Source organism: Erythrolamprus reginae, chromosome 10 (genome assembly GCF_031021105.1).
Source record: "Erythrolamprus reginae isolate rEryReg1 chromosome 10, rEryReg1.hap1, whole genome shotgun sequence".
Taxonomy (NCBI): Eukaryota; Metazoa; Chordata; class Lepidosauria; order Squamata; family Dipsadidae; genus Erythrolamprus; species Erythrolamprus reginae.
The window spans coordinates 24021621-24132848 of NC_091959.1; the positions used below are offsets into that span (position 1 = coordinate 24021621).

Sequence of the window (111228 nt, forward strand, 5' to 3'; positions counted from 1 at the left end):
TAATTGAAAGAAATCTTTGTGATTGGGTGATCTAGATATTTTCTAACTATTAATTTAAAAACTTGCTCTCTTTCTTTAATTTTTTTTTCCAAAACTGTACATGACTTGGACAATTCTGCCAAAAGAAGAAATGTTTTTTTGCTTTCTGACAGTAACTGAACTAAGTTCATTCCCTGTTAAATGGTGATGCATTTTCCCATCGTTAATCTTGTGTTGCCTGATTTTTGGTATGGTGAAAATACTGTGCCAATAAAAAAAAAAGGTTAAAAGTGTATTTAATTTAGGAAAAAAATCCTCCAACCAATCAGGATATAATACAAGAGTTGCTTGACGAGATGGGCAGCATATAAATTTAATAAATAATAAATGCAATGCCCAACTTAAGACATTGTACAATACAAGATTAATGTAAGTAAGTATGAAAGAGATGATAAAGATTATGCACTGTCTTTTTAAATGTATATATTTTCAATAAAAAATTTTCAAATGTTAATAAAATAAAATAAACGCAATGCATAGGATACCGCCTTTTAAAAAGGCAAGCCTCTATATTTCCTTCTTGCTAATGCAGGCAGGTGACCTAGCCTTCTGAAGCCACGTGAAAATCCTATGCAATAACTATTAGTAATGCATGCAGAGAGAGAGAGAGAGATCAGGCTGATAAAATTGCATATATAGGGCAATTTTTGAAAGGGATGCTGTAATAATCCTGTCTCTTCTGCACCGTTTATGCCTGATGACTTCTACAAAAGTCAGCAGTGATGAAAGACCTGAGCCTCAAATTAACATAGGGAAAATCATTACATAAAGCCAGTTAGCTTGGCCTGCTCTGCTTGAGAATTTCTCTTCAAGATCTCAAAGCTGCTGGTTTATTTCTACAAGTAGTCCTCGTTTAGCAGTTCTTCACACTTTGTGTATAACTTTGTGACATGGATGGGTTTAGCCAGAACGCTAAATTGGGCTTGTTGCCTGTTGTGGTTGGCTCTGGCCCAGCTCCTGCCCCAGGGAATGGGGAGGTGGATTCAGGGTAAACTTCAACATGTCACAGGCCTGTGTTATTGCTGACAGAGTCAGTTCAGAGTTTAGTTTCCTCAGACGAAGAAGAAGGTGGGAATGACTTGGAAGAGTGGGGCTTGGCACACAGCCCAGGCAGTCAATCTTCCATTGATTCGGATGAAGACGTCTTGGACCCAGGCAAGCGCAGAATTATGCGTACAAGAGACCAAGTAAGAACATATTACAGGAAATAAGGGAGGCCACCTGTGTTTGGGTGGGGCTCCAGTAATTAGGGCTGTGGGTTTGGCCATTGTGGAAGAATATCTGATCGGAGTTCATCAGGAATCCTGTGTCTTCTGGACTTTGTTGTTTTTTCACGCCTTGGAAAACAAAGCAAAGCAACATGTGTGTGTGTCTCACTTTGTTGGAAGAAGAAGGGGTGTGAGGTTTCTTCACAGCTGCTAGCTAAGTACTTAATGACTGCTTAAGGGAAATTGTACAGACTGCCCGGTTGTTTTGGGACGAGTGCTCTTTGCCATACAGAAAGAGTGCTTTGTTTATTTTGCATTTTGTGATAAAGAACATTGTTTTAAATTTTCAAACGTGTGTGTGTGTGAAATTTGTATCCTTGAATTTTTGGGAGGCTCCTATCAGAGAGCCCGGCAGAACACCGCTGAGGCTTGTGAGTGCTTGCGGGGCCAGTGCGATTTTGCTTCTGCACCTGCGGAAGTGGCAAAATCGCAGATGGAGCCGCCGGTGCGCCCGTGTTTCAGCATGCACAGAAGCAAAAAAAACCCTCACCGAAACACGGGCGCACCTGTGGCTCCATGTGTGATTTTGCCACCTCCGCAGATGCAGAAGCAAAATCGCGCTGGCCCCCTAAGCCCACATGAGCTGTGGCGGTGAGCCCAATTTAGCGCTCCAGCTAGAAGCCCACCCCTGGATGGGTTCCAGTTGCCTTCCCTACAGGTTTGCAATGCGAAAGAAGTGTGTGCTTTGCACGCGTGCTTGTGCAGGCGCCTACATCATGTTCTTTGTCAGCCACTGGAAGACCGCTTTGGGAGCGTAGACAGCCGTCCATCACTGCTGGTTAGGCGAGCGGGTGCAAATTTCTGCCACCGGTACGGACGAATCGGTCTGAACCGCCAGCCACCCATCACTGCTTTGTTACCAATTTTTGCACTGAGAAACTTTGTGGATCTCTAAAGCAGGGGTCTCCAATCTTGGCAACTTTAAAGTTGCAAAGCTGGCTGGGAAATTCTGGGAGTTGAAGTCCACCAGCGTTAAAGTTGCCAAAGTTGGAGACCCCTGAAATAAAATGAAGCTGAAATAAGGCCAGATTGCTTGTGGGACTGCCTCCTGCCACATGAGTCCCAGCGATCGGTTAGGTCCCAGAGTCGTCCTTCTCCAGATCCCCTCAACTAGACAATGTTGCTTGGCAGGGCCTAGGGGAAGAGCCTTCTCTGTAGGGGCCCCAACCTTCTGGAATCAGTTCCCCCCAGAGATTTGCACTGCGCCCACCCTCCTTGCCTTCTGCAAGAGTCTAAAGACTCATTTGGGTCTAGTCCCCTAGCCGACAAGTTTAGGCATGTCTGCTGTTGAATGGGAATGAGTGATTTCTAAATGCTATTAGGGTTTTTAAATTTAATTGGCTAAATTAATTGGGTTTTAAATATTTGTACTGTGTGTTTCTCGATATGTTGTAATCTGCCCCTTACTGATTTCAAAATGGAATGGTTTTTAATTTTTTTTAAAAAAATTAAATTTTTATTTAAATACATAAGAAATACAATACACAAAACAACACAAAGACATTTAAAAAACAACAACAACAAAAAGTTGGACAAAAAAGTAGTATATCCTAAAAAAGGTTCTAACTGTTGTAGCTCTGTTGAATTAGTCATATACACCAGTTTTAAAACAATGCAAATCTTAAATCTATGGAGTCTGCGGAGAGGGCCGGCATACAAATCTAATCAATAAATCAATAAATCAATAAATCAATAAATCAATAAATCAATAAATCAATAAATCAATAAATCAATAAATCAATAAATCAATAAATCAATAAATCAATAAACCAACCAATCAATCATATTATTATTATTATTATTATTATTATTATAATTATTATAATTATTATTATTATTTTATTATTATTTGGCTCACAACAAAAATAACAATGTCACAAACCCAATGTATTAAAAGATATCTAAAAACCCATTATTAAAATCATGCAACACAATTATACCATACATAAACAGGGGTATTTAATTTCCCCATGCCTGATGACACAGGTCTGTCTTCAAAAGCTTATGAAAGGCAAGGAGGGTGGGGGCAGTTCTGATCACTGGGGGTAGCTGATTCCAGAGGACCAGGGCCGCCACAGACAAGGCTCTTTGCCTGGGGCCCGCCAGATGACATTGTTTAGTCCACGGGACCCGGAGAAGGCCAACTCTGTGGGACCTTATTGGTCGCTGGGATTCATGTGGCAGAAGACGATTCCGAAGGTATTCTGGTCTTTAAATATCTTTATATTTAACTATAAATTCTATTACCAGGCAATAACTTTATCAATTAAGTATTAATCAAATGCACTTTAATTACTTTATCCTCTCCCCTAACCACCAGTAGGAATGTTTTTAATGCCTTACAAAAATGGAGAAAATTCTCCTATACCTGAAGCTCTAAGGCAGTGTTTCCCAACCTTGGCAACTTGAAGATATCTGGACTTCAACTCCCAGGGAATTGAAGTCCAAATATCTTCAAGTTGCCAAGGTTGGGAAACACTGCTCTAAGGCAATGATGGCACAGATGCCACAGGTGGCACGCAGAGCCATATCTACTGGCAAGGAAGCCGTTATCCTAGCTCAGCTCTAACAGGCTATGTGTGTGTGCCAGCCAGCTGGTTTTTGAATCTCACAGAGGCTTTGGGAGGATAGTTTTGGCCTCCTGAGCGCCTCCGGAGGGATGAGGGAGGGCATTTTTACCCTCCCTCAGCTCCCAGGAAGCCTTTGGAGCCCGGGGAGGGCGAAACACAAGCCTCCTGGGCCCATCAGAAGTTGGGAAACAGGCCGTTTCCAGCCTCCAGAAGGCCTCTGGGGGGCGGAGAAGCTGTTTTCACCCTCCCCAGGCATTGAATTATAGGTGTGTGGGCACTTGCGCATACGTGATGGTGCGCACACACACGCTCTTTTGGTACTCAAGGAAAAAAAGGCTTGCCATCACTGCTCTTATGGAAGTGTGTTCCACAGACAAGGGGCCAGATCTTGAAAGGCCTGCAGTTCTGATGTTGCTATTATGTGTCTGTGGAACTGACAACAGAACATAAAATAAAATAAAAATAAGATAAAATAAAATAAAAGCAAGGGATCCCAGATCCCTCCCCTCAAGGGGCCCCTGTGGTTGAGGCACCTAAAACACTTCTGTGGGAAAAAAAAAAAGAATGTCTTGTTTACAACGGGGTGGCCAACTATTCAACCACAATCATAAATAGTAATTTGCAAGGGATTACACACGCTAATCCTGTACATCTCTTATGCAGAAGGCCTCATCAAATTCAAGGACTTGTTCGCCAGCAAGTTCAAAGACATCGGGAACTGAATCAAATCCGAATGCTTTAAAGTCAAGCATCTTGAGGATTTGCAATTCTCCCGCCGAGTGCCATCACCTGAGAAGGCGGCTTAAAATGCTCGATCACTGAGGTTTATAGAAATGGCAAAACCACCAATATTCTGAAGTGTTTGATTGCCTTAACTATACGGCTTGACAGCCCGAGTTTGGAAAGTTTAGTTTGTTGATAAATAGGGCATCCTAAAAAAAAAAAAACCCCAACCAAAAGTCATCTTGGCAAGAAAGGGATAACTTTGGCCAACTTTGTCTGCAAATGCATTTAGTTTTTCATTTAGGCTGGCTATATTGTGCAAACTAAGCCATGAGTGATTTGTAAATGAATAGCTTTGTGCATTGTGGGGACAAATAGCTTTGTGCATTGTGGGGATCCCACTATCCTCTGTCACTGACCTCCCATAAATCATGGTTGGCTTAAGCATGGTGTGAGAAAGAAGGAAGGGAGGAAAAAGGAAGTGAGGAAAGAAGCAAGGAAGAAGGGAGGAAAGAAGGAAGGAAAAATGGAAGGAAGGAAGGAATGAAATGAAGAAGAAATGGAGGAAGGAAGGGAGGGGGGAAAGAAGCAAGGAAGGAAGGAAGAAGGGAGGAAACAAGGAAGGAAAAATGGAAGACAGGAAGGAAATGAAGAAGGAAGGGAGGAAGGAAAGAAGGAAGGAAGGAAGGAAGGAAGAAAGAAGGGAAGGAGGAAAGAAGGGAGGGAGGAAAGAAGGAATAAGGAAGGAAGGAAGGAAAGAAGGAAGAGAGGAAAAATGAAAGGAAATGAAGAAAGAAGGAAGGAAGGAAGAAGGAAGGAGGGAGGGAGAAAGGAAGGAAGAAAGAAAGAAAAGAAAAAGAAAAAGCAAAGCCAAGGGAGTCTAGGAGGCGACGGCGCCGCCTTCTCCCGGGCAGCACGTGTCCGCTTTCGCCCGCCCGCTCGACTCCCGCCAATCAGCGCCCGCCCGCGTCGCTTCTCTCGGGAGGGGCGGGGCTCGAGGAGGCAGGAAGGGAAATAGGAAGAGCGGAGCGGCGGGAGGGGAGGGGCGCAGTCGGAGCGGAGACGCGGAGAAGAACAGCGGTGGCGGCGTTGCGCGGCGCGAGACCCCCGAGCCCTTCCGGCCTCCTTCCCTCCCTCCCTCCGCGGCGGCATCGACAGGTGAGCCCAACCGCGCCTGCGCGGAGCGCCGTCTTGCTACTTTGCTCTCTTTGCGCCCCCCCCAACTTGCCCCCGTTCGTTCCAAGAAGGGCCTATCTGTGTCCCCCCTCCCGTTTCCTTTCACTTTCTCCTTTTCACAGCCCCCTCCCCTCTTTCCAACACGCCCCTCCCCCGCACGCCCCTATCCCCTCCCCCTGGCATGCGCGAGCCTAGACAAGCCTAGATTCACGGTTTCTCCTACGCGTGCATGCCCCAAACATTGGTCCAAAGGAACTCCGCTCATTTTCGGAGATAAGGAAGGTTTGGGGGGGGGGGGAGTTGGAGGTGGGGGTGGTCTGCATTGCCTTCTCACACACAAGGGGAACACACACAAACACACAACCCTAAGAAGGGAAGCCTAGGTTCTTCTTCCCCTCTTGTGCCCCATATGTATGTATGTATGTATTTATTTATGTATATATGTATGTATACACATACACATATATACACACCCGTATAATAATCATAATCATAATAATGAACATATATATATGGTATATATATAAATTCAGCAAAAACGTAATACATATTTATCTCCCTTTATTTTAAATATTCAGCAAAAATATGTGATATATATATATATGTACACATACACACTGCTCAGAAAAAATAAAAGAAACACTTAAACAATACAATATAACTCCAAGTAAATCAAACTTTTAAATCAAACTGTCCAATTAGGAAGCAACACTGATTGACAGTCAATTTCACATGCTGTTGTGCAAATGGAATAGTGCCAATAAAATATTCAATGAGAATATTTCATTTATTCAGATCTAGGATGTGTTCTTTGAGTGTTCGGTTTATTTTTTTGAGCAGTATATATATACATACATACATATATTTCTATGCCGCCCTTCTTCTCCTGAGATTCAGCAACTTACAACAAGATAATATAACATATGAGAAATCTAACAATTAGCATACTAATAAGAACAAATCTTTTTAAAAAAACTATACAAAACTAAGAAATACCACATTCTAAACCCCCAATGCAATTAAATCTGGAGGTTTGATATCTCCTTAGTAGGATCCGCCTAAAATCGTGCCGAGCCACTTTTGGGTAGAGATGGTGTTTTCGGGTGCAAGCAAGAGGGAGTGAAACATTTTGGGCTGGAGGATGTTGGGTGTGTGTTTGTTTATTTCTAACAGTGCAGTAAACTATTTGTAACCGGCAAAATACCCTTGGGGGTGTTTTTTGCTTTTGTGCATTCAGAAGAGGGTCCAAGAACGCCAACAGTTGGGATGCGTTCATTGATTGGGGGTGTCGTGCGAAGCTTGGCCTTGGTTGGGTTTTAGTGTAAAGGTGTAGTAAATACAGCTTGGGACATAGTTAAGTCCTGAGTAAGCCGCCCTGAGTCTCAGGAGAAAGGCGGCATAGAAATTAATAAATCAATAAGTAAGTAAGTGACTCTTTAGTTTGAAGGAAGTTTTGTGAGTTGTCGAACTTTACAAACTTGTGCGAGGTAAAGAGAGAGAGAAGCAACTGCCTACCCAGGGTGTCAGATTCCAGGCAAGGAAAAGGATAACTTAAAAGAACTACCAGACTTTGTAGTATGATCACCAAACCCCCTTGACTATCCACTGTTGACCTCACTCAATTCCTAAGAGGTCAATAAGGGGCGTGCATAAGTGCACCATTGTGCCTGCCATCCAGTGTCCTAATATTTTCCTCTTATTAGTACCTGTCTCATTTATACAAACAGTGTTATATTTATGTATACAGTAATCCCTTGCTACTTCACGGTTCATCTTTCACGGATTCGCGACTTCACGGGTTTTCAAAGGGGGCTTAAATCCATTAAAAATTCATAAAATTCTTCTACAGTACTCCTGTACTTTATTAAAGAAACTGGTAGGATATCACATGTAGTTCCAGCTGAGAAACATTAGAAAATGACTGTTTAATGCAAAGGGTGGGTTTTAAAAGTTGAAATACTCATTAAATACATTAAAAAAAATACCTTTCCTCTACTTCACGGAAATTCGTTTTTCACGGGTGGTCTTGGAACGCATCCCCAGTGAAAAAAGAGGAATCACTGTACTACCAATATGTACTTAACAAAATAAGATAAGAAAAATAAATAAGGGGATATATAAGTTGTTGTTTGGCCTGCACTCATCACAAATGGGAAATGTGTCTATGTTTTGGATTGAGCTGTTTAATAACCTTGCGGTTCTGCGCTGGTCAATATGACCCAAAATGTAATTTGAGACCTGTAGATTATTTGTCATGTGGATCTCAACCTTGTGTTTAATTGACTTTTCCTCATTTGAGGGGTTCTTACTACGAGTGTGGTGGTTTTTTGGTTTTGTTTTCTTTTTGCTACACGTTGATTGTTATATTCCGTTACACCTGAAACAGTACAAGTGTATAGTAAATGCGAACAGACAGCAAGGTGTAAAAGAGGCTTTTTGGAAGGAGAGAGAAAAGGAGGCTGGTGCCAAGTCCCCTTTTAAACGTTAAGGCCAAGTGAAGTGTTTTTTTGGTTGCTTGTTTGTTTTCCTCTTTTGTTTTTCCTGATCAAAACCTGAGTGGGAAGGAGAGAGAGGCGGGGTTGTGGTTTTGCCTCAGTTTCCCCGGATGAAGTTCTTGTCGGAGTTCAGTACTGAGAAATACCCTACTTTTAAGAAGCTGGGAGTAAAAAGCAGGTTGAAAAAGTTGATTTATTTATGGTATTTATTTATTTACGGTATTTATTTATTTACGGTATTTATTTATTTATTTATTCGACTTCTATGCCGCGCAATCCTGAAGGACTCATGGCGGCTTAAATAGAATAAAACAGATACAAAGATAAAAGAAGTCGAACTTTTCTAAAGTAAAACATTGTAAAACGAAACATTGGAAGGGTGAACTGAGAAACGGCGCCAAGAAGGGAACTCTTCCCATCCCATAATAAGCTTCCTCGAGGCCTGGGGAGAGAGAGGCAGCTCTGAACTTTGAAGATGGGGAAAACCCAACCAAAGGGCTAGGACAGGGATGGCGAACCTATGGCACGGGTGGCACGCGGAGCCACATCTGAGGGCACGCAAGACATTGCCATATGTCAGCTCTAGCACACATGTACATGCAGGTCAGCTGATTTTTCAACCTTCTTTTTGATCGTTTTTGCTCCAAGAAAGACCTGGGGGGGGGGGGGAACAGAGAAAAACAACACAACCGGCCTACTGGAAGTCTGGAGGCTTTAGTGAGGCCTGTACATGAGGGGGTGAGGGGCAGTGTGGGGGATTGTGCACATGTGCAGTGGCAGTGCAGGAGTTGTGTGCATGCACAGGGGGAGGGCATTGCACTATGGGTGTGGGCACGGACATGCATGCTATTGCATACGCGCGCATCATTTTGGCACCGGAGCCCAAAACGTTTTGCCATCACTGGGCTAGGAGAACCGGAAACGATTTCCCTCCCTCTTTTGCAACTGGAAAAATAGCAGGTGTGTTTGGAAAGGTGTAAGAGCATCTCAGACACCTGTAAAGGATACTTCAGGTGGATTGGGGAGAAAGGTAGAAGAGAGAAGACAGGGTAATTTCCACAGAGAGGTTCCCTTGGACCAGCGGTGTCAAACTCAATCTCAGTAAGGAAGGAGAGAGAAAAAGAGAGAAAGGAAAAAGAAAAAAGGAAAAAGAGAAGGAAGGAAAGAAAGAAAGAAAGAAAGAAAGAAAGAAAGAAAGAAAGAAAGAAAGAAGGCAGGGACCGAGGAGGCAGTCCTCTGTCCCCAACTAATAAACAAGGTGACGGAAGTGAACCGAATCTTAAATAACTTTTGTTGTTGTCCTCAGGTGCCCTGCCCTGGGAGCGGATGAGTCAGTCAGGTGACTAACATCCGTGAAGCACTTAGCCATGGATCTGATGGAGAGTTTTGTTTGCAACAAGCAATCTCGGCTCTCCGAGGGCGGGAGGGCGAGGGAATCCTAAGAGCAATGTTTTAGGCCCGGCTCTGATCGTATCAGTTCGTCGTCTTTCTTAAGAAGTCTAGAAATTGGACGAGGCCATTGAGGTTGGCTGAGTTCAACCTCCTGTTCCTTGAAAGAATCCAAACCAACATGATGGCTATCGAGATCAGAAGTCTCCAAACCTTGGAAACTTTAAGACTGGGGACTTCAACTCCCAGAATTCCTCAGCCAGCTAGACCCCCTGATCTAGATAAGCTTCTCTGGAAAGAGTCCAAAGGAAGGATGACCCACCAGTTCACTTAGTGACGGTTTGGAAATTATAAGGGCATTGAAAAAAGTGATTTAAGGCTGATTTTCACACCACCATTGCAGCGTCCCCCCTAGTCACGTGTGATCAAAATTAAGATTTACTGTAGAAAAAGTGCAGAAAAGAGTGACAAGGATGATTAGGGGACTGGAGGCTAAAACATAGGAAGGACGGTTGCAGGAACTGGGCATGGCTAGTTTGATGAAAAGAAGGACCAGGGGAGACATGATAGCAGTGTTCCAATAGCTCAGGGGCTGCCACAAAGAAGAGGGAGTCAAGCTATTCTCCAAAGCACCTGAAGGTAGGACAAGAAGCAGTGGGTGAAAACTAAATAAGGAGAGAAGTAACTTAGAACTAAGGAGAAATTTTCTGACAGTCAGAATGGTTGATCAGTGGAACAGCTTGCCTCCAGAAGTTTGCAATGCCTCAACACTGGGAGATTTTACGAAGAGGTTAGATAACCATCTGTCTGAAGTAGTGTAAGGTTTCCTGCCTAAGCAGGGGGTTGGACTAGAAGACCTCCAAGGTCCCTTCCAACTCTGTTGTTGTTGTTATTAAGATGTTTGGAAACTGACTTGTTAAGAAGTGTGCAGAGTCCCTGAGTTATCAAAGATGCACAAACACAAAAGGGAACATGGGATTCCAGCTGATAGCACAGAGATAAGAGTAATAGTTTGGCTAGTCTACAGAAAAGAATGACGCGGGGGGGGGGGGAGAACGGACACACATGATAGCAGTGTTTGAGTATTTCAGGGGCCACCACAAAGAAAAATGTGGTCCACCCATTCTCCAAAGCCCCAAAAGGCAGGACAAGAAACAATGGTTGGCAACTAATGAAAGAGAGAAGCAGCCTGGAATTAAGGAGAAACTTCCCAACAGTGAGAACAATTAACCTGTGGAACAGCTTGCCTCCAGAAATTGTGGTTGCTTCATCACTGGAGGTTTTTAAGGACAGCCACTTGTCTGAAATGTTATAGGTTCTCCTGCTTGAGCAGGGGGCTGGACTAGAAGACCTCCAAGGTCCCTTCCAGCTCTATTCTTTATTTTATTTTATTTTTTATGTATTTATTGTAAGATATGTTTGGGACTACAGGCTTCATTTTACAGAATTATATCTATGTTATTTTTGAATCCTATCTGGAGAAAATTATGCTGTTGGACGTCTCTGGAGTGTTTATGATAGTCTTTTGGGACAATAATTTATTTTATTTATTTATCTAATTTATATGCTGCCCAACTCCCGAAGGACTCTGGGCAACTTACAAAAAAATATCCATATAAAAACAATTTTAAAAAACAATTTTAAAAATCTCTTAATAAAACATTCAAACTTATTGTGGCCGGATCTAAAAGGTGTATGATTCACTCAAAGGTCTCAGGCCTGCCAGTAGAGCCAGGTCTTCAAAACTTTCTGGAAGGCCAGTAGGATGGGGGCAGGATCTCAGAGTGTAGTTGCTTCCAGAGAGCCGGTGCCACCACAGAGAAGGCCTTTCCCCGCCATCCCGCCAATCGACACTGTCTAGTAAAAAAAATAAGGTTTTGAGGTACCTTAGAAACATGCCAGTTTATATTTACATAAGCATTTTTAGGCCATCAGGTAATATGCAAAAATATATATTTGTTGTGATTTTTCTCCACTTGGGATCACAGCCCTAGTGTTAACAGTAGACAATGTCTCAATTCACACATTGCACTAAGCCTGTAATGAGTTTGATTTAAGCTTAGCATATCGTATGAATCCATCCATTGTGAGTGTGGAAGTATAATTTATAGCTTGGGCAAAGTAGCCAATTGTGTCTTACCAACAAAGCATCGATACATTTGTATTTTGAGCATTGGCATTTTTAGTGTCAAAAATTGTTATTGTTTCCTATTTTGTCATCAGGCTGAAAGTCCGGGTGTATACTGTATTTTTTGGAGTATTGGATGCACCTTAGTTTTTGGGGAGGAAAATAAGGAAAAGAATCTGCTTACCAGGCATTCATCCGACTAGCACCCTTAGTCGGGTCAGCTTCAGTACATTATTTTATCCCCTGGTTAGGGCTTTAAAAAAACTTTATTTGGAGAGAGTAAGGATGGAAGAACTTGCTAGCCAGTAAGAGCTGGAAACATCATTAGCAGCTTTAAAGAAACATTCAGAGCAAGTAGAGCAATGGGAAAAACCCTGCAAAGACTTAGGGCTTGGAAAACATTCTTCGCAGAGAGTAACAATGAAAGAGCCTGCAAGGAAAGAGCTGGGAAGATCATTAGCAGGTAGTTAGGGCTGGGGGGAAAAAAGTTACATCCAGAATATAAGACGCACTCAAATTATCAGCCTCTTTTAGGGAGGAAAAAAGTGTGTCTTATACTCCGAAAAATACACTATATATAATACTTCAGATTTTATTCTGGAAAGGTGTGTCGAAGCGTATAGTAGTCTCCCAATAAAGCATGCATTAAAAAAGAAAAAAGAATTACAGTTCTACAGTCAATTGCTCAGAATTGCTTCTGAAGAGCTGTGCATTGGTTATTTCACAAGTTTGTGTGCTGCATTAAATACGATAGAGGGGAGGAATTCTGCCTCTCAGAAATGACAGCAAGTGGGAATCCAAATGTATTAATGATTACAGTTGCAGGGGTTAAAAATGAATGCAAACTAAATGAGATGAGTGTTTGTTTTGTTTTGTTTGTTTATTTACTTACTTACTTACTTACTTACTTACTTACTTACTTACTTACTTACTTACTTACTTATTTGGATTTATTTGCCACCCCTCTCTGAGTTCTCAGGGCAGCTTGCAACATATAAAAAGTACAAGATATAAAAACAGATTCAAATACAAAGTCCAATATTAAATTAATTTTAAAAGCCCAGTCAATCTAAAACCCATTTAAAACCATACATACACACTCACACTCATTCATGCGAAACATGCATGCAGTAAAACATGCACAACAAAACATGCAAGAAAGTAAGAATATAGTAAAGAAAAAAAAGGTTTGGCATATTAAGAAATCTCTTAATTACACCCCCCCCCCTGTAAGCATTTGTTCTTGTCTCTCTCTATCTCTGCAGCAGAAGCTTAATTGGACCATCCAAACATAGATCAGATTCTTTGTCCCAAGTGACAATCTAAATCCGTGATGGTAAATCTATGGCACGCGTGCCACAGGTGGCACCGGGAGCCATATCTCCCAACACGCAGCCGTTGCCCTAGATCAGCTCCAGTGCACCTGTGAACACTGGCCAGCTGATTTTTGGCTTACATGGAGGCTCTGGGAGGGCATTTTAGGTTTCTAAAGGGCCTATGGAGGGACGGGAGGGCACAAAATGGGCCTACAAGGCCCACTGGAAGTTGGGAAATGGGCCATTTCCAGCCTCCAGAGTGCCTCTGTATGGGCAGGGGAAGCTGTTTTTGCCCTCCCCAGGCATTGAATTATGGGTGTGGGCACTCGCGCATGCATGATAGTGCGCACGAAAGCGCTTTCGGCACCCGAGGGGAAAAGGGTTCACCAGGAAAAGTTGGTTTTCCATTGCGATTGCCACACTTCTTTCATTTGCCCTCTTTTAGCTTTTAAAGTAGAAGAAGGTACCTAATTTTCCCTTCACTTGTTAGATCAGTGTTTCCCAACCTTGGCAGCATGAAGATACAGTATTTGGACTTCAACTCCCAGAATTCCCCAGCCAGCGAATGCTGGCTGGGGAATTCTGGGAGTTGAAGTCCAGATATCTTCAAGTTGCCAAGTTTGGGAAACACTGTGCTAGATGACACAACACAAAAGTACCACAAGAAGTTTGCTGAAGACTCCGATGACTGGGATGCTTAATTGTGTTATACCACCGAGCACAATAGCTGCTGTTTTTGCAGTCATGATAATAAGCTCATTGAATTTGTTTGGGGGTTGCTAATTTGATGTTTTTTTAAAAATACCTTTAGGCTGCGTTTGTCACCATGTCTGTTGACAGAAGTGCCGGTATTGGCAACTATACAAAGTTCACAAGTATGCCAGGCCTTTTCCCTCTGATCCATGCCTGGACTTGTTTTTGACAATATCCTTACCCTGAGGTGTGTAAGCGGATAATAAAAAGCAATCCAGGGATTATGAAATGGTCGTAAATGGTCACTAAATGAACTATTGTCAGTAAAGGACTACCTGTACTAACATCAGGTGTTGCAAAGTAGAGTAAAAGGCAGGACTAAAAGAAAATGCAAGTTATAGCTGTGTTACCCCTACAATTCATGCCAATCACATTCCCCTATATGCAATTTTCAATTGAACGGTTTTGTTCAGAGAAAGAACTGAGTTATGTATATTTTTTAGGTTCTGACCGTTGATGAAATTTGTTGTTTTAATGTATGGATTCCAGTAAACTGTTCATTTAATGTGCAATCCAAATGTGATCCACACTTATTGCATTTGCAAGTGGGTTTTTTCCCCTCAAAGGATTATCTTTCAATACTATTCTCAGGTCATTTGTGCCAGGATGCACTGTAGATGTTCATATTGCTCTACTGGTGTGTTGTTTTCTCAAAGAGATGTTTACTTGGATTTTTGCCATCTCTTATCTTAGCTTGGCAAAGGAACACTTCAAAAATCTGATGGTGAGATACTGCATCAATAGTATATGACCCATCACTTAATTAAAACTATCAGCAGGATTTAGACATCGGTTACTCGTGTGTTGACAAAATAACAACGTAATGAGATATTTTTTTATTATCATTCTGAAGTGGCTTAATAAGCTGCTTTGTTATTTGATAGCTGGGTTTGTGCATATTGGGGAAACAAATTTATTGTTATTCTATTTTATGGATCACAGGGATCTTGCTTATTATATCTGCTCTCTCAGTGACGAAAAACTAGCAAATTGGAAATCAAAGGGAACAACAAAGGAAGTGCACGATTTCATTTCTGGATTTTTATTCAATGCAGTTATTTGTTGAGAAAGCAGGTAAATGTTTGCCTTCCATTTATTTTTCTTCCTGGGTAAGACACCTGTTTGGGGAAAAGGAAATGGGAAGATGGGACTAGCTTAGAACTGTTTTCCACCGACGGATGCCGTCTTTTTTAAAGTTACAAAAACAAAAAATAACTCTGTTTTGTTTTGGGTTGGTTGATCTTATCTACAAGACTTTGTCCTCTCATTGTATGATAGCCTGAAGCCAGGAGTATAATGAGTATTTCCAACTTGTATATTTTTTTAAAAAAATGAAATATTCTTCTGAACTGAAACTGCTTAAAATTCAGTCGACATGCAACTTTGATTTTTTTTTAAGCAAATGTCTGTCTCTTAGAGTTAAAATCCAGATTTTAATACTGTTAGCAAAGTAAAATTAAGTAGGAGTGACATGACAGCAATGTCCCAATATCTCAGGGGCTGTCACAAAGAAGAGGGAGTCAAGCTGTTCTCCAAAGCACTTGAGGGTAGAACAAGAAGCAACAGGTGGAAATTAAACAAGAAAAGAAGTAACTTAGAACTAAGGAGAAAATTCCTGACACTTAGAACAGTTAACCAGTGGAACTCCTTGCCTCCAGAAGTTGTGAATGCCCCAACACTGGAAATTTTTAAGCAGATGTTGGATAACCATCTGTCTGAAGTAATGTAGGGTTTCCTGCATAAGCAGTGTGTTGGACTAGAAGACCTCCAAGGTCCCTTCCAACTCTGTTGTTGTTGTTGTTGTTGTTGTTAAGATTCCAGCTACAATTTCCCTTTTCCACAATTCACGACCTAGGTAACATGATTAAAAATTATAAGATTAAGATATATAACTGATACATTATAGCAAAGCATAAATTAATAGGCTGATATAAATAGGCTGTAATAAATAAGGTGAACAAGACATTTGACCTCTTCTGTAAATTGTCGAGTGTTTAAGATTTGATGTAGAATTGTAAATATTATATATGTTTATGTGTTTGTATAAGTCATGTTTTGTATTTGTTTTTCTTTTCATGGTTTTTGTTTTTATGTATGTATGTATGTATGTATGTATGTATGTATGTATGCATTGATTGATTGATTGATTGATTGACTGATTGATTAATTGAATTTATATGCCGGTCACTCCAAACAGACTCTGAGTGACTAACAATAGGAATCAATACAACAATAAAAACAGTTAAAATCTAATAATAAAAGTAATAACATTAAAAATATACATACAGTGGTACCTCTACCTAAGAACGCCTCTACTTAAGAACTTTTCTAGATAAGAACTTTCTGATCAAGATTTTTTTGCCTCTACTTAAGAACCATTTTCTACTTAAGAACCCGAGCCCGGAAAAATTTCCCATGAAATTTGAGTGGCATGAAGGCCCGGCCAGTTTCCTGCCATTCCCCCTTTAATCCCGGCATCTGGGCTGCCAGAGGAGCCTTTTGGTGGTGCTTAAGGAGGCTTTGACAGACCAGAGCAAACAAAGCATTTTCCTTTCTCTGGGAACTTGGACAGGGAATAAACCTCTGCCAGCGCCCAGGGAAAAGAAATGCTCCCTTCGCTCTGGGCAGCTGAAGAGACACCACACCTTCCTCCTTCGGCAGCGACTGTCCTCCTCCTCCTCTTCCTCTCCTCCTCCCACCCAAATTCCGAGCTTTTATTTCTTTCCTAATGGGTTTGCACGCATTATTTGCTTTTACATTGATTCCTATGGGAAAAATTGCTTCTACTTAAGAAAGTTTCTACTTAAGAACCTGGTCACGGAACGAATTAAGTTCTTAAATAGAGGTAGCACTGTATAGGGTTGCAGTTTGTATAAGCATAACATAAGTAGCAAATAATGATAAAAGACAAATAGGTCTGCTGGAATTTTTTTAATGTAAATACTTAATTTACATTAAGTATTTATATTAGGAGTCTTCGGAAAATACTTAATACTTAATTTATATTAAGAGTCTTCGGAGAGGGGCAGCATGCAAATCTAATAAATTATTATTATTAAGTTATTATTAGTAATGATTATTTAAACAAAAAACAGTAGGGATGCATCCTCCTTTTGTCTTGATGTTCCACTTTTTATCAGCTGTGTGCTTGTGGGTGGTTGTTTATTTATTTATTTATTTATTAATCAGATTTGTATGCCGCTCCTCTCCGCAGACTCGGGGCGGCTCACAGCAATAATAGTACAATGTAAACAAATCTAATATTTAAGTTAATTTAAAACCCCAATTTAGAAACCAATTATACATACTAACATACCATGCATAAATTTTATAAGCCTAGGGGGAGGGAAAGTCTCAATTCCCCCATGCCTGACGACAGAGGTGGGTTTTAAGGAGCTTACGAAAGGCAAGGAGGGTGGGGGCAACTCTGATATCTGGGGGGAAGTTGGTTCCAAAGGGTCGGGGCCGCCACAGAGAAGGCTCTTCCCCTGGGTCCCGCCAAACGACATTGTTTAGTTGACGGGACCCGGAGAAGGCCAACTCTGTGGGACCTAACTGGTCGCTGGGATTCGTGCAGCAGAAGATGGTCCGGTGCCATGAAGGGCTTTATAGGTCATAACCAACACTTTGAATTGTGACCGGAAACTGATCGGCAACCAATGCAGACTGCGGAGTGTTGGTGTGACATGGGCGTATTTAGGGAAGCCCATGATAGCTCTCGCAGCTGCATTCTTTTGTTTGTTTGTGGAGGAAAAGAAGAAAACCTTTCTGATGCACTAGGCAGTTACAGTAGTTTTATTCCTCATAAATTTAAGTGTAGAAAGCTATCTATTCAGTTTGCACTCCGGCCAATATGTCAGTGTATTCTTATTTACCAGCCAGATTTTAGCCTGGCCTTCTTAAATCTCCTTGTCCTCCGTCTGTACACAACCAGAGGTCAGTTTTGGAAGTGTCCCTTCTTCATTGATCGCTCAGCTGCCAAAACCACTTGGGGCATCTTCATTCTTGAGCCAAGCAAAGGAGCAGCTGACTTGAGCAAAAGGAGAGATTCTCAAACAACAGCCGAGGACGCGGGAATAAAGATATCTGTGTCACAATTTGGGGGAAGGCAGCTGCTGTCGCTGCTTGTCATAATTCGGAGAACTCACTAGCTAATGAAGTCAAAACAGCAAACAAGTCATTCCTTTGCCTGGCTTATTTCTGTTAACCGACACAGAGTTTTAGTTAATGTTTTGAAAACAAACTTAGAGCCGTGGTACCAAACAGTCTGGTATTTCTCCATAGCAGAGGAATTCTTTGGTGCTCGCTGAGCTTGGTTGTTTATGTGCCGACGTTTCATAACCTAACTAGATAACATCACTAGTGCTAGAAGGAAGTGGAGTTTGTGGAGTGGAGAAAGAGGAGGAAGAAGACTATGGGGTTCTTTGGTGATCTCTGAGCTTGGTCGTTTTCTTGCAGGTCTTTTCATTACCCATTTCATTGAGATCTGCCTACGTGGGACTGATTGGGGTAGATTGCAGGGGTGACACCAAAATATAATTTTAACGTACTTTATCAATATCTTTAATTATTGTATTTTATTCCAATTTCATTTTACACTGTACTTTAGCCCAGCTTCATTTTAAATCGCATTTTACTCCAATTTCATTTTATAATATATTTTAGCAAATTCACTTTTAAAGTAGCAAGCTATCTATTCAGTTATCAAATTTTAGTAATAATTTGTTCCTGGAACTTTGCAATTTGATATAGCCCAAGGGCTAATCAATAAAATGTCATGTCATATTGTCTTGCTTTGAAAAGTTTTAGAATTTGTTCAAAAGTTAAGTTTTAAAAACTGCTGGGACAAAAAAAGATTTCCCCCCCCTTGCGACCCAGCCATTCTAAGACTCTACATAGAATAATCTTTTATTAAAATCTGGGACAAGTAAGAAACGTGTCACCTGGGAGCATAGCCTGGTCCACTAAATGGCTCTAACTCACTAACTCTTGCTTCAGTAGTGGGTTCTAAAACCCTTTACTACCCTTTTGCGTGTGTGTGGTGCTTTTGCACATGTGCAGAAGCTTCTGCGTGCGTGTAAAAGCGTCACAGGTGGGTGGGCGGAGCATCCTGGGCGATGTGGGCGGAACTTCTCGCTGGCGGTAATACCAGTTCTTAGAACCGGGAGCAACCCAATGGTTTTTTTGCTTTCATCCCAAATCCCAGCAAATTCGGGGAAATGTCCTATTTCTAGTGGTTCCTTATCAGGCATACTTTCTTACTTTTTTGCGGCTGATTTGGCACACCTTTCCAAAATGGGGGAAGAAGAAAGCCAGATTAACTGCTTTTGTGTGACCTTGCATGAAAAATAAAAGGGATAATAACAGGGTGTGGCATGGAAAAGGACATTGCCCTCGGATTTTTATTCAGCCCACTAGGACAGATGTGAAAAGATTCCAACTGCAGACACCAGATCCAATTCCCCCTTCTAGTTTAATTCGTACAGTTAATAATTTTTTATGCAGTTGAAAAATAAGTCCACTGCAAAAAGCCGAATTATTGTTCCCAGAACAGTAAGAACAAAATTGGCAAATGCATAAAAGGAGACATTTGAATAAATAAACTCTCCTTAATTTTACAACGCCAGAAATCTTTGGCTACTGGAATTGGGCAATGAATGTCAGGTTTCTGGATATTTTTAGTGTACAGTACGGCAAAATTTCTTGAAAGAGCAGTCATGTTTTTCTATAAAAATATAATGGTCGTTTCTGAAGAGATGACTCTGAATTTAAGACAAACCCATGGTCGTGGAGGCCAATTGAAACAAAAACAAAATATGTTTGCATTACTGGAGTTTCGGCCGGTTTAAAATGAATGTTTAAAGGTAAATGATGCGCAAGGTGGATCATTTTCAGACGAACGCAGTATCTTCATAGAAATATGATAAAAAGCGTGTTAAAATCTCACTGAAGAAATGTAACCTATTTGATTTTTTTACTTTCCCGTGCTGTCAGATGTCTCTTTCTAACTCAAATTGTCTCATTTTTGGGGGTCTTTTTCCCAATTTTTTGCTGCCAAACTCCCAAGCTTAATTTTGTTTCTTAGGCATTCCCCCACGCAAAAACTTTGGATGTGGTTCATGTCCCTTCATGATTCTATTTTATTTGTTTATTTGTTTGTTTATTTATTTATTATTTATGTTTTATTTATTTATGTTTTATTTATTGATTGATTGATTGGATTTTTATTCCGAGGACTCGGGGTTGCTTACAGCCAATAAAACTAAAAACAAGCAGTCTAAAACCCCAATTTAATCTAAAAACAGTCATTTTCCCAAAGCAATAAAAGTCGACATTGAAGTCCATTAAAGGAAGCTGGATTTTTTTTGTTGTTATCTGATTTTTTGTTATCTGATGCCAGGGAATCTGCTTTTTAATGTGTCAATGATGTAGTAACATTTAGTTCTCTGTTGATAGACACTTCTGAAAGCTGCACTTTTTTTTCTTTAAAAAAAGAAAAGCAGGGTGCATGTGGAGCCAATTAGAATATTGCTATACATTTGTAGAATTTTTTTTTTCTAAAATATGAAAATGAAAAACAACTGAGGTTAAAAGGCAGTTTATTTTGTTTTCACACCTTCCTCAGGAAGTAACATTTTAATAGAATACGATGCTTTTAATAGACTAGAATACAATGCTTTTAATAGAATTGTAAAGTGCTCAAAAGTGGAAAACATCCAAGTAGTTTAAAACCCTGCTGTTCTGTTCGGGTCGTATGTGACCCGAAGCCAAGTTTGAGTCCCTGTAAAAAATTTTCCCTGCATATCTGAAACTTGAAATTTCATGTAGTTTCATCATTTCAGGGGTTCTCTCTATGAGAATTTTTTTGGGGGGGTGGGGGGCTTAGTTTTTGCTGGGCAAAAAAAGTTACAAATCTTATGTTCCTGGGTCACCCTGACCCGGACCGAAAACTCTTCATTTGCAGTGCTTATGTTTGGTCTTTTTGAAAGCTTTTTTCACTTGGAAAGTAGTCTGAACATTTCTGCACACAATGATATGAAAATTGAAATGAAAAAAGTAAATCTTATTGGTTTATTTTGCGGATATAATGCACGCCCCCCCCCCCGTTTTTGTGAAAAATTTTTCAATTTATGGATAGTTTTGCTTGCAAAATGCATTCTATTTTACTAAAGTTGGTGTGGGATTGGTAGCTTGAACATTTCTGAATATAAGAAAAATATAAAGGAACTGAAAAAAATGATTCTTATTGGTTTTTTAACATCAGAAATAAGGCCTCCCCCCCCCCCTTGGCTGCTTGCAACCATTTTCACTTTTTATTTTTTTATGCTCCAAATCCGAAATATTCTTTAAAATCTTAGGCATCCATTTACTCAATTTAACAATGCTGATCATCAAAAAATATTTTTGGGGTGGTGGCTAATTGTTTTCTGGGCAAAAAAAAATCATAACTTTGAATCTGTTTCTGTTCATATGTGACCGGACCAAAAATATTTTTTTTAGGTACTTGAATTTGATCTTTTTGAAAACTTTTTCAACTGGAAAACTAGTTTGAACATTTATGAACATAATGATATGAAAATTGAACTGGAAAAATTGAGACTTATATTTTTATTTTGATCAAAAAGCCCCTCCCCCCATCCTTTTTAAATTTCGTGTCAATTTCTATTTTTTAAGGCTACAAATCCCTAAGGAATTTCCCCCCAAAAGGTTTGATATACTAAATTGAACATTTCTGAATATAAGAAAAATATAAATGAACTGAAAAAAATGGTTCTTATTGGTTTATTTTTGCCACAAAAGGGCCACCCCCCCTCGGCCTTGCTGTGTGCCATTATTGTCACTGTTTATACATATTTGTCTAGAAATATTTGGAATATCCTTTTGAAAATCAACCACATTGTAGCCAGAGAACTAATTTTATGAAACAAATCCATTTTACTAAAAAAAAGTATGTAAGTTTGAAATTAACAGCATAATTTTTATATAAATTGAAATAATTGAGGCATACTTTATGTGCAAAATAAACCAATATGCATCAATTTTTCCAGTTCAATTTTCATATCATTATGTTCAGAAATGTTCAAGCTACCAATCCCACACCAACTTTAGTAAAATAGAATGTATTTTGCTAGCAAAACTATCCATAAAGTGAAGACTATTTAAAAAAAACGGGGGGGCGTGCATTTCATCAACAAAATAAACCAATATGCATCAATTTTTCCAGTTCAATTTTCATATCATTATGTTCAGAAATGTTCCAGCTACCAATCCCATACCAACTTTAGTAAAATAGAATGCATTTTGCAAGCAAAACTATCCATAAATTGAAAAAAATTTCACAAAAACAGGGGGGGCGTGCATTATATCCGCAAAATAAACCAATAAGATTTACTTTTTTCATTTCAATTTTCATATCATTGTGTGCAGAAATGTTCAGACTACTTTCCAAGTGAAAAAAGCTTTCAAAAAGACCAAACATAAGCACTGCAAATGAAGAGTTTTCGGTCCGGGTCAGGGTGACCCGGGAACATAAGATTTGTTAATTTTCTTAAACAGAACAGCAGGGTTAAAAATGCTGTAAACTAATCATTAATTCTTTGACTTTGCTTGTCTTATGAATGATTATTTCTTAAGAATGATTCCTTTAAATAAGAACATTTCTTTCCTCTTTGGAGTTTTTTTGGTATAATTCCTACCTGTTTCTTCCTTATATCACAATTTTGGAAGGTTGGTCAGTCTGCGAAGTGAGACTGGCTCAAGATCACTCAGTGGTCTCCACGATTAAGTGGAAATTTCATCTTGGATCTCCCTGATTCAGGTTTGAGGGGATCCCAGTTATTTTGTAAAAATATGCAACTTCCTTTTCGTGGTAAAATGTGGCAGTGGATTCAAGAATCCAAACATTCTTTTTTCTGAGCTTTTTTCCCTCCTTAGATGAAGTTTTTCTAAAGTTTTGAGAACTTCAGCTTCTCTGAAGCTTTCTTGAAACCTCTGCCTGGTGCAAGGCAAAGCGTGGAGGCTTTATTTTGTGTATTTCGTGAACTTTGGTTTATTTATTGATCACATTTCTTTTACCACCCATTTCAGCTAACTGACTTTTCTTCGTTTGGCTCGGGGAAAGCATTTTCCTAAGATAAACTCGGTTTGCTAGTATTGTGGGTGAACTTGAGAAGATCTGGCAGTCTGAGCAGGACAAATCCCCAATGGCACCTGAAACAGGCAGTGAAAAGCTCAAAGTTACCAAAGTTGGAGACCACTGATTTAGAAGAGCATTGCATTTTTTATTGGCCAAATACGATTGGACACAGAAGGAATTTGTCTTGGTGCATATGCTCTCAATGTACATAAAATGACAAGATACATACATCAAGAATCATAAGGTACAACACTTAATGATAGTCCAGGTACGAAAAAGCAATCCAATCATATTAGGAACCAGTCTATATAAATTGTAAGGATACAAGCAACAAAATTACAAACCAATCGCTTTAACTTTGCCTCCGTAAATCAGTCTTCACTGATTTAATTTTTGGTAAACAGGTACGAGGTGAATCATGCAATGATCAGAATGACCCATAGTTGTGTAGCAATAGTCTAAAGCCGTGATGGCGAATCTATGGCATGTGTGCCACAGGTGGCAAACAGAGCCATATCAGTGGGCATGTGAGCCATTGCCCTAGCTCAGCTCCATATAGCCTGTTTTGGATGCCAAGTAAGTATAGTGCAGAGGCTCTGGGAGGGCATTTTTGGCTTCCAGAGGGCCTCCGGGGGGTGGGTGGGTGGAGGAGGCCATTTTTGAACGCCCCAGGCTCCAGGAATGCTTCTAGAGCAGTGATGGCAAACCTATGGCATGGATGCCATATCTGTTGGCATGTGAGCTGTTGCCCTAGCTCAGCTCCAATCTGGCCAGCTGATTTTTGGCTCACACAGAGGCTCTGGAGGGCATTTTTGGCTTCCAGAGAGCCTCTGGGGGAATGAAGGGTGTTTTTACTCTCTCCCAGCTCCGAGGAAGCCTCTGGAGCCTGGGGAGGGTGAACCACAAGCCTTACTGGACCACCAGAAGTTGGGAAACAAACCATTTCCAGCTTCCAGAGGACCTCCAGGGGCGGGGGAAGCTGTTTTCACCCTCTCCAGGCATTGAATTAGGGGTGTGGGCACTCTGGCATGCATAATAACGAATGCCCATGCTCTTTCGGCACCTGTGGAAAAAAAGGTTCGCCATCACTGCTCTAGAGCCTAGGAAGGGCAAAATATGGGCCTACCAGAAGTCTGGAAATGGGCCATTTCTGGACTCTGGAGGCTTTAGGCAGGCCTGTTAGGCCCAAAACATGGTGCCGGAGAGGTTGCATAGGAAAGCTCTGGGGTTTGTACATGCAGAGGAGTTGGGGCAGTGCAAGGGGGTCACCTGCACATATGCAAGGAGGCTGTGGAACATGAGGATTGAATTATGGGTGCGGGCATGCGCCCGTGTGCACATTTTTGGCACCCAAGGTTCACCGTCATTGGTCTAAAGTATTCTTGCCTCTAGTGGGACAATTGACATGCAGAAAGTATTTTGGTAGCTCTTCGCTTAAGTTTGCCTTGCTTAATCTCCCAAAATAATGGCCAGTGAATCAGGGTGTTTGGCTTCAGCCTCCATAATCTGATCAGCCAGAGTCCTTAATGCCTTAATGTTTACGCAGGTTCGTGGATGAATATATACTGCAATAAGTATAGAGGTACAGTATAACAAGCAGGGAGAGGGAGATTGTGATCCCGCTATATAGAGCGCTGGTGAGACCCCATTTGGAATACTGTATCCAGTTCTGGAGACCTCACTTACAAAAAGATTTTGACAAAATTGAACGGGTCCAAAGACGGGCTACAAGAATGGTGGAAAGTCTTAAGCATAAAACGTATCAGGAAAGACTTCATGAACTCAATCTGTATAGTCTGGAGGACAGAAGGAAAAGGGGGGACAAGATCGAAACATTGAAATATGTTAAAGGGTTAAATAAGGTCCAGTAGGGAAGTGTTTTTAATAGGAAAGTGAACACAAGAACAAGGGGGCACAATCTCAAGTTAGTTGGGGGAAAGATCAAAAGCAACATGAGAAAATATTATTTTACTGAAAGAGTAGTAGATCCTTGGAACAAACTTCCAGCAGACATGGTTGATAAATCCACAGTAACTGAATTTAAACATGCCTGGGATAAACATATATCCATCCTAAGATAAAATACAGGAAATAGTATAAGGGCATACTAGATGGACCATGAGGTCTTTTTCTGCTGTCAGTCTTCTATGTTTCTAAGTAGAAATGAAGTAAACTCTCGAGGAGAGTTAAAGGGTTTGCAGTTGATAAGTTAAGGGATTCAGGTTTTCATAGTGTATTTTTACACAGTGTATTTTATTAGTGTATTTTTTTTAGTGGCTGGGAACAATCACCTTGCTGGTTGACCTCTGGGGCAGAATTTTGAAAACAGCGTGGGTGGCACTTCACAATTTTTCAGCTTGAGAAAGATTGATCTCGTCTTTTAAAATAAACAAGAGCAGAGGAAGTAAATCAATTGCCTTCCATGATGTGTTTGCGTTTTGCAATTTGCAAAGTTTTGCCTAACAACCATCTTAATCATAACAAACTAATCTCAGTCTCACATATGTTTATTTCAGGTGACTTTACCTGAGTTGTGCTCCTTAGACAAGCACCTTACAACTATAGCAAAGTTTGTTTATTTATTTGTTTGTTTTGTTTGTTTTGTTTGTTTTGTCAAATACGTATTGGTGGTATACAAAGATATAATAATATTTACATACATAATACTTGCAAAAGAGAAACATTAGGAGTGGGGACAGAAGGCACTCTGGTGGACTTACACACACCCCTTACTGATCTCTTAGGAATCGGGAGAGGCCAACTATGGATAGTCTAAGGGTAAAGTTTTGGGGGTTAGGTGATTATACTACAGAGTGTGGTAGGGAGTCCCATGCATCAACTACTTGGTTACTAAAGTCATATTTCCTGCAGTCGAGTTTAGAGTGGTTTACTTTAAGTTTGTATCTGTTGTGTGCTCGTGCGTTGTTGTGGTTGAAGCTGAAGTAATCATTGACAGGATGGATGTTGTAGCAGATGATTTTATGGGCTATGCTTAGGTTGTGTTTAAGGCAACGTAGTTCTAAGCGTTCTAAACTCAGGATTGTAAGTCTAGTTGCGTAGGGTATTCTGTTGCGAATGGAGGAGTGGGGGGCTCTTCGAGTAAATTATCTCTGGACATTTTCTAGAGTGTTTATGTTCGGAATGTGGTGCGGGTTCCAGACAGATGAGCTGTATTCAAGGATTGGTCAGGTGAAAGTTTTGTATGCTCTGGTAAGTAGTGTGAGATTACTGGAGCAGAAGCTATGTAGGATTAGGTTGAAACCTTTTGGGCGATGTTGTTGCAGTGGGCTTTGGCACTTAGGTCATTGGATATTTCCCTCCCCCCCCCCAAAAAAAATCACTAACTTTGTTTTCCTTTTGTTTACCTCTCCAAACCTGCCTGCTTTGTGTACTGGTGTCGCCCGTTGTGTGTTTTAGACAGCTGTTTCCTTATAAAAGTTGCTTTTTATTTTTTTTAAAAAGCCTGCTGGGTTGCTGCGCTGTCCCTTTAAGAAACCAGCCTGCTCAGCATTGCCTTAACCTGCTGAACCTATCTTGCTAGCAAGGGAAAAAGTTCTTTAAATAATAGATATTAGCCTTTACCAATTAGGATTATAAGCTTTGCAAACAGGGTGGAGTTTTCCCACTTTGGCCACTCATGTTGCAGAAAGGTGGAGCTTCGCACAGAAGGATAGGCTGCACTGGAGAACAGCTTCCACTGAACTTAATCTGGGGTGAAGCAAACAGGAAAAAAAAAACCCTGTGCAGAATTTGTGGGTAGGTTTGGTTTTTTTGTTGTTGCCGTTGTCCGATTGCTTGTTGGCGTTCCACGAAGGCAGCGGGGGGGGCACCCCTTGCTTCCCTGGCTGGCCGTGGTCTTTCTTGTGGTTGGCAGGCTGTTAAAATTAATAGAAAGAGACGCCAAACAAAAGAGAGCTTTTGGAACAGGAAATCAGGTGCTCAGAAACAAAACTTTTCTTTTTTCCCCCGTTGGAAACTTCCTTAACAAAAAGAAAAGGAAGAAAAGTTGGGTCAAAGGAGAGTGTGGCAGTGCTGCAAACTTTAACAGGTCTGTTTTGGAATGACAGGGCAGCTCTGGGATCTTCTGGCTGGTGGGTGAAATTTTTAAGCTTTTCACTTTTTTTTCCCTGCGATCTGGTTGCTGTTGTATTTTTTTAGGGGGTGGAAGTTGTGGGGTGGGATGTGGGGGCTTTCTTTCCAAAGGGGGTCGAAGTTATAAAGTGAAAACTCTTCCTGCAAGGCGGCTGTTGTTGTTTCATCTGGCCTGGGGAATCTTTGGGGATGAAGAACTCAAAAGAGAGGTTGGAATAAGAGAATTTGTGGGGGCTTTGTAAACAGCCCAAGTGGTGAACCCAGCTGGGTTTAGGTGTCAACTCTCCTTTCACTGGTTGATTTTTTTTTCGTGGACATGGAATGCACCTTTCTCCAGGTGTATCCTTTGGGGTGTTGGCTTTGAAACCTGTGCCAGGAGTGGGTGGGCTGGTGAGAAGTAGCAGGAAATTGCAAGGTGAAAAACAACAACTGTATAGTCTCTTACTAGATATTTTTGGTGGAGGTGGAGATGGTGGCTGGGCTTCAATCGGATAATCAATCCCATATCTTTTGCTTGGGAATACCTTTCCCTTAATAGGCAGCCCTCGGCTTATAACTGTTTCATTTAGTGACGTTTCAAACTTCAGACTTTCAATTTGTTTTCGTGCTTTACAATGTTTGCAATACGTCCGTGGTTCACGTCAAAATTAGGGCACGTATTTATGCCATTTTCCCAGGGTTACGTGATAACCATTTGCGACCTTCCCAGCGGACTTCTGGCTGGTCATATCAAACAGAGCCAGATTCACATAATGACTCTGTGTTTCACTTAACAACGGTCACGATTTGCTTCACCGTGGCTAAAAAAATGGGGCAAAAGCGGGGATTGAAATTCAAAAGTTTTCCATACCGGTTCTGTGGACGTGGCTTGGTGAGCATGGCAGGAGAAGGATACTGCAAAATCCCCATTCTCCTCCCTACTCCTGGGGGAAATATATTGCAAAATCTCCGTTCCTTATGACTTCAATCCTGAGTCCTTCAGGATTGGGCGGCATAGGAGTCGACCAAAATAAATAAATTCCCACTCCAAATTTCCACTACCAGTTCTCCAGAACCTGATGAATTTCACTCCTGGGCAAAACTCCCATTAACAATTGCTTTCTTTAGCAACCGTTGTCATTAAGTCTAGGAGTACCTATACTCTTTGAGTAAATCTGCCTGTTTTGGAGGCGACAGGAATGTTGTACCTCCAGGATCTGCTACTGTGTGAGAAGGAAGTTAGTGTCAGTTGCCGGCTTTTTCATTCCTGAACAAATACATTGTCAATGTTTTTCATGGAATGGACTATATTTCGAGCTTGTATCAGCCTTGACTTCTCTGGGACGAAAGTCAAGGATTTGGGTAAGGAAGAGAGGGGTCAGCTGTTCAGAGCAAATGTTTTTATATCTGGGACTGTATCTGGAGGCCATGAAAAAGACCAGCTGTCCTTCGGTTGCCTACCTCAAGGTAAGGAAGAAATGTTGGTGGCAACGGGACATGTTGACAATCAGATCTTGAAGAGGGTGGGGCCTTAGGCTGTTGCTTTCCACTCTCTAAGAGGCCTCCCAGTAAAACCAGTGGAAGATCCCAACTATATTCCTTTAATTGAAACATAGAAACATAGAAGATTGATGGCAGAAAAAGACCTCACAGTCCATCTAGTCTGCTCTTATACTATTTCCTGTATTTTATCTTAGGATGGGTATATGTTTATCCCAGGCATGGTTAAATTCAGTTACTGTGGATTTACTGACCATACCTGCTGGAAGTTTGTTGCAAGCATCTACTACTCTTTTAGTAAAATAATATTTTCTCATGTTGCTTCTGATCTTTCCCCCAACTAACCTCAGATTGTGCCCCCTTGTTCTTGTGTTCACTTTCCTATTAAAAACACTTCCCTCCTGAACCTTATTTAATCCTTTAACATGTTTAAATGTTTCCATCATGTCCCCTTTTCCTTCTGTCCTCCAGACTATACAGATTGAGTTCATTCAGTCTTTCCTGATAAGTTTTATGCTTAAGACCTTCCACCATTCTTGTTTATTCCAGGCATGTTTAAATTCAGTTACTGTGGATTTACCGACCACATCTGCTGGAAGTTTGTTCCAAGCATCTACTACTCTTTTAGTAAAATAATATTTTCTCATGTTGCTTCTGAACTTTCCCCAAACTAACCTCAGATTGTACCCCCTTCTTCTTGTGTTCACTTTTCTATTAAAAACACTTCCCTCCTGAACCTTATTTAACCGTTTAACATATTTAAACATTTCCATCATGTTCCCCCTCTCCCTTCTATCCTCCAGACTATACAGATCGAGTACTTTCCTTATAAGTTTTATGCTTAAGACCTTCCACCATTCCACAATTGACGGGTGACTTGGACAGATAGGACAGGAAGAAAACCCTTTGTCCTATGTATGGAAGAGTCCTTTCTCTCTTGCTTGCTTTCTCTCTCTGCAAAAGCTGAGGCCCAGATAGATAAGCAAGCAGCAATTCTCCAAAACTGCCCTCCAGGCGCTGTTGACTTTATCCAAACCCATTGGACAGAAAAGAAATTGGCTGACTTCTTCCATTCCAGCATACCTTCCGTGGTTTTTTTTCCTTCTCGAATCAACGTTTCAAATCTCTCGATGCCCCGGTTGAAATGGTTCTTTTGTGTTCTGATAAGGAATTTCTCTGTATGTATTTAACGCACATGTTTGAATGCTTCAGGTTTTAGCGGCGGGGATGCTAAGCGGTAACAACAGCAACAACAACAGCAATAATAATAATAATAATAATAATAATAATAATAATAATAATAATAATTATAATAATAATTATAATTATAATAATAATAATAATAATAATAATAATAATAATAATAATAATAATAATAATTATTATAATAATTATAATAATAATAATTATAATTATAATAATTATAATAATAATAATTATAATAATTATAATAATTATAATAATACCGGCGGCACAAGAACAGGCCATTAGAACAAATGCTGTCAAAGCCAGAATTGAAAAATCAACAGATGATCCAAAGTGCAGACTCTGTAAAGAAACAGATGAAACAATCGATCACATACTCAGCTGCTGCAAAAAGATCGCACAGACTGACTACAAGCATAGACATAATGCGGTGGCACAGATGATCCACTGGAATTTGTGCCGGAACTACCAGTGGCAAAGAACTGGTGGGATCATAAGCCCGAAAAAGTGGTCGAAAATGAGCAAGCAAAACTACTGTGGGACTTCCGACTGACCGAATTCTGAAGCATAACACACCAGACATCCTGATTGTGGAGAAAAAGAAAGTATGGATCATCGACATCGCAATCCCAGGGGACAGCAGAATTGAGGAGAAGCAGCTAGAGAAATTAGTGAAATACGAGGATCTAAAAATCGAGCTGCAACGACTCTGGCATAAGGCAGTGAAAGTGTTCCCAGTGGTACTTGGCACGCTGGGCGCAGTGCCAAAGGATCTCAGCGGACATTTGAAAACCATCGGAATTGACAAAATCTCCATCTGTCAATTGCAAAAGGCTGCTTTACTGGGATCGGCAAACATAATTCGCCGCTACATCACACAGTCCTAAGTGCTTGGGAAGCCCCCGACTGGTGATGAAATACAAAATCCAACATAGTGATCTTGTTTGTAGTGTTGTATTGACATAATAATAATAATAATAATAATAATAATAATAATAATAATAACGATAACGACAACGACAACAATAACAATAACAACGATGATATGCTTGGCAGTTGGCAAATGGATGAGGTTGCACGTAGGGGTAATTTGCCCCCCCCCTTTCCAGGACATTCTCAGGGTGGATTCTCTGAGTAGGATCTACATTAGCAAAGATCCCGTAAGCATCAGATGAAGTGATAAACCTTCAGCTGGGCTGCATGCCAGTGGTACGTGTTGTACGCAGGGAAAACAGATGTCTTACAGTTGATTTTTTTTTTTAAGTGGATTTCAATTTGCTGTTATCTTAATTTTTTTATGCAACTGGGGAATTCTGGGAGTTGAAGCCCATAGATCTTTAAAGTTCCTAAAGTTGAGAAAGAGTGCTTTATTTATTTGTTATTTATTTATTTATTGGACTTTTATGCCGCTCCTCTCCGAGGACTCGGGGCGGCTTATAACATATAATAGAACAATATATAACATCTTAAATCCAATTAATTAAATTTAAAATCTAAGAAAATCCCAAACCATAAAAAACAGTCATTCCCATTCGATCAACTGTCTCTCAACACATTCATCGGCCAGGGGGCCAGAAACTAATGGTCCCAAGCCTGGCAGCATAAATGAGTCTTGTGGAAGGCAAGGAGGGTGGTGCCAGTGCGAATCTCTGGTGGGAGCTGATGATTCCAGAGGGCCGGGGCCCCCACAGAGAAGGCTCTTCCCCTAGGCCCCACCGAGCGACCTGGAGAAGGCCGACCTGTGGGAAACATGAGGCAGAAGGCGGTCCCATAGGTATTGTGGCCTACTCTGGTGTTGTGTTTCATTAATAAATAGAGAAGTTTTCGCCCAATTCCCCCTTCCATCTAATATTCCATCTCAGGGACTGCCTTCTGCCGCACGAATCCCAGCGACCAGTTAGGTCCCACAGAGTTGGCCTTCTCTGGATCCCGTCGACTAAACAATGTCGTCTGGCAGGACCCAGGGGAAGAGCTTTCTCTGTGGCGGCCCCGACCCTTTGTAACCAGTTCCCCCCAGAGATTAGGATTGCCCCCACCCTCCTTGCCTTTCGTAAACTTCTTAAGACCCACCTCTGCTGTAAGGCATGGGGGAATTGAGACATCTCCCCTGGCCTATATATATGCATGGTATGTTTCTGTGTATGTTTTATTTTTAAATAAGGGTTTTTTAGTTTTTTTAATTATTAGATTTGTTACTGTATACAGTATTGTTTTTACTATTGCTGTGAGCCGCCCCGAGTCTGCGGAGAGGGGCGGCATACAAATCTAATTAATAATAATAATAATAATAATAATAATAATAATAATAATAATAATAATATAATGATACTTGGCTTTGCTTATTCGTCTCTTGAAAGATAGGCAGGTAGTCCTCAGCCTACAACTCTCCTTGGATTTTATTTGCTGAGAAAGAGATATTCAAATGACTTAACGCTCCAAGTTTTCAAGAGCAATTTAGACCTCGCCAAAGAGTTGAGAGAGAATTGGAGAAGAAAAATGCAAATAGGTGTTGCTATCTTATCCCAGCCATTCAGAGGCATGCGTGGAAAATGAAGATTGCTTACCCAGGGTTCCCCCCCAAAAAAAACCCATCAGCATGCTTGAATTTTAGTCATTGTGGGGTTTTCAAACCATAGCTTATGGCTTAGCCTGTCATCAAACTGAATTGTACTTTGTTCAGAAACAAAGTGAACCCAGTTCAATTTGTTTATCCAGTAAGCCACAATTAAATGGTAGCTTAGAATAGTGTATGAAGCTTGTCCTTTTTTTGTGTGTTCTAACATCTTGTTGTTGTTCAAAATATGAAATATGTACAATTTAAGACACATATGCACAAAACTGGGCAAGCTAACGTCAGCTCAGTTTGCGTTGCTTGTTCCAGCCCTTCGTCTGTAAAACTAATAAAATCCTGATGCAATGACCATATTCCAATTCCCTTAATAACTACAAAATAGTAGTGATAGGGAAACAAGTTCATTGTTTCCTTTTTAGTAGATCACTTTAAAACAAGCTGCCCTTGTATGGCCTTGGGTTTTAATTTCCCCAACTTTAATAATTTAAAGTGGAGGGGAAACTGTCAAATTTCTAATTTGTAACCCTGATGATTTCCTAAAATCCATACATATCACAAAGCTTGTCATGTACTCAGAATAACGGAACAGAATAACAGCATTAAAAGGGATCTTGGAGGTCTTGTAGTCCAACCTTCTCAGGCAGGAAACCCTTACACCATTTCAGACAAACGATTGCCCAGTCTTTTCTGAAAAACTTCCAGTGTTGGAGCATTCACAACTTCTAGAGGCAAGCTGTTCCACTGAATAATTGTTCTAGAAACAGAAGATTGACGGCAGAAAAAGACTTCAGGGTCCAGCTAGTCTGCCATTTTACTATTTTGTGTATTTTATCTCAGGATAGATATATATTTATCCCAGGCATATTTAAATTCAGTTACTGTGGATTTACCAACCACGTCTGCTGGAAGTTTGTTCCAAACATCTACTACTCTTTCAGTGAAATAATATTTTCCCACGTTGCTTCTGATCTTTTCCCCCAACTAACCTCAGATTGTGCCCCCTTTTTCTTGCGTTCACTCTCCTAACTCTTGCATTCCCCTAACTCTCCCAAACCCTTCCCTCCTGAACCTTATTTAACCCTTTAACATATTTAAATGTTTCGATCATGTCCCCCCTTTCCCTTCTGTCCTCCAGACTATACAGATTGAGTTCATTCAGTCTTTCCTGATCAGTTTTATGCTCAAGACCTTCCACCATTTTTGTAGCCCGTCTTTGGACCCGTTCAATTTTATCAATATCTTTTTGTAGGTGAGGTCTCCAGAAGTGAATATAAACTTATATAACATATAAAACGTATTCAGTATCGGTAGTGTTCTATGCATATAGATCGTTATTTGCTTATCATCAATTAATATTTTCTTTCACTACGTACATATATTTATTTATTATATAGAAGGCATAATTTTTCAACCATATTGTTGCCTAATATTGTATGCCTAACCATATTTTCAACCTAATGTTAGGTATTTGTATCTAGTATATGGAATTGTGGCTTTGCTTTCTTTAGTTCTGTATATTATGTTGTATTCATTTTGTATATTTGTGAGGAAGAGACGGATTCGTTTTTAGGGTTTTTGTTTTCCATCGATTTATGGTGCAATGTTTCCATATTTTCATTTTATTTGGGTACGCAAGGAAGAAGTATCTAGTTTTGCTTTTCCTTAAAAATTTTATCTATTTTTCTGTTTGAGCCATTTGTACCAACTTTGTAGAGTTCAGATTTATCTTTTCCTGTAATTCCAAAGTCATTTTGGTCATTTCTGCACGCTCAAGGACCTTAATTATAAAGCTTAAAGTTGTAGGGGCTGTTTCTATTTTCCAATTCTGTGCATATAGCAGTCTTGCTGCCATTATAATATGAAGGATTAAGTATTTATCTTAATTTTTAAATTTCTGCCTTGCAATACCTAGAAGGAAAAGTTCAGGTTTTAAAAAGATTGTGCCACAATTTGCTCTAGATAACTTGTGCTAAAACTTTTTTGCAACTTAATTTTTTTCATATTCAACCTTAGACATTAATTGAGTTGACGCCAGTTTCCAGAGGGCGTCACTTTATCTATCTGTTGCAAAAATAAAAATACAACAATGAGTTTTGTGGCTGTTTAAAAGTGAGCATGCTGATTATTGCATGTGCTTTCATTGTTATATCCTGGGAAAACAGAATTGCTCTTCTAAGCTTGGTATTGTAGAAATCAACAGCTAATTGAAATTCCCAGGGAATCATCGCAGTTCGCATATGCCAGAAAGTAGGAGTTGATTTTGGCTAAAACCGGTCCGCAAATTAAGGATTTTTCTTCCTGGAGTTGGAGGTATTGTGAGAGTTGATCCCAAATTACACAAGCTCTACACCAAGGATACCCACTTGTATGCATTAGTTAAACAAATTAAGGCGGCATGCAGACTTAAATCTTCAAAGAGCTAATATGTTTCTTTATTGAAATTTCATATCCCACTGCACCCCAAGAGCCCTGAGCAGCTGACAGCAGTTTTCTAAATATTGACAGATGGTCCTTTGGAGTCTTTGCACGAGCAAAATTGGATAGTCCTGGAACATAAAAGAGCACAATGCTATGCCTGTAAAAATGTAGAATCTGTCAAGAAAGGACAGTTTTTGAAAAGTTGAAATCTGCATTCCACTATTGGACCCTAAAACTATAAAGAGAGTGTGGCACGAGTGCTTTTTCAAAAGGCAAAATTGGAGTTTCTTTATCCTTGAAGACGTTTCGCTGATCATCCAAGAAGCTTCTTGACTTCTGATTTTAGAAAGGAAGAAAGTTTCTTGGCTGAGAAGTCAAAGGTCTTCAAGGAAAAAAGCACCTTTGGGACAAACATGACCTGAATGATTGATAATCTCCATAAAGAAGAAAGAGAGTGCTGTTTGTCGAAGCCTTGTAGTTTTAGCTGACTTTGGCTGGTTTGAAGAAAGCTAAGTAAGGTCGGATCTGGCTGGCACTTAAATTGGGAGACCAGGATATTCCAGAATTAGAGGCTTAAATGGATGGTTGAAAGAAAACTTTCTGGAAGGGGTCTGTAGCCACTCCTATTTGAATGATTACTAAGAAAAGCCACACATCCAAGCCCAGGTAGCCTTCCAGAAGTTAAGGAGAATCTTTTTATCAGTGAAATGCTCTTTTCTTTTAAAAATAGTAAAGACTTGAGTGAGAAGAACAGCTCAGTTCCAAATAGCAATTGCACATAGATATACAGTGTTCCATCGATTTCCACGGGGGATGCGTTCCGAAACCGCCCGCGAAAGTCGAATTTCCGCGGAGTAGAGATGCGGAAGTAAATACACCATTTTTAGCTATGAACAGTATCACAACAGCCTTCCCTTAACACTTTAAACCCCTAAATTACCATTTCCCATTCCCTTAACAACCATTTACTCACCATTATTACTGTTACTCACCATTGAACTTAGCGATCCTGATATTTATAAACATAATAATTTATTAACAATAATTCTTTTTTTAATTATTTATTTGCAAAAATTATTAGTTTGGCGATGACGTATGATGTCATCCGGCGGGAAAAAATGTGGTATAGAAAAACCCCCGCAAAGTATTTTTTAATTAATATTTTTTGAAAAACCGTGGTATAGGCTATTTGCAAAGTTCGAAGCCGTGAAAATCGAGGGAACACTGTATATACTGCTTCACAGTGCTTTACAGCCCACTCTAAGCAGTTTACAGAGTCAGCATCTTGCCCCCAACAATCTGGGTCCGCATTTTACCCACCTCGGAAGGATGGAAGGCTGAGTCAACCTGGAGCTGGTCAGGATCGAACTTCTGACAGTAGGCAGAGTTAGCTTGCAATAGCATTTAACCTATGGGACCGCCTTCTGCCGCACGAATCCCAGCGGCCGATTAGGTCCCACAGAGTTGTCCTTCTCCGGGTCCCTTCGACTAAACAATATCGTCTGGTGGGACCCAGGGGAAGAGCCTTCTCTGTGGTGGCCCCAACCCTCTGGAATCAATACCCTCCGGAGATTTGAACTGCCCCCACCCACAGTTTTTAATTATTGGATTTGTACTGCATGGTTTATTGTTGTGAACCGCCTCAAGTCTTCGGAGAGGGGCAGCATACAAATCTAATAAATAATAATAATAATAATAATAATAATAATAATAATAATAATAATAATAATAATAACAACAACAACAATAACAATAACAACAATTATTATTATTATTATTATTATTATTATTATTATTATTATTATTATTATTATTATATACCACTTCATAGTGCTTTATAGCCCTCTCTAAGGAGAAGGAGGAAATAATGAAGTTGGCTGGAGATGGTGTTGGAAGAATTGCAAAAACCTACTTCTACCAGTAAATAGAATAATGAGTCAGGCAGTCGCATATTGCCCGTGGATGAGTGCTAGGTCATAGTGCCCTGGTTGAAATTATTGCCTTTAACACCTAGAGATTACCCCAATGTCTGTCACTGAGATTTTTTTTCAAAATTTGCTCACCAAAGGACCGCATTTTAAATAATTACTAACTCAGATGAGGCCCTGCAAATATTGTTATTGGAATTTTTGCTGGGGAAACTTCCATGCCTGCTAAAAATTGAAGATGATTATAGCTTTTTCAAGCTTTCCTTCCCAAACCTTATCACAGCATGCGATAAAAGTTTCATAAACAGCCTGTAAGAAATAAAACTGATCTGGACTCTACCGTTCCTTCGGAAACATCCTGTTCGGTAGCCTTGAAACGGTTTTTCTGCTACAAGTTCATAACGTTACTAAAATCAATAGTGACGTTATCAAGCTAACCTGCTTTTAACGCATTCTGTTTTTTAATTCAGCGCGAACAAACCCCTTTTTCTTCTCTTCTGTGTTAGCAAAAATTTCAGAAGAGAAGGATTTAGGGGTAGTGATTTCTGACAGTCTCCAAATGGGTAAACAGTGCGATCAGGCGGTAGGGAAAGCAAGTACAATGCTTGGCTGCATAGCTAGAGTTATAACAAGCAGGAAGAGGGGGATTGTGATCCCCTTATATAGAGCGCTGTTGAGACCACATTTGGAATACTATGTTCAGTTCTGGAGACCTCAGCTACAAAAAGATATTGATAAAATTGAAGGGGTCCAAAGACGGGCTACAACAGGGGTTCCCAAACTTGGCACCTTTAAGACTTGTGGACTTCAACTCCCAGAATTCTCCAGCCAGCTGGGAGTTGAAGTCCACAAGCTATGCTGGTACAGAATTCTGGGAATTGAAGTCCACAAGTCTTAAAGTGGCCAAGTTTGAAGACCTCTGGGCTACAAGAATGGTGGAAGGTCTTAAGCATAAAACTTATCAGGAAAGACTTCATGAACTCAATCCGTATAGTCTGGAGGACAGAAGGAAAAGGGGGGACATGATCGAAACATTTAAATATGTTAAAGGGTTAAATAAGGTTCAGGAGGGAAGTGTTTTTAATAGGAAAGTGAACAAAAAACAAGGGATCACAATCTGAAGTTAGTTGGGGGAAAGATCAAAAGCAACATGAGAAAATTTTATTTGACTGAAAGAGTAGTAGATGCTTGTAACAAACTTCTAAGCAGAAGTGGTTGGTAAATCCACAGTCACTGAATTGAAACATGCCTGGGATAAACATATATCCATCGTAAGATAAAATACAGGAAATAGTATAACAGCAGACTAGATGGACCATGAGGTCTTTTTCTGCCGTTACAATGTATGGATGGAGAAAGGTGTCAGTGGCTAGAGTGCGGTAGCTTGCAGTGGTTAGAGTGCAGCAGATCAGCTACTTCTGCTGATCACCGGCTGCGAGCAGTTTGGCAGATCGAATCTCAGTAGGCTCAAGGTTGACTCAGCCTTCACCATCCCCATTTCACAAATGGGAAGCGAAACTGGCAAAAAAGTCAGTAGCTGATCTAAGTTCAGCCCGGACAACGCAGAAACATTGGGATTTAAGCAGAAATTGAACCGTGTCCTACACTCAATGGGTTTCTGTTGTTTCACCAAAACAAATAATCATTACCGTACCTGCTATGAGATGCACTGGTAAGAATGAAGTATTGCAGGCTAACTCTGACCACGGTCTAGAGTTTGATTCTGACAGGCTGAAGGTTGACTCAGCCTTCTATCTTTCTAAAGTCTGTAAAATAAGGACTCAAATTGTTGGATGCTGACTCTGTAAACCACTTAGAGAGGGCTGTAAAGCTCTATGTAGCGGTATATGATTGTATGATTGTTGTACGAATGGGTGTGATTGATTCTTCATTTAATCAGGCATTCTAGATTGTTTTGTAATTTTAATTAACTGGGTTGATTTTATTGTGATTTACTGTTCTTTTATATGTTGTAAGCCGCCCCAAGTTTTCGAAGAGGGGCGGCATAGAAATCCAATCAATCAATCAATCAATCAATCAATCAATCAATAGATAAATATAACTCTAAGTGCTATTGCAATGTAAAGCACTATCAAGTGGTATATAAAGCTATTGCAGTTGCAAGGCAACTCTGCCTACTGCCAGCAGTTTGATCCTGACCAACTCAAAGTTGACTCAGCCTTCCCTCCTTCCGAGATGGGTAAAATGAGGATTGATGGGGGCAATATGCATATACTCTTTGTAATCTGCTTAGAGAGGGATGTAAAGCACTGTGAAGCAGTATATAAATCTGACCGCTATTGCTATTACAGAGGGTTTTGTTTGCTTCTTATATCGACAGACCTTAGAAACATAGAAACATAGAAGATTGATGGCAGAAAAAGACCTCATAGTCCATCTAGTCTGCCCTTATACTATTTCCTGTATTTTACCTTAGAATGAATAGCTGTTTATCCCAGGCATGTTTAAATTCAGTTACTGTGGAATTACCAACCACGTCTGTTGGAAGTTTGTTCCAAGCATCTACTACTCTTTCAGTCAAATAATATTTTCTCACGTTGCTTCTGATCTTTCCCCCAACTAATCTCAGATTGTGCCCCCTTGTTCTTATGTTCACTTTCCTATTAAAAACACTTCCCTCCTGGACCTTATTTAACCCTTTCACATATTTAAATCTTTTGATCATGTCCCCCCTTTCCCTTCTCTACTCCAGACTATACAAATTGAGTTCACGAAGTCTTTCCAGATATGTTTTATGCTTAAGACCCTCCATCATTTTTGTAGCCCGTCTTTGGTTGTGATCTCTGGAGGGAGTTGATTCCAGAGGGCCTCTTCTGCTATACTACAACAGCAAAATAGAATGAATATGCTGGAAGGGTCCTTGGAGGTCTTCTAGTCCAGCCCCCTGCTGAAGTAGGGGAACCTATACTACTCCAGATAAGTGACTGCCTAGTTTGTTCTTGAAAATATCCAGTGATGGGAGTGCCCATGATTTCTGGAGGCAAGCTGTTCCACTGGCAAATTGTCTTCACTCTTAGAAAATCTTTCCCTCACTTCGAAGGAAGAGTCCAGGATGACATTACTGAAACTTGTAACAAACCAGAAAAGAGAGGCAAGGTAAAATTATTGTGGTTTTATCTTAATTGCAATTCTCAAGCCCCAGGTTCCAGATTTGACAGTTATTAAACCAGCACAGAACAACAAAGTTGGAAGGGATCTTGGAGGTCTTCTAATAATTATTAATAATAATAATAATAATAATAATAATAATAATAATAATTTATTAGATTTGTATGCTGCCCCTCTCCGAGGACTCGGAGCGGCTCTAGTCCAACCCTCTGCTCAAGCAAAAAAAAAAACCCGTATCATTACAGACAGGTAATTGTCCAGTCTGTTCTTGAAAACCTCCTGTGTTGGAGCACCCACAACTTCTATAAGGCAAGTTGTTCCACAGATTAATTGTTCTCAATGCGGGGGAAATTTCTTCTTAGTTCTACATTGCTTCTCTCCTTGATTATGAAACCAGGTTGCAACGCCTTGGTCTCTTCATCCTTGAAAGACGGTGTTTAAGGGGTGACTTGATCGAAGTGTATAAAATCATGCATGGAATAGAAAAGGTGGATAGAGAAAAATTCTTTTCTCTATCACACAATACTTGGACTAAGCTCATAGGTATGAAAGTGAGGACAAATAAAGGGAAATATTTCTTCCCCCAGAGGGTCTTTGGTTTATGGAATTCACTTCCAGAAGATGTTGTGACAGCTGTCAGCCTTGATAGCTTCAAGGCAGGATTAGACAAATTCATGGATGCCAAGTGTATCAGTGGTTATTGAAATGGATGTCCAAGTGCCACCTCTATGTTGGTTGAGGCAGGCAGAATTCCCTTGAGTATCATTTGTTGGGGGTCAAGGGAAAGGGGTGGTCTTGCCTTCTCTTTCTGCTCAAGATCCCCATGGACAATTGGTGAGCCATTGTGTGACACAGAATGCTAGACTCGATGGGCTTTGGCCCGATTCTGCATGGCTCTTCTTATGTTCTTACGTTTTTATGATTAGTTACCATCCATCGCTTCTCATCCTGCCTTTTAGTGTGGTGGAGGAGGAATTTGCATAAAAAAGTTGACTTTAACAGTGAAAGTTGCTATCGCTTGTACACATCAGCATTCTTTTGTCTCAGAAGATAGTTGGGTGGCCCAGAGGTGGGTTCCTCCTAGTTCGGCACAGTTCGCCCAAACTGGTAGCGACCCATTGCTGACATCACAATGATTTCACTGAACCGGATCAGTTGGTCCGTCTGTCCATGGGGGCTGCCATCTTTTTTGGGGATTTAAAAAAAAAAAAAATTAATTGATTTTTTTTTTAATTGATTTTTTTTCTTCTGAGCATGGGCAGAAGCTGAGTTTCCAGCACTGTGCATGCAGTTGCCATCTTGGTCTTTTTTTTTTTTTTGCCTTTCTTTTTTTTAAATTTAAAATTTTAATTTTAATTTTTTTGAGCATGTGCAGAAGTTGAGCTTCCAGCACTGTGCATGTGGTTGCCATGTTGCTTTTTTCTTTTAATTTTTTAAAAAAATTGTTTTTATTTTTCTTCTGAAGCATGCGCAGGAGCCGAGTTTCCGGCACTGTGCATGCGGCCGCCATCTTGAGGAAGTGGCAGCGAGATAAGTTAGAAACCCCCCCCCCCCGAATGCTACAGGTATAGTAAGTTACATCATTGGAGGCTTAGTGATACTGAGAATAGACACAAAAGGAACTTGTCAGATATTATGCAATGTGACCTCCGTCTGGACTCATGGCTTAGTAGAGCAAATTTGTTCTCTAATTTTTAACAATTCAAAACGTTCCAGTCAACATTGGCCAGCTCGCCATTAAAAGTCAAGGATTCTGATCTGATTCAGCTAAAGGACAGGTTTTTGTCTTGTTTTTTTAAAATGATAGGGCTAAAAATGAAAGAGATTTATGGGAAAGTCCATTAATTCCAGCTTAATTTTCTAATTTAAGTAGACTCCTGTTGCAGGATTTTGACTGTGGGTAAGAAAAGAGTTGCTCATAATAATTAAGAGGCAGTTCCTGAATTTGTAGAATATCCAGACTGAGGCATTGATATTATTGTTGGTCATTAGCATTAATATTTATTGGGATAAAATGCTGTTTACTGAATTCTTATGTATAATTATGCATCTATAAATATGAGATTGATTGTTGGATACCCCAAAAATCACATTTTGGATGGTACATTCAAAATGTCACCCTCTTTCTGGCTTGGAGTGATGTTTTTTTGGAGGATTGTTTTAGCTGCTTGAAGGAGCAGACAAAGAAGGATCAACATTGGTGATTTTTTTTGTGGTTATTGTTTTTATTGAACTATGTGATTAACGTTAACTACATTAACTACATTAACCTAAATCCAACATGCATAGTGGAAATATAATTAATACAAAATAAGATCACTAAACAGTAAGTAAAGGGACAATTACTGTACAATATTTTTATCACAGATGTAAAATATTGTTATTAAGGTAAGTCAAAAAATCCATCCATATTTGATAAAATTGTGCTTCACCTCTAAGGTTTCATTATTTAATGTCCCCACCCCTTAATGTGGCAATTGAAGATGTAATAACATTGTTTGGTTACCAAAGTTTTTTTTTTTCAGTAAAAAAAAAACATTGCTGGAAACAATCTTTACAATGTATAAGGACTTTAGTATAAATCACTAAAGTTTATTTCATTTTGTTTTTGTTTTGATCTGACCTTGCTATGAAGGTTTGAAAAGTTTCCAGGATAGCTTTCTGTACTTCAAGTTCTCGTAATGCTACTCTCTTTTTGGCAAGTAGCCTTTTTAATTTGGTGTGACACTTTACAGATATGTTCCATGTAACTACAAATGTATGTTTGTTTGGTTCGTTGGCTACCCAATTGCCAGATCCTCAAGGCAGCTGATAGAAAGTGTGCAAGGCACATTGTTATAATGAGCTACATAAATAAAATAATAACCCAGCCATGCTGCGGAGGACAGAATTTAAAACTCACAATGCTCTAATGGATTCATAAATACCCCTAGCCCAGTGCCTTTCCCAAAACACAGATTCTTAAAGCATTCCTACAGTACTCTTTCTTTCTTTCTTTCTTTCTTTCTTTCTTTCTTTCTTTCTTTCTTTTTTCCTTCCTTCCTTCCTTCCTTCCTTCCTTCCTTCCTCTCTCTCCATCCATCCATCCATCCATCCATCTACAGTATCTGTCTGTCTGTCTGCCTGTCTATCTACCATCTATCTATCTATCTATCTATCTATCTATCTATCTATCTATCTATCTATCATCACCTGTCTCTTTAATCAATATCTATCTCTTAATCACCTATATCTATTTATATATTTATCATCTGTCTCTAATCAATATTATTTACCCTGTTTCCCCCAAAATAAGACATTCCCTGATAATAAGCCCAATTGGGTTTTTTGAGTGCATGGCAATAAAGCCAATTGCTTATTTCAGTGTTCAAAAAAATAAATAAATTATAGTTTTATAATTCTGTTAATTTATAATTCTGTGTTTTGAGTGAGCCTAATTTCAGCAGTTGATCAGCGCATATTGCAAATGCAAAAATAACATTGGATCGTAGGGGAGCGAGTGACGTTTCATAGAAAAAATAATTTGGGATATTTGTGTAAAATTTTGGTCTCAAGCCCATTTTGCTGCAACTTTAGTTAAGCAGCTGTGCAAAGCTTCAGTGTGCCACAGAGATCTCTCTCGAGTTTTTAAAAATACCATTTGGAGCAATGGTTAAGATGCTGGCCTACAAACCAGAAGACTCTGAGTTCTAATCCTGCCTTTGTATGGAATATAGTTGGGTGACTTTGAGCCATTCACTCTCTTTCAACCCACTGTGCAGGGTGGTGGTTGTAGAGAAAATAGGTGGGGGGGGATATATGTGTTCATTGCCTTGAGTTACCCATGAAGGTAGAAAGGTGGGATAAAAAAAATAATGAACAGCAATACCACTTTGGACTTATATACCGCTTTTACAGCCTTCTCTAAGCGGTTTACAGAATCAGCATATTGCCCCCAACAACCTGGGTACTCATTTAATCGATCTGGGAAGATGGAAGACTGAGTCAACCTTGAGCATGCTGAGATTTGAACCGCCAAACTGCAGCTAGCAGTCAGCTGAAGTAGCCTGCCGTGCTGCACTCTAACCATTGTGCCACCTCGGCTCTAAATAAGATTTTATTTATTTTTATGCATTTATTCATTTGTCCAATACACAAATACATAGGAAGAAAAATAGACATGTAGTAATACATGTAAGGATAAAGTGAACTTAGAGGAGAGGATATATGAAAGAAAGAAAATATATATGATAAGTGAGAGAAAGGAAAGACAATTGGACAGGGGACGAAAGGCACACCAGTGCACTTATGTACGCCCCTTACTGGCCTCTTAGGAATCTGGAGAGGTCAATCATGGAAGAAATGTTGGGGGTTAGGGGTTGACACTATTGAGTCCGGTGATGAGTTCCACGCTTCGATAACTTGATTGTTGAAATCATATTTTTTACAGTCAAGTTTGGAGCGGTTCGTATTAAGTTTGAATCTGTTGCGTGCTCTTGTGTTGTTGCGGTTGAAGCTGAAGTAGTCATTGACCGGTAAGACGTTGCAGCATATGATCTTGTGGGCAATACTCAAATCGTGTTTTAGGCGCTGAGTGGAGGAGTGAAGGGCTCTTCTGGTGAAATATCTTTGGACATTTTCAAGGGTGTTGATGTCTGAGATGTGGTATGGGTTCCAGACAGATGAGCAGTAGTCTAGAATGGGTCTGGCAAAAGTTTTGTAGGCTCTTGTGAGTAGTGTGAGATTGCCTGAGCAGAAGCTGCGTAGATACACTGAACAGAAATCAAGACCAGAACAATACCTGTAGATATGTCTTCTGGAGAATACTGAAAAAAATTACTAATAAACTGGATTCAGAAGGATTTTTTTTTCTGTCTTAGACTTTTCCAACTTTGGCAGGTATTATTGTGAATGCACCTCTCGGAATGAGACCCAAATGTTTCTGGAAAACTTCATTTTCAAAGCATAAAATTGCACTGAATTGCATTAACGTGCATACGGAATGAATCCAAAACGAAGAACATTTGGGCAAAAACTAAACGTTACAAAATTAGTTTGCCCCTAAAACAATTTGAATTAAATTACTCCTTAACCACAGTGTGGCAAACACGTTATACATTTTTTTTCCAGTTTTGCGGAGTCAGGAAGCGAATTTTTTTCCTCTGTTCCTACTGACCCTTTTACTACCGTAGTAACCTCTCTGCTTCCTTTTAGTCTGGTGTGGCATCTTGCCTTTTTTTTTCTTTCTCTTTCGGCTGATGACTAATTTGACATACTGCCGACTCATGTGAAACCTTTGACCTAGTTGGACTGCGTCTTACTTGATGTCACCAAGTTGTTGTAGAACTTCCTCTGCCCTGCTTATCTTAATTTTGTTTTTATTTATAGGGGTACTATCTTTCTTCATCGTTGAGTAGTCTATGTGTCGGTCCAAGATTTATCAATATCTATAATTGGTTGGAACCTGTTTACCAGATGATTGATTTTGGTGTAAATACATATTCCATGATTCAAATGAGTGTTCATCCTTGGATTTTAATTAAATGCTAATATTAAAGGCTAATCTAACCTTATGGCTGCAAAAAAATTTACTACCACATTCTGGGTGTGGCTTATTTTGTGGGTGTGGCTTGCTGACCATGTGAGCAGGTGCGAGTGGCTTGACGATCATGTGACCAGGGGGGTTGGCTTAAAGGTCATGTGACTGGCTTAAAGGTGGTCAACTTGATGTCACTCACGTCAAGGGTTTGGCTTAGGGTGCCTGGCCTTTCCTCGCCTCAAAGAGATACAATTTCCCTCTCTATTTACTATTACTGAACTTCCAAAAGATACTATTTAATTCTATGTATATATGCCACATGTCTACATACGTATTACCCATAGGCCCATAAAAATACACATCTACTATATAAACTGTATGTGTATGTGCATACACACACGTACGCACAGCTCTTCTAAAATTATACACATTCAACCTCATTTACTGTGATAGGAAAAACATACCCAGAGCCCAGAAGGGGAAAAAATAATTTTTTTTCCTACTGGTTCTGCATACCTAACCGTACCCATCACTGCCTTACAGAAATAAGTTTACCAATTTCACATAAATACCTGCGGGACTGCCTTCTGCCCCACGAATCCCAGCGACCGATCAGGTCCCACAGAGTTGGCCTTCTCCAGGTCCCGTCGACAAAACAACGTCGCCTGGCGGGCCCCAGGAGAAGAGCCTTCTCTGTGGTGGCCCCAGCCCTCTGGAATCAACTCCCCCCGGAGATCAGGACTGCCCCCACCCTCCTTGCCTTTCACAAATTACTAAAAACCCACCTGCGCCGCCAGGCTGGGGGGGGACATAACTGACCCTTAGCTGTTTCATTTTATGTATGGTTTAATTGGATGGTATGACTGTTTTATAATGGGTTTTTATAATTGTTTTTAATATTAGATTTGTGCTTTGTATTTTGTTGTGAGCCACTCCAAGTCTTCGGAGAGGGGCGGCATACTAGTCTAATACATTATTATTATTATTATTATTATTATTATTATTATTATTATTATCATTATTATTAATTATGATTGCAAGTATGAAACTGGAACTTAGATCAGTGCTTCTGAAATAGTGGGGTGCGCCCCCCCTGAGGGGGGCACAGTGATGCTGGGGGCGCATACGGCCCCGGGGAACATGTGTGGTCCCTGTTGATCGATTTCCCCAGACGGGGAGTGTTTTCCCAATTGCACACTACTCCGAGCACGGATGAGAAGGTAACCAGGTGGGGTGGAGCAATGTGTGAATTCTTCTTGTTCTCTGCGGGTGCTGCAATTGCCATAAACGGTGTGGTGAATCTGCTTCTAGACAAGGAGGAGCATCCTCTGCAGCTGGGCGAAAGCTTCGAAATGACCCTAGAGCCTCCTTCCAGACCATTCACTGAGAACGCTTAAGGGCCAGGCTGGCGACCCCAAAACATCGGCTTGATTAAGCTGGCCTGATCTCATGTCATAGAAACATAGAAGACTGACAGCAGAAAAAAACCTCACGGTCCATCTAGTCTGCCCTTCTACTATTTCCTGTATTTTATCTTAGGATGGATATAGGTTTATCCCAGGCATGTTTAAATTCTCCGTACTGAAGGAGCGGGTCCAGCAGTCACGTGGGTTGCTCCTGTCCAATCCGATGGGACTGAGCCTAGTATTAAAAAAGCCTGCTGGATCCGCCCCTTCCCCAGAATTCGCTCAGTCCCTGCATCCAGCGGGTCTCGTGAAGGCTCGTTCCTCTCAAAAACACCTTCCCTTCGATCATTTCTCTTCAGCAAAAGTAAGATCGTTTTACTATTAAAGCTTGCCGGCATTGTAAAGAACTCAGCTGTACCGGGCTTGGAGTTGGGGGAGAAGTTTGGCAGCGCAGCCATTCGCGGCTTTTTTTCCCTCCGTGCTGCCGCTGCGGCCGGATTGGAATTTTCCCTTATTCCTCTCGGCCTGGAGGTCCTGCCGGGCAAGCTATTGTTATTATTATTGAAAGACTAAAGGGCTATTTACCTCCTGCGGTGTGGGACTTGTTTTGTCTCCCGGACTTAGTTCCCTCCGATTGCAAACGGAACGGGTTTTTTGGCGCGAAGGCCCTCGCGCCCAGTAATTGCGCACTTTCGGTTTGCCCTTCTTGGTCACCCGTTAAGTGCTTCCAGTCCACCGCTTGACCCTGGAGTAGCTGTGAGTTTCCTCAGGTCCATTCTCCACCGGCGTGGCCTCCAACCAGCGTGCCTTGGTTTACTTAAGTTAAGTTTAGCGAGGCCTGCCACGTTGCATTTAGGGACACGAACTCTCGTTCCGTCCAGATTGCCCCTAAGTCGCAGTCGCTCCTGGGCCTAGGAGCAGGGTCACTTCTCCTCTTGGGAAAGCTCATCAAACCTTCTCCCCCCAATATCTACCTTTGGCTCAAGCCTTGTCTTCTGTAATTTGTTCAGACTATGGGTTCTTTTCCCAAGAGAGGCACTACCAAAGGTCCCAGAGAGGTTAGGCCTACTGGTGATGAATCTACTAATATTTATTATTTATTTATTTATTGGTTTTGTATGCCGCCCCTCTCCAGAGACTCCATCAGGCCTCTTCCTCCTCTTCTTCAGGAGCCCATTCTTTGGCCAAGTCCACCAGGGCTGAGAAGAGAAGGGACCTAGCCCTGCAAAAAATACATGATAAATCAGCCAAACGTTTAAAGGTGCAGGCCCAAGTGCACATAAATCCAGAGGCCTCTAATCTGCCTCTCTCTGGGGCTACTGTGCTTTCTCTGGATGAGCCAAACCTAAATCCTCCCCAACCTAACCTATGGGGCTTAGGTCCAGAGGAGCCAGATATTACTGAAGATTCCTCCCAGCCAGAAACTTCTCAGGCCTTCAGGGATTCTTCTAACCTTCCAGCTGATATTTCTTCCTTACCTCCGGAGTTTCAATCTATATTGTCTGTATTGTCTAAAGCCATTGATGCTAAGCTCTCAGCTATCAATGTGCCTTCTCTGTCTCATCCCCCTCCACGCTCCTCTCGTCCCGTGAGCTCTCCTCCTTCCTATAGAGCCCCAGTCATTGAGGACTCAGATTCTTCTCAGGAAGAGAATGAGGACGTGGATGCAGAAGAGGATGATGACCCCTTTCAGCATCTGTCGGAAGATGAGGAATCTCAAATTAAGATTCCAGCCCCGGTGGCCATTTTGCCATCTCAACTCTTCAAATATCTCCTCCTCAAGGCAAGAGCATCCACAGGGCTAGCCGGGCAAGAAAAGCAGGCTATTCCTTCCACAGACCCTCCGGAGGAAAATCTACCTTATTTCATGGAAGAGCAGGAAGATAATGAGGTAATTCCTATGCCAAAATTGTTCAAGGACGCCTTGCTTAAACAGTGGGACCATCCAGCCTCTGGCTTTAACCCCACTTCCAAGGATAAAAAGTTGTACAAGCTCTGTCCTTCTTATGAGGAGCTCCTAGCCTGCCCCAAACCAGATGAACCAGTTAAGACCCTCCACTCTGCAGCAGCCATGCCTGGCAAAGCAGAGGAGGTCCTCCGTCCAGAAGACAAGCGTCTTGAGCAGATGCTCAAGAGAGGCTTCTTCGCAGATTCATGGGCCATTAAAAGTGCTGCAGCAGCCTCTTTCTTCTCCAGAGCTATGCTCTTGTGGCTTCGTCAGCTCCAACAACATCTACCTCCAGATGACCTACGAGGCCAACAAGACTTCAACAAAATTTTCGCAGCCGCCCAATATGTAGCGGATGCTACTCTGCAATCTTCCAGGTTTGCGGCCAGGTCAGTAGCGGCCTCCACAACGGCCAGAAGACTATTGTGGCTCCGCCCTTGGCAGGCGGGAGTAAGACAAAAGTGGCAGTTAGCCATGGGTCCTCTGAAACGCAATCTCCTCTTCGGGGACCTTCTGGACCCTCTCCTCACAGAGACCACGGACAAGAAAAAGGTCTTAGGACCCACCACCAAGAAGATCACTAAGCCGCAGTCCTTTCGGCGCCCAGGTCGTCAACAAGATCAGGGGTTCGCCTTTCAAAGAAATCCAGGTCAGTATTCCCCTCGGTTTCGATTCCAATCTAGGAACACCAGGGGCAGAGGTTCCCGTTACCAGAGAGGATCCTCCTCGACCAGGGCTTACAAAAAACCCAGATGGTGAGTTTTCTACCTTTCCCATAGGCGGTCGCCTAGCTTGGTTCTCCACCAGTTGGCACCGTTCCTGTAAGGACCCCTGGGTCATTGACACTGTGGAAAGGGGTCTCCATTTAGAGTTTATTTCTCCCCCCCCAAACGTTTTATTTCTTGTCCTTCTCCCAGCTCTTCTCCATCTTGTATCCGAATGGAGGAAGCAATTTCCCACTTGTTAGCTATTAAAGCTATCCAACCGGTCCCCTCTCTCCAGAGAGGCTTGGGCTTCTACTCCATCCTCTTCATGGTCCCTAAGATCTCTGGAGGCTGGAGAGCCATCTTAGACCTAAAAAATTTGAACCAATTCATTAAATACAGGAAATTTAAAATGCATTCCTTATCTTCCATCTTAGCTGCCCTACATCCTGGGGACTTTATGGTCTCATTGGATCTTACGGAAGCCTACCTCCATATTCCCATTGCCAAATGCCATAGGAAATTTTTACGTTTTGCCTTCCAGGGCAGACACTTTCAGTATAGGGCTATGCCTTTTGGGCTTTCCTCGGCCCCTAGAGTCTTTACCAAGCTCTTGGGATCCCTGGCGGCACATATCCGGGCCACGCCCATCCATATTTTATGTTATTTAGATGACATTTTAATTCATGGAAATTCTAAAGATGGAGTGGCTGCAGATCTTTCCTCCACCATGTCGGTTCTACAGAACCATGGGTTTTCCATAAATTTCAGTAAGAGCCACCTTAGGCCATCTACTTCCATTCTACATCTGGGGACCATCATTAATTCAGAGATATCCCAGGTTTTCCTCTCTTCTGAGAGAAAACACAGCATAGTGGATCTTATTTCACGTATTCTATCTCAACAATCAGCCTCCATAGTCACCCTATCCTCCCTATTGGGAAAGATGGTGTCGTGCATTGGCATTATCCCCTGGGCTCGTCTTCATGCCAGGGAACTACAGTGGCTTCTGTTACCATTCCAGAGATCGGGGCACAGCAACTCGACTCGTCGCATCGCCATTCCACCGGCAGTTCGCAGATCCCTCAAGTGGTGGACTTCTCCAGGTGCCCAGACCAGTTTGTTGTCACCACAGATGCCAGCCTATTGGGCTGGGGAGCCCATGCCCAGGGCCTAATAGCCCAGGGCACGTAGTCACTGGAGGAAGCCTCCAGGCCCATCAATTGGCTAGAATTGAGAGCTGTTTCTCTGGCCCTCAAACAGTTCAAACCTCACATCATCAACCAGAATATTCTGATCCTTACGGACAACATAGCCACAAAAAGCCACATTTGCAGACAGGGAGGCACAAGATCCAAGGCCCTCATGAGGGAGGCCCTAAAATTAGGCCTTTGGGCGGAGAGACATCTCCAGTCACTACTAGCCGATCACATCTCGGGGAGTCTCAACGTCCAAGCGGACTGGCTCTCGCGAGCGACTATAGATCCAGGAGAGTGGAATCTCCATCAGGCATTGTTCCACCAGATCTGCCTCAGGTTCGGTCAACCAGTACTAGACTTGTTTGCGACTGAAACCAATGCCCAGCTCCCTCGCTTCATCTCCAGGTTTCCATCCCCGGGAGCAGAGGCAATCAATGCTCTCAGGATTCCTTGGCCTCCAGGTCTACTGTATGCCTTCCCTCCAATTCCAATTCTTCCAGACGTGATCCACAAAATCATCCTAGAGAGGGCTCGAGTAATCCTGATCGCCCCTCACTGGCCTCGCCGGCCCTGGTTCGCGGACCTCCAACATCTGTCCGTCCAGGACCCCTGGCGACTCCCTGTTTCGGAGGATATGTTGCGGCAGGGGGCCTCATTCCATCCAGACCCGGAGTGGTTCCACCTCACCGCCTGGCTATTATCTGGAGAGACCTAGACCTGCGAGGGTATGACCCGGACACAGTGGAAATCATCCTGAAGGCCAGAAGAGGGTCTACCAATCGGATCTACGACCATACTTGGTCCAAATTCCATCAGTGGTGCTCGCAGGAGGGTTTATCTCCCCTGTGTCTTCCCATTCACAGGATAATCGCCTTCCTCATGAAAGGTTTCCATCAAGGCCTTTCTACCAGCACCATCCGTCGTCACCTGGCAGCTATTTCTTCTGTCTTGGCAGGGCCTCGCAGGCAGCCTCTCCATTCCTTTCCGGAAATCCAAGAATTTCTCAGAGGTATGGCCAACCTCAGGCCTTCTAAGGTCCACAGATATCCTTCCTGGGACTTGCCACGGGTTCTCCATTCCCTTACTCAGGCACCCTATGAACCCCTGAAATCAGCGTCCCTCAGGTATCTATCTTTTAAGGTAGCATTCCTGGTGGCGATTACATCCGCCCGACGCATATCTGAGTTGGCAGCTCTCTCAATCAGACAGGACCTCTGCCAGTTCCATCAGGACAAGGTGGTTCTGCGCCTGGACCCCACCTTTCTACCCAAGGTCAGTTCCATGTTCCACAGATCCCAGGATATTGTCTTACCTTCCTTCTGTCTCCAACGGGATCATCCCCTGGCAATTAGATGGCACACTCTGGACCTTACTAGAGCGCTGAAAATTTATATTCAACGCACAGGACCCATTCGGAGGTCTGAAGCACTCTTCGTGGCCTATCATCCCAGATCCATGGGATCCAAAGTGTCTTCAACAGTAATAGGCCGTTGGATCAGAGGGACCATCTCTAAGGCCTATGAGTCAGCTTCCCTCTCCATTCCAAAGAATATTACAGCGCACTCCACCAGAAGTGCTGCCACATCTGCCGCTTGGGCGACTCAAGCCCCGTTGGAAGAAGTATGCAAAGCAGCCACTTGGGCCTCGCCAAACTCCTTCATAAGGCACTACAAGATCGATTCTTACGCCTCAGCGGACGCTGCCTTCGGCAGAAGGGTACTCCAATCCGTTATCTCTCACGATAGCGAACTAATCCCCCCCTAGGGACTTATCTATTGGGTATGTCCCACGTGACTGCTGGACCCGCTCCTTCAGTACGGAGAATAGGCGTTGATTGCTTACCTGAACGCCTCTTCTCGTACGGTGAGCGGGTACAGCAGTCACTTCCCTCCCTTTTATGTGGTTCTCTATGACTTCTATAACCTACCTTTCTTATAACACACGAGAGTTGAACATTATTGAGACTTCACATCTGAGCCTAAGTCTACGGATTCGCGAATTCTGGGGAAGGGGCGGATCCAGCAGGCTTTTTTAATACTAGGCTCAGTCCCATCGGATTGGACAGGAGCAACCCACGTGACTGCTGTACCCGCTCACCGTACGAGAAGAGGCGTTCAGGTAAGCAATCAATGCCTATTCAGTGACTATGGATTTACCAACCACGTCTGCTGGAAGTTTGTTCCAAGCATCTACTACTCTTTCAGTAAAATAATATTTTTTCACGTTGCTTCTGATCTTTCCCCCAACTAACCTCAGATTGTGTCACCTTGTTCTTGTGTTCACTTTCCTAGAACATGTCAAAACACTAAAATTCCTTTGGGGCCCGGATCAGAGAGTTGGGTGTGTGTGTGCAAAATGTTTACTTCCTTCTGGGGGGGAGGGGTCGTAACAGAAAATAATTGAGAAATACTGATGCTAATTTTCAACCATGATGAATAAACATAGAAACATAGAAGATTGACGGCAGAAAAGACCTCAGGGTCCAGCTAGTCTGCCCTTATACTATTTCCTGTATTTTATCTTAGGATGGATATATGTTTATCTCAGGCATGTTTAAATTCAGTTACTGTGGATTTACCAACCATGTCTGCTGGAAGTTTGTTCCAAGCATCTACTACTCTTTTAGTAAAATAATATTTTCTCACGTTACTTCTAATCTTTCCCCAACTAGCCTCAGATTGTGACCCCTTATTCTTGTGTTCACTTTCCTATTAAAAACACTTCCCTCCTGAACCTTATTGAACCCTTTAACATATTTAAATGTTTTGATCATGTCCCCCCTTTCCCTTCTGTCCTCCAGACTATACAGATTGAGTTCATGAAGTCTTTCCTGATAAGTTTTATGCTTAAGACCTTCCACCATTTTTGTAGACCGTCTTTGGACCCATTCAATTTTATCAATATCATGAATAAACAATATTTTCAGCATTATTATTATTTTTCAAGAAAATTATAGCTTCATTTAATCAGAAAAACATCACATCTTTTTCCTTGTATTATCTTAGTCACTGTTGAAAGCTTAGTTTTCTTTTTCTTTTTTCTTTTAATCTTACAAGGTCAGGGGAACTTGGGATAAAGTTGCAATTAAAGTTTGGAGTTTGCTTTTAATGTATCTTCTTGGGTCATTCTTCGTTTTCCTTTTGTTTTTTGTGTATGGCAAACTTCATTTTTGTTTTTGTTTTATGTTAATCTCAACGTTTGCTTGGAAATGTGTTAATAAGAACCATCTGTTTAAAAACTGATCGTGATTTATGCAGTTGACTCGGTGTAGGGTGGCTATTTGGTCTTTTCCTTGTTTCTCCATTAATGTATTAATCAATAAACATTATTTTAATGTAGGTGTAAACTCGAATAGCTGTAAATTTTCCTCCCCAGCATGTTTCTCCACAAATACTTCCATGTCAGGAATTCCATTGTCTCTCTGTTGTTTAAATGAGAATGCGAAAATCAAAGACCTTCTAGACCAGACTTTCAATCACATGATTGAGGGAAGGTTCAATGGTCTTAATTGTGAAAAAATGGTCATAAGTCACCCCACCCCCAGCAAAACAGCTTCTGAACAGATTTGAACAGCCATCAGAAATTTGAAGTAGCTTCTCTTATCTCCATCCCACCAAAGGCTGTTTTTCCTTACTATAAGAAACAAATCCAGAATACAGTGATACCTCATCTTACAAACGCCTCGTCATACAAACTTTTCGAGATACAAACCCGGGTTTTAAGATTTTTTTTGCCTCTTCTTACAAACTATTTTCATCTTACAAACCCACCGCCGCCACTGGGATGCCCCGCCTCCGGACTTCCATTGCCAGCGAAGCGCCCATTTTTGCACTGCTGGGATTCCCCTGAGGCTTCCCTCCATAGGAAATCCCACCTCCGGACTTCTGTGTTTTTGTGATGCTGCAGGGGAATCCCAGCAGGGGAATCCCAGTAGCGCAAAAACGGGCGCTTCGCTGGCATCGCAGAGGTCCGGAGGTGGGGTTTCGAGAACTTCGGTGTTTTTGCGATGCTGCGATTTCACTGATGCTCCCTTCACTGGGAAACCCCACCTCTGGACTTCCGTTGCCAGCAAAGTGCTCATTTTTGCGATGTTGGGATTCCCCTGCTGGGATTCCCCTGCAGCATCGCAAAAACACAGAAGTCTGGAGGTGGGGTTTCCCATGGAGGGGAGCCTCAGGGGAATCCCAGCAGCGCTTCGGCTGGCAAAAGGGGTGAATTTTGGGCTTGCACGCATTAATTGCTTTTCCATTGATTCCTATGGAAAACATTGTTTCATCTTACAAACTTTTCACCTTAAGAACCTCGTCCCGGAACCAATTAAGTTTGTAAGACAAGGTATCACTGTACTTTTTGCTATCTTAACAACCTCAAGTTGTTCTTATCAGGAAAGACTTCATGAACTCAATCTGTATAGTCTGGAGGACAGAAGGGAAAGGGGGGACATGATGAAAACATTTAAATATGTTCAAGGGTTAAATAAGGTTCAGGAGGGAAGTGTTTTTAATAGGAAAGTGAACCCAAGAACAAGGGGACACAATCTAAGGTAAGTTGGGGGAAAGATCAGAAGCAACGTGAGAAAATATGATTTGACTGAAAGAGTAGTAGATGCTTGGAACAAACTTCCAGTAGACGTGGCTGGCAAATCCACAGTAATTGAATTTAAACATGCCTGGGATAAACATATATCCATCCTAAGATAAAACACAGGAAACAGTATAAGGGCAGACTGGATGGACCATGAGGTCTTTTTCTGCTGTCAATCTTCTGTTTCTGTGTTCTTCAGTTGGTGGTTCTTGATTGACTTTTCATTACTGCCAAATTCAAATAATAGAAAGAAAACAATTTTTTTAAGCGCCTCGGAAAGTGCAGGCGATGTCTTTGGAGCCATTAGTCTGATGGATGAGTCTCAAGATTCGTCCTCCAGCTAGAAGAAATCAAGATCCAGTTGAACCTGTTACTGAATCCGGTTTTTCTTGTTACTCTGGTCTCTTTCTGTTCGCTCTTCCTGTTTTGGTATATTTGGTAAGATGGAAACCCGTTTCTTCTGTGGTTCTTACTGGTTTTGCACCAGTTACTCCAGTTTCAGAATGTTGATCTTCAGGGTATGGTTTTGATATGTAAGACAAGGGGTTCAGAGGAATTCTGTGCTTGCCTACTTTTAGATGAAGTGTTGGAAGCATGATTTTTATTATTAATGATTTTTATGATTTATTAACCGCTCCAAACGTGACTGCAAAAAATACGACTTTAGTAATTGAGTTGTCGAAGCATGGAACTCTTTACTAGACTCTGTAGTGTCATCCCCTAACCCCCAAAATTTTACCCTCAGACTATCCACGGTTGACCTCTCCAGATTCCTAAGAGGTCAATAAGGGGCGTGCATAAGTGCACCAGTGTGCCTTCCATCCCCTGTCCTAATGTCTGTCTTATATTTCTACTAGTTCCATGTATATGAACTCTATTATTCCCAATGATTATTCCTTCCATATTATTCCTAATGTCTTTTCTTCTATTCTTCTATTGATGTATTTTACTATGATTATATCCTCTGAAACCTACATAAATAAATAAATAAAATAAATGATTTATTAATCCATGTCAAGGATGGCTGTATAAACATTTTGCCAGTCTCCAAGGAAGGAACATGTCATTCTAACCTCTTGGTCTAAAAATATGGCCAATTTGTGGAATATGGACGGAGTTGGTTCTATTTATTTGGAGCCCCTATTTAGCAGTTTGAAAAGACTGAAGCTGACATGTACTTGCTGAAACCATTCATCCCTTGTTTCTCAGGTCACGAGAAAAGATTATGGCTCAAGAAACTAATCATAGCCAAGTGCCTATGCTATGTTCGACTGGATGTGGATTTTATGGAAACCCTCGTACAAATGGCATGTGTTCGGTATGCTACAAAGAACACCTTCAACGGCAGAATGGTAGTAATGGTAGAATTAGCCCATCAGGTAAGTGTGATGCAAAGGGTTCTGGATTAATGTATTTGTTTCTTTCCTAGAAACAATTTGCCTCCAAATTTCCTAGAGCAGTGAGGGCGAACCTTTTTTTCCTCGGGTGCTGAAAGAGTGTGCGAACGCACTATCGTGCCTGCACACATAATTCAATGCCTGGTGAGGGCAAAAACAGCCTTCCCCACCTCCTGGAGACACTCTGGAGGCCAGAAATGGCCTGTTTCCCAAATGCTGGTGTGCCCAGTAGGATCATGTGTCGCCCTCTCCTGGCTCCAAAGGCTTCCCTGGAGCCAGGAGAAGGTAAAAGCGCCTTCCCCCATCCCCTCGGAGGCTCTCTGGAAGCCAAAAACGACCTCTCAGAGCCTCTGTGGAAGCCAAAAATCAGCTGGCTGGCACACACATGCACGTTGCAGCTGAGCTAGGGCAACGGCTCATGTACCAGCAGATATGGCTCCGTGTGCCACCTGTGACACTCGTGCTGTAGGTTCGTCATTACTATCCCAGAGAATTTGGGGGCAAAGTGGAATACAGATCAGATCAATCAACCAACCAACCAACCATTGGACAAAGTAAAATGCTGTCTTCAGAAGTTTGAAGAAGTTTGGATCAGAACTCAAAACTGGCTGGAAGAAATATTAAAATATAAACTAGAAACAAAACCAGAAATGTACCTATTAGGAATAATCAGAGGACAACATAGCAAAGAAGATTATTTCTTTCAGCCCTAACCAGGTTCTAACAATGTCCCCAGCTCTTACCGGCTTGCAATCTCTTTCATTGTTACTCTCTCCAAATAAGTTTATTTTAAAGCCAGGGGATAAAATAATGTACTGAAACTGACCAGACTAAGGATGCTAGCCAGATGAATACCTGGTAAGCAGATTCTTTTCCCTATTTTCCTCCCCAAAACCTAACGTGTTTTATACTCTGAAAAATACAGTAGCTTCTGTACATGAAAGGAGGGCACTATCTCACCCATCTTTATGTAGCTGCCTTGTATCCTGGGGCTGCTTGAGGTTTTCACTTCACTGTATATAGAAGAGGGGACTGATGGACAGCCTACTCCCTCCTTTAATCAGAAGCCATGGAAAGCAGGAGAATCTGCCAACCCTGATTAATTCTATGGATCCTCCACTCTTACATTTAGGATATGATTCAACTTTAAATGTGACCTTCTGTACAAATCGCATGTGCAGATCACATTACTGCAGCCTTTCCGGCATAATTGAAGCCTGATTTTGGTGGCTTGTTTATTTTCACCCAACTCTGATCAATGTGCCTTTGTCAGCAGAAGCTTGCACAACTTAACTGGAAAAGGGAGGGCATAAATAACTCGAGGAAAGGAAGAACCGGTGATACTCAGTTGCCAGCTGCAGTGGAGTCAACACAGAATTGCAGATGTTCTCATTACAGGGGTAGTTGACTTGCCAAGTTCTGTGTTGTTGCTTAAGTTAACCACAGCATAGGAGTCTAGCGTGGCAGAGCAACTAATGTATTTCAGCAATTTGCTTTTCATCAAGACAATTTGTGGGGGCCTTTGGCCGAATGAGGTGGCTAATCTTTCCATCCTCTGGGTTAGGAACCTTCTCTCCTCTCCAAAGCCAAAAATAATACTAATAATAATAATATTGCACCTTCTAGCTACCTCTTTGAAATGCAGCCTAGGCTGGCCTGCTATTAACCAGAATAGATTTGTCTCGCCAAAAATATCGCCCTCTTACCATATTTTCCAGAGTTTAAGACGCACCAGAGTATAAGACACACCCTAGTTTTGGGGGAGGAAAATAGGGAAAAGAATCTGCTTACCAGGTATTCATCTGGCTAGCATCCTTAATCTGGTCAGCTTTAGCATTGTTTTATTCCCTGGTTAGGGCTTTAAAAAAAAACCTCAGGAAAAAAACATTATTCGGAAAGAGTAACAATGAAAGAACTTGCAAGCCACTAAGAGCTGGGAACATCATTAATATCACCTTGAAAGAATTATTTGCAGCAAGTTAGAGCAATGAAAAAACCCTGCAATGACTTAGAGCTTGGAACACATTCTTTGCAGAGAGAAACAATGAAAGAGCCTGCAAAGTTAGAGCTGGGAAGATCATTAGCAGCTAGTTAGGGCTGGGGGAAAAAAAAGCTACATTCAGAGCATAAAACACACCCAAATTATCAGCTTCTTTTAGGGAGGAAAAAGGTGCGTCTTATACTCTGAAAAATACGGTAATTTGATGAATCCGGAATGGGTAACCTTGTCCAATCTACATTTTGAAATCTTTGCAAGCCACTCCACCAACAGGTAACATTGAAAGTGAGCAGTATCCTGACATAATGTAAAGCTGTTTTGACATGATTTGAAGTGTAGCCTAGGTTGGCTTGCTGCTAACCAGAATAGATTTGTTATAATGGAACTGGAAAAGGTGCAAAAAAAGGGCAACAAGTATGACCAAGGAAATGGAGCCCCTCCCTTATGATACCAGGTTGCAACACCTTGATCTCTTCAGCCTTGAAAGACGGCATTTAAGGGATGACTTGATCGAAGTGTATAAAATCATGCATGGGATAGAAAAGGTGGATAGAGAAAAGTTCCTTTCTCTATCACACAATACTAGGATGAGGGGGCACTTCCTAAAGCTCATAGGTAAGAAAGCAAGGACAAATAAAGGGAATTATTTCTTCACCCAGAGGGTCCTTGGTTGATGGAATTCCCTTCCAGAAGAGGTCGTGACAGCTGTCAGCCTGGATAGCTTCAAGGCAGAATTGGAGAGATTCATGGATGCCAAGTGTATTGGTGGTTATTGAAACGGATGTCCTTGTTCTGCCTCTATGTTGGTTGAGGCAGACAGGGTTCCCTTGGGTCCCATTTGTTGGGGGTCAGGGGAAAGGGAGGGTCTTGCCTTCTCTTTCTGCTCAAGATCCCCATGGACAATTGGTGGGCCACTGTGTGACACAGAATGCTGGATTCGATGGGCTTTGGCCCGATTCAGCATGGCTCTTCTTAGGTTCTTATGTCTCACCAAAAAAATATTGGCATCTGAATTTGATGATTTTGGAACGGGTAGCATTGTCCAATCTACTACCTTATGAAACTTTTGCCAGCCACTCCACCAACTCCAAGAAGAGAGTTCTTGGACAGCGAGCAGAATCTTGACATAACCAAAAGCTGTTTTTTGACACAAGTGTCTCTTCTTCTAGCAACTTCAGTCAATAGCCTAACTGAATCTTTACCAGTTCAATGCACTGACGGCAGCATTCAGGACGTTCCTTCAACTCTAGATTCTACACCTGTACCAGCTACACAGCTAAGGTAATATTACTACGATGCTGCTAGACATTTGGTGAATGTTTGTTTGTTGAAGTTCTGATCTGCAAACTGGGCGTTTCAGGGTGACCTTCATATTTATTAATTGGTCCCCATAGACTCTTCCTTGTCTGTACCATTTTAGTATGTTTGCTATCCAGAATCGCTTGTTGAGATGGATGGCCATAGAAATCAGCAATAGCACTTAGACTTACAGGGGGTGGACAAAAAAATGGAAACACCTTGCAGCTCTTCCGTGGAATCCAGATTAGTGAAGCTCCCTTCGAATAGTTTTTCTGGAATCTGGGTTCTGTACGTGTCTATTGAGCTCTGCAATGATTTTAGGAGCTGCGGTCTTGCGATCCGCTCTAACAATTCGCTTTAGAGTCCGACGGTCTTTCTCAGACAACTTCGACTTTCGACCAGACCTGTGCTTGGCTGAGGACGTTTTCCCTTCTCTTTCAAAAGCTGTCATTACTTTTGGGACATTACCTCTTGAAACCCCAAACATTCAGGCACTTTCTGTTACACTAGTGCCTGCCATTCGAACACCAACAATTTGGCCTCTTTGAAAGTCTGAGAGGTCTGCAATTTCTAGAAGGTTATAACCAATTTCCATAAATTTCTGTTAAAAAAGTAGTTTAAAAACATATCAACTAACAGAATTAAAAAAAAACATTAAAATATGTCAAGTTTTGATTGATTTGAATATGTTCAAACATTAAGATACCAAAAAGTCAAGTGTTTCTATTTTTTTTGTCCACCCCCTGTATATACCGCTTCACAGTGTTGTTTAGCTCTCTTTAAGCAGTTTACAGAGTCAGTCTCTTGCCCCCAACAATCTGTGTCCTCATTTTACCCACCTCAGAAGGATGGAAGGTTGAGTCAACCTTGAGCTGGCTAAGAATGAAACTCCTGCCAATATGAGCAGAGTTAGCCTACAATATTGCATTGAAACGACAGGGAAGGAGGGAGGAAGGGAGGTGGGGAGGGAAGGGGTAAGGAAGGAGGGAAGGAAGGAAGGAAGGAAGGAAGGAAGGAAGGAAGGAAGGAAGAGCACTTAGATTTATATACCACTTCATAGTGCTTTACAGCCCTCACTAAGCGGCTTACAGAGTCAGCCTCTTGCCCCCAACAATTTGGGTACTCATTTTACCCACCTCAGAAGGATGAAAGGCTGAGTCAACCTTGAGTCTGGTGAGATTTGAACTGCCAAATTGCAGACAGGCCATCGACAGGCAGCAGAAGTAGCCTGCAGTACTGCACTCTAACCACTGCGCCACCATGGCTCATCTTATAAATATTATTTACGTAGGAGTATTATTAAAGCAGGAGTGGGGTGGTTCTTACTCTACCTGTCCATAATGTTTAATAATGACTAAGCAATGGGGCAGTATCATGCTTTGAACTTTAGTTGGGATGAGTGGATTTGCAAAGTCAGTTTGGCGTAGGAATTTTGATGCTGCATAGAGACTGGGATGCCATGACTTTTTAAGGCCTGCCTTAGGCACGAAAGCCAGCTGGGTAACTTTAGACCAGCCAACCTAACCCAACTCTCAGGGAGGTTGTAGGGAAATGAGAACAAGTATTATGTTCACCTCCTTGAGCTGTACAAAATAAAAAGGCGGGATGCAAACCTGATGATTTTTTAAAAATATGCACAGGCTCTATCTGTGGAAACAAGCAAACCTATTTCTTCTTTAATAAATAAATTTAGGAAATTTACAAACCATCCCATTCCCAGCAACCCTTCATCCAAGCATTTTGCTGACCCCAGGAAGGATCAGATGAAGCTTTGCACCTAAAAAGCTTTGTGGTTGATATCTTAGCTTTCTTTATGTCCTTTCCATATGCACTGTAGCAATAGAAACATCACTTAGTCAGATATACGGCTCCGTAAGCAGTGGTTCTCAACCTTTCTAATATCGCAACCCCTTAATACAGTTCTTCATGTTGTGGTGACCCCCAACCTTAAGTCTAGCGCCAATTCTCCCAACAGAGCTTTAAGCTGATTGGCAGGAAGGTCAGAGGGACACCCCCACTGTAAACACCTGATTGGTTGGATTGTAAAAAATATGTTCCAAGGTGCCAGAATAGAAGCTTTAGTTCCTAACACTGTGGGAAATTTGTCTTTTCCCCTGGTCTTAGGCGACCCCTGTGAAACGGTCATTCAACCCCGAAAGAGGTCCCGACCCCCAGGTTGAGAACCACTGCCGTAGAGCTTTATAGCTCTCTCTAAGCAGTTTACCGAGTCAACATATTGTCCCCAACAGTCTGGGTTCTCATTTTACTGTCCTCAAAAAGACGGAAGGCTGATTCAACCTTAAGCTTGTTAGGATCAAACTCTAGGCTGTGGGCGGAGTTTGCCTGCAATACTGCATTCTAAGCACTGCGCTAAGCAGGGCGCATTTAATTTGCCTTGCATTGTTGAGCGTTTATGGGGTTCTCATCCTTCTGCCCCATTTGGATGATCCTGCCATTCTTCTGTCTAGCGATTCTGCAGACAGAGGGCAGGGGTCCTCCTCCTCCTCGTCCTGTCTTCACGATCAGAACTACAGGGGGTTGGACGGTTTGATTGATCAATACATTGGGCTTTTAGGTGTAGTTTTTTAATGTATTAGATTTGTCTTGCACGCTTTGTTTCTATATTTATTCTGTGAGCTGCCCCAAGTTTTCGGAGAAGGGTGGCATACAAATCTAATTAATAATAATAATAATGATGATGATGATGATGATGACGCTGATGATGATGATGCAACCTTTTGAATACCTCTGGGACCGCCTTCTGCCATACGAATCCCAGCGACCGATTAGGTCCCACAGAGTTGGCCTTTTCTGGGTCCCGTCGACAAAACCATGTCGTCTGGCGGGACCCAGGCGAAGAACCTTCTCTGTGGTGGCCCCGGCCCTCTGGAATCAACTCTCCCCGGACATTAGGACTGCCCCCACCCTCCTTGCCTTTCGCAAACTCTTGAAAACCCATCTATGTCGCCAGGTATGGGGAAATTGACATACCCCTAGCTGTTCCGATTTATGTATGGTTTGTCTGGATTGTATGATTGTATTTTTATAAGGGTTTTTTAATTGTTTTTTAATATTGGATTTGTATATTGCTTGTTGTGAGCCACTCCGAGTCCTCAGAGGGGGCAGCAAACAAATCTAATATATTATTATTATTATTATTATTATTATTATTATTAATAATTGTTGTTGTTGTTGTTGTTGTTATTATTATTATTATTTTGTGAAGGAAGCTAGACTGAAACACTAGCTGGCTTGGTGAACTTCATGGTTGAGAAGGAGTTTGAATTCCAATCTCTGTGATGCATAACCTCAACACCCACCCAATCCCCCGAATACATTTTTAATAAACAATTGACATTAATACATAATGACAGCAGTCTTCCAATAATTGAGGGGCTGCCACAGAGAGGAGGGGGGGTGGGGTCAGGCTGTTTTCCAAAGCACCAGAAAGCCAGACAAGGAACAACGGGTGGAAGCTGACCAAAAAGAGATTGAACCTCGAAACAAGGGGGAACTTTCTGACGGGGAGAGCGATCAACCAGTGGAACGGCTTGCCTGCGGAGGTTGTGAATGCTCCAACACTAGAGACTTTCAAGAGGAGATTGGACTGCCGTTTGTCTGGGGTGGTGTAGGGTTCCTACTTGAGCAGGGGGTTGGACTAGATGACCTACAAGGTCCCTTCCAACTCTAATAATAAATATCTAGATAAATAGATCTTAGTAGATTTATCTAGGACTTATCCTACTGAAATGGGACAATATGCCACAGCCAACTCATTGCAACCAACTCGCCATGGTCAACTCCCCCGGGGACAATGTTATTTAATTATTTAAAATAAATTTAAAAATGCTTTCATTGTTGGCATTCACCTTTCATTCTCTCCCTCCTTTTGCATCCTTTAATTATTCTGTTTCTTTGATATTAGTGTAATTGTTCCCCTGCAGCCAGTTAGTCACGGTGAGTTGGCCGTTGTATATCGTCATAAACCCTTTTCCTACATAGCGGAAAATGGTCTCAGTTTCTAAAGCAACCTTTTCTTCTCTCCCAGCCCCGTATCCAGCCCATCGTCCCTTTTAGCAGAATCTGTGGCAACATGTGAAGTGGAAAGTTCAGACATCATGGATAAACCTCAAGGAGAAGACGTACAAGGTTAGCACGAAGGGGCCTTGGGATGCCTTTGGATTCTCTTTTCATATATATTGTAATTCGACATACACAAAAATGTAACCCTTCCCTGGTACAGAGCTGAAGGGATTGGATACTGTAGCCTAGAGGTTAATACTCTGCCTTGCAAGGCAAAGGCTGCAAATTCAAGTCCCAGTGAGGATATGGCTAGCTGATGAGGCCAGAATAAGGCCGAAATAGATCTATCCTAGTCTCCCTTAATTTTCAAATTCAGCAAAAACATGTATGTATATATATATCTCTACACCAGTGTTCTCAACCTTGGCCGTTTGAAGATGTGTGGACTTCAACTCCCAGAATTCCCCAGCCAGCGTTGCTGGCTGGGGAATTCTGGAAGTTGAAGTCCGCACATCTTCAAACGGCCAAGGTTGAGAAACACTGATCTACACATACATATATACATATACATATGTGCATTCTATTTCCCCCTCATTCAATTGCGCACTTTGCCCCAAAGGCAAGAAAAGGAAACTTTTTGTTCACTCGCTTTATGACTGGCTGTCGGATCATTCTGCAATGCTGCTTGTGCAAAAACTGCCACCAGCAGAACTGAACAAAGGTGTAGAGTTCAGAGTTGTGGTAAGGAGTGTCCTTCTGGAATTGCCATAATAGTGCTCTGCACCACAGGCACAGGATGTGGAGACTCTAGAAAGGGTGCAGAGAAGAGCAACAAAGAGGATTAGGGGACTGGAGGCTAAAACATAGGAAGAACGGTTGCAGGAACTGGGCACGGCTAGTTTAATAAAAAGAAGGACCAGGGGAGACATGATAGCAGTCTTCCAATATCTCAGGGGTTGCCATAAAGAAGAGGGAGTGAAGCACCTGAGGGTAGAACAAGAAGCAATGGATGGAAACTAAACAAGGAGAGAAGCAACTTAGAACTAAGGAGAAATTTCCTGACAGTCAGAACAATTGATCCGTGGAACAGAAGTTGCCTCCAGAAGTTGTGAATGCTCCAACGCTGCAAGTTTTTAAAAAGAGGTTGGATAACCATTTGTCTGCAGTAGTGTAGGGTTAGGGGGTTGGACTTGACGACCTCCAAGGTCCCTTCCAAATCTTGTTGTTGTTGTTGTTATTAGGTTCACACCTCCTGGGCCACAGTCCACTACCAGGGTTAGTGACCTATTCAGAATTGGACTGTATACAGCTAAATTGGAGTGCATACAGCTAAACTTGTGAAAACAGCAGGTTGGCAGGCACTCACATACGTGCCGGACCGCCATTCACACAAGGGTCGCGTGCACATACGTACATGTGTGCTGGCCCACTGCTCATATGGCTCAATACCCCCCACTTTGCCCCCCAGCCAGGCTGCCATGTCAAAAATGTGGGATTGCTGCTCTATACTAAAGAGCATTTGAATATCTTTCTGATTTTAGTCCCAGAAGGCAATATTATTGCATCTGGGTTGTTTTTAATGGGTTTTTCCCCCCCTCCGGAGTAATTTTCTTTTGACAGAATGTGACACTGGTTATCTATGAAGTTATAGTAACAAGAAGTAAATAGCAGCATTTGAGCTCATTTGGTCTAATGATGAAGGGACCAGTCTAGAAAGCATGGAAACCATGAGTTCCTGTGTTGCCTTAGCCATGAAAGCCAACTGGGTTGCTTTGGGCCAGTTATTCTCTCTCAATCCAACTAATCTCAGAGAGATTGTAGTATTGTGGGGAAAATAGGAGGAGGAAGGTATGTTGGATATGTTTGCTGCCTTGAGTTATTTGTGGAAGGAAGGAAGGAAGGAAGGAAGGAAGGAAGGAAGGAAGGAAGGAAGGAAGGAAGGAAAGAAATAGAAAGAAGGAAAGAAGGAATGAGAAAGAAAATGAATGAATGGCATTTTTTCCCCAGTGAACAGGCTTTGTGACCAAAAGCAACATAGGTTTAGATTTTGCCAAAGTTAATAGTTGAACAACTACTTCTGGTCAGGGGTTGATGGCCTAGAGTTGGTGGGGCTCCAGTTTTCAGTCTTCTGGTGGCTGAGAAGTATGGTGACTATTTATTTATTTATTATCCTTCTTTATAAAGGCAAGTCCTTTATTTCAGAAAGCTAAAGTCCTTTAGAATTATTTACTTTTTCAAAAGCTCACTTTTATCCTTTATTTTCGTCATTTAACTTTTCGAATAAAAGCGCTGTCACTTTCTTCGTAGAAATCTTTCAATACTTGCTGCCTTTTTAAGCTTTTAAAATATTTTTATTGGAACCTGTGTTTCTCTATTGTTTTTTCTTATATGTATAAAGATGTTATATTTTTACATCTTTATATGTATAAAAAATATTTTTCTATAAATATAATAATAATAATAATAATAATAATAATAATAATAATAATAATAATAATAATAATTTATTAGATTTGTATGCCGCCCCTCTCCGAAGACTCAGGGCGGCTCACAACAATAAATGACAGATAGAGACTGCATTTTCCCCCTTCTGACAATGTAATCTGACTATGTGGTGGCAGTTCTCTTCTGACTGTTTGGAGGCTCTAGCCGTACATTTCTTCTACCGTCTTTCCCCGAAAATAAGCCCTCCCCAAAAATATTTAAACACCTGCACAGGTGGTCCCCACCATTTCCTCTGCTGTCCGGGAGACAGATGGAAATCGGGTAAGACAGCAAGAGGAGCCCTGTCTTGGTCCATGCGCCCCAAAATAATAAAAAACCCTCAAAAATAAGGCCAAGCGCTTATTTCGGGGTTCAAAAAATATGAGAACAGGATCTTATTTTTACGAAAATACGGCATTAGTATGATGAGTGTGATGTGTCAATATGTGGAATAGAGGTAAACTGATGAGACAGAAATTTGTCTTCAGTTCCAATATTCGTAATTCATGGGAACTGATTTAGGAAAACAGCATATTTTATAAGAACCTAAGAAGAGCCAGGCTGAATCAGGCCAAAGCCCATCGAGTCCAGCATTCTGTGTCACACAGTGGCCCACCAATTGTCCCTAGGGATCTTGAGCAGAAAGAGAAGGCAACCCCCCCTTTCCTCTGACCCCCAACAAATGGGACTCAGGGGAATCCTGCCTGCCTCAACCAACATGGACATCCGTTTCAATAACCACCGATACACTTGGCATCCATGAATGTGTCTAATCCTGCCTTGAAGCTATCAAGGCTGACAGCTGTCACGACCTCTTCTGGAAGTGAATTCCATAAACCAACAACCCTCTGAGTGAAGAAATATCTCCCTTGATTTGTCCTCACTTTCTTACCTATGAGCTTTATGGAGTGCCCCCTCGTTCTAGTATTGTGTGATAGAGAAAAGAATTTTTCTCTATCCATTATTTCTATCCCATGCATGATTTTATACACTTCGATCAAGTCACCCCTTAAACACTGTCTTTCAAGGCTGAAGAGACCAAGGCGTTGCAACCTGGTTTCATAAGGGAGGGGCTCCATTTCCTTGATTATTCTTGTGAAGAAGGAATGCTTGGAGCTCTCTACTTTCCCATTGGGTGGGATAGTGAGTAAGACAGTTTGGTGATGTCAAAGGGAAATGATCACTTTCATCTCAAACGAAGCCATGATTTCTTGGGCCAGAATATCTCCGAGATCGCCTCCTGCCGCACGAATCCCAGCGACCGATTAGGTCCCACAGAGTGGGCCTTCTCCGGGTCCCGTCAACTAAACAATGTCGGTTGGCGGGCCCCAGGGGAAGAGCCTTCTCTGTGGCGGCACCGGCTCTCTGGAACCAACTCCCCCCGGAGATTAGAACTGCCCCTACTCTTCCTGCCTTCCGTAAACTCCTCAAAACCCACCTTTGACGTCAGGCATGGGGGAATTGAAACATCTCCCCCTGGGCATGTTTAATTTATACATGGTATGCTTGTGTGTGTGTCTGTTAGTTAGTATATGGGGTTTTTTAAAGCTTTAAATATTTTTAACTGATTGGATTATTTATGATTTGTACTACTTGCTGTGAGCCGCCCTGAGTCTTCGGAGAGGGGCGGCATACAAATCCAAATAATAAATAATAAATAAATAAATAAAAGGGAGGGAGGGAAATGTGTTTATTATTTATTAATTGGATTTATATGCTGCCTCTCTCCAAGGACTTGGGGCAGCTTACAACATATCAAAACAATATACACTGCTGAAAGAAAAAAAAAGGAACACTCAAAGAACACATCCTAGATCTGAATGAATGAAATATTCTCATTGAATACTTTGTTCTGTACAAACGTGAATGTGCAACACAGCAGGTGAAATTGATTGTCAATCAGTGTTTCTTCCTAAGTGGACAGTTGGATTTCACAGAAGTTTGATTTACATGGAAGTTATATTGTGTTGTTTAAGTGTTCCCTTTATTTTTTGGATCAATGTACAATATACATATCTAAAAATCCAATTAATTTGGGTAAAACTTTTTTAAAAATCTTAATAACATTTAAAAATCACTCATTCCCATTTGAACAGCAAAACATACCTACACTCATCAGCCAGGGGGCTAGAGTCTAATGGCCCCAAGCCATTAGAAATGTCCAAATTGAAGGCTTCCCAACATCTGTAGGGAACTAGTTGATACAGGAACAGCGACATACCATATTTTTTTGGAGTATAAGACGCTTTGGGGGAGGAAAATAGGAGGGGGGCGTCTATCTACCAGGTATTCATCTGGCTGGCATCCTTTGTCCGGTCAGCTTTAGCGCATTATTTAATCCCCTGGTTAGAGCTTTAAAAAACCTTATTCAGAGGCAATAAGAGTGAAAACAAGCCTCCAAAGATTTAGGGCTGGAAAAAAACCTATTCGGAGTAGCAATGAAAAATATCCTGCAAACTGGGAAAATCATTAGCACCTCACTTAGGTCTGAAAAAACCTTTTTTGGGGGGGAGTAGCAATGAAAACAAGCCTGCAAGCCAGGAAGTTAGCTAGCACCTGGCTTGCAGGCTTGTTTTCATTGCTACTTCCCCCAAAGTTTCAGCCTCTTTCGGGGGCCGAAAAGTTGTGTCTTATACTCTATGTTTTTCCTTGACACCACTTTGGATTCTTATGAAATGGAATATTTGCTACCTGGAACCCTTTTGGAGAGAACGTCTTGATAGTTTAAAACGTTGATCAACGGGATCAGATCTGAACAATTCTTGGATAGCAAACTAGATTGGGCAGTTTATAAACATGGTAGAACAGTGGTTCTCAACCTGGGGGTCGGGACCCCTTTGGGGGGTCGAACGACCATTTCACAGGGGTTACCTGTGAAAGTTTCCCATGGTGTTAGGAACTAATTCTAGCGCCTTGGAACATATTTTTACAATCCGGCCAATCAGGCGTTTACAGTGGAGGTGTCCCACTGACCTTTCTGCCAATCAGCTTAAAGCTCTGTTGGGAGAATTGGTACTAGGCTTATGTCTGGGAGCCACCACAACATGGGGAACTGTATTAAGGGGTCGTGGCATTAGAAAGGTTGAGAACCGTAGAAGAAGAAAATTTAATTCAATTTAATTTATTTGATTTCTATGTCGCTCAATTCCAGTGGGACTCACTAAATAAACATGGTAGAAGAAGACAGTGCCCAATCATAGAAACACGGTTTTATGCTTTGGGGTCCATTGGAGTTGGGCAACTAATAAATCAAACAAATAAATAATCAGTAGGTGTCAACCTTGACTCAAAAGCAGGAGTTCCCAAAATTGGCAAATTTTAAGACTTGTGGACTTCAACTCCCATAATTTTTTCAGCCAGCTATGCTGGGAGTTGGAGTCCATAAGTCTTAAAATTTGCCAACGGTATCCTTATCTTGTATACCTTGTTGCTTAACAGTTTCAGTCTAGCTTTGATGTAGGAATATGTAGATTTGTTATCTTACGCAGTTTTATCTTCCAAGAGGATTCCCAACAATTAAAAGCACCTGTCCTTCAGTCAGGTGCATTCTTCTACAGCCCTCAACTTACGACACTTCATTTAGTGACCACTAGAACTTAACAACAGCACTGACAAAACAGCACTTACGACCGTTTTTAAAAAAAATACTTAACAACCGTTGCAGCATCTCCATTGATGATGAGATCAAAACTTGGACAGTTGGCAACTGACTAGTACATACGACAGTTGCACTATCCCGGATCCCCTTTGGTGACTTTCTGACAAGACAAATCAATGGGGGAAGCCCGATTCGCTTAACAACCATGTTACTAATGTGACAACTGCATCAATTCACTTAACAACAATGGCAAGAGAGTCGTAAAATGGGGGAAAGTCTCACTTAACGTTCTCACTTAAAAATGGAAAATTCAGGGATCTGCTGTGGTCATAAGTTGAGGACCCTTTTAAGCATTCTTTCAATGGAATTTTAAGTATTATTTCAATGGCATTTTGTCTGTGTTGGAGGAATTCTGAATTTGCCAATGTTTGACAAAGCAAGGAAATTAATCCGGTAGAGTTAAGGAAGTGATGGGTGGAACGTTATGGAAAAATTGGACTACATGGGGAGGATAACACCTTCGGATGAACTTTTCTTCTTCTTTTGTTAAGAATACTGTTATTATCTTCCTTCTAATCACAGCAGGGCTAAAATTGCATCCCGCTGCTAAGCAGTCCATCCTTACTACCAATTTACCTACTCTGTTATCTGATGTTGCTCTAGAACTAATTAACTTTATGTTTCATGAATCCAATTATTTTCAGGCTGGGGATGTTTAACAATAAACAAATTGTTTGTTTTTAAATTGTGCATGTAGCATGTTTTTAAAAAAAAAAAATCTAAAGAAAACTAAACACAAAGCAACATACCTAAAATAAATATCCCGTTGAATAAATAGAACCAACATCAGTGGAGCTTGCCGAGACAATTTCAGTAGACAGTACCGGAGACGAATTTTCGATGGATAACTCAGATTTACCTGACATTACCAGGGGCTCAGAAACAGAATGCGATTATGATGTGAACCTAGACAATAATGTAGATGGCCCTGATTTCCTGGAGGAGAGCTCAAGAGCCAAAACGAAGAGCTGTGACTCAGATTTAACACTAACCACAGTAGGTAAGTGGGTTTCCTTGTTAAGTTTGTAGGCTCTAACCATGCTTCCCAAACCGTGTGCTGGGGTTTCTCTAATTTGTCGCAAAAATTGGTATATCTAGAAATGCCCCATTTTTTCTCCCCCAGATGTTCTCATTGATAACAAAATCCAGCAGCAAAATCTTAAATTTTGGAGTGGTGCATTTTGTTGAGCTTTTTCGGTAAAGCAAAGGCAAAAATAAGCCTTCATTATTAGCCTATCTCTATGTATCTCCCTCTTGCCTTAGAACAGGGGTCCCCAAACTTGGCAACTTTTAAGGCTTGTGGACTTCAACTCCCAGAATTCTCCAGCCAGCTGGGAGTTTTTTTATTTTATTTTTATTTTTTTTAAATTAAATTGATTTTCATAATAACTATAACAGTAAAACATTCACACAACACATAACAGTTAAGAATACTTGTTGGCACAGCTGTCAAGATAAGGGGGTGTTTATGCATATGTTTTGGGAATGCCCGGTAGTGTAGAACTTTTGGAAAAAAGTGCAAGAGGACATCAATATACGATGGACAATTACCAAGGAAATGGTAGTATTAGTCAAAAGGAACGAGATGGGAGGATTTAGAGAAATAAAAGAAGCAGCAATAGAAAACACTCAGGCGGTAATAGTCCTAGGCTGGAAGGGTACGACAAAATAGACAATACAAAATTGGTATCGGTACATGGTGGATCATATTCTGTTTGAGATTATGGATAAGAATTCGGCCAGTGAAACTGATTTGCAGGAATTGATGAGACGATGGGACAAGGTAAAAGGACATGTCGTTAGTAGAATTCGAGCCCAAGGTATAAAGAATAAATTAGAATTACTTTATAATATGTAAATAGATATACTGCTCTTAAGTTAAGATGGTATATAGAAAATATGCCCCCATTTTGGTGGAGGGGTATGAATGTTGTTTGGTGGGGGGCACTTTGAGCAGCCAGCTGGGAGTTGAAGACCACGAGTCTTAAAGTTTGCCAAGTTGGGAGACCTCTGCCTTAGATGGTGCCTGAAGTTCCCCCTTCCTGTGGCCACCCAAAATTTTAGCTTTCCCTCCCTCAAACAAGAGGTCACTAAGTTATTCTGAATTCTTGAGAACATTCTTGTTGTTTAAATGTGGCTTTTAAATTTTTAGATAACAGCTTCCATGAGTAATGTTGGCCTTCAAGAAGCATTCTGGAGGACATGTTCCCAAAAGTAGACAGGTTCAGGCCAATACTAAATGTAATTTAGTTTAAACTTAATTAAAATGTAATACAATTACTTGTTACCGGTACTTTAGATAGCGACATTTGACTGACCTTGGCTAATCTCCAAAAAACACTTAACGCAGGTTTGAATGTGGCTAGTATGTATTTCAGTGAGAGATTCATTATAGAATCATTAAACTGGAGACATGACTAGGTTAAACAAACGGTAAAGGAGTCCCTGCAGATTTTATTCTGCTAGTTGTTGCCGACTATAAGGGTCAGTACTTATTTCCATTTCTGCCCTTGACTCAATACTGACTGATGACATTTGGCCGGACATGATGTCATGGCAAACCTATGGTATGCGTGCTACAGGTGGCAGGCAGAGCCATATCCCAGGGCACATGAGGTGTTGCCCCATGTCAGCTCCAGCACACATACCAGCTGATTTTCAGCCTTGGGAAATGCCATTTTGCCCTCCTGAGGCTTCAGGGAGGAAAGCCCCAGAGTGCGAAAAACCACCCAACAGGCAAACCAGAAATTCAGAAAAACGGACTTCCGGTTTGCCCGTTGTGCTGTTTTTCACACTCTAGGGATTTACTGAGGTCTCCAGAGTGTGAAAAACAGCTTCCTGAAGCCCCAGAGTGTGAAACAGCGCCCAACCGGCAAACCGGAAGTTCAGAAAAACAGACTTCAGGTTTGCCCGTTGTGCTGTTTTTTACACCCGGGGCTTTCCTGAAGCCTCCAGAGTGTGAAAAACAACACAATGGGTAAACCGGAAGTCCGTTTTTTTGAACTTCCGGTTTGACTGTTTGGCTGTGTTTTTTTTTCACAGTCCCAGGCTTCAATGAGGCCTGTGTGCATGTGTGGGGTTGGGGTTGTGCGCATACGCAGGGCAGTGCGGGGGAGTGTGCATGCGTGGGGGGGAGGGAATAGGTGTGGGCAGTGATGGGCAACACCCTGTACATGTGGGGATCGGCGATCCATTTGAAAAAAATGGAGGTGCGGGCACATCTCCGTGCTCCTGCCATGCACGCATGCATGTGCATGCAAGATTTACCTTCTGCGCATGTGCCTGAAGCAAAATCTTACGCAATATCAGCACATGCGCCCTTGCCGGCCCTGAGAAGCACTAGGAGGCATACCTGTAGGTGCCAGTGACGACGGCACCTCGCTGGGTGTGGGCAGTAGCCAGCGATGGGCTTTTGCTGGGATGCTAAATTGGAGGTAGCAAAATTGCGCACAAAGCTGCAAGTGCACCCATGTTTTGGCGACATTTTTTTTGCTTCCACGCATGCTGAAACCTGGGTGCACCTGTGGCTCCATGCGCGATTTTGCTACCTCCACAGGTGCAGAAGCAAAATCGCACTTGCCTCACATATACTCACGAGCCGCGGCGGCAAACCCAATTTAGCATTCTGGCTAGAAGCCCACCACTGGCAGTAGCACACACACACACCCTTTTGGCACTCGAACCAAAAAAGGTTCGCCATCACTCTCATAGCACATGACATCACAAAGCACTGTTACCTTCCCACCGAAGTGTTCCCTATTTATCTACTCACGTTTGCATGCTTTTTGAGCTGCTAGCTTGGCAGGAACCGAGGCCAGGACGGGAACTCACCCCATTGTGTGGCACTGGGGTCTCGAACCTGGCCTTTCGACTTCCCAGGCAACAAAGTCCAGCATCTTAAAAACTAAGCCACCATGCTTGTTTCAGCATGGCTAGGAAGTCAATACTCATTTCAGTCATGCTCATTCTGCATAATTCAGGATGTCCAGCAAACCTGGAAAACAGGGAAATCAGGGAATTATCAGGGAAATATCAGAATTATCAGGGAATTCCTGAAAAAAAATGGAATAAATAAGTGGGGGGAACTTCATTAAAATATTTAAAAGTCAGGGGGAAATCATGTAAAAAACAACAGATCACGGTGCCTGGCAGAGTCAAGCAAAAATGAGCATAATTGGCAACAACTTGCTTCCTCAGCTACCAATATTTCTCCATAGCTTAACCGTTTGGTGTGACGTCATCTACGACCGCGCCTTAATTAGATCACCACGTTACAGGGAAAGGTCAGGGAAATACCAGGGAATTTCAAAATGCTTTCCCCCTGGACAGCCTGCTAATTGCAAAAATAGCAAAATAGATGATCCACCCAGCTCACCAAGAGTTGGCTTTCATTACCCCTTATGCCGTTCACAGTTTCCCCTTCCCTTATTCCCCAAAGCACCTGAGGATAGAACAAGAAACAATGGGTGGAAACTAATCAAGGAGAGAAGCAACTTAGAACTAAGCAGAAATTTCCTGACAGTTAGAACAATCAGTGGAACAGCCTGCCTCCAGAAGTTGTGGGTGCTTCATCACTCAACGTTTTTAAGAAGATGTTGGATAACCATCTGTCTGAAGTAGTGTAGGGTCTCCTGCCCAAGCAAGGGGCTGGACTAGAAGACCTCCAAGGTCCCTTGCAACTCTGTTGTTTTTGTTGTCATTGCATTAAAAGACAACATCATTTTGGAAGGGGATTTATAAACCGGGATGGCCTCAGATGCACACTCCTGTCCTAGAGCTGCTGAAAAATTTGCCCACCTAATTGTGATTAAAATACCTATTCTGTTCCATCTGGGGGTTGGATATGGAGTAGTTGTGCTCCAGATTTCACAGGTTTGGAAAGCCCTGGTTGATACATTTGATAAAATGGAGCTCAAGAGTTACCTCTTGGTGAAAATGGAGAACATGGAATCTCCTCTTAATATCAAGGCAGAAAGCATTTGATGAAGTCTCCCAGAGCCAATTGGAGAAAAATCAGAAAAGATTAAAGAAAATTGATTCTCAATGGTGCCCATTCTTTATCAAGTGATATCAGACCTAGACGTAAAATATTTTGTCGCCTCTTTTCCTTTCTTTTTCAACCTCTTGTGCCAAACTGATTCTCTGCTTGCAAACGTGCTTTCCCTTATGTTCTTCTGCCGCCATTTTAGTTTTTGCATGCACTTTTTGAACAAGGAGTTCTCAACTTAACAACAGTTGGTGACTGTCGTTACAACGGCACTTGTAGCTTATGTGACCGATGACCATTTTTCGCACTTTCAAACTACTGCAGCATCCCCATGGTTGTGTGATTTACCTTTGGATGTTTCTGATTCACATTTACTTTTTAATTTTAAAAAAAAAAAAATTTTTTTAAATTAAAAATAGACTTTATTTAAACACACAAAATACAAACAACAAAACACACACACAGGGAAAAACATTGAAATAAAAGTTGGACAATTTGTGATGTGCCTGTAGTACAATTCTAATAGTGTTTATTTACTATTACATGGATTGTATTTATATATATACAGCGGTGGGTTACGAGCCGGAATGCTAAATTGCGCTCGCCGCCGCAGCTCATAAGTTCTTGCGGGACCAGCGCAATTTTGCTGCTGCACTTGTAGAGAAAGCAAAATCGTGCACAGAGCAGCAGGCGCGCCCATATTTCAACATGCGCAGAAGCAAAAAACCCTTGTCGAAACACGGGCACACCTGCCATGTGTGATTTTGCTTCCTCCACAGGTGCAGCAGCAAAATCACACTGGTCCCGCAATGAGTTATGAGCCGCTGCGGCGAGTGCAATTTAACATTCCCGCTCGTAGCCCACCGCTGCATATATAGATCAGGTTTTAGCAAAGATCTTATTCTGGTATATCTTTTGGTTTTCCTTTTGTGACCGATTCTCTGACATTTACTCCGCAAATTATCTAACATTTATTAACTCTCTAATTTTCCTTTTTTTCCTTTTTTCCATCCGATGACAAAACCTACTCCAACAATTAGTATACTTTTGCTCATCTATATTTTTTATTTCTTTAGTTAAACTATCCAATTCTGCACACATTGTAATTTTTTCAATTATATCTTCACTAATTCACATTTACAACAGGTGTGTGTGTGAGAGAGAGAGTGACGCAATCCCCTTTTGCGATTTTCTGACAAGCAAAGTCCAGATTAACCAACCATGTTATTAATTTAACAACTGCAGTGGTTCCCTTAACAAATGTTGGCAAGAAAAGCCATAAAATGGGGCAAAAACTCACTTAACAAAATGTGTCATTTAGCCACAATCAATTTTGGGCATTCATTCTGGTTGTTAAGCCGAGAACTACCTGTAGTTTACTAATGGCTGTCCTGAATTATGTGGTGCCAATTAAACATGTGCCTATTATTTTCTACCTTTTCCGCACCGTTGCACAAGTATTCCCTTTTTATAATTCTCCTTTAATCTTTTTTTTCCCCTTCATGTTTCTACTTGCAGCCTTTCAACTTCATGTGGTTTTCGTAAAGAACAAAAGGGTTTACAGGCAAAATATTATAATACAAATACAAATTACAAAACACAGGGGGGGGGGGAGCGTGACCTTAAATGAACGCCTATTTCCACACAGTCTTTCATTGTCAACTAAGATGTTTGCTGTCAGTTGCATTGTTGTATGACAATGAGCGGGTGAGGGAAAGCCATTGTCTCCTCTTGTCATAATTCAAGACCTACTTTGGGCCATTAATTTTATGAACACATAAGGAGCAGTGGAGTCATCGCTCGACATCCAGGGAACTATGTGATAAATAACCTAACCAAGTATTAACTGCCATTAGGAGATTTAGCAATAGCTTTTAGACTTATATACTCCTTTACAATGCTTTCCAGCAAGGGTCCCCAAACTTGGCAACTTTAAGACTTGCGGACTTCAACTCCCAGAATTCTCCAGCCAGCATTCTGGGAGTTGAAGTCCGCAAGTCTTAAAGTTGCCAAGTTTGAAGACCTCTGCCTTACAGTCTTCCCTAAGCGGTTTACAAAATCAGCATATTACCCTCAACAACCAGTTTCCTCATTTTGCTGACCTCGGAAGGATGGAGGGCTGAGTCAACCTTGAGCCTGATGAGATTTGAACTGCCAAATTGCAGGCAGCCGGCAGGCAGTAGAAATAGCCTGCAGTACTGCACTCTTAACTGCTGCGCCACCGTGGCTCATTTAATCTCATTTTCATGGAAAGCTGCCTTCCATTCCACATATCACAATGTTTCAAAAGTCTCCAATTTGGTCAGGCAGCAGAGGACCAAGGCAAATAGCCATTAAAACCATGGAAGGAATAATCAGGAAGGACGTTGGGATGGTCCAATCCGCATTGGACTGTCAGATCCAAGATTCCAAGAGGGAAAGTTGCAGCCATAGCTGATCTTTCGTGTCGTGACACTTCCACCATTGTGCTAAATCCCTGCAGAAGTTTATCATCTCACCCCTGTTAATTCAGGTTGCTAGAGATTGAATCAGGAGCCTTTTGGAGGTTAAGTGTGATTTACGGAGCTTTCTCAGTTATAAAGGGTTTGTTTTGTGTGTTTGTGTTTGTGTCTGTTTGTGTTTAATACTCCCTGCCTTGTTTTGCTCTCATGCTAGACATCTTTTCTCCAGACTCTTAGCTACCGTATTTTTCAGAGTATAAGATGCACCTTAGTTTTGGGAGAGGGAAATAGGGGAAAAAATAATCTTCCTATCAGATATTCATCTGGCTAGTGCTGTGTCTGGTCAGCTTCAGCACATAATAATAATAATAATAATAATAATAATAATAATAATAATAATAATAATAACAACAACAACAACAACAACAACAATAATATATTATATTAATATTATTATTTAATTATAATTATTATGATAATTATGATAATTATAATTTATTAGATTTGTATGCTGCTCCTCTCTATAGACTCGGGGCAGCTCACAACAAAATAGTGACAGTGTAACAAATCTAATATTAAAAACATTCTAAACCCCAATGTTGGAACCATACAACACAATCATACCTTGCTGGTTTTAAGAGCACGTGGTTGAGGATAAAAAAAAAATTTCTAAAACTATCCACTCCTCTCTCTCTTCAGAGAGAGAAACAATGAGGAAAGCAGGCCAAGGGAAGTTCTCTTCGCAACAGGGAAGATCACTTCAATCGTTAACCTGTCATTGGGGCTGCAAAAAAGGCAGAAGATCACTTGCTAGCAAAGCATGGGGCAAGATCGGTTAAACTTCCCTGGCGTTAGGGCTGAAAAAAGGCTTCTAAAGCCCAGCTGATTGTCAGAGAGGAGCAGCTGTGAAAAAAGCAGGCCAAGGGAAGATCGCTTAGCTAGCAAAGCACGGAAGATCGCTTCCCTGGTTATTAGCACCTTGTTAGGGCTGGGGGAAAAAAGCTACACTTGGCGTATAAGACCCACCCAAATTTTCAGCGTCTTTTAGGAGGGAAACTTGGGTCTTATACTCTGAAAAATATGGTAATATATCAAATTTATTTATTTATTTATTTATTGGATTTGTATGCCACGAATGTTATTGACCATTACCTAGGCTAGTGATGGCGAACCTTTTTTCCCCTCAGGTGCCCAAAGCATGCGCATGTGTTATCGCGCATGCGCGAATGGCCACATCCATAATTCAATGCCTGGGGAGGGCGAAAACAGCTTTCCTCACACACACACCCAAAGGCCCTCTGGAGGCCGGAAACGGCTTGTTTCCCAACTTCTGGTGGGCCCAGTAGGCTCATGCTTTGCCCTCCCCAGGGTCCAAAGGTTTATCTGGAGCCGGGTGGAGGATAAAAACACCCTCCCTCATCCCCTCGGAGACTCTCTGGAAGCCAAAAACACCCTGCCAGAGCTGCTGCATGAGCCAAAAATCAGCTAGTCAACACACACATGCACATTGGAGCTGAGATAGGGCAACAGCTCGTGTGCCAGCAGTTTTTTTAATTATTTTTTTTATTTATTGGATTTGTATGCCGCCCCTCTCCGAAGACTCGGGGCGGCTAACAACAATAATAGAACAGTATACACAATAATCCAATAGTAAAAACAATTAAAAACCCATTAAAGTAAAAACCAAACATACATTCAGACATACCATGCATAAAATTTTAAAGGCCTAGGGGGAAAGAGTATCTCAGTTCCCCCATGCCTGACAGCAGAGGTGGGTTTTAAGTAGCTTACGAAAGGCAAGGAGGGTGGGGGCAATTCTAATCTCTGGGGGGGGGAGTTGGTTCCAGAGGGCTGGGGCCGCCACAGAGAAGGCTCTTCCCCTGGATCTCACCAAGCGGCATTGTTTAGTTGACGGGACCCGGAGAAGACCCACTCTGTGGGACCTAACTGGTCGCTGGGATTCGTGCAGCAGAAGGCGGTCCCTGAGATAATCTGGTCCGGTGCCATGAAGTTATGGCTCCGCATGCCACCTGTGGCACCCGTGCCATAGGTTCACCATCACTGACCTAGGCTAACCTGACAAGGTCTTGCACATCTATGAAATCAGATTTTGTTTTTCTCCATCAGTCAAGAAGATGTGGTACCACAGTTGATCCCACAGTGGGCCGGTTCTGTAGAGAGAGGTTTATCCGCAGACCGGAGAGGCTGTGGCTTCGCATGCTGCCTGCATGTCATGATGGGCCTTTGCTTGTTTGTACGCCCCAGTTTCTGGCACGCCCCAGTCTGGTGTTGGTCCAAGGGTTGAGGATACTTGATGTAGCTTTTCTGTCTCCTGCAGGATCTGATTGTAAGCCTTCCATTCGTCTATATCAGTGATGGCGAACCTATGGCACGGGTGCCACAGGTGGCACACAGAGCCATATCTGCTGGCACGCAAGCTGTTGCTGTAGCTCAGCTCCAATGTGCATGTGTGTGCCGGCCAGCTGATTTTTGGCTCACAGAGAGGCTCTGGGAAGGTGGTTTTGGCTTCCAGAGAGCCTCCAGGGGGATGGGGGAGAGTGTTTTTACCCTCCCCCGGCTCCATGCAAGCCTTTGGAGCCTGGGGAAAGTGAAACATGAGCTTACTGGGTCAACCAAAAGTTGGGAAATAGGCAGTTTCTGGCCTCCAGAGGGCCTCCGGGGGAGGGGGAAGCAGTTTTCGCCCTCCCCAGGCATTGAATTATGGGTGTGGACACTCAGGCATGCACGATAGCACACGCCCACACTCTTTCGGCACCCGAGGGAAAAAAGGTTCACCATCATTGGTCTATATTTATTGAGATGGTCAACGGGATATTATTTTGTGGCTATTCTATCAAAACTAGCCAATAGGATTTTTCTGGAACTAGTCAATAGTTCCTCTGAAACATTTTCTTGTTTTGGGGCTTTAATATCTCCTTCCTCCCTGATAGAATGATTTATGGTCTGGATCCGTACATTGCATTGATCCATCATGTGCAATCCATCATTTCTGTCTCTCTATTACTTCCTAATCATTGGTCTAATTAGCTGTTGGATACAGGGTTTCCAATTAAACGGTCAACGAGTTGCCAGTTTAGCTTTTCAATTAGTTCTTAGCTCTTGGCTTGTCTGAAATTGTTTTATTTTGTTTGTCAGACATGTATAGGATAGTAGTAGTTTGCATAAACATAAGTAAAAAGTAACGCTAAAAGAGGACAATAGGACAGTTGGACAGGAACTGTAGGCACAATGGTGCGCTTATGCACACCCCTTACAGACCTCTTAGAAACAGGGAGAGGTCAACAATCTAAGGTTAAAATTTTGGGGATTCGGGGAAGAAACCACAGAGTCAGGTAGTGCATTCCAGGCATTGATCACTCTATTGCTGAAGTCATATTTTCTGCAGTCGAGTTTTGAATCTATTACGTGCTCGTGTATTGCTGTGGTTGAAAGTGAAATAGTCATTAACAGGAAGGACATTTTGGTATATGATTTTATGAACTACATTTAGATCAGTTCGGAGGCGACGTAGTTGTCTAAGTCCAGTATTTCACGTCTTGTGTATAACTGTATGAATCCATTTTGGAGCAGTCCTTTCTTGGAATCCTTTCCTGGAGCAGTCAGAGAAAATACGATGGCCAACTTGTGAAGCCACGAAGAGGTTGGGTTGAGTTGGCTTGTGTTGGACTTTTCTTATCCTTCGAAAGCGAGGACAGGGTTTATTCTGAGAGCAGATTTCAAGCACTCCCAAGGGATGAAATGAACATCTTAAACATCTTCAAGAAAGGGAGTAGAGGATAAAAATGTAAGGAACAATCTTGAGAGACTTTGAAGCCCCCTGAGTCTCCAGACAGCATTTTTGAGAATCCAAAATTAGACCACCTACCGTAATTTGTTCTAATAATTTCAGTTGTTAGTTCACCCCAAAAAACAGTTATATTTTATTTTGAGCAACTACCTTGAGTATCTCAAGCATAGCAAGGTAGACTATAAACTGATGAAGATAATATTTATTTTTTTCTGGCAATGTCATGGATATGTTCCTTTGTGTGCAAAGTATGGGTTCTTTCATGAGGTTTGTTCAGAAACCCTTGTGAGTAGCAAAGTAAGATGTTTTTTATGACGATGGTTTTTGCAACCTTTGCCAACAACCAATGCTCAAAATACATACAGTTTTCTTCACTAAATTTGCTGTCTCAATTCTTCATTCTCAGTGTTACCTTTATTTTACATATTGTGGGACCAACATAAGGTCTTCATCTCTGGGGTGTATTCTGAAGAAACTGGGCAGCCCCCATTCACAACAAAGATTTAATTGATTTTCTTGTACATTACAGAGGATTAGAGGAGATCGATGGTTCTCAATGTGGGGCAATTTGAATTTTTTTATTGTTTCATTTTTCCAATTTACATATCAGTAAGCATTTTTAACAGTGCTGTGTCATACGTTTCATATGGTTACTTACATTTATTTATATACATCTGTATTTCTGTTTTAACCAATTATGCCCCTTATTCCACACCTCATAAAATTTTGTTTCTTCCTCGCCTTTCATTTCTCATGTGAGCTCATACATCTTGGCCCATTCTAGTATATTATGTATAATTTGATTTTTTAATGGGGGCAATTGGAACCTTGTTTAAACCAAGTTAATGGCCCTGTAGGCTTCCCCTGCGTGAGTAGGAGTTCACTTTTTGAATAGTAAGAATTATACGTCACAGGGGAGAGGGCATCAGGATTTTAGAGATGCTTCGGTGGGGCATGGCCCCCCCAAAATTTGGGTTAGTTCAGTGGTCACCAAATGGTGGTCCATGGTCCATGGACCACTGGTGGTCAGTGAGAAAATTTTGGTGGTCCACAGAAAAAATATTTGCATTTTTATATTGCACTGAATTGGGGTCCCCAAACTTGGCAACTTTAAGACTTGTGGACCTTGACTCCCAAAATTCTCCAGCCAGCATTACACAAGTCTTAAAGTTGCAAAGTTTGAAAACCTCTGGACTAAATACTGTTTATCTTTTAAAAAAAATCATATTAGTGTTCCACAGCATTTAAAATATGGGACCGTCTCTTGCCTTGTGTATCCCATCAACCAATTAGGGCCCACAGAGTTGGCCTTCTCCAAGTCCCATCAACCAGACAATGCCGGCTGGCGGGCCCTTCTCTGTGGCAGCCCCTGCCCTGTGGAATCAACTCCTCCCAGAGATTCGTATGATTCTCACTCTTCCAGCCTTCCGGAAAACCTTAAAAACATACTTATGCTGGCAGACTTGGGGCTATTGAGCTTGGTCACTCTGCTCCAACCTCTTTTTACTTTTTAATTGATGGAAGTGTGATTGAGTTGTGTGTGAATGTATTGATAATAATGTTTAATGTTTTAGGATGCTTTTAGTTGTTTTAATTAACTTTGATTTCTCTTATTGTCTTGTATTATTATGATGTAAGCCACCCCGAGTCTCAGGAGAAGGGCGGCATAGAAATCGACTGGATGGATGGATGGATGGATGGATGGATGGATGGATGGATGGATGGATGGATAAATAAAATTATGAATTTAGTAGTACTCGAGGTCCGAAACATTGGTGACCCTTGGATTAGATTGTCCTTGGGATTCTTTCCAGCTCTACAGTTCTAAACAGGATGTTGAATTGTTCCTAGACAAAATCGGATTGAGATGGTTATGATTGAATGGCAAGAGGATCCAAGGTCAATTTCTTGGAGTTAAGATTCCCCCCTCCCCTCCCCCAAGGCTTTGAATTTGAACTCTGCTGAGTTGGCTTCCAATGTCTTGGCTAGTTATTCTGATCTTTCTCCATCTTTTTGTCTTCAGCTTCAGCGTCAGATAGTGCAGAACCTTCCTCGGAAGAACAAGGCAAATCATTTGACAAACCCAAACAGAAAAAAACTCGGTGTTTTATGTGCAGAAAGAAAGTTGGTCTTACTGGTAAGTTCTCTTGGACTCAATCATTTGGAAGTTCTGAATGGAACAGTGAGTCTAAAACTGGGATGATAATTCACAGAATAGAATAGATGATTGATCTGTCTATGATCATAATTTTTCACTTACAGCTTTTATGTACAATGAGAGCTTATGCACCGAAGACAAATTCCTTGTGTGTCCAATCACACTTGGCCAATAAAGAATTCTATTCTATTCCTATTCCACTCCCCAAACATTGTCCAAGCAGTTGTCAAAAGAGGCAAGACAGACTTAAAGCCCCAACAACAGCAGCAACAACCTTTATCTGAGTCCTCGGAGAGAGGCAGTATATAAATCCAATCGATCAAATCAAATTAAATTACATTACATTAAATTATCCATATAAACAACAACTGCAGACTTTGTCTATGGAAGTTCTCAGTCCTCCACGTCATGGTTTTCCCAAAGGTGCTGTTCCAAAAAGCACCTGGGATTTCTTGCTTTTTTTCCCCAACCTCCTTGAAAACATTTCACTTCTCATCGGAGAAGCTTCTTCTGTTCAGGAGTTCTGCACCGAAAAAGGTTCTTGGAAGAGAAGCCAAACATTTTCAAGGGAATTTTTTTTTTAAGAAAAAAAGAATCCAGTTCCCTTTGGGAAAAACACCAGTCCTTATGCATTCCAAAGACCAGACACTTCGAAACACTGTGAGCCACGTTGACACGGTGGTTAGAGTGCAGTACTGCAGGCTACTTCTGCTGACTGCCGGCTGACTGCAATTTGGCAGTTTGAATCTTCCCAGGCTCAAGGTTGACTCAGCCCTCCATCCTTCCGAGGTGGGTCAAATGAGGACCCACATCGTTGGGGGGCAAGAGGCTGACTCTGTAAACCGCTTAAAGCAGTGTTTCTCAATTATTTTCTGTTCCGCTCCCCCCCCCCCCAGAAAGAAGTAAACATTTTGTGCCCCCTCCCAACTCTCCGCCGGGACTATTGTTTGCAATATTCAGCAGAAAAACTGAAAAAACTCAAGTAGCTTCTCAGCATGATTGGGATATTATGTCTTTGAGTGATACCTTAATTTATTTGGCTTCATGCTGTCTGCTGCCAACATATTTAGACACAATAAACATACCGGTCTTTCCTCGTTTTCCACTGTAGTCACAGTGAAACCAAGTGCTATATATGCTTTGTCATATTTCCTCGTCTCAGCTTTCAGGAGATTTACGTTTGTCTCATTATCTCTGTCTCTCTCCTCCTTTCTTTTCAGCCCTGTTAAATATTTTTCTATAGCGTCTCTTAAGAATTTGTTATATGCACTACCTATCTCCTACTCTGTGCTCTGTGCTGTGTGTTTGGTGCAAAAAGCCCCTAGTCTCTGGGGCAAAAAAAGTACATTCCCTGGGGTCGTGCCCCCCCCCCCAGCGTCTCTTCGCGCTCCCCCAGGGGGGCCTGCCCCACTATTTGAGAAACACTGTCTTATAGAGAGCTGTAAAAGCACTGGGGAGCAGTCTATACATCTCGAGTGCGATTGCAATTTCACCTTTCGTTCTTTCTTTCCAGGGTTTGAATGCAGGTGCGGGAACGTTTACTGCGCTGTACACCGTTACTCAGATGTCCACAGTTGCTCTTACAATTACAAAGCTGATGCAGCTGAGAAGATCAGAAAAGAGAATCCCGTAGTTGTTGGGGAAAAGATTCAGAAGATTTGAACTGCTCCTGTAGCTGGAATATTAAAATGTTTGACCATCTGCAGATGAAAAATTGACTTGAGGTTTTTCCTTCCCCTTTCACAAGCTTCCCCCTCCCCTTTACACACACACACAAATCTTTGTTTTTTCTGGCCTGCCCCTTGTAGACTTCAAGAGGAAATTTTGTCCCAAATCATGCATTTCATGCAGAAACAATAGAATTTATCTCCCCTGCCACCTTCTTTTAGCACAAAGCAAAGCTTTCTTTGATGGTCCTTTGTTTTTAGTTCCTACAGATGAAGACTTAAACTCTACACAACTGATCCACTAGGAACGTGGACCTTTGGAAACTGATGGATACCATGGCTATAAAAGTATTATCATCTTTTTAAAAAAAATTTGCGTGCAGAGGGCTTTTTCAGAGTTACATTGGAGGGCATCCATGCTTTTTTCCCACTTCTCATATTAAACGTGCATGCATTAACCCATGACACTTCATTTTCGTTTTGTATATAGCTTTCCTTTCACTCTCTCTCTCTCTCTCTGCAGCACAAGTTCCCTCTTTTATTTTTCTCTCCCTCTTTGGTAAATGCCTTGTATGGCACAACTAGCAATCAATAACTGAATGTATTTAATCATTAAGGCTGCTTGGTTTCCCCTCCCTTAACAAAAATCTATACACACGTTATCATCATAGCTTGTTTTGCACCCGCTATCTATTTATGTATGCATCGTTCGTTTTTTCCGAGCGTGTCAAAGAGAGTGCTGAGGTTTTAAAGCGTGTGTGACTTTTTGCTCTTCGAGGTTCTTTTCTAGGTTTTTTTCCCCCCTATTCTCCTCCAACTTTTTTTCTCTTTTTTTTATTTTTTAATTTTATTTTTCTTCGTTTTCTCCAGCGTGCATGTTGAGAGTTTGCCTGCTCGCAGATCTTCCTCGGGAATTGTGCTGATGGGTTCTTTTACATGCACCAATACAAAGAATGAAGAACTTTTAAGTATATTGTATTTATGTTCACCCGCGTCTTTAACTTTGATTAAAATAAAATTTTAAAAATTTTGGGATGGGGGAGAGGCCGTTGGTGCCCTTTGGTTTTGTTTTTTGTAAGAAGTTTGAAGAGGAGCGTGCATCTATTTGGGCCCGGGAAAAGAAAGCGATAAGGAGAAATTGGATGCAAGTCGTCGCGCTATAGAAAAATTTGGTTTGATTTTAACAATATCGGTATTGATTGAACCAGCTGTAAGGAAAGCCTATTTAAATATTGGACTGAGGCAGGTGAGTCTGGGTTCGGATGGCAGAAAGACCCCGTTAACCTGTGACAGTTTTCAGCCTCTTAGCAAGACGAGTTGACTTCTTTTTATCAGGAAATAAAAGGAGAGAAAGAAAAGAAAGGGGGAATTTAAAATGAATATGATAACCTGCCCTCCCCTTGGAAACCAATAGCCTAAATAATGGCAAACCTTTTGTTCCTTGGGTGCCATAATTCAATGCCTGGGGAGGGCAAAAACAGCTTCCCTCACTTTCTGGAGGCCAGAAACGGCCTGTTTCCCAATTTCTGGTGAGCCCAGTAGGCTCATGTTTTGCCCTCCCCAGGCTTTCCTGGAGCCAGGGGAGGGTAAAAATGCCCTCCCCCATCCCCCTGGGAGCTTCCTGGAAGCCAAAAGAGCCCTCCCAGTGCCTTTGTGCAAGCCAAAAATCAGCTGGCTGGCACACACATGCATGTTGGAGCTGAGCTAGGGCAACGGCTCTCATACCAACAGATCAGGTTCCACGTGCCCCCTGTGGCCCCCATGCCATAGGTTTGCCATCACTGCAATAGCCTCTTGCCATATTAAAAAGCTATGCAGGTAGTCCTCCACTTACAGCCAATTTATTTAGTGACCGAAGTTACAACGGTATTGAAAATAGTGACACAATCATTTTTCACACTTAACGACCATTTGTAACATCCCTCGGGATCAAAATTCAGACACTTGGCAACTGGCTCAACTTTACGACAGCCATGTCAGAGAGTCATGCTATAACTTTTTGTGACCTTTGGACAAGCAAAGGCAACGAAGAAGCCAGATTCTGTGTAACTAATTTAACAACTGCAGTAATTCACTTAGCAACTGTGGCTAAGTCAGTAAGACGGGACAGAAGTCAGTGGCCTCCTTAGCCACAAATTTAATTTTTTTTTGCCTTGATTGTGGTCATAAGTCAAAAAGCTACCTGTAGGTTGAAACTTGATGTGGTTAATAGGAAGGGCCGCAGCATTGGACAGAGTTTATCCACAACCTTCCTTTTAGAACTTCGGTGCAGGAGTTGAAATACTAACTAGAGCAGGGGTCTCCAACCTTGGCAACTTTTAAGACTTGTTGGCTTCAACTCCAGAGAATTTGGGCGCTGGTTAAGGAATTCTGGAGTTGAAGTCCACAAGTCTTAAAACTTGCCAAGGTTGGAGACTCTTGAACTAGGAAAATCCTTTAGGAGTACCCAGTGGTATTCTTTTCCCTCACAGTTGCATTTCTGCACTGAAAGAGGATGCAGGATAGGTGTGGATTTAATAATAATAATATAATGAGAAATTAGTGAAATACGAAGATCTAAAAATCAAGCTGCAACGACTCTGGCATACGCCAGTGAAAGTGGTCCCAGTGGTACATGGCACGCTGGGCCCAGTGCCAAAGGATCTCAGTGGACATTTGAAAACCATCGGAATTGACAAAATCTCCATCTGTCAATTGCAAAAGGCTGCTTTACTGGGATCGGCAAACATAATTCGCCACTACATCACGCAGTCCTAGGTGGTTGGGAAGTGCCTGACTGGTGTTGAAATACGAAATCCAGCATAGTGATCTCGTTTGCTGTGTTGTATTGACATCATAATATTATAATAATAATAATACAGAGTTGGAAGAGATCTTGGTGGTCTTCTAGTCCATCCCCCCCTCTTAGGCAGGAAACCCTACACTACTTCAGACAGATGGTTATCCAACATCTTGAAAACGTCCAGTGTTGGAGCATTCACAACTTCTGGAGGCAAGCTGTTCCACTGCTTAATTGTCCCACTGTCAAGAATTTTTTCCTTAGTTCTAGGTTGCTTCTCTCCTTCTTTAGTGTCCACCCATTGCTTCTTGTTCTATCCTCAGGTGCTTTGGAGAATAGGTTGACTACCTCTTCTTTGTGGCAATCCCTGAGATATTGGAACACTGCCATCATGTCTCCCCTGTTCCTTCTTTTCATTAAACTAGCCATGCCCAGTTCCTGCAACTGTTCTTCATGTTTTAGATTTGATTTATTCCAAGTTCAGTCTGTCCCTTGCTTTGTAAATGCCTCCAATATGAAAAGATGCTGCTTGATTTTCCTGTCTTAAGCATGAAATGTTGTTTTTAGTTGTGAAGTTGTGTCCGACCCATGGACAATGTTCCTCCAGGCCTTCCTGTCCTCTACCAAACCCTGGGGTCAATTTAAACTCATGCCAACTGCTTCGATGACTCCATCAAGCCACCTCGTTCTCCCTTCTTTTGTCCACAGTCATTCCCAGCATTGGGCTCTTCTCCAGTGAATCCTTCCTTCTCATTAGGTGGCCAAAGTATTTGACTTTCATCTTCAGGATCACCTTCTTAAGAGCAGCCAGACTTGATCTCCTCTAGGATTGACCAGTTGGATCGCCTTGCAGTCCAAGGGACTCGCAGGAGTCTTCTCCAGCACCAGAGTTCAAAGGCCTCCATGCTTTGGTGCTCAGCCTTCCTTATGGTCCAATGTTCACAGCCATACATTGCAACTGAGAAAACCACAGCCTTGAATATGCATATTTTTGTTGGCAGGGTGATGTCTCTACTTTTTAGTATGCTGTCTAAATTTGCTATAACCTTCCTCCCCAGGAGCAAGCATCTTTTAATGTCTTGGCTGCAGTCCACGTCTTTCAGGATTCTCCTTTTTTCCCTTTGGATCTTGAAGTCATTGAATGCCATCATCTGAGGGAAAAAGTTCCGGAAGTTCAGTGCATTTTATTTCTGGTGAAGAAAAGTCATTGTGGAACACTTGATACACTGGAGAATGTCCTCCAAGCTTTTTCACAAAGCCTTTGCCATCTAGTGGTTTTAATCCAAGCATGTCTTCTGGAATGAAAACAAGTTTGCTCCAATATTCCATGGGCAGATAGATCTGCAATATTGAGGCGTGCTGCTTTCTTTATAGAGGAAGTCCTCAGTTTACAACAGTTTGTTTAGTGACTGTTCAAAGTTACGACCACACTTTGAGAAATGTGATTTATGACCATTTTTCATAGTTTTGATCTTTGCAGCATCCCCATGATTATGTGATCAAAATTCAAACACTGGGCAACTGGTTTATATTTGTGACCATCGCTGTGTCCCAAGGTCACGTTATTTGCTTTTGCACCCTGACAGGCATTGTTCACTTAACAACGGTGTTTCTAATCAACTGCAGCGTTCGATTAACCATCATGTCAAGGAAGTTCATAAAATGGGGTAAAACTCACTTAGCAACAACAACGGGGCTCAGTTGTCATAAGTTGAGGACTACCCATATTTTATAACAATTGACCCAGAGTGTAAATGAATTGAATTTGAACTTGTTTGTAATAAAAGGGAATCAAACCACGTAAGGATTTCCTATAAGCAACGAATGATAATGTTTTGCTTTGTTCCGTTTCTAGAAATGCATTTTTTGTATGGAAATCGTCGTCCTTCAACTGACAGGGATTCAAGAATGACATAGGATTGACTATTTGTATGTGTCTCTGTGTGTATTCAGTTGTATGTTTCAAAAATGGTGTTTATTCATCGACAATATTTCTAAGCAGCCCAATCCGAGCAGTTCCTGTATTTATTTAAATCCTTCATTTAAATGCTGCTCTGGAAAGTAACAACCTGAACGAACCATTGTCAATTTAAGATCTCCTGGTTTCCAGCAACCCAAAAACGCCAGTGTCCTTTCTGGTGGTGCACCCGTGTGTCCGCGCCCAATTTCGCTATCTGCCCAGGTGCAGTAGCATAATTGTGCTGGAGTCTGCTAGCACTCAGAGCCACAAAAGCAAAGTAAATACAGTGGTACCTCTACTTTAGAACTTAATTCGTTCCGTGACCAGGTTCTTAAGTAGAAACGTTCTTGAGTAGAAGCAATTTTTCCCACAGGAATCAATGTAAAAGCAAATAATGTGTGCAAACCTATTAGGGAAGAAATGAAAGCTTGGAATTTGGGTGGGAGGAGGAGGAAGAAGAAGAGGAGGAGGACAGTCGCTGCCAAAGGAAGAAGGTGAGGGGAGGGGAATCAAAAAAATCCAAAACTTTAAGACTTAAAAAAAAAAAGAGGGACACTGAGGCGGCAAGGAGCACACGCCTCCCATACACCCGGCACAAGGTTACCTCCCATACACTGCGACAGAGAGAGAAACCCAGGGGGAATGGCAGGAAACTGGTTGGGCCTTCGTGCCGCTCTCAAATTTCCTGGGAAATTTTTCCAGGTTCTTAAGTAGAAAATGGTTCTTGAGAAGAGGCAAAAAAAATCTTGAACACCCGGTTCTTATCTAGAAAAGTTCTTAAGTAGAGGTACCACTGTATAGGTAAATTTGAACAATAGGACAAATTTAAGGACAATAGGGATGGTAGGCACAATGCTGTGCTTATGCTGCATACCTCCCAGAGACCTATAAGAGCACATAGAGTCGGTGTCCTCCAGGTCCCATCGACAAAGCAATGCAGGTTGGCAGGACCGCGGGGGAGGGCATTCCCTGTGGCCGCCCCGGCTCTATGGAACCAACTCCCTCCCACACAATGATGTTCGTACTTCTCCCACCCTACTGGCCTTCCAAAAGGCTATGGAGACCTGGCTTTGCCTGTAAGCCTGGGGGGCATGAAACTGACATCTGTCGGGGCCAAATTACATTGAATGGTATGCATGTGTGTGCCTGGATTGATTGAGTTATGGCTTTTTAACTAGGGTTTATACCAGTGATGGGCAACATTTTGAGCTTGGTGTGTCAAAATTCACCAAAAAACCGAGCATAACTCGGGTGGTGTGTCACCTTGAGAAAAAAAACAATTTTGTGATATTTATAGTTTAAATAACAAATATGTATAATTATTAAACTTAACTGCTTAGTGACTTCTTTGTTAATCTGTCAGTTGGTTTCTTTTGTTGGTCTTGCTGTTATTTAACTTGTGTGGGGTGTCATGAACTAAGATAAGTGAGGGGGTGGGGGAATTCTTCCAGTGATGGCGAACCTGTGGCAGTCCAGCACTGCCACAGGTTCGCCATCACTAATTTAGTGACTTTTTTGTTGCTGAATTTCATTGGCTAAATCTTCAGTTGAAGGTTGGTATTTTGTACACTTCAAGCCCAAGCAAGCGCTACTAAGTTCATCTGTCAATCTGTTTCTTTTGTTGGTTTTGATATTATTTAATGCTGAGAATAAGGTCTCACAAAAGTACGAAGAGGGAAAAATAGTAAGTAAAGCCATTGCTATATTTTTCAGGGTGCTAAAAGTGTCTGGTAACCGATTCCAGGCACTCCAAATTTCCTGTTCATAGTGGCACTCCTCTTGATTCTCCAAGCGGCACCTTTCTAGATTCTCAAGCTTTGACCTCAAGTTAACAAACACCTGACCCCAGATGCTGTCCTGAAATTCTGCAAGTTGCATCTCCAAATCATCAATTTGTATCCATTGGAAACCATTTAATTCCAAACTACTGTAGACTACTACATCAGGATACTTAATTATTTTCATGGTCTGTTCTAGGCTTCTAAATTGATTAAATCTATCACTGAACTGGTCAAGTAAGGAGTCTAAAACATGCTGGTACTTTATATGCAAGGGTTCCATTTCATTTTGTACAGCTGCACGGGCCTTCTCAAAATACTTTGTTACTCCAGGAAAATACTTATAAGTTTTAGTTTCTACATCTCGCTTGAAAATTTTAAGTTTACTTTCAAAAGCTTTTATGTATCCAAACATAACGTCAATACTTTTGCCAAAACCTTGTAGCTTTAAGTTCAGTTCATTAATATGAACAGAGAGATCTGTAAAAAACATCAGGGTGTTGACCCACTTATAATCATAGAGCTGAGGAAAGTTTCCCAGATCCTTATCCTCAAGAAATACCTTAATTTCTTCAAAGCACTCCACAAAGCGCTCAAGAACTTTGCCTCGGCTCAGCCATCTTACATTATTGTACATCAGCAGTCCACTGTAGGTGGAATCAACCTCCAGTAAAAGTGCAGAAAATTCTCGCTTGTGAAGGAGGCGAGCAGCTATTAAATTAACTATTTTTGTAACAACTGACATTAAGTCGTTTAAGTCAGTGAATCCTTCTTTGGCACATAAAGCCTCCTGATGGATAATACAATGAAAAGGCACAATCGGGTGTCCAATAGCTTCCATAAACAATGTAACAAATCCGACTTTCCCCCCCACCATGTTTGGTGCCCCATCTGTGGTCACTGACACAACTTTAGAGATATCAATGCTTAGGTCACATAATGTTTGCATAACAACCTTACATATTTCACTTCCTGATGTACTTGTTGGCACTGATACTAACTTTATCAACTCTTCTCTCATTGTGAGACCATCAGAATATCGACCAATAATGGCCAACTGAGCATGTGATGTGACATCAGTAGTTTCATCAAGAGAGATCAAAAAATATTTACAATTACTTATGTCTCTCTTTAATTGATGTACGTTTGTGTTCAGTCTCATTATTCGGTCTTTTATGATATTTCTACTGAGTGGTAACTCAGATATTCTCTTACTAATTGCATCTTTATTCTGCATATCGTGAAATAGAACTGGTGCACATCTTAAGAGAGTTTCTTTAATAAATTCTCCCTCACTGAATGCTTTTCCATGCTGAGCTATGGAGTGAGCAATGCTCAGACGCAGATGTTAAATTTGTAGAGCTTTTTACAAATTTAAGGATGGAATTAAATTGGCTCTTATGAAGGTGATAAGGAAAAATAGATACGGAAGTAAGACTGATGTATAAGATCTGTTATTAACAATACATGAAAAATAGCTATGTTATGGGTTGTGAGCACAATAAGAAATGGAAAACAGATTTATTACACCAAACTCCAATGTTTTTAAATGTCTTGAGAAGGGTGGCATACAAGTCTAATTAATAATAATAATAATAATAATAATAATAATAATAATAATAATAATAATATAAATAAAACTTTCTAATTAAAAGAAGCTTCTACACCGGGGATGAATACCTTGCATTAACTAATCTTACTTGGCCAAATAAAGTATGTAATTCAATTCAATATTTCTTTTTCTTTCCCTCTCCACCCTTAAGGTTCTAGTCCCTGCTGGGTAGGAGATGGTGACAACCGAAAGTCCTTCTCTTTGGATGAGCAAGTGAGTATTGAAATAAGGTCTGAGCCACCAATGGATTCTAAATCCCATTGTACGGGAAAGGACGGTGCACCAGTATCAATGTATCTTGCATACACGCAGAGCCGCCATCAGGAATTTTGGGGCCCCATACAGCCTAAGTGTCTGGGCCCCCCCCCGGCCATTTTAAAACTACTGCCCCCCAAATCCCGTGCCATACCCACCATGGCCACACACCCTGGGCAAGCCCTCCCCCGGCCCTCTGAGGTCAAACACAGCCCTGATGTGGCCCTCAATGAAATTGAGTTTGACAGGGGTGGCCTAGAGGCTAAATCCTATGAACAAGGGCTAAGAGAACCAGTATGCTTAGCTCAATAAATAGAAAACTGAGGGGGAATATAATAGTAGTTTCCCAATCCTTAAAGGGCTGCCACAGAGCAGATGGCCTCTATTTATTCTCCATGCCACCTGAAGGTAGTACAAGAAGCAATGGGCGGAACCTCACCAAGAAGAAATGCAATCTGGAAATAAGGAAAAACTTGGGACTGGGCGGCATAGAAATAAATAAATAATAAATAAATAAATAAATAAATCCCTTCTTTTTTATTAAAAGAAATTAATAGAAACATAGAAGACTGATGGCAGAAAAAGACCTCATGGTCCATCTAGTCTGCCCTTATACTATTTCCTGTATTTTATCTTAGGATGGATATATGTTTATCCCAGGCATGTTTAAATTCAGTTACTGTGGATTTACCAACCACGTCTGCTGGAAGTTTGTTCCAAGCATCTACTACTCTTTCAGTGAAATAATGTTTTCTCAGGTTGCTTTTGATCTTTCCCCCAACTAACTTCAGATTGTGTCCCCTTGTCCTTGTGTTCACTTTCCTATTAAAAACACTTCTCTCCTGGACCTTATTTAACCCTTTAACATATTTAAATGTTTCAATCATGTCCCCCCTTTTCCTTCTGTCCTCCAGACTATACAGATTGAGTTCATGAAGTCTTTCCTGATACGTTTTATGCTTAAGACCTTCCACCATTCTTGTAGCCCGTCTTTGGACCCGTTCAATTTTGTCAATAATAATTAAAAAAAACCAAAATCCATTACTATTAAAACTAAAACAACCAGCAAAACTATTAATAAAAACAGGTGAGGGCTGGGTTTTTTTCTCTGTTATTATTTAAGTGCTTTTACCATATGCTTTAAATCAAGAATCACTTCTCTCTCTGTTTCTCTCTCTTTTCTGTCATTCTCTGCCTCAATCATTTTCTCATTTCTCTTTTTCTCCCCTTTTTTCTATCATTTCTCTCTCTCTTCCTTCCACTCTTCTCTCTCTCTCTTCCTTCCACTCTTCTCTCTCTCTCTTCCTTCCTCTCTCATCTCTTACTTTCTTTCTCTCTCTCTTTCTCTATCTTGCTTTCTCCCTCTCTCTCCCTCTTCCTTCCTCTCTCATCTCTCTCTCTTTTCTTTCTCTCTCTTTCTCTATCTCTCCCCCTCTTTCTCTCTCTCTCTTTTTCTCACTTTCCCTCTCTTGTTTTCTTTCTCTCTCTCTCTCTTGCTTTCTCTCTCACACTCTTTCTCTCTCTCGTTCTCTTTCTCTTGCTATCTCTTTCTCCCCCTATTTCTCTCTCTCTCTCTCTCTCTCTCTCTCTTGTTCTGTCATTGCTCTCACTCTCTCTCGTTCTCCGGAGGCTGGCGAAAGTAATTTTCAATTACTTTCAATTGTAATTTTCAATTACAATCAACCTATCTCTCCTTCCTTCCTTCCCCCCTCCCTCTTTTACTTTCCTTCCTTCCCTTCCCCTTTCTCCTTCTTTCCCTTCTTCCTTCATTCCAACCAACCTATCTCTTCTTCCTGTTTCCTTCTCCTCCCTCTTCCCCTTCCTTCCCCTCCGTCTTTCCCTCCCTTCCCTCCCTATTTTTCCTTCCTTCCTTCCCTTCTGTGTCCTCCCGGCCCTCTCTTCCCTCACATCGTGTAAACTTCGCTCAATCCCGGCCTGAAAAAGGGATGCAATTTTCCTCATGTAGGATGCTGTGCTTCACCCCAGGAGGGCACTCAGATACAAATACTGTACAGATATAAAGAGGGAAACCGGGGAAGTGACTGTCATAATTTATTAAGGTGCCACTTCTTCAGGTGGGTTTTTTGGGGGGGTGCGGGGGACGTGCTAAAACCAAACAATCTGAGGTAAAATTAAAGATCCGACGTGTCCATGAAACTGCCGTCTGCAAGTCCGCTGAGAGAAGAAACGGAGCGCGGATCTTAAAAGGCAGGAGACCGGCCGTGGGTCAACTCTGAGTGACCCGCCAACAGTGCTGAGGGACCCTGACCGCTGCGGGGGCCAGCAAGGTCCTCCACGAAGCCACGAGGCGCTCGGGCGGGAAAGCAGAGCCGGGCTGAAGGCCGCGGCGGCGACGGCAGAAGAAGAAGGAGGGATCCAAGAATGCCTGCAGGGAAGAGAGGCGGAGCAGACGGGCGGGCGAGGGCAGCGGCGAGTAGCCACGGGGGCGCGAGGGGGCTAGAGGCGCGGGGGGCAGGGGTGGCCGCGGCTTCGTGCATGCCCTTGGAAAAGGGTGTGCGGGGGAGGGCTTTTGGGGGACGCTGGTGCACGCGTGCGAAGCCTACAACTTGCGCTTGTGTTAAATTTTGTTTCTTTCCTAAGCAGCCTTCTGTGTAAAAAAATCCATTTGGGAACGAGTCGTTCCCAAATGGATTTTTTTACACAGAAGGCTGCTTAGGAAAGAAACAAAATTTAACACAAGCGCAAGTTGCAACCGCCACCCCGAAGGGGCTCCTACCTTCGCCGCACGCTTTACTGGGACTGGAGGACCGCGCCGCTGCCAAAGGCTCCGTCGGGGCTTCTTCAAGTCCTGCCTCGCGAGGGCCAGAGGGCCCGCCTTTTTCGTTGGTGAGGCAGGCAAGAGAGGGCCGGTACTGCACATGTGCGACGGCGGGCAAAACCGGGCCCCCTCATGGCCGGGCCCGGTACACCACTACCAGTAATACCCCCCTATCGGCGGCCCTGCATACACGCGCCCGCGTCTCAGTGTGTTTTTGCTTCTGCGCATGTGCAGGAAGCAAAACCTTGTGAAGGGACACGTACGTGCGTGTGTGAGATTTTGGTGATTTTTTGTTTTTGCGCATGCCAAAATCTCACAAACACACATGGTTTGCTTCTTGCGCATGTGCAGAACCCAAAACATGCTGATATATGCATGTGCGCAAGCAAGATAATTGACGCTGCATGCAAAGCACACTGTTAACGGTGGTCATAGAAATCTGCCCCTGGTTAACATGCATGGCCGACACTTCTGTGCATGTGCAGAAACCGGTTTGTAGAGCTGTACCATACCAGTAGCAACCCCACTGTTGGTCTGAGATCCAGCGATCTTCAAGAATCAGTCTAAATTGAGTAGGTAGTTTTTTCCCGAATTTACCCAGGAAAAGGAGATATTTTTTCCAGCAGTTTTTCAAGGGCAGGATACCCCTCTAACTGCCTTGGAGTCTGGTGGCGAGTGATTGTTGTTCAACTTAAGATAATTTGTTATGTGTTGTGTTTTTGCATTGATATAATTAGGAAGGGGCCATTAATGCACATCCCTGGGCAACCTCCTAATTAAATAAACTCAAGAAATGCTCGGCTGATGGCGCTCACCGCCAGCTGAAGGTTGTGCCTGGAGCTGGGAGATGCTGTCTCACACATGCGCAGCCGTCAGGCGAGATTGTCGGCTTTTGGCCACATGCCTTAGCATTGAGGGCAGTCCCAGGCACGCCCTATAAAAGGGGCGGCATCCCGGGACCTCCTCCTTTTCACCCTCAGCCATTTATTTTATTATTTAGATTTGTATGCCGCCCCTCTCCGCAGCCATCCTGAAGTGAACGTACGTGTTGCGTTCGGCGGAGCTGAATCATGTGGAGCGGCCTTGTGCAGGTCTCAACGGAGAAATCACAGGATTTGGAGCCAGTCTACCAGGCGTGGGGGGCGGAGGGCATGGAGTCCAAAGAAGGCATTTTCCCCAGCTTTTCTGGGCCTCTTCTTGGAAGCACTTCTTGTGTTTTTCTGGTGATCGGGCAGGCCTAGGTGATGGAGGGTGGTGCAGGGGCCTACTTCGAACCCACAGGCCTCTCCCTTGGCCTTACGTGCTCAGGCCTTTGTTGCAGCCTACAGCCTTCCGATCCCACATTTGGGGGTATTCCCTGGGGGCTATTCCCTGTGGTCTGCCCTCCATCCCTTAGGCCAGTGTTTCCCAACCTTTTTTGAGCCGCGGCACATTATTCATATTTTCAAAATCCTGGGGAACACTGAACGGGGAGGGGGGGCGGGGAGCACGCGGGGGGGGGGGGGGGCTAAATAAAAGTTTGGACAAAAAAAAAATCTCTTCCTCCATTTCACTCTATTTCTCCCTCCCTCTTTCTCTCTCTTCCTTCCTTCCCTTCTTTCTCTCTCTCCATCCCTCTTTCTTTCTTTCTTCCTCTTTTTTGCTCTCTTTCTCTCTCCCTCCTTCCCTCCCTCTATGTCTTTCTCTCTCCCTTGCTCTCTCTCTGCCTCTCTTGCTATCTCTCTTTCATTCTCTCTCTTTCTCTTTCTGTCTCTCTTGCTATGTCTCTTTCTCGCTCTCTCTCTTTCTCTTTCTCTCTCTCTCTCTCTGTCTCTCTTGCTATCTCTTTGTCTCTCTCTCTTGCTATCTCTTTCTCTCTCTCTTGCTATCTTTTTCTTTTTTCTCTCTCTCTTGCTATGTCTCTCTTTCTCTCTCTCTGTCTCCCTCCCTCTTTCCTTTCTATCTCTCCCTCCCTCTTTCCTTTCTATCTCTTTTCTTTCTATCTCTCCCTCCCTCTTTCCTCCCTCCCTCTTTCCTTTCTATCTCTCCCTCCCTCTTTCCTCCCTCCCTCTTTCCTTTCTATCTCTTTTCTTTCTATCTCTCCCTCCCTCTTTCCTCCCTCCCTCTTTCCTTTCTATCTCTCCCTCCCTCTTTCCTTTCTATCGTTCTCTCCGTCCCTCAGCGGCGGCAAAGAAGAAGGAAGGCAGGCTGCAGAGGGCACCGAGGACAAGAGCGCTCGCTCGCTCCCTCGCCCTCTGACTTCCCTCCCTCATTGCTGAAGGGAGGAGCGCGGGCACGCTGCAAGAAGTTTTTTTTTCCTTTTTTTTCCCTTCTCCCGCCTCACGGGAGAGAGTGAGAGAGAGAAAGAGCAGCGCCCTGTCGGTTCTGAGCGCAGCCAGGGAAAGCGGCCTCGAGCCGAGTGTGAACTGCGGGATGCGGCAAAGGACTCCTTGTCAACCAAAAAAGGGTGGGGGTGGCAAAGGCAAAGCCTGGAAGGCGGGGAAGGGAAGAGCGGGAGACCCCCAGACAGAACGGCTGAGGGGAAGGAAAGACGGAAGGAGGGAGGGATTGAGAAGCGAAGCCAGGGAGGGCTGAGAGAAAAGGGGAGCGGCGCGTGAGAGAGAGGGGCGGGGCGGGGATTCCCGAAACGGATGGAGAAAGCCCTCTCTCGCAGCGAAAGCGCTCCCAGCCAGGGGGCTGCGAGAGAGGGCTGGGAGCGCTTTTGTCCCGAGGAGCTGCAGCTGCAGCCGCAGCCACCGCGACAGAAGTCGCGCCCCAAGGCAGGGGGCGGCGGCAGAGGAGAGGGGGCAGATCGGGCGGAGAGCTTTGCGGCACACTTGCCTGTGTCTTGCGGCACACTAGTGTGCCGTGGCACACCGGTTGGGAAACGTTGCCTTAGGCTACCATCTACACCCCATCATAAGGGAAAAAATTTGGAGAGGTGAATATGTTGATTTGTTCACCCTTTTGAATTGGTTCCAAAAAAGGAATGTGAGGAGGAGGCCCAGACGGACCGGTCCAAGGAGGTCGAGGTTGACCATTGTTTTAGTTTGTGGCTTTCTGACCTACGTGACTTGTCATACAAAAGGAGCCAGCCCGTGCGGCTTTATGCTTCAATATGCTAGCGCCCATTTTGAGTTTGGAGACAATGCTTGGCTCCAATATGATGAGGCATTCAGGATGAGGGTAGCTTTCGAAAGGACCCTTCCTTGGGACGTCGTCATACCGGACCTGTGGTTCCATGACACAGTTGGATTTCACAGACGTTTGATTTACTTTGAGTTATATTGTGTTGTTTAAGTGTTCCCTTTATTTTTTTTGAGCAGTGTATGTATGTATGTATGTATGTATGTATGTATGTATGTATGTATATGTGTGTGTGTGGTTGTGTGTGTGCACGCGCGCGTTTGTCTGTATGTAACATTTTTAAGTTAAAAACCTACATTTGTACAGTTTCCTTTACAGCATTTTTGCATCGCTAAAACATTTTATGTTTCAGTTATTTTCTCCTCAATTTCTTTTTCTATTCATTTCTATTATATACATATATTTCACAGTTCTGTTTATATACATCATACAATAGTGTACTCTATTTCTATCTTCTATTTCCCTTATAATTGTTTATGTTGGATGCCATTGAGCAACTCCTTTATCGTCTTAAGTTATTCTCTTATCCTTTATCTCTTCTCTAGCCACTCATACCACTTTCCCCATATTTTGTAGTATTCTGTTTCCACTTCTTCTTGTATTTTCTTTGTAAGTTTGTCCATCATATGACCATTGGGATGGGGCAGCAGTCAAAAGTGTGAAGGACAGTCACAAGTTCTTTTCAGTGTGGTGCTAACTTCAAATGTTCAGTAAAAGTACATCAAGGGCTTTCTACACATAACCATACTATTGGTTTCATTGAAAGTAAAGTAACATGACTAGCTTTGGATTCGATTCAATAGTTCAATGCTACAGTTCAACAGTATCGTTCCCACACTGTTATCTCTTGCACTAGTGAATCAGAAGCACTTTTTGCGCTGTGGGATGACACTTATAGTTGAATGACTTGGACTACAAGATTACCAAGGCAGTAGTAAAATCCTTTTTTTTTACTACCGGTTCTGTGAGCATGGCTTGATGGGTGTGGTGTTGCTTGGGGGGCCATGGCAAGGGAAGGCTACTCCAAAATCCCTACTCCCTCCCCACTCCTGGGGGAAAGATATTGCAAAATCTCCATTTTCCTTACTGGGAGGAGACAGCAGCCAGAAGTGGGTTGACTCATCCGTCAACCAATGAGCCTGTTTTTCAAATATTTTTTTCTGCCCAGCAGTCATTTTCTGCTTTTGGCTCAGGCCTCGCTTCAGTTAGGATGTGTGGTCAACTCCTCTGGATATTATCTCCTCCACTCTTTTGTAAGTTTCCATGTATTCCATCCCTTTCCTTCAAAAAAAGAAAAAGTTTTCCTTTTAAAAGAGGCCTGACAGCCCAGTCACCAGGTAAGAAAGGCAGCTCACAGGAGAAACGAGGCGAGAGGACCCCTCCCGGCCCCAGGCCCTTCCTGCCTGCTCTGACTGATCAATCAATACAACCAGGCTATTTGGGGTGCAATCACCAGGGCTCTCCCACTGCTGTAGCCTTTCTGATCCTTTAAAAGTTACTTCCTTCCACCTAGAACGGCTTCCGGCTGCATTTTTAGCCCCCAGCCTCTAATTTTCCTCCTCAGCGCTCAGTTCTCCTTCAGGAGGCCATCGCGTGCCCTGCAGAGCCAACACTGTCAATCACCCACTCTCAGGTGCTCAATTTAAAAAGGATCACTTTTTTCCTGCTGGGCTGTGTGTGTGTTTTTGAGCCCATTGAAGAGCGTTTCTCCCAGGAGGGCTCCCACCCCGAGTTTGCTGGTGAATATTTGTAGTGAAGCACTGGTAGGATTTTCCCACCCTTTTTCCTTGCCCTCTCAGCGGCGGCCATTTTAATTGCCCTTTTTAGCTGCCAGTCAGCGCCATTTTGAAAGGGGTCCAAGGAGTAAATCAATAAAAATAAAGCGCTCTTGATTACCATTCATGGTTTCCCTACCGGTGCAGGAACAGGACCCAAGGGAGACCCCTCCCCCAATCAGCAAATGATCAGGGGGGGGGGAGCAATTAATTTAACCATCCAGCTCCCTGGGCTATTCTTATGCCCACTCCTGGAAGAGGGCAATGAAGGCCAATAATACCAGGTCTAAAACCACTAAGAGGGATGAATCTAGACGGCACAAGGCCCCAACAGCATTGTGTGAAAAAGCCTCTACCTCTCAAGGGGTTACAGTGCAGGGGTGTCCCCACCTCAGTTGCTAGACTCAGCTGATTATTTGGGCCTCAAACGAGCCTCTGCCTGACTGGGGCCTCCAATGCCAACGTCTCCTCCAGTGCTGTCCCCTCCTGCTCCCCTTGCTCTTCCTTCTGTCTCTCCCCAGCTGCCCATGGCCTTTCCGGCACCCCTTCAGGCCTTCCCTCCTGCAATGTATATGCAGGATCCTGCCATTCAAGCAATGATAGAAGCCGGGATCAAGCAAGGGGTTGCAGAGTGCATACAATCTATGAGGGGACAATTCTTGCCTGGCCAACTGGTTCCCCAGGCTATTCCAATTCCCATGATACTTTGATAAACAGATCTGATCCACAGTGCAAACTTATTCTTCAGGTCTGTGATAGTTATGTAAAAATGTTTCTAATTAGTATAGGTTTTGCTTTCTAACTTTCAGAGTGCTGGCTGAATACACACACGGATTCATAAATGTGCTCACACATTTAATTTAATTTAATAGATTTGTATGCCGCCCCTCTCCGGAGACTCGGAGGGGCTCACAACAATCATAACAATATACAAGTCCAATATTTGAAAAAGAAAACAAAACATTAAAAAAACATCATTAAGAACCATACAATACAATCATACCATTCATAAAAGATATATGAGCTCACGGGTATCTCAGTTACCCCATGCCAGGCGACAAAGGTGGGTCTTGAGTAACTTGCAAAAGGCAAGGAGGGTGGGGGCCGTTCTAATCTCCAGGAGAAGTAGATTTTTTTTCCCAATGAAGTTATTTCCCTTTGTATTAAATGAATAGATTTATCAACTGAGTTAACTGAGTTGATGGTATTAACACACTTCACGTGGTCTTGATTCTATCCCTCTGTTTATGCAACCTAGAACTGTATTGGCTTTTTTGGCAGCTGCTGTGCACTGCTGGCTCATATTTAAATGGTTGTCCCCTAGGACTCCGAGATCCCTAAAACTAAAACATAAAAGAAGCCTTAGTTATAAATTCAATGACAATAAAAATGACCAACATGAGTCACACCAGATAACCATTGCATACCTCTGCTCCTGAAAACAGAAAGCTTATGATTCATTTACAGAAGTTGAGGCAAACAGATGCCTTATTTTTTAGAACTGAGTTATAGATGCACTATTGTTGCAAGTTACCATTTGCCCAGTAGAGGGAACACTCTGAACATTAAAACTTACAGTTGTAGATGAACAAGTTCCATTCCGAAATCCAAATTATATTGCCTAGCTGATGTGTAATAAATAAGAATGAAAGATGCATTCCTAAGCTTATTTACCTAGAAAAACATGTGCCATAGATATCTCCTGGACTATATTTACAAAAGAATAAATGGAGGAATAAAGGGAAAGTAGAAGAAACAGATTTAACAACAAACCAAGTGCTTGAGTGGTATGTTTTCAAAGCAGAATCAGATCATTTAAAGATTAGATCATTCCTATGCATTTTTATTCACTTTTTAATTTTATTGATATGCTTTCTCTTTGTATACAATAAGTGCTTAGTGGACAGTTATTTCATATAACCTTAAGTCAAATAAAAACTGCCTGAAGAGGGGGGAAAGGAGCTGGGTAGGGTGGAGACAGAGATTGTGAATCAGAAAAAAAGAATAAAAAGTTTTTGGCTCTGGTTCTGCTTACTGACAAATTGTGGGCTCCACCTCTGCTTAATGTGTGTGCAGGGGGTTTGCCTGCCCTCCTTCTCTTAAAGGTGCTGCTGCAGGTGCTCTGAGAAGGCAGTCAGACCTGAACTTGGAAAACTCTCATTCAAATAATTCCACGTGACAATAAAGATTCTAAGGTGGCTTTAGCCCAAATTTCTACAGCATCTCCCAAATGTCCGCATCAACTGGTAGAGAAAAACAAAGATCCCACAGAAAATAAACACGGTATTTAAGCTGGCCCTACCTGGCAATTTCATCCCCTATTTCCTGTCTCCATAAATGAAAACACGTTGATTGTCAACCATGAAGAGCAGATCCAATTAAGAAATGCATTGCTGCTTCAAAAATTGCTACCTTGCCTAATGAGACCTGTTACTAATTTCATATGACAAAGCAGGTTTTTTTCCAGCAGGGTAATGCCACTGTTTGCAAAGGACATGCTTTACAAGCTTAAGGTGCCATACACTGAATAAATAATAACAGGTGCAGTGTCCAATTTAGCTCCAGAACCTCCCTGAAGGGGAGGGGGAAAAGGGACCCGGTCTGGTGCCCGTTTTGGGGTTTACACACTCCACAGGCGCCATCCAAGACCCTCCACCATCAGTGGAGTGGAAGCAGCTTGCTGCTATTAGCCTTGGTGACTAAGATCGGGCAGATTGAAGTGAAAGTGTTGGATGTCATCCCAACACCCACAAGTTCATTATGAGGACCAGTCCAAGTACAGGGATTCCACCCAACTTCCTCTTTTGTTCAGTTGATGCAGAAGAAAAGATGACCTTGGACTCCAAGAAAGAAATTTGCTGTGGCTAGTAACTTTCCTCTCATTCAACTCCCCCTCTCAATTCCCCTAATACTGTGCTACTATGGCAGGCCAAAGCCTCTAACTCCACAAGACGGCTTTCAGTCTGACAATGCAGTGATTACCTCCTTTACCAGAACCTCTAATCCGAAGTCATAATGGGACTCGCTTGTGTTTGAGCTTAGCAAGTTTTGTCAAGCCACTGAATAGTGATGTATTCAATTGGCAGCAAACTGTTTTATAGCACATGGCGTGAGCAGTGTGTTTGAGTACGGAAGTGCCCTCCTGTTTCCCCCTTATTGGTGGAAGGATTGAGTAATATGGTTGAGGCCAAAGACAAAAACTGATGATGGCCTTTTCTCTTGTATGAAAAGGAAAGACTCCTACCTCTTTTGCATATATATTATAGAAATAAAATCTTACTGTAAATATAACTCCTTTGTTGTTTTCTTGGCTAGTGTTACAATACAATTCTGGGCAGGCAGGTGTAAACATTTTTACAGCAGAAAGCCTGGCAGAAGAAGGGCTGAGATCCTTCTCCATTAGCTGAACAGACACAGCTAATTGGGAATTTAATTCAGCAATAGCTGAACGATCCAGGAAAGGTGCATAAATGGCAGCCCCAAATAGCTACTGTGTTCCAATCGCTCTGTTTGCTGAGAGGCAGATTTGCTCAGAAGCAAATTCCATAGAGTTCAACAAGTTTTTCAGAAATAAAGGATTTCCTTGCATGTACATGCACACCCACCTGCTGGCCTTCGCATGCCAAAACCTGGAAGACCAGGTAACGGTGCGCATGCACACACCCAAACCTTAGAGATCAGCTCCCATGCAGGTACACTAGGGAACGGCTATTCTGGTTTCTGGTGGTCTTCTCCCATGCGTGCTGAGTGGCGACAAAGTTCATCAATGCTGCCCTATACCAGGGGTAAGCAAAGTTGGCTCTTCTATGACTCGTGGACTTCAACTCCCAGAATTCCTGAGTCAATCATGCTAGCTCAGGAATTCTGGCAGTTGAAGTCCACGTCATAGAAGAGACTTTGCCTACCCCTGCCCTATACCATAGTAGACAAGTGTTTGTCCAATCTTTTCTTTAAAACCTCCAGTGTTGGAGCACCCGAACCTCTGGAGGCAAGTCATTCCACTGCCTCATTGTTCTCCCTGCCTAGAGATTTCTCCTTAGTTCTAGGTTGGATATCTTTTTGATTAATTTCCATCCATTGCTTCTTGTCCTACAATCAGGTGCTTTGGAAAATAGGTCAACCCCTCTTTGTGGAAACCCCTGAGATATTGGAAGGCTGCTATCATGTCACCCCCTATGTAGAATAGGGAATAACAGAGTAGGAAGGGACCTTGTAAGGCATCTAGTCCAACCCCCTGTTCAAGCAGGAGTTCTTACACCAGTAATGGCGGCTGCCAAAAGAGTGTGAGCGCATACTATTGCACATGCTTGAGTGCCCACACCCATAATTCAATGCCTGGGGAGGGCAAAAACAGATTCCCCCGCCCCCCCGGAGGTCTCTGGAGGCCGGAAATGGCCTGTTTCCCAACTTCTGGTGGTCCCAGTAGGCTTGTGTTTCACCCTCCTAGGCTGCAAAGGTTTCCCTGGAAACCAGCCTAGGGTAAAAGCACCCTCCCAGAGCCTCTGTGCGAGCCAAAAATCAGCTGGCTGGCACACACATGGACGCTGGAGCTGAGGTAGGGCAAAAGCTTGTGTGCCAGCAGATATGGCTCCGCGTGCCCCGTGGCACCTGCGCCATAGGATCGCCATCACTGACCTATAAGATGTCAAGGTTCCGACCGATTCCCCCCCCCTGCAAAAAAGCAGGATTCCCAAGTCATTTACCAAGAAAAATCTAATTTTTATTACAAACGCCATGTTGGTACAAACTGCCGTATTTCCCCAAAAATAAGAGCCTGTCTTATATTTTCTGAGCCCTGAAATAAGTGTTTGGCCTCTATTGCTATGCACTCAAAAGCCCAACTGGGTTTATTATCAGGGGATGTCTTATTTTGGGGAAAACAGGGTAAGTAAAGCCAACTCTTACTTCGCCTTGCCTCTGACCCTCTTTCCCCCAGGCAAAGCAATTTTGCGGGCCATAGAAGTCACTCCCTCCGGCCGTTCCAGGTCTCTGTGGAGGTGGCCTTGACTTTGGATGGCTGGGATGTGTTTTGTTTTGACTGGGATGTGAATTCCTCGGTGCAGCTGTGAGTCATGATCCCGCCCCCCCGTTCAGGAAAAATCTTCACAAGTTGTCACAAGGATGTTTGGCCTGAAGCTTAAAAATGAGGACCTTGAATTTCGTATTGTTCTGTTCTGAAATGTAATGGATGCTTGGCATATACATATGACTACTGCACCGTGGATAATGTTGTGTTTGTGGGCGAGAAGGGAAGTGGGGGTGGGATTAGGGAAACTGAGAGGTAGGGTGTGATTTGGCCTCCATGAGAAAGAGAATAGAGAAGGCACATTAGCAAATAATCTAATCTTGATTTTTGAGGTGATCAATCCAGCAAGAGATACCAAGGAAGAATTGGGAAACTCCTTGGAGCAATTTTTTTTTAAAAAAAATGAATGCACAGTTCAAATCTTAGTGTATTATTTTATTCAGTCATTGGTTTATTCAGGCCATAATTAGATCAAGAGCTCATTTTATCCATTATTACATTATGCGCCTCTTCCTATTGACTGGCTATTAAAAATGATCAACGGTATTTCAATTGGCCAGCAAACTCCCCTGACCTGAACCCCATAGAGAGTCTATGGGTCATTGCCAAGGGAAAGATGAGAGACACGAGACTGAACAATGCAGAAGAGCTGAAGGCCACTATTGAAGCATCCTGGTCTTCCATAAAACCTCAGCAGTGCCACAGGCTGATAGCTTCCATGCCACGCCACATTGAGGCAGTAATTGCTGCAAAAGGGCACCAAGCCAAGTGCTGAGCACATATGCATGTTTATACTTTTCAGAGGTCCGATGTTCTATGTACAATCCTTGCTTTATTGATCGCATGTAATATTCTAATTTTCTGAGATGGGGGATTTCGGGTTTTCAGGAGATGTATCCATAATCATCACAATTATGACAAATCACGGCTTGTACTATCTTGACTTGCATGTGATGAGTCTCTCTCATATACCCTGTTTCCCCGAAAATAAGTCACCCCCGAAAGTAAGACATAGAAGAGGTTTCGTAGAATTGCCTAATATAAGACATCCCCCAAAGTAAGACGTAGGAGACATTTCGTTTTGCAGCATTCCCGAACAGAACATATATAACACTGCTGTCCATAAATTGCATCCCAAAATGCTGCCTCAATCAGATTTAAAACACATCCAACAGGCATCCAACATGCGGCTGCGTGTTTGGATGTTTTTGCTACAGCAGGATTGCACCCTACATGGAAATAATGGTACGGTAGTAGTAGGAAATTCTTGATAGGATTCACAGTTTGTCTGGTTATGTTGGTCTGTGATGACAACTACTGTACAGTATATAATACGGTAATATGTCAAGAGAATGATGTAAAGCACCAAATAAAAAATATGGCACTTAAAATAATCTGGACAACAGTAAAAGTACAGTGGTACCTCTACTTATGAATGCCTATACTTACGAACTTTTTGAGATATAAACCGTGTGTTCAAGACTTTTTTGCCTCATGAACCATTTTCTACTTACGAAGCCTCGCTTCTCTCTCGGCTGCTGTTGTGGCTGAAAGCAGTGGCCAGAATGGCACGTTGGAGGAGCTCTCCGCAGCCACCCCATTTCATTGCCACTTTCCCCTCTGGCCCTCCGCTTCCTCTGCTCCTGGCAGCCGCCCTATCCTGCTGCCAAAATCTCCCCTTCCCTACTGCTTCCTTCGCCCCATCTCACTGCCAAAATCACCCCTCCAGACGTTCCCTACACAGCCCCAAATCACTTCCAAAATCACCCTTCCAGCTGCTTCCTACGCTGCCCAAAATTGCTTCCAAAATCACCCTTCTAGCCACTTCTTACACTGCCCCAAATCGCTTCCAAAATCACCCCTCTAGTCACTTCTTACACTGCCCCAAATCGCTTCCAAAATCACCCTTCAAGCCACTTCTTACACTGCCCCAAATCGCTTCCAAAATCACCCCTCTAGTCACTTCTTACACTGCCCCAATCGCTTCCAAAATCACCCTTATAGCTGCTTCTTACACTGCCCCAAATCGCTTCCAAAATCACCCCTCTAGTCACTTTTTACACTGCCCCAAATCGCTTCCAAAATCACCCTTCTAGCCGCTTCTTACACTGCCCCAAATCGCTTCCAAAATCACCCTTCTAGTCACTTCTTACACTGCCCCAAATCGCTTCAAAATCACCCCTCTAGCTGTTTCCTACACCACCCCAAATTGCTTTCAAAATCTAGAAGGGGTGATTTTGGAAGCAATTTGGGGTGGCATCGGAAGCAACTAGTGGGGTGATTTTGGAAGCAATTTGGAGCAGCATAGGTAGTGGCTAGAGGGGTGATTTTGAGTGATCTTTAAACATCTCATTTTTATGGCTTCTTCTGATGCTCATTGGCAGAGTTAGTATGTTTGACCATTTTAGGAAAGCTGCATATTTATTTTATTTATATATACTGGTTACCCCTTAAAATATCAGTGTTGGCTGATGTTTTAAATTATTATTATACTGTTTATTGTTGATGCTGGGGATATTTTAAAGCTGTTGATTCCTTTGGCCTGTGCTTAGATAAAAGTGAATTTCAAACTAAAGTAGATCTTTACTAATAACCGCTAGTAATAAGCAAAGCTTGTTGAATACAAAATCACAAAATAATACAAAATGAAAATGAAAAAAAAATAGAAAGGTAGTTATGTAATTAAATAAGAATAAATTGTTGTAAATATGCTTAACTAATACAATATATATGCAAAAGAAAATGATCTCATGATAAAATGTTTACTTATAATAGGGCAATGTGTGTTTATATGTTTGTTAGTCAAATTGTTTTATTTTAATTCAAATATTTCATAAATATTTTTTTTTTTTAAGGAAAGTAAAAATATAATATTTCCTGGGCTTCAGTTGTACAGAGAGCTGCTCTATGGCCTCAACCCATTCCAGCCAGGACTGGTGGCATGGCAGTTGCAATTTAGAAGACAACTCAAAGTTCTGATTCCATGGGAGTTTCAGTTGCCTTGCGATGATTTGAAATATCGCATGTAGGCAGTTGCTGATTGCCACCTGCATGCAGCTTGATGTAGACACAGTAAGTTGTGTGTGTATGTTCCCAAGTGATGGGTGGGTGGGTGTTTAAGGTTGCCCTCTCTGCTTTTAACACTGATGGCACTGGAGCAATGATGAACAGACGTGAAGTTTTGTCTCTCTTTTTTCCTGCAGATTCCCTCAAAACTGAAGTAGACATGGATGTAGCTGAGAAGATTATTTCAGAAGGAACGGTAGGACTTCTTCCCCTCCCCCCACACATCTTCCATCACTGAGCTTCAACCATTGATTAAGGAACAAAAAATGTGCATGACCCCCTCACAAAATTAATTTCCTTCTATTTATTTTGATGTATTTATTTTGGTCTTTAATCACAAGGAAGCAGGTCTTCCTTTTTTTAAACTCTCTCTTTGTTTTATTTTCTGAAATTATTGCTTTCTGAACCACCTCTTTGCGTGCCTGGAGTTCCTTTCCATAGCATGATGGCCAGGAAGATTGTCTGATCTGGTTAATTCTGGGTTTGGGAGTTTTCTGCAATCGGGAAGAAGGGACTGTCTTTCTCCTTGAGGATGGGTATCATCACTACTTGAGAAAACTCTCTGGTGATTCCCCTTTCTCTTTCTTGGCTACTTTGAGAACTGAATGACTGAGTGAATGACTGCTCCAACCTGCTCTATGAATGAGACAGATAATCTTTCAGTTTGATGAATGAATGAATAAACCTTCACCATGTGGGAAAGTTATCCCACATTGGCTTGAAAGACTTTAAGCATCTTGAATTCCTTGAAGCATCCGTGCACGTTGTCATTATTGTTGTTATTATGGTTTGTTGTACAGTCAGTCAGATGTTCAGATAGGATTTGGCATTTTTGTCTACCTGTCCCAGAGATCTTCAAACTTGGCAACTTTAAGACTTGTGAACTTCAACTCTTGCTGGCTGGAGAATTCTTGGAGATGAAGTCCAGAAGTCTTAAAATTGTCAAGTTTGGGAACCCCTGACCTATCTGGTTCTTTCCAAGGACCTGGGATAGGCAGTCCTTTCCAAGGACCTGGGATAATGTCATTGCAGGATGGAAGCTGTTCTGAATACAGCTGGTTTTACAATTGACTGCTGGCGAGTTTGTCAATGTTCAAGTAATGGTCCAATAGTTTCAGGTTTGCACCCAGGGGGCCTTTCTTTCTTTCTTTCTTTCTTTCTTTCTTTCTTTCTTTCTTTCTTTCTTTCTTTCTTTCTTTCTTTCTATATATATTTATTTGCATATGCGTATATATATGTATGTATGCATATGTGTGTGTTTGTGTGTATACACACACACACACACACACACAGAGTGGTACCTCTACTTAAGAACTTCATTGACCAGGTTCTTAAGTAGAAAGTATTTGCAACTTTCCAGAAGGACAGAAGGGTGAGAGCAGTACGGACATCAGAGGTGAGTTGGTTCCATAGAGGCGGGGCAGCCACAGAGAAGGCTCTCCCCTGCGGGCCCGCCAACCTACATTGGTTAACTGACGGGACTTGGATAAGACCAATTCTGTGGGATCTTATTGGTCTCTGGGAGGTATGCGGCAGGAGATGGTTTATATATATGTGGGGGTGGGGGGTGTACAGTCACATACACACACACACAAAAACCTATGAAGAACTGGTAAAGAAGTAAAGGGAAGACTAGTAGAGATTTATTTCAAGCTATTTGGCTCTCGTCAGCTAGTCGTAGCCTTTAAGGACTCAAACCTGGGCTGCTTGCCTTTTTACGCAGTGCTTAACATGGCTAGCTGATGAGAGCTAAATAGTCCCTTTATTTCAAATAGTCTGCCTTTATTTCTTTATCGATTCTTTGTAAGTTTAAAACTATGGTCTGTAGCCTGGATGTCCCCTGGAGTGGGACAGAAAGGCAAAAAGGAAGCAGTATGCTCCCTCCCATATTTAGGTATATCAGGTGGATCAACAGAAAACACACACACACACACACACACATACAAACACTTTAGGAGACCCTGAGTTCTGGTCT

At 42.1% G+C, this 111228-nt stretch overlaps 1 protein-coding gene and 1 long non-coding RNA gene across 8 annotated transcripts; both read left to right on the plus strand.

Annotated features, from left to right (window-relative positions):
* Nucleotides 1–5579: 5579 nt before the first annotated feature.
* Nucleotides 5580–86132, plus strand: ZFAND6 (zinc finger AN1-type containing 6). 7 transcript variants are annotated; one of them, XM_070762996.1, is made up of 7 exons: nucleotides 5586–5758; nucleotides 56386–56555; nucleotides 59742–59853; nucleotides 63920–64020; nucleotides 70815–71036; nucleotides 83296–83409; nucleotides 84944–86132. In XM_070762996.1, the coding sequence occupies exons 2-7, from the start codon at nucleotides 56402–56404 to the stop codon at nucleotides 85090–85092; spliced, it is 852 nt and encodes a 283-aa protein (XP_070619097.1). In that variant the 5' UTR covers nucleotides 5586–5758; nucleotides 56386–56401; the 3' UTR covers nucleotides 85093–86132. The 7 variants fall into 7 exon arrangements, with proteins under 7 accessions (XP_070619102.1, XP_070619097.1, XP_070619101.1 ...); XM_070763000.1 differs by having other exon boundaries at nucleotides 5605–5758; nucleotides 70815–71032; XM_070762997.1 differs by lacking the exon at nucleotides 5586–5758 and adding an exon at nucleotides 26642–26749.
* Nucleotides 86133–93374: 7242 nt separating this feature from the next.
* Nucleotides 93375–109429, plus strand: LOC139172942 (uncharacterized). The gene is made up of 3 exons (XR_011559955.1): nucleotides 93375–93439; nucleotides 109076–109259; nucleotides 109391–109429. It is a non-coding gene; the product is annotated as an uncharacterized lncRNA (long non-coding RNA).
* The last annotated feature ends 1799 nt before the right edge of the window (nucleotides 109430–111228 follow it).

Excerpts from the sequence above, each read along its gene's own strand:
- ZFAND6 (XM_070762996.1), top strand. The coding sequence starts at position 56,402 with ATGGCTCAAGAAACTAATCATAGCCAAGTGCCTATGCTATGTTCGACT. Across the intron at positions 59,854-63,919 it reads GTACCAGCTACACAGCTAAG|CCCCGTATCCAGCCCATCGT; the intron begins GTAATATTACTA and ends CTTCTCTCCCAG. Across the intron at positions 71,037-83,295 it reads TTTAACACTAACCACAGTAG|CTTCAGCGTCAGATAGTGCA; the intron begins GTAAGTGGGTTT and ends TTTTGTCTTCAG.